This window comes from Balaenoptera ricei, chromosome 18 (genome assembly GCF_028023285.1).
Source record: "Balaenoptera ricei isolate mBalRic1 chromosome 18, mBalRic1.hap2, whole genome shotgun sequence".
Classification (NCBI taxonomy): Eukaryota; Metazoa; Chordata; class Mammalia; order Artiodactyla; family Balaenopteridae; genus Balaenoptera; species Balaenoptera ricei.
Window position 1 is genome coordinate 35,148,682 of NC_082656.1, and position 144,179 is coordinate 35,292,860.

Below are 144,179 nucleotides of genomic sequence, written 5' to 3' on the forward strand. Positions count from 1 at the left end.
AAAATTAGCATAGTAATAACAAAATAAATAATATTTTATTACTATTTTAATATTTATAAATCCAATATACGTTTTTATCATGGACACATTTTCCACTTGGGGAAAGAACTGACAAAATATGGTCATTCAAACTAGGTATTGGCAAATATTTCCCAAAATAAATGTGAATATTTAATTAGACAATAAAAACAATTAGCATAGTATTGGCTCAAAGTTAAAAGAAACAATAGTGATAATATTATGAAAATGTGTAAAATACAGAATTTTGTAAATCTTATATGTGACTATATGACTTGACAGCTCCTCAATACTTGGACTTTCAGATGAGATTTGTTGTTTTAATAGCAAATGTAATTTTTTATATTGTATAATGAAATGTATCAATACTTGAAAGATATTCATTACTAAGTGAGCCAATATAAATTCATTCAAAGTGCAAGATAGACCAATGGATTTTAATGAAACATTACAAAAAACTCATTGATTTGGGTTTAGACTTGTGTTAAAACTATCCTTTAGGAAACTACTGCTTCTCCAGTTGGTGGTGTTTTGTCAGAGACTAATTGCCACAACTACCTTTTAAAGATCCTAATAGCTTTCTTTCCTCCTTTCCAAATGCATATCTGAGTAAGGCCAGAATTTTTAATATACTTAAAACAAAACAACATATCACAACAGATTGACTTTGAAAAATATATGAAAATCCAGAAGATTCTCATTGATTCAGGTGTTAAAATATATGTAAAAATGTAAAGGAGTGCCGTTGTTCTCACTAATTTATTGTTTTACATATATTTATTTTTACATAAGTATGTTACTTGTATTAACATGTAATGGACTTATTATTTCTTTAAATGAATTAATGTTTTACTTTTTTCTTAGTTTTAATTTATTATACCAATTACTACTTATAGGTATAACCCACATAAACAATATCACATTGAGTCTTTAATAATTTCTAAAAGTTTATAGTGGTCATGAGACCAAAGTGATTGATATAAAATAATAATATACATTTAGCTGGATTCCTAGCAGAATGTGCTTAGTACAAAATCTGATACTTAATGATATTTTATACTACTGTATTTTTTTTTTCCTCCATAATCATAATATTCACTATAATTCCTTATCTGAGAATAACTGTTTGAAAATGATATATTTAAGGATTCTTGAGTTGTATCAAAATATATTAAATAAATGTTACGTTAATATCTGTTATAAAAAAAACAAGTATTAAAACAATTCTTTACAGTTTTATTCACAGCCATTATGAATTGTATGCAAGCAATTCCAGCTGCAACATCTATGCCTTTTGGGTATTTAAATTACTAACTTTCTGTTACATAATATCTATTAGTGCTTCCATTGGTCATTATCTTCCCTTGCAGATTCAGTAAGGAAGATATAAGCAACAAGTATTTTGGAAGAAACTTATACCTGCTGTTAGTGGACAGACAACAGTTGGGGGCTGTAAATTCTATTTTCACCATCAAAGGCAAATGAGTGTGACCAGGGCTTGGCATAATTTGCTTTAATATCCTTCCCTATAAAATGGGAATGTTGCTAATGTTTCCTCATGGTGCTCTGAGAATGGAAGGTTGCTAAAACTGTGAACTGTTCAGATTTGAAGTGTCACCCTGGAGCAATGTATTATTAAGAATTTATAGAATTATGAAAGTATAAGTCAGTTTAAAGGAAGACTATCATCACAAATGTGACTCCTCTTATGGAAGGAATTTTAAATATTGAATGTCATTCAGTCTGGAATTAGAAAAGTTTAGTACTTATCATTAGGTTATTGAATATAAATAGTATTCAATAACAGTATATTCAATTGACTCTAAACAATATTCAAACCTAAACAAAAGGATGCTGAATGCATTATTTGCTTATTCTAAGAAAGAGTGAAAGTTGGAGTAACATATTACTTAACATTGATTTTGTGGCACTTTCCTGAGTAAAATGTTCCCCAACACTTTGCACACACTCACACACAGTGGGATGCATTCAGGGACATCCCATCTATGCCAGAACATAGATCTAGTCATAGTACATTTTGAATTTTCTGTCATGTCTTGAGATGTGATTGACTAGGCCTGTGTATTTATGCTAAGTGAATCAGATCGGGAGATGACTTAAATAGAATAAGCCCTGCTTGTTGAGGGAGGAACCTGATGAGAGAAAAGAAAAACAGGTGTTTGTTCTGAGGCGAAGTTTAATATGAGAGATAATGCATGGTATCTAAAGAAAGCACGATAACAGATTTCTAGGCATGACATTAGAATCCAGGGCAACTTGAAAGAGAGGAATCTCAGTAGGCAGGAGTAGGAGTAATGAGTGGGAAATAGTGGGAAGGCTAGAAGACAAGAAGTAGAAGGGGGATTTTTTTTTTTGCAGTGTTTAAATTCTTCAACCTTTGTTGTAATTGTCATAAATAGAGTCAAATCAATAATAATGCTTTCGATTATTTTTATCTTATTGATCCCTTTTAATGTTTTAAACACCATTCTAGGTGTTTTGTAAGCATTCGCTTATTTAAAACTCATAACCACTGATGTGGATAAGAAAACTAAAGCACAAAGTGTTGTTTGCCCACAGTCAGAGAGTAAGTATGAGAATTATTTACTACTATCATCCCAAATTAAATCACTGTGAGTTTGACACCAACAGTCATGCTTTCCCCAATACAATACAGTATTTCCAGAATCATGGGCACCAAATGAAATGCAAAAAATCAGAGATTTTGAAAATTCTGATGTGAAAACACTCCAAACAGGATCTTGGCAAATGGAGTTGTTTCCACTGAAAAGTGCATACTTTCCAGAAAAGCAGCAATGTGTCAAATGACATTCTTTAGGAAGAGACACTACTCATAGATATCTTTTGTACTAGATATGAACCATTGAGGTAGGCAGAATAATGGCCCCCAAAGATGTTCATATTCTAAACCGGAAACCTGTGAATATGTTATCCTACATGACTAAAAGGACTGGACAGATGGGATTATGTTAGGATCTTTATGTATGAAGATTATCCTGAATTATCTGGGTAATCACAAAGATCTTTAAAAGTGAAAGAGGGAAGCAGAAAAGTCAGAGAAGGAGATGTGATATCAGAACAGAGGCTACAGTGTTGGGATTGCTGGCTTTGACGATGGAAGGAGACCATGAACCAGAAATGTGGGCAGTCTCTAGAAGCTAAGGAAAGGTGAGTAAGAGATTCTCCTCTAGAACCTTCAGAAGGGTGCAGCCTTACTAATTTTATGCCCATAAGACCCATTTCAGACCATTGATCTCCAGAAGTGTAAGAAATAAATTTGTATTAAGCTGATAAGTTTGGGATAATTGTTTATAGCAATAAGATGAACCCAGTAAGTATATTCAAATACCCAAATTAATATTTTCCTTGAATACTTTCCCAATTCATTTTCAGTTCACAAGCCTTGGATTTTGGATAGCAGATATTCTGGTCTCCTGGTGAAATTAATACCACTCGGTATCTGTTACGGTCTCTGAAAATACTGACTACTGAATTTTGCAAACATAGTTTAGTCTGAGATAATTATTTTAGGAATTAAGGTTTGAATTGTTTTCAAAATTGCTCAGGCCTTGGGTCACTGCTTTGAAAATATAGTGTGTCCTTTTAAGTAGTGAAGCTACTGAGGAATTTTTAATTAATACACCTCCCAGCACCCCCATAGAACCATACCTATTCAGCAGGAGAGGAAAACCCAGGCTGGGTGCAACTGATATTAGTTCCAGTTCCATTCATGAATCAAGAAACCCCTGGCAGACTCTAGCTACACAAGAAATTGGGTCCTAATGCTTTAGATTTTATTTAATTCAGGGTTTTAGATCTGAAGTTTTTAATACTCAAGGTTTGAAGCAAATGATCTTGGACTTCAATTCCTATGATCATTGAATTTTAATTTTCAAAGTAATGTACTATTTTAATTTATAGTTGTCTTTTGGAAAGTCATAAAAATAAGGGACTTATATTTACATTGGGTTCATCTCTATGTTGTTTGCATGCTATTGTTGGAGTATTGCTATATGTTTTATCTTAATGTGGTATTTTATGTGCAAGACTTTGCTTAAAACTGCAAGAAAACACCTTGAGAGTGTAACCATTGAGTGCGTTATGGGCAATGCCTCTTATCTGCTCTTTGCAGCTGCCTAACTCAGAAAGAGTAGCAACTGCTGTCCCAAATTGTCCACCATAACAGAAGACAAACTATGTTGTACTTGCATGTCTATATTCATGGGCGTCCTCATCCTTCACATGATAATATAATAATCAGTTTTTTGAATTCAGGCATTGTAGACAAATTTGATAATCCATAGACTTATCCATGATGATATACACTCTTGGAACTGCTTTTTGTAGTTCTTTTTTAAATATGTGTAGATTGGCTACACTGTACTATGTAACCTTATATGTTGGGCAATATGGGAAGGAAAATAGAGAGGGAATGCTCCCAGGTTTGAGGACAACTTGGCCTTGACATGGGCTTAATGAAAGTAGAGTTCTGACCCATTGTAGAGTGTGCTGGAAACTAGTGGAGCACCCACTGCAGTCCCCAGGAAGATCTGGCAGGGGCAGTGTTTGGGAAATAGCCTCATGAATGGTAGTAAAAAAAACCATTGACTTACCTGATTGATAGATTGGCAAAAATAACTGAGTATTCTAAGCACAGCTATTTTTCTTCCTTTTGAGAGGAAGTCTGCTCAGTGTTTTCTTCTTGGTCCTTCCACATAATCGTATCTGGGTACCTCTCTACATCAGGAAGATTTAATTCTACAAAGTAGCCTACAGATATAAACAACTTCTTCCAACCTGGTCTCTATTTGTAGTGAAGGTGATGCATCAACCTCCATCTTCACTCTTTGTTTTATTTATCAACTTTTTCAGACATGGACAGGGTGGAAAAGTGCCATTTATGGGATCTACTTCAGAAACTCCACCTTATTTTTATGTTAAAAAATATAGTCTAAAATACAAATAATGTCCAGTATTTTAAACCAGACCATAAAGGGATGGAAAAGTGAGGCTGCCCAGACACTTGCCTGTGTGCATGTGTACACACACATACACACACACACACACACACACCACACTGACTCCTATTCTGGATGTGAATGGGTCTGTGCTGTGCTTTTCATGTAGGTATATTTATCCTTTGAGACACTAAACTCAAAAAATAATATGGTTACCACAGAAAATGCTAAGGATAGAACTTGCACAGGAATATGATGGCAATATCATCAGAAGGAACCTATTAAAAAGGCCAGAAGCAAGACAAAATAAGTGGTAAAGTGCAATAAGAACAAAAACAAAAAAATAAACCAACCCTGTTGGGAAGTCACTGGAAAATGGGCTTACATTTTGAATCAGTGTAATTTCCTGGAAACATCATTCTCCCTTTTAAGTACTGATGCCATAAGGCTCAATGACAAAATCTTTAGCAATACAGCAGGTTTTCTTACATTGGTTTTTTGATCTATGCTGCCATATTTGCACAATATGATACCCTGGTGTTAATGGAGAGTGCAGGGGGCAATAACCGTGTTAAGTGTTTTGCAGAGGGGGAAACGGTCCACCTGTTAATGTAGAAAAGTTTATGAACAAACACCCAAAGCACTTTAGAAGCAGGAACTCACAGAGAAAGTACAGCAAGCAACATGGAGAGTTCATTGTCTGATTTCTGTCTTCTGTGCATCTCTCACTGTTATGAATACAGAGTGTTTCTAAAATGATTCCAACTTGGGGCAAAGTTGCATATGTTCAGGAATAAGTGTGAGATCAGGTCTATGTCACACTCAAGATATAAAGCGGTTACAAAACAGCTAGAAAAATAGATTGGTACAATATACTCTTTGGTAACTCAGGATAAGATTGATTTCGGTACTTCAAAACACAGTACTCTGAAAAATCTCATGGGCCTCTCCTTGGCTTTGTGTTCTCCATGCTTCTCACTTTAACTAAAGCCAATCTTTAATGTATTACTGACCCAATTTAGCACCATACTGATTCTTAAAATTTTAATAACACAAATTTTAAAGCCTTGGAACACGATCACATTCCTTACCTAATGTTAGAACAGCTGAAGGCAGTAACAGCACAGTGTAATGGTAAGAAGAACACACTCTAAAGCTAGACTTGTGGAGATTAAGACCTGCCTTGGCCACATCCGGTCTATGGTGTATCAGGTAAATTTTTGTTCTTTATTTTCCTCAGCCCCAAAATTGAAATAAAAATATTTGTTCTTATCTTATAGAGTGGTCATAAAGATGATGTGGTTTAATATTTAAAACACTTTCACAAGTTAATGATATATGTATGTTAATTTTAAAAGTAATAATCTAGAAAGAGTCCTATGTTACCTTACAAGACTTTTTGTTTTGTTTTGTTTCCAAGTGATCTTTTTTTCTTCAAGTTTTATTGAGGTATAATTGACATAAAGCACTGTGTAAGTTTAAGGTGTACAGCATAATGATTTCACTTACATATATCATGAAATGATTATCACAAGTTTAGCAAACATCCATCATCTCATACAGATACAAAATTAAAGAGATAGAAGAAGAATATTTTTCCTTGTGAGGAGAACTCTTAGTGTTTACTCTCAACAACTTTCATATATAGCATAGAGCAGGGTTAATTATATTTATCATGTTGTGCACCCCTAGCACTTACTTATCTTATAACTGGAAGTTTGTACCTTTTGACTACCTTCATCCAATCCCTCCTCCCCTAACCATCCTTGCCACCTCTGATAATCACAAATCTGATCTTTTCTTATGAGTTTCTTTGTATACGTTTTTGAAGTATAATTGACCTACAACACTATATTAGATCCTTACACAATATAGTGATTCAATATTTCTATGCATTTCAAAATGATCACCATGCTAAGTCTGATATGTGATCATTTTGATATGTCACCATCCAAAGATATCACAGTTATTTACTATATTCCCCACACTATTCATTTCATACCCTTAACTCATTTATTTTGCAACTGGAAGTTTGCACCTCCTAATGTCCCTCACCTATTTCTTTTCTCCCCACAACCCCTTCCCATCTGGAGACCACCTGTTTGTTCTCTGCATCTATAACTCTGTTTCTATTTTGTTATGTTTGTTCATTTGTTTTGTTTTTAAGATTCCACATATAAGTGAAATCATCCAGCATATTTCTATCTCAGTCTGACATATTTCACTTAGCATAATTCCCTCTAGGTATACCTGTGTTGTCACAAATGGCAAGATTTCATTCTTTTTAATGGCTGAGTAATATTCCTTTGTATATATATATACCACCTCTTCTTTATTCATTTGTTGATGGGCACTTAGGTTGCTTCCATATCTTGGGTATTGTAAATAATACTGCAATGAACATAGGGGTGCATATATCTTTTCAAATTAGTGTTTTCATTTTCTTTGGATAGATACCCAGAAGTGGAATTGCTGGTTTGTATGGTGATTCGTTTTTTAACGTTTTGAGGAATCTCCATGGTGTTTTCATAGAGGATGAACCCTCACCAACAGTGCACGAGGGTTCCCTTTTATCCACATCCTCCTCAACACTTATTATTTATCATTTTGATAATGGCCATTCTGAGGTGTGAGGTGATTTGTGGTTTTGATTTGCATTTCCCTGATGATTAGTGGTGTTGAGGATTTTTTCATGCGCCTGTTGGCCATCTGTATGTCTTCTTTGGAAAAATGTCTATTATCTCCACTGAAAATTTTTTAATCAGGTTATTTTTTTTTGATGTTCTATGAATTCTTTATATAATTTGGATATTAGTCCCTTATTGGATATATTTATTGCAAATAAATATCTTCTCCCATTCAGTAGGTGGCCTTGTTTTGTTGTTGATAGTTTCCTATGCTGTGCAAAAGATTTTTAGCTTGATGAATTCACGTTTGTTTAGTTTTGCTTTTGTTTCCCTTGTCTGAGGTGACATATCTGAAAAAATATTACTGAGACTGAAGTCAAAGAGCATACTGCCTATATTTTCCTCTAGAAATTTTATGGTTTCAGGTCTTACATTTAAATTTTAAATCTATTTTGAATTTATTTTTGTAAATGGTGTGAGAGAATAGTCCAATATGACTCACTTACATGTAGTTGTCCAGTTTTTCCAACAGCATTTATTGAGGAGGACGTCTCTTCCCAACTGTATTTTCCTGCCTTCTTTTTCATTGATTAATTGCCCGTAACAGTTTGGGTTTCTTTCTGGCCTCTCTATTCTGTTCCATTTATCTATGTGTTTGTTTTTGTGCCAGTACCACACTGATTTGATGGCTGTAGCTTTGTACTATAGTTTAAAATCAGGGAGTGTGATACCTTCATCTGTGTTCTTCTTCTTCATGATTGTTTTGGCTATTCAGGGTCTTTTGTGTTCCCATACAAGTTTTAGAATGATTTGTTCTAGTTCTGTGAAAAAAGCCATTGGTATTTTGATAGAAATTGCAGTGAATCTGTAGATTGCTTTGGGTAGTATGGTCATTTTAAAAATATTAATTCTTCTAATCCATGAGCATGATATATCTTTTCATGTGTTTGTGTCATCTTCAGTCTCTTTCATCAGTTTCTTACAGTTTTCCACATACAGGTCTTTCACTTTTTTCTTAGTTTTATTCCTAGGAGTTATATTCTTTTTGATGTGCTGGTGGGTAGGGTTGGGTTGTGTGGTGACTGGCTGCAGGGTTCTGTGGGGTCCTGGGACTAATGCTGGCCCACTTGTGGGTGATGTTGGGTTCTGGGGTGGGTGGTTGTGGGGTCCATGGTCCCAGATCCAGTGTCAGCCTCCTGGTGGGCTGGGCTGGTTCCTGACATGATAGGCTGCAATATCCAGGGTGTCCCAAAGGTGGTGTTGGCCCACTGGTGAGTGGGGCTGGTTTCCAAAATGACTGGCTGAGGGATCCAAGGTTTCTCAGATCTAGTGTCAGCTTGCTGGTGGGTGGGGCTGAATCCTGGAACAGCTTGCTGAGGGGCCCAACATGTTTCAGAACTGGTGTTTGCCTGCTAGTGGGTGGAAGTGAGGCCCAGGGCATCCCAGGGTTGGTGCCAGCCTGCTAGTGGGTGGGCTGAGTCATGACAAGGCAGGCTGCAAGGCTACAGGGTTCCTGGGTTTGATGTCTTCCCACTGGGTCCCAGTTCCTGGGACTATTGCTAGACAACTGGTGGGTAGAGCTGGGTTCTGGGGTCTCTGGCTACCAGGGCCTGGGGGTCCTGAAATTGGTGTCAGCACGCTGATGGTTGTGAAGCTTTTGGGGGTCCTGGGGTGAGTGCCACTGCAGTGGTAGCTGGATGGGTATGGGTGTTCAGCCCTCTTATGTGTTGAGCAAGGTCTGGAGACAGCTGTGGGCTCGTCAGGTCTTAAGGCAGCTAGACTGCTTGTGGGTGGGGCTGTGTCCCTACCCAGTTAGTTGTTTGGAATGAAACATCCCAGTACAAATGCTGACCAGCAGGCAGATGGGGTTTGGTCCCTGTGCTAATAAGCTAGAGGTAGGATTCCAAAATAGCACTTGCCAGCACCAGTGTCCTTGTGGTAGAACAAGCTTCCAAAATGGCTGCCTCCAGAGTCTATGTCCCCTGAGTGAGCTTCAGTTGCCTCCCTTTCTGACGGCTTGTCTTTCCAGTGCAGGACCCCTCGGCTGGGGAAATTTTGTGGGGCTCAGACCCCTCAGTCCTTGGAGAGAACCTCTGCCATTGTGATTATCCCCCTTGCCCACCTGGGGGCATAAGTTTTGACTATACTGCATCTCCACTACTTCTACTCATCTAGTTGTGGTTCCTTCTTTATATCTTTAGTTATAGAAGATTTTTTTCTGCTAGTCTTCTGGTCTTTCTGGTCAGTGGTTGGTCTGCAACTTGTTGTAATTTTGGTGTGTCCTTGTGAGGAGGTAAGCTCAGGGTTTTTCTACTCTACCTTCTTGGCCACTCTACACCTACAATACTTTCTGTGATCTGCACAACTATCCACTACCCTTGTTATGTATCATTATAATAGTCTATATTTCTCCTTTCACAGAACTTCTTAAATCTTACAAGTTTTCATTTATTACTTACCCTTCAATAGAGTGTAAACTCCAGGACAGGAGAGACATTATTTAATGACTGCTTAATGGTTAACATAGTGCATGACACACGTCAACTGATAAGTAAATATTTGTTGAATGAATGATTTTAAAAAGATTCATGGTTCAGATTATCTCTGATATATATAACTGACTAGAACAGTACACATTTAGCATTCATTGTTTGTTGAGTTGAATTGAATAATTTCTACTCCAAGCTACTCAGTCAAAAGATCAGAAAGCTGCTAAATACTTTCATATAGATCACATAATATATTAGCTGTAGTCATGAATGTAAAGGAAATAATGCATATGCTACAAAAAATACAGATTGAGAGTGTACATATAGAGGGAGTTCTGGATCATTCCTTTTCCCTTGCTTTGTCACCTCAACACTTAGTTAACTGATTTTCTAATTTAAACACCCACCACTGGAGAAAAATTCTTATTGATTTACAGGGTCACGGCAATCCTGTATTTCTGATAGTTCCCACATATTAGATCAAAATTAAAATTTATTTTTTGTGATTTTGGACAGGATGGGCAAGTAGTCTACATACTTCCATGAATTTTCATGGCAGAAAATACTTCCAAAAACTAGAGTTAATTTTATAAATTCTAGTTATAAATAAGTTTATAAAATAAGTTTATAAAGTTATTTTCTAAGTTAATATACAGTAAACTTGACTATTTTTGCAGTATAGTTCTATGAATTTAATGCACACATGTATATTCATTTAACCACCACCATAATCAGTATAGATAATATTGCATTACTCCAAAATACCCCCTCATGCTGTCCACTTGTGGTCATACATCCTCCCACAACCCCTGACACCACTGATATATTGCTATAGTTTTATCTTTTATATGATTCCATGTAAAAAGAATCATATGTTTCCCTTTGATTCTGGTGTCATTCACTTAACATAATGCCTCTGTTATTCAGATAAGTTGTTGCATGTATTAATAATTCACTTTTTTATTGTTGAGAAGTATTACCTTTAAGAAACTTGACATTGTTCATTTATTCTCCCATTGAAGATAATTTAGGTTGTTTCCATTTTTTGAGTGATTATGAACAAATAATTGTAGGGAGTATACTAGGTACTATACATTCTTCTAGCTGAAGAGATATAGTGACAGCAAGGGCAGAAAAGTTTCAATACTCATTAATCTTAAAGTCTACTGAGAAATTAATTCAAAATTTTTTTTAAAAGTCAAAAGGTCAAATATGTGGCTTACAGTTTTCTCCAGATGCCAAAGGTTTTCTTCCAATATACTAGAATAATGTAAAAATTCAACCAGAGGTTGAATTAATACTATTGAGTCAGTCTTTGTTTCTTATTCTGTATTATCATTATATGCTAACAAAACACAACAGGGCTTGTATTTAGAATCATGTATAAAGATTTTGTTTTGTTCTGTTTTAAGGTTATTGAGTATAATCCATCATAATGGCAGAGGGAGAACTGGGGAACATATGTTTTGTTTAAGCCTTCTTAAGTGATTTTGATGAACACTCTGGATTAGGTTGACTGCTCTAAATTTTTGAAATGAAAACTCAGAGCAACACTTGCTCTGTTGAGATATACACAGCTGTGATTCCATGTGGATCCCATTGTAAAATAGGAGGCGATGCACTGAGAATTTCTATAGGCCCAAAATGGAAAGTGGTAGATCAGTGTCAGCACTGCTCTAACACTTGGTCTCTTACAATGGTCAAGCATATTTTAAATTTCCATTTTTCTATCCTAGAATTCCTTTCATCCCTAATTTCAATCCTGATACCAAATTGACTGAGAAACTAACTTTAGTACATCAGCCCATGTCTTTCAACAGCTTTACCATCAAATGTGTCCTTGCTATGAAAAGTTCCCCTCACTTATTTAAATTAAAATGTACATGCATGTTTCCTATTGCAGTTAAAATTTCCCTGGAAAGATTCACCTGTTTTCTATTTTGCATAGCAATATGAGTTGTGTTATTTAAATTTTGTATGTTTAACAAGAAATAAGATGAGCATATACTTAGATTAACATATCTAATCCATCAAGCAAGAGAGTAGTCAGAAAGGTGACAGAGCTAACCTGAGAGATTAGAATCAATTCAAAAAAGAAATAAGGTAACATGAATGAGTTTTATCATCACTTAATGTGCTGCATCTTCCCTAAATAACAATATTTTTCCTCAAATGGGATTACAGGTAAGTGATAGGTATAAAATTTGTAGTTCTAAAATGGCACTATTTTCATTGAGCAATTTTGGTACAAAAAACTATAGCTTTGACAGAAAACAATAGGGGAAAAACAAAACAAAACACTTGCATGGCTTTAATGTAATAAAACTGCTTCAACTCGCAAACATGCCTACTGACCTGAAATGGTTAATTCAGCAAATGAGAAAAGTGTCTTCTTTTCTTCCTTTGTTTTTAAATGTATGGAGTTATTAAGAATAATATTAATGGCTTTCTCGGATAAATTCCTTTTACAAAATGGCTTAATATCTGCTTTTTTTCATTCACGAGTGTGAGGCTAAGTAGGGATAAAGATAGATATATTATTCATATATTTTTAAAACCTTGAAACTTGAAGTTTAAGAAGAATGAATTCATATGTTCCCTGGCTTATTTATTGAGGTATAATTGACATTTAATATTATATTAGTTTCAGGTGTACAGCATAGTAATTCAATATTTGTATGTACTGCAAAATGATCACTACTATAAGTTTAGTTATCATCTGTCACAATACAAAGTTATAACTTTTTTCTTATGATAAGAACTTTTAAGATTTACTCTCTTAGCAACTTTCAAATATACAGTATTATTGACTATAGTCACCATACTGTGCATTATATCCCCATGCCTTATTTATTTTATAACTAGAAGTTTGTACCTCTTGAGTCCCTTCACCCATTTGCCCATCCCCCAACTACCCTCCTCTCTGGCAACCACCCATCTGTTTTCTGTATCTATGAGTTTACTTATACTTGCTTCTTTGTTTTTTTCAGATTCTATATACAAGTGAAATCACATGGTATTTGCCTTTACTGTCTGACTTCTTTCACTTATCATAATATCCTCAAGGTCCATCCATGGTGTTGCAAATGGCAAGATTTCTTTCTTTTTTTCTGGCTGAGTAGTATTTCATTGTATATATGTATATGTGTGTGTGTGTGTGTGTGTGTATATATATATATATATATATATATATATATATATATATATATATATATATCACATATTCTTTATCCATTTATCCATCAGTGGACAGTTAGATTGTTTCCATATCTTGGGCATTGTAAATAATGCTGTAGTGAACATAAGGATGCATGTATCTTTTTCAATTAGTGTTTTCATTCCCTTTGGACAAATACTCAGACATACAATTCCTGAATCATATGGTAGTTCTATTTTTAATTTTTTGAGGAATCTTCGTAGTGTTTCCTACAGTGACTGCACCAATTTAGAACCCACCAACAGTGCACAAGTATTCCCTTTTCCTCACATCCTCACCAACACTTGTTATTTGTTGTCTTTTAGACAATAGTCAGTTAACAGGTGTGAAGTGCAAGTCATTAGCTTCTTATACAAGCTTTTAATTTGAATTTCTTTTACAAAAGAATTATCTGAGCTCCTGGGAGTTCCTTTTAAAATTTATGTACTCAATTAGTGAAGAAAAGCCTATCATCTTTCTGATTTATAATCCAATGAGGCTTTCTTAATGTTTGCTTTGTTTCCATAAATGTAAAACCAGGTTAAATAATATTTAAAACACATGTATTAACGACATTTACTGTTGCCACTTATATTTAAATAGACAATCATGACATGATTTAATTATTTCTTGTGGACTTTAATGTTTCACAATGCTTGAATGAGTGTCCCATCTCAAGCTTCAAATTTAGTTTAAAATTTTTATGATTCAAATGTAGTTGCATTTAAAAAATCTCAGCCATACAAACATAACCATGAATTCCACTTTTCCATGGGACTTTAACATACTCTTTCAAATATTTTCATTGTAATATGAACAAAAAAGTTTTTAAAAAGAGGTGTGCTCCTAAATAAATTATACAATCCTTTATCAAAGGCTTTTTTTTTTAGCTGCTTCTTTCCTCATAAGTGTCTAGGGGTCAGCTTCAGTGAGGCAGGTGGAACAACTGAGCTTCCCTCTGAGCACTTCAGCAGGATGACAAGGATTGCTTCTCTTTACTATCTCTGGGAGCAAGCTGGATGTCTAATCAAACAACCAAACAAACAAACATGCCTTTGTTAGTTTGGTATTTTCATGATATAAACAAGAAAAAGAATTTGTTCCCTTAGGCATATTTAAAAATATATAACTGCATTTTTTCCTTTTGAAAAAAAATGTTCAAGTAGATGTTATAAAATTTCATAGTAAACATTCATGAGACAGGAGGTTTAAACCTAACATAATAAACCTGAAGTGTGAAAGTAGACCAACACATAGCAAAAAAGTTATTTACCATTTAATCACATTGCACACTTGTGACTTTCGTGTTCTGATAAAGCAAATAACTACCGTTCTAGCTTTTAAGTTTTTGGGTGGTGAGTGGCTACTGAAAATGAAGTGAGGTTATGTTTAGATTGTTTTGGTTGTTTTTAGTACTGAGTGGGTAAAGATTATAATAATTACAATTTGGATTTGTAATTGCAATTTGTAGTTGCATAACTTTAAATTTCAGTGTATTTCTTCCTAAAAACATATTAATATTTCTATGTGTTTACTATCATTATTATCTCATATCCTCTTTACAAAAGAGGAAACCAATCTAAGTGACTTGCCTTGGATTACAGAAGCATTAAGTGGTGGAGTGAGGGCTTAAAATAGTTTTTAGGGCTTTAGAACACATTCCCTTTCAAGACACTACACGTTTTAGCATCCTTTGAAAATTCTTCCATGCATAAACTTATTAGACATATTGAAAAGCCTAATGCAGAGTGAAATGATGGTCTTCTACATCCTGCTACTAGGATTATCTCTTATGATGTTGGTATTATGATTTCTTCTATGTTATGCTTTTGATTATATTTGTAACATATTTTAGAGAAAACTAAGTATTTCAAAGAAGTGATAAAAGATTATAAAAGAGTTCTCATAATTCTTCAAGTCCTATTTTATTTAATATCAAATTACAAGTGTTATTACTCTCACACTCCTGTTAATTAAGCATTGAGTGATTATCATGTAGAAATAGTTGAATTATCTATACTAATTATTTGAAGCAATTTGAAAATTAAATGCTGCACATTCATTACAAGGTATTGATACATCAGGGCACAATGTTTTTAACTGCAAGAGGGAACTTTGAGACCTAACCCAAATCTCTGGAGGATTATCTTATAACTTTGGTCCTACAATATGGTCTCATCATCAGACTTTTCTTTTTAACCCATACCTCAAGTTTTCTGAAAATGATGTTTAGCTCAGCAGAGATACACATTTGGGCATACCACCACCAATAAATTCATAAACTTGAGGGCTTTATGGATATTGATATATCTTTGTTCTGCTATTTTTAATACTCAGGCATCCATTCTTAGAAAAAGAATGTGGCTATCCTGCGAGAGTCCAGGAATATAAAATATTCCAGCTACATAAAATATTCCAGGTAACCACTTGAGCAGGAATATAAAACATTCCAGCTTACTTTAAGAAAAGGAAATTAAAATGTTCCACATACCTCGAATGAATAAGAAATGTTTATTTGTGAAATACTAATGTTCTTAAAATTAAAGGAATCCCTTCCTCTCTCTCATTCCCTTTTATAAAAGAATAACTGGTGTATTCTGAAATAACAAATTTCTTTGAAGTTAATTTCTATGGATTCCAGCCAAATATATTAACACATGTAGAAAATTCAGAATTATAGAAATCTCTCTGAGTATCTCAAATGTATCCTGAGGGAAGGTCTCAAGATAAACCCTTTAAAGCTTCAGAAACTCCCCATTTCTACCCAGAAGCCAAACATCATCTCTTCTGTCAAATATACTACAGACATCCTAAATTCCTTAAGTTTAAAGTAATTCTACAGGTCTAAATATCCCAGTCTTTAAAAGAAACCTTGGGCTTCCCTGGTGGCGCAGTGGTTGAGAATCTGCCTGCTAATGCAGGGGACACGAGTTCGAGCCCTGGTCTGGGAAGATCCCACATGCTGCAGAGCAGCTGGGCCCCTTGAGCCACAATTACTGAGCCTGCGCTTCTGGAGCCTGTGCTCCTCAACAAGAGAGGCCGCGACAGTGAGAGGCCCGCGCACCGCGATGAAGAGTGGCCCCCACTTGCTGCAACTAGAGAAAGCCCTCACACAGAAACGAAGACCCAACACAGCCATAAATAAATAAATAAATTTTAAAAAAGCAGTCACCCATTCACTTTAAAAAAAAAAAAAAAGAAAGAAACCTTACTTCCAAAGACTATTCTCTAAAAGTGATAAGGCAATAAAAAGTAAACCTCGGTAGAATATGATACATCCCAGTACCTCTGAGTGTTCAAGTTCGTAGCTCTTTCTATGTTTAGGAAGGGTCTTGAAGTACATTTTATCTTAGTGTTAATGAAATAGATTCAACGTTATAAATTTGAAACTTTGGAAATTAAGCTTTTCAGGGCATCAGAAAGACCACTGCACCAATAGCTGCTAGAATAAATTCCATTATTGAGAGTGTTTATTAAAGTTCCATAGGGTTTAATACATTCGTCGGAAAAGTTAACGTCTACATTTTGAGAAAATGTCTTTATTTTTACTACTTTCCTCCCCCTATTTTTTATTCATGCCACTAACACCTAAAAATACAATTTATTCCTAGGTATGGGAAAAGGCAAATGTATCCATTTGATCTTCTTTGAATCTGTATTGCTTGTATTTCTATATTTATAAATATACGCATGGGCAAACGCAACTGTTTACCATTATATTCTGCATGTGTTGTGCTTCTTTAAACATACTTAAAATATTCTTCTTATTTTTACAACAAAACCTACATAATTTTCTTAAATTTTGATATATTAATGTTTATAAACAAACTTCTCTGATCCTTTTCACTCACTATTTGTCTTTTTTTTCTATCTTTCCTAAATCCATTTTAAAATCTTTAATCTCTTTTTTTAGTATACAAATCGCAGTTATAGCATTCTTTTTCTACTTACACTGAACGATTCCCTTCTCTGCTTTCAAATAGTTCCTCAAATACTTAACATGAATTCTTTCCACAAATACCACTTCCATTAAAAATAAACATAGCATAAGGAAATATGTCTTGAGTTTTGAGTTTACTACCATGCCCACTGGAAAATCGTAATTCAGGCTTCCCATCAGTAGCTCTGGGGAGCTTCACACAGATGAACCATCTCCAGAGGTTCTGAGTATTCTCATCCTTTCTTCCTTGTATGCCTCGATTTCTCACATGGCTCAGGGCCAAGGTCTTCTGTTTGAAAACAATGTCTCTACAGAGAAATGAACACAGATTATATCATAGGTATCTTTATTAAAATATACAAAAAGAAAGGGGAAAGAAGGATAAAGGAATTGCTACTATGAGTAAAGACAATATTAGCCAGAGGAAAAATAGTCTGATTAACTGAGAAAATAAGTAACAGCAATTATGCGACATCCAGAAATCGGGAAATTGTTGAAAAATACTAGACTAAAATAATAGCTTCAAAACATTTCATTTACCATCTATCATCTTAATTCTTTTCTTCCTAAAATATTTTATTGTTCACTATTTTAGATGATTTTTAGTATGATCATATGGTTAACATCATAATTAAAGTCAATAGACATTAAGATCTGTTTTAAAATAATTATATGCCAGCAAACTTATATGGCATATAGTTATTTGTTAAATATAGGATTCTCACTGGAATCTACTTAAATGTATTTTTTGAAAAGGTGTATGTTCTACTTATGTTCCTTTTAGTTCTTATGACATTTATGAAATCTGTTTTTTAAGTCCAAATAAAACACTTTCAATGGAAAAAAATCTTCATTTTTCTCTCAGTCGCTCTCTGTTTTTTTCTCCCTCTTTGTCTCTCTCTGTTATATACATGCTCTACACACAGAAACACTCATATACACATACACATATCCATATGTATGGATTTGAATAAAATTTGGTTTTAATATTCTTACTTTTGGAAATGTCTGTATTTTTCATACGAGTTTTTTCTTCATCCTGTGAGAAAAGCACTTTTTAGGAGATATCATTGTATATGATTCATATATTGTATATTGAAGTTGATTTTCCCCATTATCTGAATTAGCATATATCAATATAAAGACAGAGGGTGTTTAAAAGGAGACAAATGTAAGCAAAACTGATATTTTAATACTCTCCATAATATATCTAAGTTATCTACACCATCTTTACTAATAGAATATTGTGTTTTGCTTAAGTAAAAAGTTATTTCTTGAATCATTTACTGTATTATATTAAATAAACCATAATAAAAATCTAGTTCATTTACAATATGCTAGATTAAACTTAAATATAGGCTACTATACTTTATTTCTCAGCATAGACCTAAACGGCTGCTTTTTACATTTCTAGTTACTCTTTTCATTATTTGTTAACTTGTGTGATGTTAGGCTTCTAGAATGCTAATAATTTTATTGTCAAAATGAGTGATCCTGACAATTCAAACTTTAAGCTTTCAGTACATTATAGGATGTAAAGAGAATAGAAACAAGTTATTACATTTTGTCTTAAAACATAAATGATTTACACATGTTTGTGATGTGGTAAGTATATGAAAGATGATAAATCATGCTATATAAAAGTATATGCATTGACACTGAAAAATAATTTTTAAATTTTACTTTATTGAACCATTAGGTTTACATTTTTATCTAGTTGCAGATCTTGAGGATCATGAATGGCAAGATAAGGATTTGGCAAAAGTCAAAGTTATGTGCTAATATTCCAAATAATATAAACACCTAAACCTGGCTGGACAATTCAAGGTCTCTCATTACCTAGTGACCTTAGAAATATCTCTCAATAAGGTAGAGGTTAAATTGAACTATGTAAATTTCTTTCTTACTGTACAATTATATGATAGTAACAAATACATCTCTAAAATAGTGGGATATGGTAGTGCTCCAAATTATAATGAGTAGTGTGCTCTATTGCACAGGCTTGAGAAATGGATCTTGGAATGTAGCCAAAATGTCTTCTATATGCTTGATATTTCTTAACACTCAATTTCTTACATTGAAAAACACATGTAAATACCATAATTTATTAATAATGCATCCATCTTTAATATTAATATAAAATAATTTTAAAGGTTAAAAGAACCTAAATTTTTAAATATCACACACCAAACTTGGAGTATAATTTATGATCCAAGAAGATATGCAGGTAATATTCTGTCATTCCAAGCATCACCTGAAATACCATCAGCTGTCAAATTAAATGGTACCAGTCTATTAAGTGATAAGAGTCTAGGAGGTTGGTATCCCTCAGACACCTTTTCTAAGATTTTTTAAAATGCAGTGTCTAGTTGATCATGAACTAACTCTTTTTGTTATTTCTGACATTGCAAGATGTTACTGACCTCTATTGCCAACAACCAGGTGGGCCACTGTTCTATTACATGTTTACCAAAGACAATAGTAAAACAATCATATTTCCGGAAAGTTTAAGAATTTAAAGAGGAGATAGGATCCCTTCTCACACATTATTTAAGAACAATATTAAAGGAGAGCAGAAATACATACTAAATGAATAAAGAACAGTGAAGATAATATATAAGAAAATGGAATATATTATTTCCTATTAATTACATATTTATTCATCTGCAGACTTTCGTGTTAATGAATGTTTACATTTATTTGCAGTAAATAACTTTAGTAGATTGGTGGGTCTAGTGGTAATTATATGTTTGACTTTATTAGATATCATAAAATTGTTTTCCATAATACCATTTTCAATTCACACCTCCCTCCACAACAGTATCAGAGTTAGAAATACATTTACTCTTCATCTGTGCCAGAACTTGATATTGTCAGTTTTATTTTTTAGTGGGTTTTTTGTGCCAATTAACTGGTATATGGTAGTTTTGATTTTCATTTTCCTAAGGATTAGTGATATTGAGTGATCTTGATGCATTTATTTGCTATATGTTCATACACACCTGTTTGGTGAAATATCTGTTCAAAATATCTGTATAATTTTAAATTGTTTATATATATATTCTGGATGATAGAATATCTATTCTTTTATCAGATTTTATATATTTAAGGTATATAACTTTATGTTTTGACATAGGTATACAGTGTGAACTAATCACTGAAATAAAACTAACATCTCTATCACCTCACATAGTTACCATTTTCTTTCTTTTGTGTATGTGTGTATGGTTAAGAATACTTAAGATGTAAGTTTTGGTTTTTTATTGAAGTATACTACATTTATAATATTACATTTGTTTCAAGCATCTAACATAGTGATTTAATATTTTAATAGATAATTCTCCATTTAAAGTTATTATAAAATATTGGTTATATTGCCTCTGTTGTACAATATATACTTGCAGCTTATTTTATATATAGTAGTATGTACCTCTTAATCTACTACCACTATCTTGCCCCTCCTCCTTCCCCCTACATACTGTTAATCACTAATATCTGTGAGTTGTTTTAGTTTTATTATATTAATGCATTTGTTTTATTTTTTAGATTCCACATACAAGTGTCTTTCTCTGTCTGACTTATTCCACTAAGCATAATACTGTCCATCTAAATTGATGCAAACATTCCATTATTTTTTATGGCTGAGTAATATTCCATTGTGTGTATGTGTATATATATATATATATATATATACACCACATGTTCTTTATTTTCTATTGATGGGCACTTAGGTTGCTTCCATATCTTGCCTACTGTAAATAATGCTGCTATGAACATTGGGATGCATGTATCTTTTCAAATTAGTGTTTTCATTTTCTTTGGATATATACTCAAGATTGCTAGGTCATATAATGGTTCCATTTTTAGCTCTTTGAGGAACCTCCATACTATTTCCATAGTGCTTACACAAATTTACACTCCCAACAACAGTGTAGGAAAGTTCCCTTTTCTCCACATCTTCACCAATATTTGTTATTTGTGGTCTTTTTGATGAAAGCCATTCTGACAGGTGTGAGCTGATACCTCATTGTGATTTTGATTTGCACTTCTCTGATGATTAGCAATGTTGAGTATCTGTATGTCTTCTTTGGAGAAATGTCTCTTCAGGTCTTCTGCCCATTTAAAAATTCAGTTGTTTGTTTATTTGTTTGTTTTGATATTGAGATGTATGACCTGTTTGTATACTTTGGATATTAACCCCTTATCAGTCATATCATTTGCAAATATTTTCTCCTGTTCAGTAGGTTGTCTTTTCGTTTTGTTGATGGCTTCCTTTGCTGTGCAAAAAATTTTAAGTTTAATTAGGTCTCAGTTTTTTATTTTTGCTTTTGTTTCCATTGTCTTAGAACACAGGTAAAAAAAAAATTATTCTATAACTCATGTCACAGAGTGTTCTGCCTATGTTTTCTTCTAGGAGTTTTATGGTTTCCAGTCTTACATTTAGGTCTTTAATCAATTTTGAGTTTATATTTGTATATAGTGTGAGAAAATGTTTTAATTTCATTCTTTTTTTATGTAGCTGTCCAGTTTCCTCAGCACCACTTATTAAAGAGACTGTCTTTTCTCCATTGTATATTCATGCCTCCTTTGTCATAGATTAATTGATCATAAGTGTGTGGGATTATTTCTGGATTGTCTATTCTGTTCCATTGATCTATGTGTCTCTTTTTCTGCCAGTAACATACTGTTTTGACTACTGTAGCTTTGTATATCAGGGAGTGTGATACCTCCAGCTTTGTTCTGTATTCTCAAGATTGTTTTGTTTATTTGGGGGTCTCATGTGGTTCCACACATATTTTGTTCTAGTTCTGTGAAAAATGTCATGGGTATTTTGATAGGAATTGCATTAAATCTTTAGATTGCTTTGGGCAGCATGGTCACTTTAATAATATTAATTTTTCAAATCCATGAATACTGGATATCCTTTCATTTCCTTGTATCATCTTCAGTTTCCTTCATCAATGCCTTATAATTTGTAGAGTATAGATCTTTCACCTCCTTGGTTAATCATTTTCCTAGGCATTTTATCATTTTTGATGTGATTTTAAGTGGGATTGTTTTCTTGCTTTCTCTTTCTGATAGTTCATTATTAGGGTATAGAAAAGCAACAGATTTCTGTATATTTATCTTATATCCTGCAACTTTACTGAACTCATTTATTAGTTCTAATAGTTTTTTGGTGGAGACTTTAGGGTTTTTTATATATATCATGTTACCTGCAAATAGTGACAGTTTTACTCCTTCCCTTCCAATTTGGGTGCCTTTTTTTCCTTTTCTTGTCTGATTGTTGTGACTAGGACTTCCAATATTGTGTTAAATAGAAGTGGTGAGAGTGGGCATTCTCATCTTCTTCCTAAATTTAGAGGAAAAATTTTGAGCTTTTCACCATTGAGTATGATGTTAGCAGGGGCTTTGCCATAAATGGCCTTTATTATGTTGAGATATGTTCCCTCTATACCAATTTTGATGACAGTTTTTAACATGAACGGATGTTGAATTTTGTCAAATCTTTTTTTTGCATCTATTGAGATAATCATGTGATTTTTTATCCTTCATTTTTTAAATGTCATGTATCACACTGATTGATTTGTGGATATTGAAACATCCTTAAATCCCTGGGCTATACCACACCACATCATGCTGTATAATCCTTTTACTGTAGTGTTGAATTTAGTTTGTTTGTAATATTTTGTTGAGAATTTTTGCATCTATATGCATCATAGATATTGGCCTGTAATTTTCTTTTTTTGCTGTGTTTTTTTGTCTGGTTCTGACATCACGGTAATTGTGGCCTAATAGAATGAATTCAGGACTATGCACTCCTCTTCAATTTTTTTTTTTTTTTTTTGGAATATTTTGAAAAGAATAGGTATTATTTCTTCTTTATATGTTTGTTAGAATTCCCTCATGAATCCCTCTGGTCCTAGACTTTTGTTTGCTGGGAATTTTTTTATTACAAATTTAATTTCACTACTAGTGATTGGTCTCTTCAGAGTGTCTATTTCTTCCTGATTCAGTCTGGCAAGATTGTATGTTTCTAGATATTTGTTCATTTCTTCTAGGTTGTCCAATCTTTTATTATTTTTTTGCCTCTGTGATACCAGTTGTTATTACTCCTCTTTCATTTCTCATTTTGTTTATTTGGATCCTGTCTTTTTCTTGATGGGCCTGGCTAAAGGCTTATCAATTTTCTTTATCTTTTTAAAAAACCACCTCTTGGTTTCACTGATCTTTTCTATTTTTTATCTCTATTTTATTTATTTCCTCTCTTATCTTTATTATCTTATTATCTTTATTATTTTTTTCCTTCTGCTGACTTTGGGCTTTGTTTGTAATTTTTTTGTAATTTCTTTGGGTGATACATTAGGTTGTTCATTTTTCTCATTTCTTAAGGTAGGCGTGTATCACAATAAACCTCCCTCTTAGAACTGCTTTTGCTGTGTCACATAGATTTTGGAAAGTGTATTTCCATTTTCATTTGTCTTGAGGTATTTTCTGATTTCCAATTTGATTTCTTCATTGACTTATTTTTTTTTAGTAGCATGTTGTTTACTCTCCACATGTTTGTGGTTTTTTTTTTTTTTTCCGTTTTACTTCCTGTAATGGATTTCTAGTTTCATACCATGGTGATTTTAAAAATGCTTAATGTAATTTCTAGTCTCTTAAATTCTTGAGACTTGTTTTGTGGTCTAGCATGTGATCTATCCTGAAGGACATTTCATGTGCATGTGAAAAGAATGTGTATTCGGTACTTTTGAATGGAATGCCCTGTAGATATCCTCAAGTCCAAGTGGTCTAATATGTTATTTAAGGCCTGTGGCTTTTTATTGATTTTCTGCCTGGATTATCTGTCCATTGATGTAACTGGGGTGTTAAAGTCCATTACTATTACTGTATTATTGTCAATTTCTCCCTTTATGTTTGATAATATTTGCTTTATATATTTAGATATTCCTGTATTAGATGTATATATATTAACAAATATTTAATCCTCTTCTTGAATTGATTTCTTTACCATTACATAATGCTTCTCTTGGTTTTTTGTTGCAGATTTTGTTTTTAAGTCTATTTTGTCTTATACAAGTATTGCTATGCTAGGTTGCTTGTGGTTTCCATTTGCATGCAATATCTTTTTCCTTCCCTCACTTTCATTCTGCATATGTCTTTAGTTCTGAAGTGAGTCTCTTGTAAGCAGCATATAGATAGGTCTTGTTTTCTAATCCAATCAGTCACCCTGTGTATTTTGATTGGAGCATTTAGTCCATTGATATTTAAAGTGCTTATTGATAAGTATGTACTTATTGCCATTTTATTACTTGTTTTCTAGTTATTCTTATCTGTTCTTTTCTGTGCTTTTTCTTTTATTCTATTGTGGTTTGATGATTTTCTTTAGTGGCATGCTTGTGTTCCTCTCTCTAGTTTTTGTCTATCTATTGTACTTTTTACTGTATATCTATTGTACTTTTTTTTTTTTTTTTTTTTTTTGCCTTGCCACACGGTTTGTGGTATCTTAGTATTGAACCCAAGCCCCAGTAGTGAAAGCACTGAATCATTACCTCTGGACCTCCAGGGAATTCCCCAGTTGTACGTTTTTGATTTGTGATTGCCATGTGGTTCATGTATGTTGATCTATATCTACTTGTTTTAAACTGGTAGTCATCAAAGTTCAAACACATTCTAGAAGATCTACTTTTCTTACTTCCCTTCCTTACTTTTTGTGTTTTTGACATATTTTAAATCTTCATGTTCATCCCTAAATTGTTTATAGTAGCTATAATTGATTTTACATTTTCTATATTTTCATCTTTGTACTGGCTTATTTAAGAGGTCAATCCACAGTCTTTACCATGTATTTGCCTTTCTTATGGATTCTTACTTCTTGTTGTAGCTTATTATTTTCCACTTAGAGAAGATCCTTTGACATTTCTTTCAGGTCAGTTTAGTATTGATGAATTCTTTTGGTTTTTGCTTGTCTGAGAAGTTCTTTATCTCTTCTATAATTCTGAATGATAATCTTGTTAGGTAGTGTATCCTAGGTTGCAGGGTTTTCCCTATCATGACTTTAAATATATCATGTCACTCCCTTCTGGCCTGCAAAGTTTCTACAGAAAAGATCAGCTGATAACCTTATGGGGACTCTTTGTTTTTCTTTACTGCCTTTAGAATTCTCTCTTTATCTTTAGATTTTGCCATTCTAATTATGATTATATCTTGGTGTTGGCTTTTTAGGGATAATCTTGTTTAGGACTCTCTGTGCTCCCTAAGCCTAGATATGTGTTTCCTTCTTAAGGTTTGGGAAGTTTACAGCCATAGTTTTATTAAATACATTTTCAGCCCCTTTCTCTCTCTTCTCCTTCAAGGATCCCTATAATTTGACTATTGGGACGCTTGATGTTGTCCCAGAGGTTAATTAAACTGTTCTCATTTTTTAGTTTTTTTATTCTTTTTGTTGTTATGATTGGGTAATTTCCATTATTCTATCTTCTAGATCACTTATGTGTTCTATATCACCTTGCATCACCTAATCAGTTAGCATTCTTATTACTAATTCTATGAAATCTTTATCTGGTAAATTATTTTCCTCTGTTTCATTAGTTGTTTTTTCATTTTTTTTCTTCTTCTTTTGTTTAAAACAAATTCCTCTGTCTTCTCATTTTGCTTAGTTTTCTTTGTCTCTATGGAATTAAGAGAAACATTTGCCTATCCTGATCTTGAGGGGTTATCCTTGTTTCGAAGTGTCCTTATGCAGTCTGGGTGTGCTGAATGCCTTAGGTGGAAGAGATGGATCTAAAGTGAGCATGAATCATGTCTTGGTAAGATATAGGATGGCAGATGGAGGGGATAGAGCCAGAGCCAGGTGTAAGCCAGGGCTTCTCCTCTGCTCAAAGGTCAACACCACTCTATTGGGTGCCAAGGTGGGTCCCACGTTTCTGGAGCAAAAGCCTTGAGAGTCAGGTCTTAACTGGTTATGTTCCCTCTAAGTGTGTGCTCTCTCCCCTCCCAGTATTGGAACTATTTTCCCAGAGGGGAGCAGTGCTGGAACATGGCAGTCTGAAATGGGTGCTCTGTGTGGGGCCAGTGTGTCCTGGGGTGGTCCCAGAACCAGTCAGAAACCCAGACTGCTCCCAAACTTCCCCCAACCATGAATGCCAGGAACAGCTGCCTTCACTCCATTCAGATGTCATGCTGGGTCCAATATGGCTCTGTGCACACTCTCCTCAGCCATGACAGCCTTTGCTTAGTGTGGAGCTGCACAGGGGAGCAAGAGGAACTAGAGCAGGTGGTTGGCGTGTGCTAGGGCATGTGCTGCAGCCGTTCTGGCACCATTTAGAGTTTCAGACCACCCTTCCTCTACCATCACCATTCTTTCACCCCTCAAAAACACCAGTAATGGCTGCCCTTGTCCCATTTGGATGCAGTGCCAGGTCCAAGCCAGCTTTGTCTCCCACAACTGTGCACTCTCTTTGGCCATAGCAGCCTTTGTGCACAGGGGAGCAGTGCTACAGCAAGAGGGGTTGGAGCAAGAACTATGTACAGATTAGAGCATGCTCTTTGGTGGTTGTGGGAAACCAACCAGAGTCCTGGGAAGTTTTAATCTTCTTTCTCTGCCTTTTGTGGGGAGTAAGCAAGCATGTGTGCTCTTTTCACTGGTGGAGTCTAGGTTTCTTACAGGCCTTCTGTCAGTCCCATTGGCTTTCAAATCAGCTAAGCTTGTGTAATCCTCCTCTTCTTCTGTGTCCCCTTCTAGAGGCATAGGTCCAGACCTGATCACAATTCTTCCCTTCCTGCCTGACTCCATGTGAATCTTTCTTACAGCGTTGGTTATTTATGAATCTTTCTGCCAATCTCCAGTTTGTTTTCAGTGAGAATTGCTCCAAATGTAGATGTATTTTTCATGTGTTCATGAATGGATGTGAGTTTCATGTCCTTCCACTCCACCATCTTGATTTCCTCCTCAAGACAGTAAGTTTTGAAAAGACAGTTTAGCTACCCTGCCAGCTTCATTTTTTTTAAGTTGTTTTGGCTATTCATGCTTCTTGCTTTTCCTTATAATTTTTTGCAATCAGCTTATTAATATCAATAACACTGCTGGACAATTTTAATAAATTTGGAATTCATTAAATCTATAGTCAGATGGGAAGTAATTGAAATCTTGACAATATTAAGTCTTATAATCCATGAACTAGTCTATCTACCCATTTATTTGACTTATTTTAAGAGTGTTTGTTGTTTTCAAAATTCAGATTCTGCATATATTTTAGAGTTATACTAAGTATTTCCTGTGTTTTGGAGCTATATAAACGGTAGATTTAATTTTTTCTATTTCATTGCAGTTACATAGAAATACAATTTGTATTTTTATATTCATCTTGTATCATGCAAGGTTACTAAACTTTCCTCTGAGTTGTAGAAGGATTTTATGTCTTCTTTTTCCCTTATTACCACAGCAAGGACTTCATGTGTGATGTTCTATAGTACTGTAGTCAAGGGCTTTTTTGCTTTGTTCCTGATCAAAGTGGAAAACATCTTTTTTCACCATTAAGCATAATATTAGCTGTAGCTGTCTTGTGGATACATTTTATAAGGTGGAGCAGGGTCCCTTCTATACCTAGGTTTCTGAGAGTTTTTATCAAGATTAAGTGATAAATTTTACCAAATGCTGAGTTTATCTCTTGCTTTTCAGAGTAAATGTAAAGTCAAGGGGTAACTCTCACTAGTCATGGCTATCTCTGGAAAACTTACTTTGTGAGGAGTAATTTCCCACATCCAAATTAGAAGGTGCATCTCACAATATTTAATTATGTATGCATTGACTGGGGAGGGTGATTCCAAATGAGATAAAAGCCAATACTTAAATATATACATCTTCAGATCAGATGCCTTTCCTGAGTTTGAAAACTATAATTCCAAGAGGCTTATATATTTTTTTTTGATTATTTAAAAGATATATTAAATTTTAAAATTAAATCAATGACTGTATTTATTTTTCCCTTCTACCTATCACCTTCTGTTCTGCACTCAATATCTCAGTCAAGGTCATCCCAGTCAATGCAGCCTTTGGGTTTAGAGACCTTTCCATCAGCTTTATCCCTTCACAGGAACACCACTGCACTAAAGAGAATATTCCCATAAAGCAAATCACACAAACTTTTTTGGCTCCCCAGTGCATATAAAAGTTATGTTTACACTATACTGTAGTTTATTAAGTATGCAATAGAATTATGTCTGAAAAAATGTATATGCCTTAATTGAAAAATTACTTACTGATTAAAAAAAAAAAATGTTAAGCATCATGTGACAATGCAAGGTTGCCAAAAACCTTCAATTTGTAAAAAATACAATGTCTGTGAGGTACAATAAAGTGAAGTGCATTAAAATGAGGTATGCCGATATACAATTTGTAACCAAGTTTTATCGGTCACTTACTTAGGAACCAGAAAAAAATTTAGCAATGAGTTTAATAGATGCTATTTCTAGATCAAGCTCTCTTTCTTTTTCAACCTCATATAATCCTTACTGATGCACCTTCCTCCACCTTTCTTTGCTTCCCAAGCCATCCACCAAATATTTCCCTGTAACAACTCTCTTAAGTTTACTGCAGTATTTAAAATAATTAATACTTTCTCCATGACTAACATATGATATCCAAGATCTTCCCTATTACATGCTACTTTAGTAAAGATATTTCTTCAGCTTTCCGTTTGAACCTCCTCTCATTGTTCATCACTACCCTGGCTACATACCAGTTAAACAAAACCCTTCCTTGTTTTAGAGGTTCCACATGATATCATTATTCAATTCTTTTGAAAAATTCTTTTTCTTTTCCTTTTTTTTTTTTGGCCACGCTGCACAGCATGTGAGATCTTAGTTCCCCAATCAGTGATCAAACTCGTGCCCCCTGCAGTGGGGGCATGAAGCCTTAACCACGGGATCACCAGGGAAGGCCCCTGAAAAATTATTTTCTTATACTTGGAAGGCAGTTTCCTACTTCTCTGACTCCTATTTTCCTAATCAGTTTTCAAGATTTAGCCTAAATGTCCTTGTTTCCTGGACTTTTTTGGGGAAAATTTATTGATCTTCCATTTTGCCAGGAGGAATTTTGTACCCACATTTATTGAAAATTTTCACATGTTGCAACATATATGCTCATCCTTCACCATATTCGGGACTCTTTTGATTTTATTTTTAATGTATTTGTGTTCTCAGCTCCTTGCCACTGCTCCATGTATAGCATTTCATCAGTTACCTAAACCTATTAGTACCGGTATGATAATTCAAAACATTGTTTGATTCCACTATCTTGTACAGGATTTGGACTTCTCAGGGTAAGCCTAGTTATACATGTTACTATTTTCTTCCTCTGATATCATCTGATTCTAACAGCTAATCTAGAGCCATTTTATTTTTCCTTAGAACTCTGAACTATATTTATGCAGCTTAATAAAATGGAATATTATACATTTACTAATGTTCTTATCTAAAAATAATTTTGTCATCTCATAACTTGGATATGTAGTTATATGATTATTTTCTTTTATAACTGTGTTGTGGCATACTTTAAAGATTTGTTTATTATCAGTTATGAATAAATCAGGTATTTTCCATTAATACATAACCTTTCTAACATAGCATATGCAGGTTTATGTAATTTTAAATATTTGGTATTTCAAAAACTAATTTGGAAGAATATTTTACATCAAATAGTAAATCTTTCCAACAAAGCTAAGTTCGATAGCATTCACTTCATTATTTTTAAATGCTTTCTATGTGTCATGAAATGTGATAGACACAAATACTTGCTTTCATAACAAAAGGGAAGATAAACAATAGAGAAGCAATTACAATAAAGATAGATGATGACAACAAACTTGAATAATGTGTATTTTGTTTCGGGTACTACTAACTAATTTAATACAATAACCAGTGAATGACTCGTTTTGAGCTAAAGTAGGAATTCATTGTTAAAGGGGCATATAACATGGTAGAAACAGTATCTTAGTCATCCTTTTATTCCTAGTGCCTAGAAAAATTATTGACTAATATCTAAGCCTCAATAAACAAATATTTTTAAGTTTAATTTTAATTGTAATAAATAAGCAGTTTACTTGAGCTTTTGTGTTGGTAATCAAATGATTTGTTTCCTATTATAAATCAGTATGATTCATGGATAAAATAATAAAAATCAGTATAATGAACTTTTATAACTAATTGCTAATATAAATATTTTATTAAACATAATTTTGAAGTAAAAATACAGACTTGAGAGAAAATTCTATAGCATTTTTATGTATCTAGGAGATATTTGTGGCTCTTAGAATCATTAAAGTTATCTAACTCTAAGCTTAGTTAACATGTAGCTAAATGATAAATGTAAAGATTTTAAGATTAAATATCTGTCTATAAAAGTGCTGTAATTGTGCCTGTATCTGTGGGTGTTCTATAAATATATGTATAAGCATGAAAGTGTTACTTTCTTTGCTTTAAGTTTGAAGACTACTTTCTGGATTCAGTTACGAGTTTGGATAATTGTGTTTAGCTGCTTTAACACCTAATTGATTATGCTACGTTTGTTTGATCATGGTTGAAATGTAATTTTAATGCTTGATTGGTGGTTCCATTTTGGAAGGTATTAAATAGATTTGCTGCTTAGGAATAAATTCCTTTTTCACACAGGTTGTCAGGAATCTTCCAGGCAAGGAAGCACATGTTTTGATTATTATTATTATATTTTTAACCAAGAGGAAAGATAGTACAAACCCAGGGAGTGATTAGAAAGAAGAGTTAAGCTGGATTCAGAAAATGAACGCTTATTTACTATTGTAATTTTTGCAAAGATATTTTAGCTACTGCATCAATAAAATCAATACTCAGATTTCTTTTATAACACGAAGTTTTCCTATTAGCATAGTTTTATCTAAAACTTTAGTTTGCCGAATTGTTTCCAAAGCATGTGTTAAATGTCAATAACAATGTGAAAATGGCCGTGATGGGGGCAGTCTTTGAGAAATTTTGGTTGAACAAAATCAAATAGTATTTTTACTGTTCTTAATGTATTATTAGTCTAACTCCCTCAATGTAAATATTGTCCTCAAAAGGAAATTAAAATATGCAAGACTTCTCACTTTCTTTTTGAGGATTATTTTGAGAACATGTTTTGGAAACACTAGGTTAATTAATTCAATCTAGGACCATATTTGGGGTTAGAAAATCATATTACACATATTTACAGCAGCTTCACTAAGCATGCTTTCAAGGGTGACATTTGAATTTCACGTGAAATAAAATGTTTGTGCTTTAATCAAAATTCTCTGCTTCTTCTCCATTTTTTTTTCTATTTCCTCCAGCCACTGCTCTGACTATAATTAAAAAAACATATATGCTCCTTTTCACTGATACCTAATGTGAGTTTTCTTTCTATAATTTATTTGTGCTTTTTTTTTCTTTTCTTAACTTTATACTGGGAAATTTAATATAAAGGAAAGGGTTTTTGTTTTGGTTCCTATATTTGTTAAGTTGTGAGTGAAGACAATAATAATTAGAATTAAAAACAATGATTTATTTCTCATGCAAAAATATGAGTAAGTGGCAGGGCTGTTTTGATATTAATGGTGTCAGGTAATCCTTCTCATTCCTCTTTCCTTCTCATTCTTTCTCTGTGAATAACCTTGGAATCATGGTCCAGGATGGCTGCTTTACCATCACAACATATTTCAACCACCAGGAAAGAGACAATAGGTATAGAAGGATAAGGATAAGCATTACACAAAATGCTTCCACTTATTTCCAAATTATAAATCTCTTTGGCTACAAGGTCTCATATAGCTGAAAGAGAGGCTTAGAAGTATGTATTCTTGGTGGTCAGGTGCCCAGTTGATATTCAACAGCATAGAAATTCCATAAAAATTTATCATATTCTTGAGGTTTAGTGAGAAAACCATTACTAATTATGTGTTAGACACAAGAGGGAAAATGCAAATAAACCCAAATCTTGAAATTAATTCTGCCTAAAGAGGAATTAGTTCATAAAAATTACTCTACTTGTCAAAGTTATCAATAACAACCTACATTTCAAAGTTAGTGGTCAATTCAGTTTTCATTTATCTTAGCCTCTATCCCAGTTTCTTTTCTTTTCTCTCCCACCCCCAACCTCTTAATTTGGAAATGTTTCAGTGCTTAGTCTTTGGACCTCTTCTACTTACATTCACTTTCTTGGTGATTTCTTCTGGTCTCATGCCAATAAACATCACCAATCTGCAACGACAGTGAAAAACTCTTTCTGATCTCCTGAATCATATGTTCAACTACTCATTCCACATGCATGCCTAAAGCTCTGATACATAGCTCTACCTTAGCATGCCTATAATGGAACTCCTAACATCCTCTGAGAAATTAATTCATCTAATATTTTCCCATGTCAGTTGATGACAACTCCATTCTTCCAGTTGCACAGGACAAAAATATTGGAGTAATCTTCAACTACTCTCTTTATCTCTTGCTCCATATCCGATCTGTCATTAATTACTATGGGGTCTGCCTTAAAATATATACAGACTCTAACCCCTTCTCACCACCTCTACAACTTTCTTTTCAGATTAAGTCATTATCTCTTCTCTGCATTGTAGCAAAGACTTCCTCAATGATCTGCTTTTGCACCTGCCCCATATGTTATGATCAACACAGTAGCCAGGGTGATACTAAAGAAATGTAAGCCAGATCAAGTAATTTCTTTTCTACAAATTCTGCAGTGGCTCCCCATTTCATTCAGAATAAATGTTCAAGTCTTAAAATGCTCTACAAGGTTTTCCCATCTTTGCCATTATTTCCTTCCTGCCATCCTCTCTTTCACTCCCTCCAGCCTAACTGTATTAACCACATCACTCTTTCTTGAATATATAAATGAGCTATGCTCTTGCCACAGGGATTTTGCTCCTCCTATTTCCTCTGCCTAAAATGCTATCCACCCAGATTTCCACATATCTTAAATTTTTACCTCCAACAAATCATATCCTCAATTAGGCTTATTCTCACCAGTCTGTTTAAAATAGCAACAATCACCAAGTACTCCCAATCCTCCTTACTCTATCATTTTTTATTTTCAATTTTATTCCATTTTTATGTTCTAAATGGACTATATAAATTTCCTTTTAGAATTATTGTTTATTATTTTATAATATTTGTCTTCCTCTAGTAGAATACAGGTTTTGTTTGGTACATGCATATTTATTTAATAAAGAAATGACTATGCAAAGAATAAAGTTAAAACAGATTCAGTTGAACTACTCAAAATAGTAATCAGTAAGTAGGTGTTTAAGGTATTTCAGTAAAAGTCAGACTCAAATCTTAGTGATGTGAGGACCAAGTCAAAGATTTGGGCCCATTAAATTATGATAAATTATAAAAATGAATTGAAATGAATTGTGTTTTTTTAATCTAAATTTTAAAGTGTTAACATGAAAGCCAGCATGAAAGTAAGAAATGGTCATGTACCACAATATTCATTGAGGCACTATTTACAGTAGCCAGGACATGGAAGCAACCTAAGTGTCCATTGACAGATGAATGGATAAAAGAGATGTGACACATATATACAATGGAATATTACACAGCCATAAAAAGAAATGAAATTGAGTTATTTGTAGTGAGGTGGATGGACCTAGATTCTGTCATACAGAGTGAAGTAAGCCAGAAAGAGAAAAACAAAAACCGTATGCTAACACATATATATGGAATCTAAAAAAAAAAGAAAAAAAAAATTGTTCTGACGAACTTAGGGGCAGAACAGGAATAAAGATGTAGACATAGAGAATGGACTTGAGGACACAGGGAGGGGGAAGGGTAAGCTGGAATGAAGTGAGAGAGTGGCATGGACTTATATATACTACCAAATGTAAAATAGATAACTAGTGGGAAGCAGCTGCATAGCATAGGGAGATCAGCTCGGTGCTTTGTGACCACCTAGAAGGGTGGGATAGGGAGGGTGGGAAGGAGATGCAAGAGGGAGGGGATAAGGGAATATACGTATACGTATAGCTGATTCACTTTGTTATACAGCAACAACTAACACAACAATGTAAAGCAATTATACTCCAATAAAGATGTTTTTTAAAAAAAGTGAAAATTCTTCAAAGGTGTCTTGCTTTCTACAGGGAATGAGAATGAACCAATCCATTGGCAAGTATATATGTGCTCAACAAGCTAATATATTATACTGAAATTACCCTGGATATCATGCAGCACATTTCTCATTCACTGATTCTATATTTACAAAAGGGTGTTCTCATTACAATTTTGCTTCCTTTACATATTTGACTACTGGTAGAAAATACAGATATTGGCAAAAGTACATTATTTGGCAGGCATGACTATATTTTAAAATTATTAGAAGTTCTTTCTTAAATTTTAGTCTACTTTTTTTGTTGTTGTTTTCAGGTGAATTAGTATCCATCCCTCCTTACCTCTGGGAATGTTAAAAATTTAAGCAACTGGACTTGCAAAGCTGGTATACAGACATAAGGAAAGGACTGAACATGTGCCTGTCTAAATAGGGCCTTATATATTTGGGTACCCCAGGGCTCAGACTTTGGGCTTTTCTTCTCTGTTTATATAGTCTAATCTATGACTTGATATCAGCTATATGCCACGACTCCCAATTTTAAATCCCTAGCTTGGACCTCTCCTGTGAACTCCACACTTATATATTGAAGTGCTCATTTTAAACCTCCACTTGGATGTCTATCAGACATCTCAAATTTAACATGTCTGTTACTGAACTCCTAATTTCCCCACCTTCAGACATATTCTATGCAGCTACTTAATGGAAATTACATTTTTTAAGTCACTGGGCCCAAAACTTCAAAGGCATTATTGACTCCTCTTTTCTCTCATAACTCACATCCAGTACTTTAGGGAATCTTGATGGCTCTAACCTTCAATATAATCTTTATTTAATCAATTATTATCATCTCCACTGTTTCCACTTTGGTTCAAAGCATTATCATCTCTTACATAGATAACTGCACAAATCTCCTAAATGTCTTCCATACTTCCAATGTTGACCTGTATTTTTAAATAATATTCAAAGTCAATGTCCTTACTACAGTTTATAAAGTCCTACACAATCTGACTACGTATTATATCCACTATATTCTCTGGCCTCTCCTACTATTTTCCCCAAACTCTCCTTTCTATAGTCAAACTGCCCTCTTTGCTGTTCCTTGGAGATGCCAGTCATGCTTCCCCATGAAGGGTGAAAAAACTCTTCTGAAGAGCCACATGGCTCACTTTCTCACCTATTTTAAATCTCTGCTCAAATACCATCTTTTCAATAAAGCCAATCATGACAGTTCATTTATTTTGCAACCACTCCTAAGATCACCGTGGAAATACTAAATCCAGCACCCTGCTCTATATTTTTCCCATATAATTTATTGTCTTATAAAATAGAATGAAAGGTACCTATTTTTAAAAAAGACTAAGGATAATATGATAGCATGAGTGACTTTAATGCAGGAGGATAAACATGATTTTTGTTTCTGTTTTGAGAGATATCTATGGTTGCCATGTGGAAAATGGGTATGGGAGCAAGAGCAGGGGAGAGAACCAATTGATAAGACACAATTGATAAGACTGTATTAACTGAATAAAGAAATATATGAATGCGGGCTTGAATTAAGGTTGTGGTAATGGTGATGGAGATAAGTAAATGAAGTAAATAAAAATGTAGGTGGTAGTATTGACACAATATAGGAAGGCTGAATAATTTGATGAAGTCAGATATCCTGCATTTTCTATTTTTTAAAATTCTATCTTCTTGGGCAAATTAATTATTTGAGAAGCTTTAGTGTCTTCATGATAATAATGGTAATTACCTCATAATGTTGAGGTAATTAAATGAGATTGTGAATATAAAGCTATTAACCCCATTCTTGACACACAGAACTCAATAAGTAATTGATATTACTATTTATTAGCAGTATTAATGTTAGATAGTGATTATATATGCAGTGTGAACATCAGGGAGGAAAACAAAAGAAAATATTATGACTTGAGGCAAACTGAATGGGTGGTAAAAACCGAGGAGAAGCAGGTTTAGAAGGATGAGTTGAAATATAAGATATGAAGTTTAAGTTGAAAACTCCACATCTTCCTGAGAATACATTTTCATAGTACATTATACGAAAGTTTTTATTTGACATTTCAGAGATGCTTAACAGAGGCACTCTTCTATTGGTTAGCAGCCATCGCAGTCAGTTCTATCATCCCACACTCTTCTCTTACTTGAGAATATTCCTCACCTTCTGATTCTGAGGCCTGCATGAGCACTGCACCCAGCAGAATTCAGAGAGACATGTTGGAGGTAAAGTTCAGTCCCTTTCAAATCACACCTGCTTGCCCCAACTGATTGCTTTGTTGCTGTGGATTATATATACTGGTGCTTCCAGCTCAAAAAGGACAAAAGAACCTAGTCTTTTTTTGGTTTGTTTTTTTTTTTTTTTTATTGTAAGAAGGAGCAATTTAGAATCATAGTGCAAATTCAAATTATATTTAGCCAAAGCTTACACTTTTTTCCAAAACAACACTTATTTTATGTTTAAAGAAATCTTAAGGTTAATTAAGCAGATAGTATACTAATAATAAAATCCAAGGATAAGGGTGGGAGAAAGATTGTCCAGAAACTCACTGAGAATATAAGAACAAGAATTTCTGATTTTTTCCTCCTCAGACATAATGGTAGTAGCATTTTCTCTCTCATGTTCTTTCCAGCTTGTCAGGGAAAAAATTCTTGGCATTATCCTTGATTCCTTATTTTCTCATTGCATATCTAATCTATCAGCAAATATTGTTGCTATTGCAAGAATATTATTATTTTTATCAAATTCACTGCTACCACCCTGGTGCTTGGCACCTCCATTTCCAGCCTGGATTAGCACAATAGCTTTCTGTCTTGAATCTTTGTTTCTAAATTTGACTCCTAAAAACTATTCTTCACATATTCTTCATATGTCTAAATTATCATTTTAAAATGTAAATCTTATTGTACTACTCATCCACTCAAAAACTTATAATGGCTTCGCTCTTTCAGAACAAAAGCCACAGATCTTACAATGCCTTGTAAATCCTACAGGTTTTACCTTCCCTACCCCATTCTGCTCCTGCCTGCTTACTTTCCTGATTACAACTTCTACTACAACTCATCCTAATCCAGCCACACTGGCCTCCATTTTTCCCTTTTGTACACTCCAGGCAAGCATCCATCTCAGGACCTTCGCAGTCACTATTTCCTCTTTCTGAAACACTTTCCCATCAGATATCTGCTAACTCTCTCACTCCTTCCAGTAGTTGCTGAAGCATCACCTTCTATGTGAGACCTACCCTCCTGATTACTCTAGGTTAAGTGTTAGCTTACAACCTATTCCCCTCACCAGAGGTACTTTCTTATCTATAGAACATAGGCCATCTTAACATGCATATTATGTAATTCGCTTTTAAATTGTATTTTATTATTATTGGTCGGTATCTGTATCCTCTTTTGGATAAGTTGTATGATAGCATTACATTTTATTTGTATTGTTTATTGGTAACTCCAAGTACCTACCAAAGTGTCTAGCACATACTCAATAGCTACTCAAAAATATTACCAAGTGAATGAATGAATGAGGGGCAGCTACATGAAAATCATGCAGACATTCCCATGGCATTAGCTTATAAAGAGGTTATAAACCAATCAAAGCAACTGTTTATTATATTGATCAGAGCACCAATTGGAGCTTCTGAGTATAATGTTATTTAAAATTTGCAGTACAACCTAGGTGATAAGTTGGAGTAATGGGTTTTTACATATTAGGTAAGTCCTACCACACTTTGATTCAGTTAATTATATAAGCTACTTATGTTTTGAACAAGTATGTTTAAAATTATCAAATTATGCATATGTGATAATGCTAACAATATATTCTATGTGTATATTGTCATACATCATGTAATGAACAATGACATCAAGGCTTTTAATGTCATCTCTTATGCAAAGCAAAAATGAAGACTAACCAAATGAGAAGAGCAAAGGCAATTTATTTACAACTTGCTATAGCAAGGGGGTCACTACCTTCACTTGAATTTTGGCAAAAACTCAAAGGCAGTCAAGGGACTGGGAAGACTTTCTAATGATCAAGGGGAAGGCTTCTGGTATGTCCTGACTGGAGGCTGTTGGCATGGGGAAGCTGTAGGCAGGCTGATTAGAAGCAAGGCATATTATATGGTTGGTTAGGGGTGCATATTTGGCTTTCTCTGGTAGGTCCTAAGTTGGAAGAGCGGACAAAAATTAAGAAAGCTATCAGTTACCAATCATCTCTTAGCATTTAGGGCCAGTTGTTACAGAAGTTATTGCTTAGCTTCTTCCATTATTACTAGAGATAGCAATCAGGCTTCCTACAAGTCTGATTTATAGCAAGCTGGCTTCCTAGGCTGGTAATTGTAGATAAGGCAGTTGGTCTCCTGGGCAGGTTGCTGTAGGTTGTGAGTCAGAATTCTATTTTTATATATGTTATGGCCATGAAAGACTGTTTGCATATAGTCTCTCAGCATGCTCATAACATTTATTGATTACTTACTATGAATTAATTATGCTGTCATCACAAAAATCATGTATATTTTATACTTTTCTAATCTCCAAGTTATTGGAGAGATGCTTGAGATTTAGCAGTTCCTAGATTTGCTTTTGGTCACTTAGTTGAGAAGTGGTAATAATCAAACTAAAATCTAGGTACATGTAACTCAGGAGCTTTAAGAATTTTTTAACTCAAAAATCATATAAATATTTCTTACAGAATATGGAATTCAGCATGTATTTTGAAGCTTGATATGAGAAAATCTCACAAATATTAGGTAATACAGAAAAATATTGGGATGCAAGGAAAATAAAGAACAAAGTATCATTAATTAAGAGAAATCTAAAATAAAATTATACTTAGTAAATAGCTTACACATACGTTTACATATAGATCTATAGGTTGATAGATCCATAGATAGATAGACATGTAGCAATGCCATTTTATATATGTATATGTACAAAGCAAGAGATCATAAATAGATTTAAAGAGGTGTGTATTTTTTTGTGTGTGTGTTTTTTTTGGTTTTTTAAATTAATTTTTATTGGAGTAGAGTTGATTTATAATGTTGTGTTACTTTCTGCTGTACAGCAAAATGAATCAGTTATACATATACATATATCCACTCTTTTATAGACTCTTTTCCCATAAAGGTCATTATAGAGTACTGAGTAGAGTTCCCTGTGCTATACAGTAGGTCCTTAATAGTTATCTATTTTATGTATAGTAGTGCATATATGTCAATCCCAATATCCCAATTTATCCTCCCCCCCCCTTCCCCCTTAGTAACCATAAGTTTGTTTTCTACATCTGTGACTCTATTTCTGTTTTGTAAATAAGTTTATTTGTACCTTTTTTTAGATTTCACATATAAGCGATATCATATGATACTTGTTTTTCTCTGTCTGACTTACTTCACTCAGAATGACAAACTCTAGGTCCATCCATGTCACCGAAAATGGCATTATTTCATTCTTTTTTATGGCTGAATAGTGTCCCATTGTATATACGTATCACATCTTCTTTATCCATTCAACCGTCAATGGAGTTTTAGGTTGCTTTCATGTCCTGGCTATTATAAATAGTACTGTAGTAAACATTGGGGTGCATGAATATTTTCACATTACGGTTTTCTCCAGATATATGCCCAAGAGTGGGATTGCTGGATCAAATGGTAGCTCTTTTTTAGTTTTTAAAGGAATCTCCATACTGTTTTCCATAGTGGCTGTACAAATTTATATTCCCACCAACAATGTAGTAGGGTTCCTTTTTCACCACACCCTCTCCAGCATTTGTTGCTTGTAGATTTTTTGATGATGGCCATTCTGACTGGTGTGAGGTGATAACTCATTGTAGTTTTGATTTGCATTTCTCTAATAATTAGTGATGTTGAACATCTTTTCATGTACTTTCTGGCCATCTGTATCTCCTCTTTGGAGAAATGTCTATTTAGATATTCCACCCATTTTTTAATTGGATTGTTTGGTTTTTTGCTATTAAGCTGCATGAGCTGTTTGTATATTTTGGAGATTAATACCTTGTCGGTCACTTCTTTAACAAATATTTTCTCCCATTCTGTAGGTTGTCTCTTCATTATATTTATGGTTTCCTTTGTTGTGCAAAAGCTTTTAAGTTTAACTAGGTCCCATTTGCTTATTTTTCTTTCTATTTTCATTACTCTAAGATGTGGGTCAAAAAAGATCTTACTGTGATTTATGTCAGAGAGTGCTCTGCCTATGTTTTCCTCTAAGAGTTTTATAGTATCCAGCCTTAATGGTCTTTAATCCATTTTGTGCTTATTTTTGTGTATGGTGTTAGGGAGTGTTCTAATTTCATTCTTTTACATGTAGCTGTCCAGTTTTCCCAGAACCACTTATTGAAGAGACTGTCTTTTCTCGATTGTATATTCTTTCCTCCTTTTTCATAGAATAGGTGATCACAGGTGCATGGGTTTATCTCTGAGGTTTCTATCCTGTATCATTGTTCTACATTTCTGTTTTTGTGCCAGTACCATGCTGTTTTGATGACTGTCATTTTGTAGTATAGTTTGAGGTCAGGGAGCCTGATTTCTCCAGTTCCGTTTTTCTTTATCAAAATAGCTTTGGCTATTCTGGGTCTTCTGTGTTTCCATACAGATTGTAAATTTTTTTTCTAGTTATGTGAAAAATGCCATTGGTAATTTTTTTTTTTTTTTAAGATTTATTTTATTTTTTTTTATTGATTGATTGATTGATTGATTACTATGTTGGGTCTTCGTTTCTGTGCTAGGGCTTTCTCCAGTTGCGGCAAGCGGGGGCCACTCTTCATCGCGGTGCACGGGCCTCTCACTATCGTGGCCTCTCTTGCTGTGGAGCACAGGCTCCAGACGCGCAGGCTCAGCAATTGTGGCTCACAGGCCCAGTTGCTCCGCGGCATGTGGGATCCTCCCAGACCAGGGCGCGAACCCGTGTCCCCTGCATTAGCAGGCAGACTCTCAACCACTGCGCCACCAGGGAAGCCCGCCATTGGTAATTTGATAAAGATTGCATTGAATCTGTAGATTGCTTTGGGTAGTATATTCATTTTCACAGTATTGATTCTTCCAATCCAAGAACATGGTATATCTCTCCATCTAAATTTGTGTCATCTTTGATTTCTTTCATCAGTATCTTATAGTTTTCTGCATACAGGTCTTTTGCCTCCTTAGGTAAGTTTATCCCTAGGTATTTTATTCTTTTTGTTGTTATGATAAGTGGAATTGTTTCCTTAATTTCTCTTTTTGATCTTTCATTGTTTAGTGTATAGGAATGAAAGAGATTTCTGTGTATTAATTTTGTATCCCGTGACTTTACTAAGTTCATTAATTAGATCTAGTAGTTTTCTAGTAACATCTTTAGGATTTTCTATGTATAACATCATGTCATCTGCAAACAGTGATGGTTTTACTTCTTCTCTTCCAGTTTGGATTCCTTTTATTTATTTTTCTTCACTGATTGCCATGGCTAGGACTTCCAAAACTATGTTGAATAAAAGTTGAAAGAGTGGACATCCTTGTCTTGTTCCTGATCTTTGAAGAAATGCTTTCAGGTTTTCACCATTGAGAATGATGTTTGCTGTGGTTTGTCATGTACAGCCTTTATTATGTTGAAGTAGGTTTTATCTATGCCCACTTCTTGGAGAGTTTGTTCATAAATGGGTGTTGAATTCTGTCTAAAGCTTTTTCTGCATCTACTGAGATGATCATCTGGATTTTATTCTTCAGTTTGTTAATGTGGTTATCACATTAATTGATTTAGGTATATTGAAGAATCCTTGCATCCCTTGGATAAATCTCACTTGATAATGGTGTATGATCTTTTTAATGGGTTGTTGGATTCTGTTTGTTAGTATTTTGTTGAGGATTTTTTCATCTATGTTCATTAGTGCTATTGGCCTGTATTTTTCTTTTTTGTGTGATATCTTTGTGTGCTTTTGGTATCAGGGTGATGGTGGCCTCATAGGATGAGCTTGGTAGTGTTCCTTCCTCTGCAATGTTTTGGAATATTTTGAGAAGGAATTGTGTTAGCCCTTCTCTAAATGTTTGATAGAATTCACCTGTGAAGCCATCTTGTCCTAGACCTTTGTTTGTTGGAGGATTTTTAATCACAATTTCAGTTTCAGTATTTGTGGTTGGTCTGTTCATATTTTCTATTTCTTCCTGCTTCTGTTTTAGAAGGTTGTACCTTTCTAAGAATTTGTCCATTTCTTCTAGGTTGTCTATTTTATTGGCATATAGTTGCTTGTAGTAGTCTTTTATGTTACTTTGTATTTCTGTGGTGTCAGTTTTTGTAACTTCTCTTTTTTCATTTCTAATTTTATTGATTTGAGTCCTCTCCCTTTTTTTCTTTATTTGTTTGGCTAACAGTTTATCAATTTTGTTTATCTTTTAAAAGAACCAGCTTTTAGTTTCATTGATCTTTTCTATTGTTTTCTTCATCTCTATTTTATATATTTCTGCTCTGTTCTTTATGATTTCTTTACTTCTACTAACTTTAGCTTCTGTTTGTTCTTCTTTCTCTAGTTGCTTTAAGTGTAAGGTTAGGTTGTTTATTTGAGATTTTTCTTGTTCCCTGATGTAAGATTTTATTGCTATAAACTTCCCTCTTAGAACTGATTTTGCTGTATCCCATTGCTTTTGGATCTTTCTGTTTTGTTTTCATTTGTATCTAGGTATTTTTCTGATTTTCTCTTTGATTTCTTCAGTGATCCATTGGTTGTTTAGTAACATATGTTTAGCCTCCATGTGTTTGTATTTTTTACAGTTTTTTTTTTTCCTATAATCGATTTCTAATCTCATAGCTTTGTGGTCAGAAAAGATGCTTGAGATGGTTTTAATATTCTTAAATATGCTGAGGTTTGAATTTTGGCCCGAGATGTGATCTATCCTGGAGAATGTTCCATGTGCACTTGAGGAGAAAATGTATTCTGCTGCTTTCGGATGGAATGTCCTGTAGATATCAATTAAGTCTATCTGGTCTAATGTGTCTTTTAAGGCTTGTGTTTCCTTGTTAATTTTTGGTCTGGAAGATTTGTCCATTTGTGTAAGTGGAGTGTGAAAGTCCTCCAGTTCTGTTTCTGACCTGTGTTTCTGATCTGTGGTGTGCAGTAGGTGGGATTGGAACACTCCCACCTGGAGGGAAGCCACTGAGTATTCCTCCTCTGGAGATGTTCATCTGTGGGATTGCTCTGTTTTGTCACATTTCACCTGTTGTGCAAGCTCTCAGATTACACTGTTGTTGGCACTGCTCTTGGCCCCACCTAAACTGTGGGTATGCCGGCAATTGACCCTGGTGTCTCTCAGACATTATTTTAACCAGGCTACCAGCGTAGATCCACTGAAGTCAGGTCCCAGGATTGCAGTAATCATGGATCTGGACCCACTGTGGGTGTTGTGGGGGCAGCTAATCCTCTGTCCTGTTCCATCCCCTGTGTGTACATGCCCACAAAGTACAGTTGGTAAAGCTAGAACCTTCTTGGCTGCGGGAGCACTTGTTGTCCATTCAGATGTTCTGTAGGTGCTGAGTTTACAAAGCCACTTGTAGGGGTGTCAATTCACAGTTTGTGCAGCTGTGAGGAGAGATTTCAGCTTTTCTTCCTTAGTTGCATGGTCCCTGGGGCTCAGCTATGCTTTCAGCTCCACCTTGACCTGTGGGTCACTCACAGGGTTCTGCTCCCAAGGCGGCCCTGGAGCACAGGTGTCCTCCCTGGTGAGAAGGGGACATGGAGGTGGCAGTGGTCAAGTTTGCAGGAGCACCCACCGTGGCTGGGATGGGGCATGGAGGAGAAGGCAGCAGCCACTGGGGTTATGGAAGCCCTGGTGGGAACGGGTCATACGGGGTGCTGGTGGCCACATGTGCAAGGGAGCTCACCCCAGTGGGAGCCCTTCCTAGTGTCTGGGAGGCAGGGGCCAGCACGTGTGGAGGGAGGCTGCAGTGGCGGTCCTGCCCCTTCTGTGTCACTCAACAATGGTTCTTCATTTCTCTGATGGTCTGTGTTTCCTCCACAAGCATTCCTCATTGCGGATTTCCTCACTCCTGTCCCCTCGGGCTGTGTCATTGCAACCAACAGCAGTCTTTTCCCCAGGTTTGCTCTCCAAACCCCATATTCCAACACCCAGCCCCTGTCTGTACCAGTGGACACACGTCCTCCCATAGCCCCCAAAGCTCCCCTTCTGTCCCAACTGATCTCCCCACTCATTAGGGGGCTTCCCCAGTTGTGGGAACTACTCCTTCAACTCCCCAACCAGGGGTACAGGTCCTGTCTCACTTCCTCTCTTCTTCCTTTTCCCTTCTTCTTTCTTTCATCCTATCTACTTAAGCAGGGTTTTTTTTGGTCTTTTTAGCTGTCTGAGGTCCTCTGCTAGTGTTCAGTTGGTTGTCTGTGAGAATTGTTCCTTTTGTAGATGTATTCTTGATGCGTTTGTGGAGAGAGATGAACTCCACGTCCTCCTCCTCCTCAGCCATCTTGACTTCTCCCAAGAGGTGTGTTTATTGTGCACTTTTAATGAAATTTTGAACAAAATAAATCCTAATTATTACATTCCAAAAGAAAACATAAGATATTTTAGTCATTTGTGCATAATCTCTACTCTCTGCACATATTTTGAAGTAAAATCTTTCTACAAGGACCATCCCAATCAAAATATGATAAATAGTCATAATGACCACATTCCACTAACTGGTTTCATGTAAGAAGATCTTATTCAACTTTTTATCATCTGCTTTCATGCACGAATTATATACCCACAAGATCAAGCATACTAACTAGCTAGGTCAGAAACCAACAAAACTGGGGCATATAATATCATGAAAGTAAAGAGACAATTCAAAGATAAATTTTCCATATTGAGAACTTTAGTGTAAGTTAAATCCCGGATGAACCACTGGGTTCTTTCTAGTTTTGCTACTTTTTTCACAAAATTAACTTTCACAGTTTAAAATGAGGAGGCTTTCAGTAAGTTAATGTACAATTAGTTGAACTAATCAATAATCTATTTGCATACAAAATATAATTTTAAAACCACAAATTGTTTTTAGAACTGTAAAATCTAGTATAACCCTCAGCATTACAAAAGAGGAAACTGAGATCCAATAAAGTAAAGTGGTATATCCCCACAAATACACGACTAGTGAAAAAACAGTTAGGCCACAGATCTCTTAAATTTCAGTTCAGTTATTTTTGCTTTACTATCATACTGTCATTACCCTACCATAAATGCTTTCATCCTTTGTCCAAATCATATTTATAGATTCCAGTATAATTTTAAGGGGTGTTGTCCAGTGGAGCATAGAACATGATTTACTCATGGCCATGACAGGGCAGTTCCTCCATAATCACTTGTATTCAATGGCCCTGGAAATTAATAGAGTTAATATTATTTGTAGAAAATCTAGTATAGAAAATCTTGTGAACTATATTAATGGCTTTATTATGACCATAAAGATCTTTATCTCTCTCAAAAATTAGCATTTGAGAGGACCAAACTCTGCTCAGATCCAGATGGGAAAATCAACATTCATTTAAATATGCTGATTGTACTTGTAAATATTGTTATAAAGGGCAAAGCATCAACAAATCATGATAATTAATGTTTTATTCAAATTATTTTAATATCCAAGTCTAATACTACTAACTCACTTAATATTTTCATATATTTTTGCATCAAGTTGTATTATTTAAAGATAACACTCTGCAATTTAAACAATGGGAAAACTGATGAGTGAAAACCTGACCCAAATGTCTTATTATCTGTTTTCATTTTATCAAATATAGCACAATCTACTCAGGATAATGTGTGAATCAGTTAAATTTATAAGATGAATGTTTCAGTAATATAAATATGATTGTACGAGATAAGTTTATTTGGAAACAATTTATTTATAACTATTTTTGAAGTATTATAAATACATTGATTTTAGAAATATTTTAAAAACATGCTTTAATGAAAAAGTCTATAGTCAAAATATCTCAAACATAAACTATTTCATATGTTTTTATATGAAAAAACTTAATAATCATAACAGTGGGGAAAGCCACTTTAAGATGATTAAAATTTCCTGTATTTTAAATGCAAAAGTATAGTACATTTTATATGTAAGGATATCAATTTAACAATGTAAATCATATGATATGCATTATTTATATGTAATTTTATATTACTTATCATTTATATTATACATACATTCTATGTTATTTATCTTATTTATAAATAAGATATATTTGAGAAATTAGTTAAAAGCATGATAATTTTGACATATTTTCAAATTTGATAATTAGAAATGTTTTAAAATACATGTTTTTATCTTCATGTTCCCATACATAAATTTTTTGCAAAAAGAAAAAATTTTTTTAGAGAAAGCCACCCATGAAGTACACTAAGGCCTTTCAGAAAGCTACCCTTCCAAAATAAAAATAAAAAGTGCTATAGAATAAGCCTGTAAAATTGCATATTCAGAATTCAAACAGACAAATTTCAAAAGCAAATCAATTGACTTGGAATGATACTTATTTAATTTTATAAAAATTGGTCACCAATTGGCAATGCCACAGTCCTATTTGGCCACTTAGTTTAGACACTGTGTATTTTCCCACTCTCTAATTCAAATAAGTCAAACTAAACGTTTAATTTCTGTCATACACATACTTATTTTATATTTGCAATCCTTTTGCCACATTCAAAAATTGTAATTTTCCCAATACATTATTTATCATTTCGTTACTGTTTTCAAGATGTTTGTGTGCTCCACATATTGTTTCATTTAACTTAAATTCTTTCATAAACTCCAGCTTCTACTCCATTAGCGGCCTTCCCAAATTATGTGGATGGTATAATCTCACAGCATGACTTGTCCAATACAGTCCAGTCAAAGCTTTCGTTATGCCATTTTAGGTGTACTTGTTCAATCTACTTACTCTACTTAAAATGTCTTCTAGCTTGCCTTCTTCATCGATGACATGTTTTATAAGTTATTTCTATGGTCTATTCCCAACATCTTCTCCCCACTTTTACCACACTCTGATTACTTCCTTGATTATTATCCTTTTAGAAAAACAGAGCCCACAATATAATTTTTTTTTTTTTTTAGTCTCTAATTATACCCAAACTGAAAATATTATCCCTTTGAAGTGAGGAACTAACTAATTCATTCTCTTCTCTTCTCCTTTCCTCCCCTCCATTTTCTCTCCATTTTTGAAAAAAAAACCTGCACATAATACTTTCTCAGGAACTGAACCAAAGGTATATATGTCTTTGTCAAACATTTAAACCATCTAAACAGCCAATTATCAATTATTGATGGTTTTCTTTTTATTTAATTCTTATAGTTTGTGGTGACCTTATTCTCAGGAATGAAGAAATCTGAAGAGTATGTTTCTGTGTCAATTAATGTGTTTATATATTACTACATACTATGCCATAACCTTAATGAACATCTAAGTCTTGCACAATTGTGATATTTTATTATGATTTTTAAAGGTAAAGTAGAACTTTCTCAATGTGAAAAGTGTTCCTGCAAAGTATTAATTAAAAACTGTAACAAAGGGACTTCCCTGGCAGTCCAGTGGTTAAGACTTCACCTTCCAGTAGAGGGGGTGTGGGTTCGATCCCTGGTCGGGGATCTGGGAGCCCACATACCTCGCAGCCAAAAAACCAAAACAGAAGCAATATTGTAACAACTTCAATAAAGACTTTAAAAATGGTCCACATCAAAAGAAAAAAAAAATCTTAAAAAAAAACAGTAACAAAGAAGTAATTTGAAAAGGAAAAAAAAATTGAACTAGGAAGAAATGAAGCACCATAATCTCCTTGTCATGTCTGACAATAAGTATTGGCTGTGATGGGTGAAAGAGAAGGAGAAAGGGTTGTGAGTATATTTGGGTTCTCCTTCACTTCTAATTCATTAGTTAGAAATCATTAAACCTGATTAATCTGATAAATAAATATATAAATAACATAGATTTCTATTCCCATCCCCCATTATCCCAATTCAAGCAATATATTACCTTAGTATACTTGCTACATTCTAAATGTCTGTATTGTTTTTCTACAAAATATTTTGAGGTTTAACATATATAAGGTTAAATGTGAGACCTAGGATAATATGAAGTGTTATAATAAATTTTAAGTAGTGTAGCACAGAAGAATACTTACAGCAAATCTACTTATTATGCATCCATTTCCAAAAATAGTAATGCAAATGTATTAAGGACAAATATACTTGTAGGTCACTGAACAACTACCCATTTCAAGACACTTAGTATGGCAATATACTTATGTATTTGATGTTTTAAACTTTGCAAAGTTATTACTTTTGTTTTTCTTGACACTTTAAGCTCACTTTCATAAAAGGTACTATTTTCTCTAGGCTTGACTTTGTTTAAGGTTCATTTTACCACTTCACAGACTCTTTAAGGAGATGTTAAATTATTTGAAAAACTCAATTTATAACTTAAAGCTGACCTAATCATGCTTTCAAGACATGCTCATTAGTGAAAACAGCAGCATTTCTAGTTCCTTATCAAACTCATGTGGCTAGGAAAATGAGTCACAGAGAATTGGAAGGACCAAAATGTTTACATAAAACTGATCAATTAATCATTGTATAATGCAAACTTATTGTAACTTAGGAAATTAAGCATTGTAACACCATGATGACTGTAAATGATAGCCTGGGAAAATCTCAGCCATTCATGAGTCTTTTTATCCAGGATCCCATTCCATTTGTATATCACTACATATAAACCAGTATTAAACTAGACAATGTAAGCAGAAAGATAATGTAAAAGAAAACAACTAGGTTTATGTCAGAAGAATAAAATTATCATCCAGGTGTGCTACTTAATCATTTAATTTTGAGCCAGCATTAATTTTTCTAAACTTCAATTTTCTTACTTGTTTAAAATTTGAATGAGAACATCTGTCCTTACTTTACACTAGCATTGTTGAAATTCAACAGAATAATGTAAATGAGTGTTTATAAAACTCCAGTACCAATCCCAATTTTGTCTTTAAATTTTCAAAATTATATAATAGCTTAATATTAATACTTAAGACTATTTTAAATTAAGGAAATATTTAACACTATTAATACTGAAGCCAGTAATAATACTAAGACAATTTTTGCCTCTATACTTTTGCTGCTAATTTGTCCCGCTGCCTGTAGTCTTTATATCTCATTTGTCTGTATTTGCTCACAGTTTATTTCTCTTCAGTTTCTCTTTGCCAATCTTTTGCTAAAGCAGTTCAAGTGGATTTGTTTGCTTGTTAATTAAATTCCATAGTTTTTGCTCATTTCTAACTTTATAAAATAAAACCTTTCCTCCAAGAAAAATTATCTATACTGTATACGTGTCTAGCACTAGTTATTCATATATATTGCTTCTTCCAGACCACTCAGTACACACAAGCACATATTAGAAATTGTGTTTCTTTTACCACTTCAGATGTTAAAACTCCACCCAACCTCCAGAAGCATTACTCAAATCCTACCTCTTCAGTGCAACCTTACCTCAATTAAGATCAGAAATGATCTCTAAGGGCCTTCCCTGGTGGCACAGTGGTTGGGAGTCTGCCTGCCAGTGCAGGGGATGCGGGTTCCGGCCCTGGTCTGGGAGGATCCCACATGCTGCGGAGCGGCTGGGCCCGTGAGCCACGATTGCTGAGCCTGCGCGTCTGGGGCCTGTGCTGCGCAGCGGGAGAGGCCGCGATAGTGAGAGGCCCCCACTTGCCACAACTGGAGAAGACCCTCGCACGGAAACGAAGACCCAACACAGCCAAAATAAATAAATTAGTGAATTAAAAAAAAAAAAAAGAAAGCCATGATATTTGCTCATAAATACAATTAAAAAAAAAAAAGAAATGATCGCTAAGAGTTTTATTTGTTTATTTAATTTTTTTTAAATTGTTGATTTACAATATTATATTAGTTTCAGGCATACAACATAGTGAATCAATGTTTTTATAGATTATATTCCATTTAAAGTTTTTATAAAATGTTATATACCCTAGGTCATATCTTATTTAAATCTACATAGTACTTCTTACATGTACTGTGTATTTTGCATTTATCTTTTATTTACTTATATGTGTTCATTCATGCATTCATTCAATAAAAGTTTTCTGGATACGCATTGGATGCCAGACAATATTCTAGGTGGTGGGGAAAGAACAATAAAATTGACATCAATAACAACAACAACATCAACATCAACCACTTAACCTCAGGAACTTATGTTCCAAAGGGAATAGGGGATGGAAGAGAAAAGATAAATAACGTACATTTATAACATGTCACATATTGATACGTGCTCATGGGAGAACAAAAAAGAAAGCAAGGAAATCTTATAGGGAGGGTGTGCATGTGTGTTGTGGGTAGGGTTTTCTTTACTGCCCATAGAACTGTATGGAAATGAAAATCTGAGAAATAAAAGATGACTTTGATATTCCTGGACATATGTTGAATATCCAGGAATTGGACCAACATGAATAAGTATAATGAGTAATTCCATTGAGCATAACATACTCTACCACAAATTTTGTTCAGTTTAGGCATTGAGACATTAGTTACTTCCACTCTCATATCCCTCATACCTATTGCACGTATGTGTGCGTGCCTACCCAAGAGCACACATGCATCCATTGCTTCCATCCTCCTGCCAGCACTCACCCTGTGTACGTATTTATACATATACATGTATATTATATATATATATATATATATATATATATATATATATATATATATATATATAAAATTCTTTTTCCTTTCATTTATTTTCTCCTACCTTGAGGACTTTTTCTCATTTCCTAGGCAGTTACATTTACTGACCCTTATTTTTCTCCTTGGATTGAATCACTTCAAGAGCTAGGCTTTTGAGACATAAAAACTAATACTGTTCCTTTGGTTTCCTGTTTTCTGCTATGACACGACTTCTGTATCTCAAATATCTATTAGACATTCAAACTCAGGATTCCTTAGCTAGCTATATAAAGTATGTTGTTTAAATAAATGAGGAAAATACCCCAGAAACATCTAAAAAGAGAAAATCAATTTATATTTCAAAGTGCTATGGTTAATTCATGTTGATATAGATTGCAGTGTTGAAAGATCCACACTGGTAACTAAATTTAGAGATAGGTTAGTTCAGTAATCAGTATAATAACCAGTATATTAATCAATAATTATTGATAGTATTAAACATTAAAACCAATTTTGGCTTTTGGTTATTGATGCTATGAAGACAGCATAAATAAGAATGTGACATTAATAGGTAATATAAAAGTATTCCCTTAATTCTGGCTACCTAAAGCTGTCAGATTTACTTTAAAAGTAAGAAAATTAATTTAAAAAATTTTAATATCCTTTTTAATCTTGATTTCCTACCTGAGAGATGATGTGTATGAATTGATTTATTAAGAATCTATCATGAGCTGCTGCCTTGTGATGTTTAACCATGTTACATGTGAAAATATTTTAATTTTAAATCCCCAAATCTGGACAACAGAAAAATCAATTAACAGCTGGGTCTCCATTCAAGAAGTAACTCTCTCTGGCAAAAGAGATGAACTAAAACAACTTTACCACTCTAATAGCAAAAGGCACACCAAGTTCTGAAGAAGGTAGAAATATACTCATGTGAACCTTTGTAAAATGTCTGATAATCCCCTTTATAATAAAAATACATAAAAATTTTTGTCTTTTAATTTCAGGCAGTTGCTTAGAGAATTTCTCATTGTTTGGGGCCCTAACTACTTTACCTCTTGGACTGCCCTTTGTAGTACTCAAGAAATAGCTCCACCCTTGATTGCTGCGGACAGAATAATCAGTGTTTTGTATATTTAATCTTGATGAAATATTAAGATTTGGATATTATATGATACCAGAAAAGCTTTATCAAAAGTCCAGGCTCTTGTTCAACTCATCCAAAAAGAACTTGGGCAAGGAACACAAAGGGAAAAAAAAGAAAACCCAAACACTGAGGCTGAGAAGAAGAGAACAAAGGAGCAGTTTATTGAGGCAAAAGCAAAAGTACACACTGGAAGAAGAGTAACGATGTCCTTGCAAGTGAGGGGTGCCCCACAGGTTATTTGGATCCCCTTTTATCTTATTGTTAGCCTTTTGAATGGGTGAGGTCTTTTGATTAGGGGTGGAATATTCATTGAGGGGAGGGTTGAGGTGTGGCCTGGATTGCACCAGGTTGCATCAGCTCCTGGTCTTGCACATTTATCTCCTGAATCCACTGTACATGCATTCTAAGAGCTGTTTTTCCTTAAATTATCTCTTACTATTTGAGCATCACACATGTAGGGTCATACAGGGTCATCAGGAACCTGTGCATTTTTATTGAGCATGCTCCACAGTTTTCAGGGTCAAAGTTTCTTGCTCAGATGCTACAAAAGTTTCTGTTTTAGATGCTATTCCTCCATGTATCATGGCCTCATTAATTGCAAAATAAGGAGATGGCTTTTCCTTCTGCCTAATGCCTATACATGAGGAGGCTGTCCTTGTGCCTGGCCTGGTCTTTCCTGCTTCATATAGATTATGCAATCAAGATTAACTAATTTTGAAAAATAAAAAGTATACCTATTTTGTATTAGAAAATATTGATTAAGTAGAGAAAGGTACAAACGAGTTTTCTAAGTCAAATATTTCATTTAAATATATGTATAATTCAGAATTTTGTATTTATTTTTTATATCTCAATGCTTTGTTTGTGTTTAATTCTATTGCTGAGAGCATGCAAATATTTGCAGAAAGATATTATCTTTAAATCAATAATTCATTATCATTTAATTCTCAAAGTATACAGTAATCTAGGCTAGAGATAAAGAGCCGCTTATGAGTAACACAGGGGTACAGTTGTTATTTTCCAGAAGATATGAGTGATTATTGGGTTTCTGAGAACCATCTATGATAAATGGAGAAATACTTTCAACAGTGTTTCCTGTAGGCTTTCACAGCTTAAAAAAAAAAAAAAATTGTACACCTAGTTGATCACTGATTATTTGGTTATTGCCTGGAAGTTTTGTGAGTGCTTTCACCATAGGTATTGGCATAATCCAAACAGAAAATAGTGGTGCATATTTCTCCATGCTATTACCATTTAAAAAGAAATACTAAATGCATTATCCACATGACATGTTTTGTTTTTTGTTTTTCAGTTTTGTTCACTGATTTATCATATTCTGAGTACCTCTATTAATGCCTGGAAAATGGTAAATACTCAGTTAGCTGAATTAATGGTCATTGAACTCTGACAATCTAAACAGATAGATTAAAAGGCTGATTCATTAAGTACACTCTTAGTCTACTGATTCATAGAATATATATTTTAGTTACTAGTACCAAAAAAAGGAATTCTTCATTTTTCCTACAGCAAGAAGAAAACAAGTAACAATATAAATTCTTTTTACAACTAATATTTTTGGTTTAAAATATTAATAATTAGTTTTGTGGGATTTTTAGTTTAAAACAAAAAGAATTGTATGATAAAAAATGAGTTTTCTTTTGAATAAAAATTAGTGAGAAATATTAGCAGGAGAATGATAATGATGTGGGCATAAAAGGCATAAAATATCATGTTTTAAGTACAAGTTTTGATGGTCATTACTAAAAGTATTTTCTAGCACAGGAGGAGGAGGTGAACATTTGTTCATTCATTCATTACTTTGTAAACATCTAATAGCAATGGTAAGGAAAGAATTTCATTTATTCTTTTCCTGAAGAGCATCATTACATAAGAATCATGTTTCTTTTAAGACTCCATTTTAAACTTTTAAACTGCAATTTTTATAGCATTAGGGAATCTGTCTAATGTATTCAAAGATGAAAATGTATTTTGGATAGAGGTACACTTGTCTAATTTATATTCTTTTTAAAAAAGTAACCATTGTAAAATATTTATCAGAAAGATAATCTAAGATAATCTAATAAATCTAATTTCTAACGTGAAATCTAAGAATTGATTTTAAATAATTCAAAGAACCTCAATATTTTGATCTGCATGACATCTAGCAATGCATTTTCCTTTTAACTCTAGCCAAACTGAAAAATTAAATACATGTAAAATTACCTTTATCTAGATTTTTCAAAAGAAAATTGAAAATTTTAACAAAAGCATTACATGGGTTTACGTTAACTGTCATCAATGCTAATAAATATTTCTTTCTAAAAGTAAAATCAGAAAATGCAATTGCTAAATAGGAAAAAAATATAAAATTATTTAAGTAGTGATGAATATGAACAACTTTGAGTATATTTCCATCTTTCAGTTTGCCTGTCAATATTGCAGATTTAAATTTACAGGGTAGAAAACAAAATTAGATGAAAATTTGACTTTTTCTCCCTTCACATAGATCTTTATTTTTACATAAGGATTATAAACTAGTGTCCTGAATAGTAAATAATTACTTCACTCAGGTCCCTTCAACCCTGTCCCCCAGCCTCCACCAAAATGCACCCATAATGAGTAAATTCTGTATCTGTCAGGTTTTAATGTATTGAGTTTTATATCTCATCTTACCGTCTCCAATTGATCAGCAAAATAGGAGAAGAATTTTGGCTCTGGCTTGTACTTTTGAACTAGTCTACTTTCTAGATACTAAAGGGAAATCCTACAAACTTTTCTTTCACTTATGACCTATGTTTTTCACAAAATAAATTTAAGATATTTTTAGGAATTACAATGATCAAAGTCTAACAGTGTAAATTAATATGACCCATGTGTAATTTGGTAGACACAAAGAAAAATAATTTTAAATTTCTTGCAAACACAATGAAAGTCTCAAGAACCATAATTAAATCCATAGATTTAAAGAGGAAAATATAAACAAATGATAAAAGACAATGTCTTCTGAACAATGCTTTAAAAAATTAGTTAACTAACTGAAAATGTGAATCATCACCCTACTCCACCCATCCCCAATCAGTAAAGTCTACTGAAAAGTAACAGAGAATACCACAGGTTCAAGTAAGTACCTGCTTAAGAACAAAAGTCAACTCTTGATTATCAAAAATGATGGATTATAAAAATGTGGTTACAGGGCAATGTGCTCACAGTTTGGGAGCAATACATCTTGCCAATTATTGAACCAAACATAAATGAGTTTTGTAATTTAGGGGGAATACCACTGAATATCTAGGTTCTCTAAATGCCACTTCTGTCATCATAATTGTTTTAATACAAGTAGTAAAACCGAATCCCTACTATTAAAATCCGTACTGATTTTGCTCCTGTAAACAACACAATTTTCATTATGAACAAGTTCTTTACAAAGCATTCTGACCCTAAAGGATTCCAACATTCTTTTCTAATCAATTATAAAATATTAAATGCTAAGCATCTAATTCTGTTTAAGAGATTGCTTTCCACTGAATCTCCCCTAAGCAGTTAGAGTGGTTTTGTATTGACCAAGTTAGAGGTTAGGGGTATTTAAAAATATTCTCTTGAAGTCATAGATATTATGATTTGTCTTTGAGTAAGAAAAAAAAATGAAATGACTTTCTGGAAATTAGCCATAAACATTATATCTAATGGGGTTCAACAAATTTGACCTTCAAGTTTTAAGGGTGTAATTAATATAACAATCCATTATGCACAATGATAATTTTATTTTTAAATATTTTATTCAGACATTTTATCATGTTTTAATTTATGTTATCATATTTAATGTTAAAATACCTTCACTATATAAAGACCTACAACTCATAGAAAAAGTAATATGTGTGAATTTCTATGAAAAATAAAATTGCTAATTGGTCTTCTTTGATTTAGATTTATAATTAAAGGCACAGGCTGATTACCTTAATATTTTTTAATGAAAGATGTTTGCTAAGCAATTTAGTAAATTGCTCATTTATTTAGTAAATAAAATATCTAAGTAACTTAAAAATTATTGTTATTAATTAGAAACATCCAATTGCCTGCAATTTTACTATGATTACTAACAATTTATACTGTTCTATGAAAGACATGGCTTTAAAAATCTTTATTATTCATTGTTTATAAATCTTTTTCCTCCATAAAATATTAAAGTATAAACAGTATTTTTCTTTGAAAGTTTCAAAACCATTTCTGATTGGTATTCTTTGCTAAAATTTATCTCATATCAAGTTATATAATTTTCACTTTGTAGTCAGAAACAATTTGTCATAGACTTATCTCTGAGGAATAAATAAAATATTATTTCTTTATCTGTAAAATCATAGAAATAAGACACTAAATGAACACTAAACTATATATTAGTTCTTTTTTCAAAAGCCTTTTTTGTTATTATTCCACATTACACAAATAGTGTCCAAATTTGGAAATCATATCACTCTAACACTCTCATTTTATTTACATGGTAAATCCAAGTATTGCATTCTAAATTGTCCTTCTTTCCTGAATTCCCACTGAAGACAGAGTTCTAGTTTTATCTTTCTCTTCAGTGTCCTGCTTCTTGAAAGAGTAGTGTCCACTGCTGTCTCAATTTTCACTTGAAATTTGCTCCCAAACCCATATTATTCTGGCTTCATATTTTATCACATTGTTGACAATGAAATTCCCAACTGCTAATTAACTTATGAACTCCCAATCATAATTTCCAATGAAGAATTTTAAGACTTAGCTAGAATTTTCTTCCACATTTAACACTGTTCACCATACATCCCTTCAAATTATGCCTGATTTATTTTTATTTCACTGAATGTCATTCATCATAAATACTTTTAAAAAGTGTTGGTACTGAAATTTTTGGACAAGTTAAACATGTAGCTCATTAATAGAATTGTCTTAATAAGATCACCAACCTCCTGGTCTCTAGCACCTTGGAATTTAGCATGAAAAATTAAGCACTTAAAATGAGGTTAGAGTGACCCTTGTGTGGTCAAGACATAACCTAATAAATCTAATTTTAAAATATCTTTTCAGAAATATATGTTGGTACTTAAGTCACATGTTCTTTTATAATAACAATATTAAGTTTATTCTTTTATGAAGAGCTTTAGGAAAAAAATAATTCACTTATTTTTTTTTTAGTTTTGAAAATGTATTCAAAAAATTCACAATAATGGATATAAAAAATAAGGTTGCAGAATTCATTTTAGTGGTATTATTAGTGCTTCCAATAAAACTTTATCTGCAGTTTGCCAAGATATTTAAGGAAGAGTAAACTTGTCAAACATGAATGTGTACTTTTTCCATCACTTAATGTGAACTAATAAATGCATTTAATATCTGTGATTAAAATGTATGAGTTCCCTTATGATTAAATAATTCTTTGTAATAGCTAGGTTCAAATTTTAATTATTTTAACTACTTGCTTAAAACAGTGAGTTTCTATTTTATGCTCTGATTCTACTCCAGATTTCATAGGGGAGGGCAGGAGGAATAAATTCAAGCTGTGAGATGGTCAGAAGGGGCCTTGGCACCATCTAGCGGTTAATTAAATTATGTTCCTTGTTTGTTTTTCTTTCCCAGTTGAGCACTATGCCTCACCATGAAAGCAGAAATTGACACAACATTGTAAATCAACTATACTTCAATTTTTTAAAAAGTGAAAGTTCAAAAAAAAGAAAGCAACAATACATATTTTGAGTTCTTAAATTCCATGGCAACCTTGCAAATATGTAAATAATTTTCAAATTTTCCATTATCATGCAAGCTACTAGTCTTCTATGTAATCAAGTTAATTTTATTCTTGCCTTTATGCATTTACTCAGGTAGTTTCTATCTCTACTCTTTCACTCCTTTATCTCACACATCTGAATCTTATCCACTCATAAAGACCAAGGTAAAAATAACACCTCCTCCATAAAGCCTTTTTGGACTCCTTTTGTCTCAATGCTTCATTTTTTGAAAATAGCTAGAATACCTAAATTCAGTGAGAAAAATACAATTTAGGACCTCACTGTTCCAGTGGCAGTGTGATATTGTCTGTACAACTGAATTAGAATTATTACTTTAAAGAGTTTTATTATGAAAGCTTTAAAATAATTAAAAGTAGGAAATATAATTCTTTGAACCCTTGTGTACCCATTATCCAGGCACACAATTACTAATTCATGACCACTCATTTCATCTATAACCTTACTACTCAAAGTGTGCCCTGGGGACAAGTAACATTGGCATCATCTAGGAGCTTGTTAGACATGTAGAGTCTCAGGTCTCACTGCAGAAATGCTGAATCCGAATTTGCATTTTAAAAAGATTCCCAAATGATTCTTATGTACCTTGAAGTTTGAGAATCATTGGTCTCTAACACAACCTACCTGTGTACCACTATCACTGAATTATTTTGAGCAACTTCCAAACGTACAGTATCCGCTTAAAATATTTCAGTATGCAGCTCACAAAGATTAGAATTCTTTTTTAAAAACATAATCAGAACTCCATTATTATACAAAACTATTATTGATAGTTTTCAGTATTCAGATGCATTTATTTAAGTCACTAATGCTTTCATTTATAGTTCATTTGTTAAAATTAGGATCCAAACATGACCATATATTAGTGAAATATATCTTAAATCTGTAAAGTTGTTTTTAATTATTTTTTAAAATTATTTGTTTAATCAACAGTGATTTTGAGGAGTTTTTCATATTCAGTATCATGCTGATTGCAAGTCTAGGGCAGGAATGTATACAATAAGCTTAAAGAGTCTTTAGAGGTGCAATATAGTTGTAACAAGTCTACGATTCTGTTTTAGTTACATATAGCCACAATAATATGGTGTAACTAATCATTCCAAAACTCATTGGCTTCACACAGCTGGGCTCAACTACATGTCTGTGGTAAGCTATAGGATGGCTAGATGACTTACTGTCTTAATCCGTTTGGGCTGCTGTAACAAAAATGCCATAAACTGTGTGGCTTATAAACAACAGAAATGCATTGCTCACAGTTATGGAGTGTGGGAAGTACAATATCAAGGTACTGGCAGATACAGTGTCTGGTGAAGGCCTACTTGTTTATTCATAGATGAATGGGGAGTGAAGAATAAGGCTTATTTTTTCAGTCAATCACAGTTTTTAGAATATTTTACTGCAAATTAGAAAAAAATAATGCCTAACGCCATGTCATTTTCTTGAGCTAATTTATTTAAGAATTAATTATTATATATTATTCCACCTTGCCAATGTTAATATTATGATTTTTAAAAATTGTGTATGTTATACATAAAATGGTATCATTATTTTATATTCTAGATTTTGAGTAAATTCTTATATAGAGACATTTTTAAGAAACATTTTTTTCCAGGGAAGTTAATTATTATTATTTTTTAATGGCATTACTGGTCATTCTCTTAGTCATTGATCAAAACTCCTATACTAAAGAAAAAATAGCCATATATATATGTTGTTTGGAAAACTTGGGTCATATATACATACATACATCAATGTAAAGAAAAGTGAAAGTTTGATCCTTTTTTTTTTTTTTAACATCTTTATTGAAGTATAATTGCCTTACACTGGTGTATTAGCTTCTGCTTTATAACAAAGTTAAACAGTTATACATATACAATATGTTCCCATATCTCTTCCCTCTTGCATCTACCTCCCTCCCACCCTCCCCATCCCACCCCTCTAGGTGGTCACAAAGCACCGAGCTGATCTCCCTGTGCTATGCGGCTGCTTCCCACTAGCTATCTATTTTACATTTGGTAGTGTATATATGTCCATGACACTCTCTCACCCTGTCACATCTCACCCCACCCCCTCCCCATATCCTCAAGTCCATTCTCTAGTAGGTCTGTGTCTTTATTCCCGTCTTGCCACTAGGTTCTTCATGGCCTTTTTTTTTTTTTTTTTTTTTCCTTAGATTCCGTATATATGTGTTAGCATACTGTATTTGTTTTTCTCTTTCTGACTTACTTCACTCTGTATGACAGACTCTAACTCCATCCACCTCATTACAAATACCTCCATTTCATTTCTTTTTATGGCTGAGTAATAGTCCATTGTATATATGTGCCACATCTTCTTTATCCATTTATCTGTCGATGGACATTTAGGTTGCTTCCATGTCCTGGCTATTGTAAATAGAGCTGCAATGAACATTTTGGTACATGACTCTTTTTGAACTATGGTTTTCTCAGGGTATATGCCCAGTAGTGGGATTGCTGGGTCGTATGGTAGTTCTATTTGTAGTTTTTTAAGGAACCTCCATACTGTTCTCCATAGTGGCTGTATCAATTTACATTCCCACCAACAGTGCAAGAGTGTTCCCTTTCCTCCACACCCTCTCCAGCATTTATTGTTTCTAGATTTTTTGATGATGCCCATTCTGATCGCTGTGAGATGATATCTCATTGTAGTTTTGATTTGCATTTCTCTAATGATTAATGATGTTGAGCATTCTTTCATGTGTCTGTTGGCAATCTGTATATCTTCTTTGGAGAAATGTCTATTTAGGTCTTCTGCCCATTTTTGGATTGGGTTGTTCGTTTTTTTTTGTTATTGAGCTGCATGAGCTGCTTGTAAATCTTGGAGATTAATCCTTTGTCAGTTGCTTCATTTGCAAATATTTTCTCCCATTCTGATGGTTGTCTTTTGGTCTTGTTTATGGTTTCCTTTGCTGTGCAAAAGCTTTTAAGTTTCATTAGGTCCCATTTGTTTATTTGTGTTCTTATTTCCATTTCTCTGGGAGCTGGGTCAAAAAGAATCTTGCTGTGATGTATGTCATAGAGTGTTCTGCCTATGTTTTCCTCTAAGAGTTTGATAGTGTCTGGCCTTACACTTAGGTCTTTAATCCATTTTGAGTTTATTTTTGTGCATGGTGTCAGGGAGTGTTCTAATTTCATACTTTTACATGTAGCTGTCCAATTTTCCCAGCACCACTTATTGAAGAGGCTGTCTTTTCTCCACCGTATATGCTTGCCTCCTTTATCAAAGATAAGGTGACCATATGTGTGTGGGTTTATCTCTGGGCTTTCTATCCTGTTCCATTGATCTATATTTCTGTTTTTGTGCCAGTACCAAACCGTCTTGATTACTGAAGCTTTGTAATATAGTCTGAAGTCAGGGAGCCTGATTTCCCCAGCTCCATTTTTCCTTCTCAAGATTGCTTTGGCTATTCGAGGTCTTTTGTGTTTCCATACAAATTGTGAAATTTTTTGTTCTAGTTCTGTGAAAAATGCCCGTGGTAGTTTGATAGGGATTGCATTGAATCTGTAGATTGCTTTGGGTAGTAGAGTCATTTTCACAATGTTGATTCTTCCAATCCAAGAACATGGTATATCTCTCCATCTATTTGTATCATCTTTAATTTCTTTCATCAGTGTCTTATAATTTTCTGCATACAGGTCTTTTGTCACCTTAGGTAGGTTTATTCCTAGATATTTTATTCTTTTTGTTGCAATGGTAAATGGGAGTGTTTTCTTAATTTCACTTTCAGATTTTTCATCATTAGTGTATAGAAATGCAAGAGATTTCCGTGCATTAATTTTGTATCCTGCTACTTTAGCAAATTCATTGATTAGCTCTAGGAGTTTTCTGGTAGCATCTTTAGGATTCTCTATGTATAGTATCATGTCATCTGCAAACAGTGACAGCATTATTTCTTCTTTTCCGATTTGGATTCCTTTTATTTCTTTGTCTTCTCTGATTGCTGTGGCTAACACTTCCAAAACTATGTTGAATAATAGTGGTGAGAGTGGACAACCTTGTCTTGTTCCTGATCTTAGTGGAAATGGTTTCAGTTTTCCACCATTGAGTTCGATGTTGCCTGTGGGTTTGTCATATATGGCCTTTATTATGATGAGGAAAGTTCCCTCTATGCCTACATTCTGCAGGGTTTTTATCATAAATGGGTGCTGAATTTTGTCGAAAGCTTTCTCTGCATCTATTGAGATGATCATATGGTTTTTCTCCTTCAATTTGTTAATATGGTGTATCACGTTGATTGATTTGCATATATTGAAGAATCCTTGCATTCCTGGGATAAACCCCACTTGATCATGGTGTTTGATCCTTCTAATGTGCTGTTAGATTCTGTTTGCTAGTATTTTGTTGAGGATTTTTGCATCTATGTTCATCAGTGATATTGGCCTGTAGTTTTCTTTCTTTGTGACATCTTTGTCTGGTTTTGGTATCAGGGTGATGGTGGCCTCATAGAATGAGTTTGGGAGTGTTCCTCCCTCTGCAATATTTTGGAAGAGTTTGAGAAGGATAGGTGTTAGCTCTTCTCTAAATGTTGGATAGAATTCACCTGTGAAGCCATCTGGTCCTGGGCTTTTGTTTGTTGGAAGGTTTTTAATCACAGTTTCAATTTCAGTGCTTGTGATTGGTCTGTTCATATTTTCAAGTTCTTCCTGGTTCAGTCTCGGCAGTTTGTGCATTTCTAAGAATTTGTCCATTTATTCTAGGTTGTCCATTTTATTGGCATAGAGTTGCTTGTAGTAATCTCTCGTGATCTTTTGTATTTCTGCTGTGTCAGTGGTTACTTCTCCTCTTTCATTTCTAATTCTATTGATTTGAGTCTTCTTCCTTTTTCTCTTGATGAGTCTGGCTAATGGTTTATCAATTTTGTTTATCTTCTCAAAGAACCAGCTTTTAGTTTCATTGATTTTTGCTATTGTTTCCTTCATTTCTTTTTCATTTATTTCTGACCTGATCTTTATGATTTCTTTCCTTCTGCTAGCTTTGGGGTTTTTTTGTTCTTCTTTCTCTAATTGATTTAGGTGCAAGGTTAGGTTGTTTATTCGAGATGTTTCTTGTTTCTTGAGGTAGGCTTGTATTGCTATAAACTTCCCTCTTAGCACTGCTTTTGCTGCGTCCCATAGGTTTTGGGTCGTCGTATCTCCATTGTCATTTGTTTCTAGGTATTTTTTGATTTCCCCTTTGATTTCTTCAGTGATCACTTCGTTATTAAGTAGTGTATTGTGTAGCCTCCATGTGTTTGTATTTTTTACAGATCTTTTCCTGTAATTGATATCTAGTCTCATAGCGCTGTGGTCAGAAAAGATACTTGATACGATTTCAATTGCTTTGGGTAGTAGAGTCATTTTCACAATGTTGATTCTTCCAATCCAAGAACATGGTATATCTCTCCATCTATTTGTATCATCTTTAATTTCTTCCATCAGTGTCTTATAATTTTCTGCGTACAGGTCTTTTATCTCCTTAGGTAGGATTATTCCTAGATATTTTATTCTTTTTGTTGCAGTGGTGAATGGGAGTGTTTTCTTAATTTCAATTTCAGATTTTTCATCATTAGTGTATAGGAATGCAAGAGATTTCTGTGCATTAATTTTGTATCCTGCTACTTTACCAAATTCATTGATTAGCTCTAGTAGTTTTCTGGTAGCATCTTTAGGATTCTCTATGCATAGTATCATGTCATCTGCAAACAGTGACAGCTTTACATCTTCTTTTCCGATTTGGATTCCTTTTATTTCTTTTTCTTCTCTGATTGCTCTGGCTAAAACTTCCAAAACTATGTTGAATAATAGTGGTGAGAGTGGGCAACCTTGTCTTGTTCTTGATCTTAGTGGATATGGTTTCAGTTTTTCACCATTGAGGACGATGTTGGCTGTGGGTTTTTCATATATGGCCTTTATTATGTTGAGGAAAGCTTCCTTTATTCCTACTTTCTGCAGGGATTTTATCATAAATGGGTGTTGAATTTTGTCAAAAGCTTCCTCTGCATCTATTGAGATGATCATATGGTTTTTCTCCTTCAATTTTTTAATATGGTGTATCCTGTTGACTGATTTGTGTGTATTAAAGAATCCTTGCATTCCTGGAATAAACCCCACTTGATCAAGTGGGGAATAAACCCCACTTGATCAAGTGGGGAATAAACCCCACTTGATCATGGTGTATCATCCTTTTAATGTGCTGTTGAATTCTGTTTGCTAGTATTTTCTTCAGGATTTTTGCATCTATGTTCATCAGTGATATTGGCCTGTAGTTTTCTTTCTTTGTGACATCTTTGTCTGGTTTTGGTATCAGGGTGATGGTGGCCTCGTACAATGAGTTGGGGAATGTTCCTCCCTCTGCAATATTTTGGAAGAGTTTGAGAAGTATAGGTGTTAGCTCTTCTCTAAATGTTTGATAGAATTCACCTGTGAAGCCATCTGCTCCTGGGCTTTTGTTTGTTGGAAGATTTTTAATCACAGTTTCAATTTCAGTGCTTGTGATTGGCCTGTTCATATTTTCTATTTCTTCTTGCTTCAGTCTCAACAGGCTGTCCATTTCCAAGAATTTGTCCATTTCTTCCAGGTTATCCATTTTATTGGCAAAGAATTGCTTGTAGTAATCTCTCATGATTGTTTGTATTTCTGCAGTGTCAGTTGTTACTTCTCGTTTTTCATTTCTAATTCTATTGATTTGAGTCTTCTCCCTTTTTTTCTTGATGAATCTGGCTAATGGTTTATCAATTTTGTTTATCTTCTCAAAAAACCAGCTTTTAGTTTTATTGTTCTTTGCTATCGTTTCCTTCATTTCTTTTTCATTTATTTCTGATCTGATCTTTATGATTTCTTTCCTTCTGCTAACTTTGGGGATTTTTTTGTTCTTCTTTCTCTAATTGCTTTAGGTGCAAGGTTAGGTTGTTTATTTGAGATATTTCCTGTTTCTTACGGTAAGATTGTATTGCTATGAACTTCCCTTGTAGAACTGCTTTTGCAGCATCACATAGGTTTTGGGTTGTCGTGTCTCCATTGTCATTTGTTTCTAGGTATTTTTTGATTTCCCCTTTGATTTCATCAGTAATCACTTCGTTATTAAGTAGTGTATTGTTTAACCTCCATGTGTTTGTATTTTTTACAGATCTTTTCTGTAATTGATATCTAGTCTCATAGTGTTGTGGTTGGAAAAGATACTTGATATGATTTCAATTTTCTTAAATTTACCAAGGCTTGATTTGTGACCCAAGATATGATCTATCCTGGAGAATGTTCCATGAGCACTTGAGAAAAATGTGTATTCTGTTGTTTTTGGGTGGAATGTCCTATAAATATCAATTAAGTCCTTCTTGTTTAATGTATCATTTAAAACTTGTGGTTCCTTATTTATTTTCATTTTGAATGATCTGTCCATTGGTGAAAGTGGGGTGTTAAAGCCCCCTACTATGATTGTGTTACTGTCGATTTCCCCTTTTATGGCTGTTAGTATTTGCTTTATATATTGAGGTGCTCCTATGTTGGGTGCATAAATATTTACAATTGTTATATCTTCTTCTTGGATCGATCCCTTGATCATTATGTAGTGTCCTTTTTTGTCTCTTGTAATAGTTTTTATTTTAAAGTCTATTTTGTCTGATATGAGGATTGCTACTCCAGCTTTCCTTTGATTTCCGTTTGCACGGAATATCTTTTTCCATCCCCTCACTTTCAATCTGTATGTGTCCCTAGGTCTGAAGTAGGTCTATTGTAAACAGCATACATACGGGTCTTGTTTTTGTATGCATTCAGCCAGTCTGTGTGTTTTGGTAGGAGCATTTAATCCATTTACATGTAAGGTAATTATCGATATGTATGTTCCTATTCAATGTCCTGAACTTGGCTCTCCCACCTCAGAGGCACAGCCCAGATGCCTGGCTGGAGCACCAAGAGTCTTTCGTCCACACAGCTCAGAATAAAAGGGTGAAAAAATAGAAAGAAAGAAAGAAAGAGGATAAAATATAATTAAATAAAGATAAAATAAAATAAAGTTGTTAGGAAAAAAAATTTTTTTACGTAAAAAAGAAAAAAAATATGACGGACAGAACCCTTGGACAAATGGTGAAAGCAAAGTTATACAGACAAAATCTCACACAGAAGCATACACATACACACTCGCAAAAAAAGGAAAAGGGGAAAAAATAATATATCTTTCTCCCAAAGTCCACCTCCTTAATTTGGGATGATTTGTTGTCTATTCAGGTATTGCACAGATGCAGGTACATAAAGTTGTTTGTGGAGTTTTACTCCTCTGCTTCTGAGGCTGCTGGGAGAAATTTCCCTTTCTCGTCTTTGTTTGCACAGCTCCCAGGGTTCACTTTGGATTTGGTCCCGCCTCTGCGTGTAGGACACCTGAGTGCATCTGTTCTTTGCTCAGACAGGACGGGTTTAAAGGAGCAGCTGATTCGGGGGCTCCGGCTCACTCAGGCCAGGGAGAGGGAGGTGTACAGATGCGGGGAGAGCCTGCGGCATCAGAGGCCAGTGTGACGTTGCACCAGCCTGATGCGTGCCCTGCGTTCTCCCAGGGAAGTTGTCCCTGGATCACGGGAGCCTGGCAGTAGCGGGCGGCAAAGGCTCCCAGGAGGGTCAGTGTAGATAGTGACCTGTGCTTGCAAACAGGCTTCTTGGTGGTGGCAGCGGCAGCCTTAGCGTCTCATGCTCGTCTCTGGGGTCTGCGCTATAGTGGTGGCTTGCGCCTGTCTCTGGAGCGCCTTTAAGCAGTGCTCTTAATCCCCTGTCCTCGTGCACCAGGAAACAAATAGGGAAGAAAAAGTCTCTTGCTTCTGCGGCAGCTGGAGACTTTTTCCCGGAATCCCTCCCGGCTAGCTGTGGTGCACTAAGCCCTTCAGGCTGTGTTCACGCCGCCAACGCCAGTCCTCTCCCTGTGATGCGACTGAAGCCCGAGCCTCAGCTCCCAGCCCCCGCCTGCCCCAGCGGGTGAGCAGACAAGCCTCTCGGGCTGGTGAGTGCTGCTCGGCACCCATCCTCTGTGCGGGAATCTCTCCGCTTTGCCCTCCACACCCCTGTGGCTGCTCTTTCCTCCGTGACTCCGAAGCTTCCGCCCTCCGCCACCTGCAGTCTCCGCCCATGAAGGGACTTCCTAGTGTGTGGAAACCTTTCCTCCTTCACAGCTCCCTCCCACTGGTGAAGGTCCGGTCCCTATTTTTTGTCTCTGTTTTTTCTTTTTTCTTTTGCCCTACTCAGGTACGTGGGGAGTTTCTTGCCTTTTGGGAGGTCTGAGGTCTTCTACCAGCATTCAGTGGGTGTTCTATAGGAGTAGTTCCACGTGTAGATATATTTCTGATGTATCTGTGGGGAGGATGGTGATCTCTGCGTCTTACTCTTCTGCCATCTTCTCCTCTCTCTCCTCATCTCAGTAATTCTTTTTTTTTTTAATTAATTAATTAATTTATTTATTTATTTGGCTGTGTTGGGTCTTCATTTCTGTGCGAGGGCTTTCTCTAGTTGTGGCAAGTGGGGGCCACTCTTCTTCATGGCAGTGCGCGGGCCTCTCACTGTCGCAACCCCTCTTGCTGCAGAGCACAGGCTCCAGATGCGCAGGCTCAGTAGCTGTGGCTCACGGGTCTAGTTGCTCCAAGGCATGTGGGATCTTCCCAGACCAGGGCCTGAACCTGTGTCCTCTGCATTAGCAGGCAGATTCTCAACCACTGCGCCACCAGGGAAGCCCATGAGTAATTCTTTTTATTTATTTATTTATTTTTTTAAAACATCTTTATTGAAGTATAATTGCCTTACAATGGTGTGTTAGCTTCTGCTTTATAACAAAGTGAATCAGTTATACACATATAATATGTTCCCATATCTCTTCCCTCTTGCATCTCCCTCCCTCCCACCCTCCCCATCCCACCCCTCTAGGTGGTCACAAAGCACCGAGCTGATCGCCCTGTGCTATGTGGCTGCTTCCCACTAGCTATCTATTTTACATTTGGTAGTGTATATATGACCATGACACTCTCTTACCCTGTCACATCTCACCCCACCCCCTCCCCATATCCTCAAGTCCATTCTCTAGTAGGTCTGTGTCTTTATTCCAGTCTTGCCACTAGGTTCTTCATGGCTTTTTTTTTTTTTTCCTTAGATTCCGTATATATGTGTTAGCATACTGTATTTGTTTTTCTCTTTCTGACTTACTTCACTTTGTATGACAGACTCTAACTCCATCCACCTCATTACAAATACCTCCATTTCATTTCTTTTTATGGCTGAGTAATATTCCATTGTATATATGTGCCACATCTTCTTTATCCATTCATCTGTCGATGGACATTTAGGTTGCTTCCATGTCCTGGCTATTGTAAATAGAGCTGCAATGGACATTTTGGTACATGACTCTTTTTAAACTATGGTTTTCTCAGGGTATATGCCCAGTAGTGGGATTGCTGGGTCGTATGGTAGTTCTATTTGTAGATTTTTAAGGAACCTCCATACTGTTCTCCATAGTGGCTGTATCAATTTACATTCCCACCAACAGTGCAAGAGTGTTCCCTTTCCTCCACACCCTCTCCAGCATTTATTGTTTCTAGATTTTTTGATGATGCCCATTCTGATCGCTGTGAGATGATATCTCATTGTAGTTTTGATTTGCATTTCTCTAATGATTAATGATGTTGAGCATTCTTTCATGTGTCTGTTGGCAATCTGTATATCTTCTTTGGAGAAATGTCTATTTAGGTCTTCTGCCCATTTTTGGATTGGGTTGTTCGTTTTTTTGTTATTGAGCTGCATGAGCTGCTTGTAAATCTTGGAGATTAATCCTTTGTCAGTTGCTTCATTTGCAAATATTTTCTCCCATTCTGATGGTTGTCTTTTGGTCTTGTTTATGGTTTCCTTTGCTGTGCAAAAGCTTTTAAGTTTCATTAGGTCCCATTTGTTTATTTGTGTTCTTATTTCCATTTCTCTGGGAGCTGGGTCAAAAAGAATCTTGCTGTGATGTATGTCATAGAGTGTTCTGCCTATGTTTTCCTCTAAGAGTTTGATAGTGTCTGCCCTTACACTTAGGTCTTTAATCCATTTTGAGTTTATTTTTGTGCATGGTGTCAGGGAGTGTTCTAATTTCATACTTTTACATGTAGCTGTCCAATTTTCCCAGCACCACTTATTGAAGAGGCTGTCTTTTCTCCACCGTATATGCTTGCCTCCTTTATCAAAGATAAGGTGACCATATGTGTGTGGGTTTATCTCTGGGCTTTCTATCCTGTTCCATTGATCTATATTTCTGTTTTTGTGCCAGTACCAAACCGTCTTGATTACTGTAGCTTTGTAATATAGTCTGAAGTCAGGGAGCCTGATTCCCCCAGCTCCATTTTTCCTTCTCAAGATTCCTTTGGCTATTCGGGGTCTTTTGTGTTTCCATACAAATTGTGAAATTTTTTGTTCTAGTTCTGTGAAAAATGCCCGTGGTAGTTTGATAGGGATTGCATTGAATCTGTAGATTGCTTTGGGTAGAAGAGTCAGTTTCACAATGTTGATTCTTCCAATCCAAGAACATGGTATATCTCTCCATCTATTTGTATCATCTTTAATTTCTTTCATCAGTGTCTTATAATTTTCTGCATACAGGTCTTTTGTCTCCTTAGGTAGGTTTATTCCTAGATATTTTATTCTTTTTGTTGCAATGGTAAACGGGAGTGTTTTCCTAATTTCACTTTCAGATTTTTCGTCATTAGTGTATAGAAATGCAAGAGATTTTTGTGCATTAATTTTGTATCCTGCTACTTTACCAAATTCATTGATTAGCTCTAGGAGTTTTCTGGTAGCATCTTTAGGATTCTCTATGCATAGTATCATGTCATCTGCAAATAGTGACAGCTTTACTTCTTCTTTTCCGATTTGGATTCCTTTTATTTCCTTTTCTTCTCTGATTGCTGTGGCTAACACTTCCAAAACTATGTTGAATAATAGTGGTGAGAGTGGGCAACCTTGTCTTGTTCCTGATCTTAGTGGAAATGGTTTCAGTTTTCCACCATTGAGTTCGATGTTGGCTGTGGGTTTGTCATATATGTCCTTTATTATGTTGAGGAAAGTTCCCTCTATGCCTACATTCTGCAGGGCTTTTATCGTAAATGGGTGTTGAATTTTGTTGAAAGCTTTCTCTGCATCTATTGAGATGATCATATGGTTTTTCTCCTTCAATTTGTTAATATGGTGTATCACATTGATTGATTTGCGTATATTGAAGAATCCTTGCATTCCTGGGATAAACCCCACTTGATCATGGTGTATGATCCTTTTAATGTGCTGTTGGATTCTGTTTGCTAGTATTTTGTTGAGGATTTTTGCATCTATATTCATCAGTGATATTGGCCTGTAGTTTTCTTTCTTTGTGACATCTTTGTCTGGTTTTGGTATCAGGGTGATGGTGGCCTTGTAGAATGAGTTTGGGAGTGTTCCTCCCTCTGCAATATTTTGGAAGAGTTTGAGAAGGATAGGTGTTAGGTCTTCTCTAAATGTTGGATAGAATTCACCTGTGAAGCCATCTGGTCCTGCGCTTTTGTTTGTTGGAAGGTTTTTAATCACAGTTTCAATTTCAGTGCTTGTGATTGGTCTGTTCATATTTTCTATTTCTTCCTGGTTCAGTCTTCGCAGTTTGTGTATTTCTAAGAATCTGACCATTTCTTCCAGGTTGTCCATTTTATTGGCATAGAGTTGTTTGTAGTAATCTCTCATGATCTTTTGTATTTCTGCAGTGTCAGTGGTTACTTCTCCTTTTTCATTTCTAATTCTATTGATTTGAGTCTTCTCCCTTTTTCTCTTGATGAGTCTGGGTAATGGTTTATCAATTTTGTTTATCTTCTCAAAGAACCAGCTTTTAGTTTCATTGATTTTTGCTATTGTTTCCTTCATTTCTTTTTCATTTATTTCTGACCTGATCTTTATAATTTCTTTCCTTCTGCTGGCTTTGGGGTTTTTTTGTTCTTCTTTCTCTAATTGCTTTAGGTGCAAGGTTAGGTTGTTTATTCGAGGTGTTTCCTGTTTCTTGAGGTAGGCTTGTATTGCTATAAACTTCCCTCTTAGCACTGCTTTTGCTGCGTCCCATAGGTTTTGGGTCGTCGTATCTCCCTTGTCATTTGTTTCTAGGTATTTTTTGATTCCCCCTTTGATTTCTTCAGTAATCACTTCGTTATTAAGTAATGTATTGTGTAGCCTCCATGTGTTTGTATTTTTTACAGATCTTTTTCTGTAATTGATATCTAGTCTCATAGCGTTGTGGTCGGAAAAGATACTTGATACGATTTCAATTTTCTTAAATTTACCAAGGCTTGATTTGTGACCCAAGATATGATCTATCCTGGAGAATGTTCCATAAGCACTTGAGAAAAATGTGTATTCTGTTGTTTTTGGGTGGAATGTCCTATAAATATCAATTAAGTCCATCTTGTTTAATGTATTATGTAAAGCTTGTGTTTCCTTATTTATTTTCATTTTGGATGATCTGTCCATTGGTGAAAGTGGGGTGTTAAAGTCCCCTACTATGATTGTGTTGCTGTCGATTTCCCCTTTTATGGCTGTTAGTATTTGCCTTATGTATTGAGGTGCTCCTATGTTGGGTGCATAAATATTTACAATTGTTATACCTTCCTCTTGGATCGATCCCTTTATCATTATATAGTGTCCTTCTTTGTCTTTTGTAATAGTCTTTATTTTAAAGTCTATTTTGTCTGATATGAGAATTGCTACTCCAGCTTTCTTTTGATTTCCATTTGCATGGAATATCTTTTTCCATCCCCTCACTTTCAGTCTGTATGTGTCTCTAAGTCTGAAGTTGGTCTCTTGTAGACAGCATATATATGGGTCTTGTTTTTGTATCCATTCAGCCAGCCTGTGTCTTTTGGTGGGAGCATTTAATCCATTTACATTCAAGGTAATTATCGATATGTATGTTCCTATTCCCATTTTCTTAAATGTTTTGGGTTTGTTATTGTAGGTGTTTTCCTTCTCTTGTCTTTCTTGCCTAGAGAAGTTCCTTTAGCATTTGTTGTAAAGCTGGCTTGGTGGTGCTGAACTCTCACAGCTTTTGCTTGTCTGTAAAGGTTTTAATTTCTCCATCGAATCTGAATGAGATCCTTGCTGGGTAGAGTAATCTTGGTTGTAGGTTTTTCTCCTTCATCACTTTAAGTATATCCTGCCACTCCCTTCTGGCTTGCAGAGTTTCTGCTGAAAGATCAGATGTTAACCTTATGGGGATTCCTTTGTGTGTTATTTGCTGTTTTTCCCTTGCTGCCTTTAATATGTTTTCCTTATATTTAATTTTTGACAGTTTGATTAATATGTGTCTTGGCGTGTTTCTCCTTGGGTTTATCCTGTATGGGACTCTCTGTGCTTCCAGGACTTGATTAACTATTTCCTTTCCCATATTAGGGAAGTTTTCAACTATAATCTCTTCAAATATTTTCTCAGTCCCTTTCTTTTTCTCTTCTTCTTCTGGGACCCCTATAATTCGAATGTTGGTGCGTTTAATGTTGTCCCAGAGGTCTCTGAGACTGTCCTCAGTTCTTTTCATTCTTTTTTCTTTATTCTGCTCTGCAGTAGTTATTTCCACCATTTTATCTTCCAGGTCACTTATCCTTTCTTCTGCCTCAGTTATTCTGCTATTGATCCCATCTAGAGTATTTTTAATTTCATTTATTGTGTTTTTCATCATTGCTTGGTTCCTCTTTAGTTCTTCTACGTCCTTGTTAAATGTGTCTTGCATTTTGTCTATTCTATTTCCAAGATTTTGGATCATCCTTACTATCATTATTCTGAATTCTTTTTCAGGTAGACTTCCTATTTCCTCTTCATTTGTTAAGTCTGGTGTGTTTTGACCCTGCTTTTTCATCTGCTGTGTATTTTTCTGTCATCTCATTTTGCTTATCTTACTTTGTTTGGGGTCTCCTTTTCACAGGCTGCAAGTTCGTAGTTCCCGTTGTTTTTGGTATCTGTCCCCAGTGGCTAAGGTTGGTTCAGTGGGTTGTGTAGGCTTCCTGGTGGAGGGGACTAGTGCCTATGTTCTGGTGGATGAGGCTGGATCTTGTCTTTCTGGTGGGCACTTCCACGTGTGGTGTTGTGTTTTGGGGTGTCTGTGGCCTTATTATGATTTTAGGCAGCCTCTCTGCTAATGGATGGGGCTGTGTTCCTGTCTTGCTAGTTGTTTGGCATAGGGTGTCCAGCACTGTAGCTTGCTGGTCGTTGAGTAAAGCTGTGTCTTGAAGTTGAGATGGAGATCTCTGAGAGATTTTCGCTGTTTGGTATTACGTGGAGCTTGGAGGTCTCTTGTGGACCAGTGTCCTGAAGTTGGCTCTCCCACCTCAGAGGCACGGCCCTGATGCCTGGCTGGAGCACCAAGAGCCTTTCGTCCACACGGCTCAGAGTAAAAGGGAGAAAAAATAGAAAGAAAGAAAGGAAGAGTCTATAATATAGTCAAGTAAAATAAAGCTATTATAAAGCAGAGCTCTACAGACAAAATCTCACCCAGAAGCATATACATATACACTCACAAAAAAAAAGGAAAAGGGGAAAAATTAATATATCCTGCTCCGAAAGTCCACCTACTGAATTTGGGATGATTCGTTGTCTATTCAGGTATTCAACAGGTGCAGGCACATCAAGTTGTTTGTGGAGTTTTAATCCGCTGCTTCTGAGGCTGCTGGGAGAGATTTCCCCTTCTCTTCTCTGTTCGCACAGCTCCTGGGGATCAGCTTTGGATTTGCACCCACCTCTGTGTGTAGGTCACCTGAGGGCGTCTGTTCCCCATCCAGACAGGACGGGGTTAAAGGAGCAGCTGCTTCGGGGGCTCTGGCTCACCCAGGCCGCGGGGAGGGAGGGGTACAGAGGAGGCGGGGCGAGCCTGCGGCATCAGAGGCCGGCGTGACGTTGCAGCAGCCTGAGGTGCGCCGTGTGTTCTCCCAGGGAACTTGTCCCCGGATCACGGGAGCCTGGCGGCGGCGGGCTGCACAGGCTCCCAGGAGGGGCGGTGTGGAGAGTGACCTGTGCTCACACACAGGCTTTTTGGAGGCGGCAGCAGCAGTCCCAGCGTCTCACGCCCGTCTGTGGGGCCCGCGGTGATCACTGCGGCTCGCGCCCGTCTGTGTAGCTTGTTTAGGCTGTGCTCTGAATCCCCTCTCCCTGCGCGCTGTGAAACAAAGAGGCAAGAAAAAGTCTCTTGCCTCTTAGGCAGCTGCAGACTTTTTCCCGGACTCCCTCCCGGCTAGCTGTGGTGCACTAAGCCCTTCAGGCTGTGTTCACGCCGCCAACGCCAGTCCTCTCCCTGTGATGCGACTGAAGCCCGAGCCTCAGCTCCCAGCCCCGCCCGCCCCGGCGGGGGAGCAGACAAGTCTCTCGGGCTGGTGAGTGCTGCTCGGTGCCGAGCCTCTGTGCAGGAATCTCTCCGCTTTGCCCTCCGCACCCCTGTGGCTGCGCTCTCTTCGGTGGCTCCGAAACTTCCCCCCTCTGCCACCCGCAGTCTCTGCCCGCGAAGGGGCTTCCTAGTGCGTGGAAACCTTTCCACCTTCACAACTCCCTCCCACTGGTGCAGGTGCCGTCCCTATTCTTTTGTCTCTGTTATTTCTTTTTTCTTTTGCCCTACCCAAGTACGGGGGGAGTTTCTTGCCTGTTTAGAGGTCGGACGTTTTCTGTCAGCGCTCAGTGGGTGTTCTGTAGGAGCAGTTCCATGTGTAGATGTATTTCTACTGTATCTGTGGGAAGGAAGGTGATCTCTGCGTCTTACTCTTCTGCCATCTTTTCTCCACTCTCTGAAACATGGCAAGGACAATTGACCTCCCTTTAGTCTTTTAGATTTCACTCTTCTACAGAGATAGAAATTGCCATCAACGTAGGCATCTTCATGTTTCTCTCTTGTTCCCCTTTCCAGCTGCTTCCTTTCCTCAGCATTTTGTCTCCATTATCACAGAATTTCATTTAGCTTTTATTGGATCTCTTCTCTGATGTTTTACATTATCAGAGTTCTTCCACAAGGTTCAGCCATTTGTGCATTTCCTGCACCAAGGAAAGTCAGAGAATCCAGCCAACACCCACAAGGAGAGACAATGGAATTCATTCTGAGAAGACTCAGAGGAAACATTGAGTTATCTCCAAATATCTGAAGGACTATCATGCGGGGAAATCCAGACTTGTTCTTTTGTTCCTTTCAGGAGGTCTGAGGTCTTCTGCCAGCATTCAGTAGGTGTTGTATAAGAGCAGTTCCACATGTATATGTATTTCTGATGTATCTGTGAGGAGGAAGGCAATCTCTGCGTCTTACTCTTCCGCCATCTTGAAGCTCCTCCTCGAGTAATTCTTAACATACTTTTCTGTCTCTATCTGAACAATTCTTTGATAAAGATTACTTATCTGTGTTTGTGCTAAAAAATACTGGGGTTAAGCAAAAATTATTTAGCTCTGTTTTGGGAAACACTTGTTTTTGAAAATAAGACAATGAACCAACTAAAATAACTTACTGATCAAGACTCATAGCTTAATCATCAATACACACATCAGGACAATTTCCTCCCTGTGCCATCAATCCTAAGCTATATGTTATAAACTAATGCCAACTGAACTAGATGCCCATCTTGCAAGACTACCAAAATTGCACAGACCAGACTCTAAAATCCATCTATTTTTGTCTATTCAGGATGCTACAGCAAAATGCCACAGACTGGGGGCGGGGCTGGGGGGCTCTTTATAAACAACAAACATTTCACAGTTCTGGAGGCTGGAAGTCCAGGATCATGGTATTAGCAGATCTGGGGTTTGGTAAGGGTTTCCTGGTTCATAGACAACTGTCCTTTTCCTGTGTTCTCACATGGCAGAAGAGGCAAGGTATCTCTGAAGATGCTTTTATGAGGGAAATAATTCCATTCATGAGGGTTCCATACTCATGTCCTAGTCACCTACCAGTCGTTCCACCTCCAAAAGCCTCAGCTTTGGGGTTAGGATTTCAGCAAATGAATTTTGAGGAACTCAAACGTTCAGATCATAGCAGCACCTGAGACATCCTCCTTCTGAGACACTATTTAGGTTCTTTCAAGGCAGTGTTCCATTTCTTTTCTGTAAGTCTAATACTGTTAGCTTTGCTTGACCAACAATAAGAATGATCAGGTTAGCAATGGGTATACAATAATTTTAAAAGGTCAATATTTTCCATAATGGTTGGTTTTGAAACTTTGATGCTAATTTTCCGTATTTAATCATCACTTGACAAGATAGCATATGTAGAAGAAGATGTATATTTCATATTTAATAAAAGACTCCTAAGATTAATTGGACTAATGCTGGAAACAGGGACTCTGTATTTTCAGTACAGAATGCACTAACATTAGATCTAAATTTCTCTTAATGTTCAAAGTATCTGACACTGCTAGTGCTCAATGCTCCACATTGCCTAGATGACTGTAACACAACGTGTGACTGGGGACCTGGCACTTTTTACCTGTCAAACTTTAATATGATTTTCTTGCCATTCAATTTTTGTCACTGCTTATTTTTACAATGATGTATTATATTTTAGGAAATTAAATAGCTAAAAGAAAACTCTAAAATGCACTTTAAAACTGTGCCATTGGACTTGGGGCAAGATGGTGGAAGAGTAAGACACGGAGATCACCTTCCTTCCCACAGATACATTAGAAATACATCTACACGTGGAACTGCTCCCACAGAACACCCACTGAACACTGCCAGAAGACGTCAGACCTCCCAAAAGGCAAGAAACTCCCCACATACTTGGGTAGGGCAAAAGAAAAAAGAAATGACAGAGACAAAAGAATAGGGATGGGACCTGCACCAGTGGGAGGGAGCTGTGAAGGAAGAAAGGTTTCCACACACTAGGAAACCCCTTTGCAGGCGGAGACTGTGAGTGGCAGAGGGGGGGAGATTCAGAGTCATGGAGGAGAGCGCAGCCACAGGGGTGCAGAGGGCAAAGCAGAGAGATTCACGCACAGAGGATTGGTGCCGAGCAGCACTCACCAGCCCGAGAGGCTTGTCTGCTCACCCGCTGGGGCGGGCGGGGGCTGGGAACTGAGGCTGGGAGCTGAGGCTCGGGCTTCGGTCAGATCACAGGGAGAGGACTGGCGTTGTCGGTGTGAACACAGCCTTAAGGGTTTAGTGCACCACGGCTAGCCAGGAGGGAGTCTGGGAAAAAGTCTCCAGCTGCCGCAGAAGCAAGAGACTTTTTCTTGCTTCTTTGTTTCCTGGTGCGCAAGGAGAGGGGATTCAGAGTGCCGCCTAAAGGAGCACCAGAGATGGGCGCTAGCCGCGGCTATCAGCGCAGACCCCAGAGACGGGCATGAGATGCTAAGGCTGCTGCTGCCGTCACCAGGAATCCTGTGTGCAAGCACAGATCACTATCCACACCGCCCCTCCCGGGAGCCTGTGCAGCCCACCACTGCCAGGCTCCCGTGATCCAGGGACAACTTCCCAGGGAGAACGCAGTGCACGCATCAGGCTGCTGCAATGTCATGCTGGCCTCTGCCGCTGCAGGCTCGCCCCTCATCCGTACCCCTCCCTCCCTGCGGCCTGAGTGAGCCAGAGCCACCGAAGCAGCTGCTCCTTTAACCCCGTCCTGTGTGAGCAAAGAACAGACTCCCTAAGGCGACCTACACACAGAGGTGGGTGCAAATACAATGCTGAACCCCGGGAGCTGTACGAACAAAGAAGAGAAAGGGAAATTTCTCCCAGCAGCCTCAGAAGCAGCGGATTAAAACTCCACAAACAACTTGAGGTACCTGCATCTGCTGAATACCTGAATAGACAACGAATCATCCCAAATTCAGGAGGTGGACTTTGGGAGCAGGATATATTAATTTTTCCCCTTTTCTTTTTTTTTGTGAGTGTATATGTGTATGCTTCTGGGTGACAAGTTGTCTGTATAGCTTTGCTTCCACCATTTGTCCTAGGGCTCGATCCGTCGGTTTTTTTGGTTTTTTTTTTTACTTAAAAAAATTTTTTTCTTAATAAATTTTTTCTCAATAATTTTTTCCTTATTTTTTATTTTAAAAAATTAAATTTTTTTTTCTTAAAATTGTTTTCTTATTTTTTATTTTAAAAAATTAATAATGTTTTTCCTTAATAAATTTTTTTCTTAATAATTTTTTTCTTATTTTTTATTATAAAAAATTAATAAATTTATTTTAAAAAATTAAAAAAATATTTTGTCTTAATATATTTTTTCTTAACAATTTTTTAAATTTTTTTATTATAATAGCTTTATTTTATTTTATTTTATCCCCTTGCTTTCTTTCTTTCTATTTTTTCTCCCTTTTATTCTCAGCCGAGTGGATGAAAGGCTCTTGGTGCTCCAGCCTGGCATCAGGGCTGTGCCTCTGAGGTGGGAGAGCCAACTTCAGGACACTGGTCCACAAGAGACCTCCCAGCTCCACGTAATACCAAATGGCGAAAATCTCTCAGAGATCTCCATCTCAACTTCAAGACACAGCTTTACTCAACGACCAGCAAGCTACAGTGCTGGACACCCTATGCCAAACAACTAGCAAGACAGGATCACAGCCCCATCCATTAGCAGAGAGGCTGCCTAAAATCATAATAAGGCCACAGACACCCCAAAACACACCACCAGAAGTGGACATGCCCACCAGGAAGACAAGATCCAGCCTCATCCACCAGAATACAGGCACTAGTCCCCTCGACCAGGAAGCCTACACAACCCACTGAACCAATCTTAGCCACTGGGGACAGATACCAAAAACAACGGGAACTACGAACCTGCAGCCTGTGAAAAGGAGACCCCCAAACACAGTAAGATAAGCAAAATGCGAAGACAGAAAAACACACAGCAGCTGAAGGAGCAGGGTAAAACACACCAGACCTAACAAATGAAGAGGTAATAGGCAGTCTACCTGAAAAAGGATTCAGAATAAAGATAGTAAGGATGATCCAAAATCTTGGAAATAGAATAGACAAAATGCAAGAAACATTTAACAAGGACGTAGAAGAACTAAAGAGGAACCAAGCAATGATGAAAAACACAATAAATGAAATTAAAAATACTCTAGATGGCATCAATAGCAGAATAACTGAGGCAGAAGAAAGGATAAGTGACCTGGAAGATAAAATGGTGGAAATAACTACTGCAGAGCAGGATAAAGAAAAAAGAATGAAAAGAACTGAGGACAGTCTCAGAGACCTCTGGGACAACATTAAATGCACCAACATTCGAATTATAGGGGTCCCAGAAGAAGAAGAGAAAAAGAAAGGGACTGAGAAAATATTTGAAGAGATTATAGTTGAAAACTTCCCTAATATGGGAAAGGAAATAGTTAATCAAGTCCTGGAAGCACAGAGAGTCCCATACAGGATAAACTCAAGGAGAAACACGCCAAGACACATATTAATCAAACTGTCAAAAATTAAATATAAGGAAAACATATTAAAGGCAGCAAGGGAAAAACAACAAATAACACACAAGGGAATCCCCATAAGGTTAATATCTGATCTTTCAGCAGAAACTCTGCAAGCCAGAAGGGAGTGGCAGGATATACTTAAAGTGATGAAGGAGAAAAACCTACAACCAAGATTATTCTATCCAGCAAGGATCTCATTCAGATTCGATGGAGAAATTAAAACCTTTGCAGACAAGCAAAAGCTGTGACAGTTCAGCACCACCAAGCCAGCTTTACAACAAATGCTAAAGGAACTTCTCTAGGCAAGAAAGACAAGAGAAGGAAAACACCTACAATAACAAACCCAAAACATTTAAGAAAATGGGAATAGGAACATACATATCGATAATTACCTTGAATGTAAATGGATTAAATGCTCCCACCAAAAGACACAGGCTGGCTGAATGGATACAAAAACAAGACCCATATATATGCTGTCTACAAGAGACCCACTTCAGACCTAGAGACACATACAGACTGAAAGTGAGGGGATGGAAAAAGATATTCCATGAAAATGGAAATCAAAAGAAAGCTGGAGTACCAATTCTCATATCAGACAAAATAGACTTTAAAATAAAGACTATTACAAGAGACAAAGAAGGACACTATATAATGATCAAGGGATCGATCCAAGAGGAAGGTATAACAATTGTAAATATTTATGCACCCAACATAGGAGCACCTCAATACATAAGGCAAATACTAACAGCCATAAAAGGGGAAATCGACAGCAACACAATCATAGTAGGGGACTTTAACACCCCACTTTCACCAATGGACAGATCATCCAAAATGAAAATAAATAAGGAAACACAAGCTTTAAATGATACATTAAACAAGTTGGACTTAATTGATATTTATAGGACATTCCACCCAAAAACAACAGAATACACATTTTTCTCAAGTGCTCATGAAACATTCTCCAGGATAGATCATATCTTGGGTCACAAATCAAGCCTTGGTAAATTTAAGAAAATTGAAATCGTATCAAGTATCTTTTCCGACCACAACGCTGAGAATAGATATCAATTACAGGAAAAGATCTGTAAAAAATACAAACACATGGAGGCTACACAATACATTACTTAATAACGAAGTGATTACTGAAGAAATCAAAGGGGAAATCAAAAAATACCTAGAAACAAATGACAAGGGAGATACGACGACCCAAAACCTATGGGACGCAGCAAAAGAAATGCTAAGAGGGAAGTTTATAGCAATACAAGCCTACCTCAAGAAACAGGAAACATCTCGAATAAACAACCTAACCTTGCACCTAAAGCATTTAGAGAAAGAAGAAAAAACAAACCCCAAAGCCAGCAGAAGGACAGATATTATAAAGATCAGGTCAGAAATAAATGAAAAAGAAATGAAGGAAACAATAGCAAAAATCAATGAAACGAAAACCTGTTCTTTGAGAAGATATACAAAATTGATAAACCATTAGCCAGACTCATCAAGAGAAAAAGGGAGAAGACTCAGATCAATAGAATTAGAAATGAAAAAGGAGAAGTAACCACTGACACTGCAGAAATACAAAAGATCATGAGAGATTACTACAAGTAACTCTATGCCAATAAAATCGACAACCTGGAAGAAATGGACAGATTCTTAGAAATGCACAAACTGCCGAGACTGAACCAGGAAGAAATAGAAAATATGAACAGACCAATCACAAGCACTGAAATTGAAACTGTGATTAAAAACCTTCCAACAAACAAAAGCCCAGGACCAGATGGCTTCACAGGTGAATTCTATTAAACATTTAGAGAAGAGCTAACACCTATCCTTCTCAAACTCTTCCAAGATATTGCAGAGGGAGGAACACTCCCCAACTCATTCTACGAGGCCACCATCACCCTGATACCAAAACCAGACAAAGATGTCACAAAGAAAGAAAACTACAGGCCAATATCACTGATGAACATAGATGCAAAAATCCTCAACAAAATACTAGGAAACAGAATCCAACAGCACATTTAAAGGGTCATACACCATGATCAAGTGGGGTTTATCCCAGGAATGCAAGGATTCTTCAATATACGCAAATCAACCAATGTGATACACCATATTAACAAATTGAAGGAGAAAAAACAAATGATCATCTCAATAGATGCAGAGAAAGCTTTTGACAAAATTCAACACCCATTTTGATAAAAGCCCTGCAGAAAATAGGCATAGAGGGAACTTTCCTCAACATAATAAAGGCCATATATGACAAACCCACAGCCAACATTGTCCTCCATGGTGAAAAACTGAAACCATTTCCACTAAGATCAGGAACAAGACAAGGTTGCCCACTCTCACCACTATTATTCAACATAGTTTTGGAAGTTTTAGCCAGAGCAATCAGAGAAGACAAAGAAATAAAAGGAATCCAAATCGGAAAAGAAGAAGTAAAGCTGTCACTATTTGCAGATGACATGATACTATACATAGAGAATCCTAAAGATGCTACCAGAAAACTCCTAGAGCTAATCAATGAATTTGGTAAAGTAGCAGGATACAAAATTAATGCACAGAAATCTCTTGCATTTCTATACACTAATGACGAAAAATCTGAAAGTGAAATTAAGAAAACACTCCCGTTTACCATTGCAACAAAAAGAATAAAATATCTAGGAATAAATCTACCTAAGGTGACAAAAGACCTGTATGCAGAAAACTATAAGACACTGATGAAAGAAATTAAAGATGATACAAATAGATGGAGAGATATACCATATTACTGGATTGGAAGAATCAACATTGTGAAAATTACTCTACTACCCAAAGCAATCTACAGATTCAATGCAATCCCTATCAAACTACCACGGGCATTTTTCACAGAACTAGAACAAAAAATTTCACAATTTGTATGGAAACACAAAAGACCTCGAATAGCCAAAGCAATCTTGAGAAGGAAAAATGGAGCTGGGGGAATCAGGCTCCCTGACTTCAGACTATATTACAAAGCTTCAGTAATCAAGACGGTTTGGTACTGGCACAAAAACAGAAATATAGATCAATGGAACAGGATAGAAAGCCCAGAGATAAACCCACACACATATGGTCACCTTATCTTTGATAAAGGAGGCAAGCATATACGGTGGAGAAAAGACAGCCTCTTCAATAAGTGGTGCTGGGAAAATTGGACAGCTACATGTAAAAGTATGAAATTAGAACACTCCCTGACACCATGCACAAAAATAAACTCAAAATGGATTAAAGACCTAAGTGTAAGGCCAGACACTATCAAACTCTTAGAGGAAAACATAGGCAGAACACTCTATGACATACATCACAGCAAGATTCTTTTTGACCCAGCTCCCAGAGAAATGGAAATAAGAACACAAATAAACAAATGGGACCTAATGAAACTTAAAAGCTTTTGCACAGCAAAGGAAACCATAAACAAGACCAAAAGACAACCATCAGAATGGGAGAAAATATTTGCAAATGAAGCAACTGACAAAGGATTAATCTCCAAGATTTACAAGCAGCTCATGCAGCTCAATAACAAAAAAACGAACAACCCAATCCAAAAATGGGCAGAAGACCTAAATAGACATTTCTCCAAAGAAGATATACAGATGGCCTACAGACACATGAAAGAATGCTCAACATCATTAATCATTAGAGAAATGCAAATCAAAACTACAGTGAGGTATCATCTCACACCAGTCAGAATGGCCATCATCAAAAAATCTAGAAACAATAAATGCTGGAGAGGGTGTGGAGAAAACGGAACACTCTTGCACTGTTGGTGAGAATGTAAATTGATACAGCCACTATGGAGAACAGTATGGAGGTTCCTTAAAAATCTACAAATAGAACTACCATACGACCCAGCAATCCCACTACTGGGCATATACCCTGAGAAAACCATAGGTCAAAAAGAGTCATGTACCAAAATGTTCATTGCAGCTCTATTTACAATAGCCAGGACATGGAAGCAACCTAAATGTCCATCGACAGATGAATGGATAAAGAAGATGTGGCACATATATACAATGGAATATTACTCAGCCATAAAAAGAAATGAAATGGAGGTATTTGTAATGAGGTGGATGGAGTTAGAGTCTGTCATACAGAGTGAAGTAAGTCAGAAAGAGAAAAACAAATACAGTATGCTAACACATATATACGGAATCTAAGGGGAAAAAATAAAAAAAAATAAAAAGGCCATGAAGAACCTAGTGGCAAGACGGGAATAAAGACACAGACCTACTAGAGAATGGACTTGAGGATATGGGGAGGGTGTGGGGTGAGATGTGACAGGGTGAGAGAGTGTCATGGACATATATACACTACCAAATGTAAAATAGATAACTAGTGGGAAGCAGCCGCATAGCACAGGGAGATCAGCTCAGTGCTTTGTGACCACCTAGAGGGGTGGGATGGGGAGGGTGGGAGGGAGGGAGATGCAAGAGGGAAGAGAAATGGGAACATACTGTATATGTATAACTGATTCACTTTGTTATAAAGCAGAAGCTAACACACCATTGTAAGGCAATTACACTTCAATAAAGATGTTTAAAAATATATATATTTTTTCTTAATAAATTTTTTCTCAATAATTTTTTCCTTATTTTTTATTTTAAAAAATTAAATTTTTTTTCTTAAAATTGTTTTCTTATTTTTTATTTTAAAAAATTAATAATATTTTTTCCTTAATAAATTGTTTTCTTAATAATTTTTTTCTTATTTTTTATTATAAAAAATGAATAAATTTATTTTTAAAAATTAAAAAAATATTTTGTCTTAATAAATTTTTTCTTAATAATTTTTTTAAATTTTTTATTATAATAGCTTTATTTTATTTTATTTTATCCCCTTGCTTTCTTTCTTTCTATTTTTTCTCCCTTTTATTCTCAGCCGAGTGGATGAAAGGCTCTTGGTGCTCCAGCCTGGCATCAGGGCTGTGCCTCTGAGGTGGGAGAGCCAACTTCAGGACACTGGTCCACAAGAGACCTCCCAGCTCCACGTAATACCAAATGGCGAAAATCTCTCAGAGATCTCCATCTCAACTTCAAGACACAGCTTTACTCAACGACCAGCAAGCTACAGTGCTGGACACCCTATGCCAAACAACTAGCAAGACAGGATCACAGCCCCATCCATTAGCAGAGAGGCTGCCTAAAATCATAATAAGGCCACAGACACCCCAAAACACACCACCAGAAGTGGACATGCCCACCAGGAAGACAAGATCCAGCCTCATCCACCGGAACACAGGCACTAGTCCCCTCGACCAGGAAGCCTACACAACCCACTGAACCAATCTTAGCCACTGGGGACAGATACCAAAAACAACGGGAACTACGAACTTGCAGCCTGTGAAAAGGAGACCCGAAACACAGTAAGATAAGCAAAATGCGAAGACAGAAAAACACACAGCAGCTGAAGGAGCAGGGTAAAAACACCAGACCTAACAAATGAAGAGGTAATAGGCAGTCTACTTGAAAAAGAATTCAGAAAAATGATAGTAAAGATGATCCAAAATCTTGGAAATAGAATAGATAAAATGCAAGAAACATTTAACAAGGATGTAGAAGAACTAAAGAGGAACCAAGCAATGATGAAAAACACAATAAATGAAATTAAAAATCCTCTAGAAGGGATCAATAGCAGAATAACTGAGGCAGAAGAACGGGTAAGTGACCTGGAAGATAAAATAGTGGAAATAACTACTGCAGACCAGAATAAAGAAAAAAGAATGAAAAGAACTGAGGACAGTCTCAGAGACCTCTGGGACAACATTAAATGCACCAACATTCAAATTATATGGGTCCCAGAAGAAGAAGAGAAAAAGAAAGGAACTGAGAAAATATTTGAAGAGATTATAGTTGAAAACTTCCCTAATATGGGAAATGAAATATTTAATCAAGTCCTGGAAGCACAGAGAGCCCCACACAGGATAAATCCAAGGAGAAACACCCCAAGATATATATTAATCAAACTATCAAAAATTAAATATAAAGAAAACGTATTAAAAGCAGCACAGCAAAAACAGCAAATCACACACAAGGGAATCCCCATAAGGTTAAAAGCTGATCTTTCAGCAGAAAGTCTGCAAGCCAGAAGTGAGTGGCAGGATATACTTAAAGTGATGAAGGAGAAAAACCTATAACCAAGATTACTCTACCCAACAAGGATCTCATTCAGATTTGATGGAGAAATTAAAACCTTTACAGACAAACAAAAGCTGAGAGAGTTCAGCTCCACCAAACCAGCTTTACAACAAATGCTAAAGGAACTTCTCTAGGCAAGAAACACAAGAGAAGGAAAACACCTACAATAACAAACCCAAAACATTTAAGAAAATGGGAATAGGAACATACATATTGATAATTACCTTAAATGTAAATGGATTAAATGCTCCCACCAAAAGACACAGGCTGGCTGAATGGATAAAAAAACAAGACCCGGGGCTTCCCTGGTGGTGCAGTGGTTCAGAATCTGCCTGCCAATGCAGGGGACACATGTTCGAGCCCTGGTCTGGGAAGATCCCACATGCCACGGAGCAACTGGGCCTGTGAGCCACAGATACTGAGCCTGCGTCTCTGGAGCCTGTGCTCTGCAACAAGAGAGCCTGTGACAGTGAGAGGCCTGCGCACCGTGATGAAGAGTGGACCCCGCTTGCCACAACTAGAGAAAGTCCTCGCACAGAAACAAAGACTGAACACAGCTAAAAATAAATAGATAAAAAAATAAATTAAAAAAAAAAAAAAAAACAAGACCCATATATATGCTGTCAACAAGAGACACACTTCAGACCTAGGGACACATACAGACTGAAAGTGAGGGGATGGAAAAAGATATTCCACACAAATGGAAATCAAAAGAAAGCTGGAGTAGCAATTCTCATATCAGACAAAATAGAATTTAAAATAAAGACTATTACAAGAGGCAAAGAAGGACACTACATAATTATCAAGGGATCGATCCAAGAAGAAGGTATAACAATTGTAAATATTTATGCACCCAACATAGGAGCACCTCAATACATAAGGCAAATACTAACAGCCATAAAAGGGGAAATCGACAGTAACACAATCATAGTAGGGGACTTTAACACCCCACTTTCACCAATGGACAGACCATCCAAAATGAAAATAAATAAGGAAACTCAAGCTTTAAATGATACATTAAACAAGTTGGACTTAATTGATATTTATAGGACATTCCACCTAAAACAACAGAATACACATTTTTCTCAAGTGCTCATGGAACATTCTCCAGGATAGATCAAATCTTGGGTCACAAATCAAGCCCTGGTAAATTTAAGAAAATTGAAATCATATCAAGTATCTTTTCTGACCACAACACTATGAGACTAGATATCAATTACAGGAAAAGATCTGTAAAAAATACAACCACATGGAGGCTACACAATACACTACTTAATAACGAAGTGATTACTGAAGAAATCAAAGGAGAAATCAAAAAATACCTAGAAACAAATGACAATGGAGACACGATGACCCAAAACCTATGGGATGCAGCAAAAGCAGTTCTAAGTGGGAAGTTTATAACAATACAAGCCTACATCAAGAAACAGGAAACATCTTAAATAAACAACCTAACCTTGCACCTAAAGCAATTAGAGAAAGAACAAAAAAACCCCAAAGTTAGCAGAAGGAAAGAAATCATACAGATCAGATCAGAAATAAATGAAAAAGAAATGAAGGAGACAATAGCAAAGATCAATAAAACTAAAAGGTGGTTCTTTGAGAAGATAAACAAAATTGATAAACCATTAGCCAGACTCATCAAGAGAAAAAGGGAGAAGACTCAAATCAATAGAATTAGAAATGAAAAAGGAGAAGTAACCACTGACACTGCAGAAATACAAACGATCATGAGAGATTACTACAAGCAACTCTATGCCAATAAAATGGACAACCTGGAAGAAATGGACAGATTCTTAGAAATGCACAACCTGCTGAGACTGAACCAGGATGAAATAGAAAATGGGAACAGACCAATCACAAGCACTGAAATTGAAACTGTGATTTAAAATCTTCCAACAAACAAAAGCCCAGGACCAGATGGCTTCACAGGCGAATTCTATCAAACATTTAGAGAAGCGCTAACACCTATCCTTCTCAAACTCTTCCAAAATATTGCAGAGGGAGGAACACTCCCAAACTCATTCTACAAGGCCACGATCACCCTGATACCAAAACCAGACAAAGATGTCACAAAGAAAGAAAACTACAGGCCAGTATCACTAATGAACATAGATGCAAAAATCCTCAACAAAATACTAGGAAACAGAATCCAACAACACATGAAAAGGATCATACACCATGATCAAGTGGAGTTTATTCCAGGAATGCAAGGATTCTTCAATATACGCAAATCAATCAACGTGATACAGCATATTAAAAAATTGAAGGAGAAAAACCAAATGATCATCTCAACAGATGCAGAGGAAGCTTTCAACAAAATTCAACACCCATTTATGATAAAAGCCCTGCAGAAAGTAGGCATAGAGGGAACTTTCCTCAACATAATAAAGGCCATATATGACAAACCCACAGCCAACATTGTCCTCAATGGTGAAAAACTGAAACCATTTCCACTAAGATCAGGAACAAGACAAGGTTGCCCACTCTCACCACTATTATTCAACATAGTTTTGGAAGTTTTAGCCAGAGCAATCAGAGAAGAAAAAGAAATAAAAGGACTCCAAATCGGAAAAGAAGATGTAAAGCTGTTTGCAGATGACATGATACTATACATAGAGAATCCTAAAGATGCTACCAGAAAATTACTAGAGCTAATCAATGAATTTGGTAAAGTAGCAGGATACAAAATTAATGCACAGAAATCTCTTGCATTTCTATACACTAATGACGAAAAATCTGAAAGTGAAATTAAGAAAACACTCCCGTTTACCATTGCAACAAAAAGAATAAAATATCTAGGAATAAACCTACCTAAGGAGACAAAAGACCTGTATGCAGAAAATTATAAGACACTGATGAAAGAAATTATAGCTGATACAAATAGATGGAGAGATATACCATGTTCTTGGATTGGAAGAATCAACATTGTGAAACTGACTCTTCTACCCAAAGCAATCTACAGAGTCAATGCAATCCCTATCAAACCACCACTGGCATTTTTCATAGAACTAGAACAAAAAATTTTACAATTTGTATGGAAACACAAAAGACCCCGAATAGCCAAAGCAATCTTGAGAACTAAAAATGGAGCTGGGGGAATCAGGCTCCCTGACTTCAGAGTATATTACAAAGCTACAGTAATCAAGACAGTTTGGTACTGACACAAAAACAGAAACATAGATCAATGGAACAGGATAGAAAGCCCAGAGATAAACCCACACACATATGGTCACCTTATCTTTGATAAAGGAGGCAAGCATATACAGTGGAGAAAAGACAGCCTCTTCAATAAGTGGTGCTGGGAAAACTGGACAGGTACATGTAAAAGCATGAAATTAGAGCACTCCCTAACACCATACACAAAAATAAACTCAAAATGGATTAAAGACCGAAGTGTAAGGCCAGACACTATCAAACCCTTAGAGAAAAACATAGGCCGAACACTCCATGATATAAATCACAGCAAGATACTTTTTGACCCAACTCCTAGAGAAATGGAAATAAAAACACAAATAAACAAATGGGACCTAATGAAACTTAAAAGCTTTTGCACAACAAAGGAAACCATAAACAAGACCAAAAGACAACCCTCAGAATGGGAGAAAATATTTGCAAATGAAGCAACAGACAAAGGATTAATCTCCAAGATTTACAAGCAGCTCATGCAGCTCAGTAACAAGAAAACAAACAACCCAATACAAAAATGGGCAGAAGACCTAATCATACATTTCTCCAAAAAAGATATACAGATTGCCAACAGTCACATGAAAGAATGCTCAACATCATTAATCATTAGAGAAATGCCAATCAAAACTACAATGAGCTATCATCTCACACCGATCAGAATGGGCATCATCAAAAAATCTAGAAACAATAAATGCTGGAGAGGGTGTGGAGGAAAGGGAACACTCTTGCACTGTTGGTGGGAATGTAAATTGATACAGCCACTATGGAGAACAGTATGGAGGTTCCTTAAAAAACTACAAATAGAACTACCATACGACCCAGCAATCCCACTACTGGGCATATACCCTGAGAAAACCATAATTCAAAAAGAGTCATGTACCAAAATGTTCATTGCAGCTCTATTTACAATAGCCAGGACATGGAAGCAACCTAAGTGTCCATCATCAGATGAATGGATAAAGAAGATGTGGCACATATATACAATGGAATATTACTCAACCATTAAAAGAAACGAAATGGAGGTATTTGTAGTGAGGTGGATGGAGTTAGAGTCTGTCATACAGAGTGATATAAGTCAGAAAGAGAAAAACAAATACTGTATGCTAACACATATATATGGAATCTAAGGGGAAAAAAAAAAGTCATGAAGAACCTAGTGGCAAGATGGGAATAAAGACACAGACTTACTAGACAATGGACTTGGGGATATGGGGAGGGGGAGGGGTAAGATGTGACAGGGTGAGAGAGTGGCATGGACATATATACACTACCAAATGTAAAATAGATAGCTAGTGGGAAGCAGCCGCATAGCACAGGGAGATCAGCTCGGTGCTTTGTGACCACCTAGAGGGGTGGGATGGGGAGGGTGGGAGGGAGTGAGATGCAAGAGGAAAGAGATACGGGAACATATGTATATGTGTAACTGATTTACTTTGTTATAAAGCAGAAACTAACACACCAGTGTAAAGCAATTATATTCCAATAAAGATGTTAAAAAAGAAACAAAACTGTGCCATTTTTAAAACAAATAAAAATGTGTATAAGTGTGTACAATTTTATTTATAGTAAGTACTTTCTTTATGCCTTGTTTTTATATTATCACTAAACTGAATCATTTTCTTACATCAATTTAAAATTCTATGGCCATTAATATATTATACCACTCAAATAACAAATATTTAAGCTACCAGCTCTCTTTTTATTCTTCAAAATTCTGCCACCAAATCAAATAATATACAACCAGAAGATTATATATTTTATACTATTAAAGTAAGATTGGAGGTTTGGGGAGATAAAACTAAAATAAATTGCAATAGTGAAAAGATCTCTTTAGGGAACAGAATATAGATAACATAAAACAAGAACAATAAGTATAACCAAACAATCTATTCATTAAATTATCTTATTTCTTTATTTCTGAAGTATATCATTTTCAGTGGCTTTTTGATAGAGACTGGGGATTCTGAGATATACTTTTTATTAGATACATTTCAGGTACTTAATTAGTCCTAAAACATCCCAGTACTATTTTAAATATTTGTCTTCAAGTGATCACTCTACAAGAGAAAGTAAAATTTTTACCACTTGGTGGTGCTGGAGTATAATATAAAAATAAATTATTTCTGGAGTACATTTTGAGAGAGCTGGTTATGGTGAGTTATATAAAATTAACGGAAGGACAGCTTCATTCACCTCAGTCATCCCCTATTGTTCATTTCTTGTTTTGACACAAAGAGTGTAAATTAGACAGAATAGTTATTACTGATGGCTTGGGTCCTTGCTAACTGGCAAAGGGAACAGAGACCTTTAACACAAATTTCATGGCATTGGAGACTGATAATTAATGATACTATTATTTTCATTTTTAAATTGTCCATGCTGCAGTATGAAAGACTGCTCCAAATACACACTTTATTTTCATCCTCCCAAAAGGATAATTTTTTGTATAGCCACTCATGTTTTTACTTAGCATGGTGACCACTCGATTATATTATTCTGTTCTTGATGGGAATGCAAGTATTTTAACATGCTATTGGATGTGTTTATACCAAAATGAATAGTAAATACATGTACAAACTTGAGTATTCAATTACAGTCAATATTGGAATATTTTCATATGGAAAGTGATAAGCAAATTACTCAATGCCATTTACTATTTTTATTAGTTATTAGAGCCTTGCCTTCAGAAATATAGTGCTTTATCAAAAGCAGGCTCTCCTAAAGTGGTGATAGTTTTTCATATTTATTTGGCAGTGTTATTTACTTAGCTCAGCTTTGGGTTTCACATTTTTTAAAAATGTATATATTTTACAATTTGTATGAAGTGCTAGCAGTCATATATGCCTTCAACCACATAAACACAAGAGGATAATTATGTCACTGGTATAAATTTATTTGTTTTGTATTATCTACTAACCAGGGGGAAGTCCATGAATTTCTTATGCCCAGAGTTAACCTAGATTATAGTGCTCCACAGGTGGTGTCAAATGGAAGAACTATATGGAAAGCATTTTCAATGACAAAATGAAAGTTTTCAGTTTCAGTTCACTTCAAAGAAAAGAACCCAGCAGACACATATTCTTCATCACATTGGTAGGCAGATACATTATTAACATCTTTGACATACAAGAAAAGGTAGCCTGAAGGCCCCAAATTCTGGTTTTATATAGATAAAAGGATAAGCACTTTACTCTGCTACTGAATGACAACTGTTTTAAATATAAGGCAAAGAGTGAACCCGAAGCTTATTTGTAACTCTACGTGCCCATTCAACCTTAGGGTCATAGATTACTTGACTTGAGTTTCCGATGATCCTTTTGATTATTTCAAATGCAGTTAGTAACGATGAGGGTAGTTAGTGAAAAATAACCCACTACAAAATGCATGCAAAGACTAATATAACAGCCCATAGTTTAAAAATCCACTGACTTGGATGGAATCAACCATTCACTTTCCCTAATATAACACATAATGAAAGTGGGCAGTGTAAGTACATTAGCAAGATCTACTCAGAATGGTTTAAAGAAAATTCTACTTGGCTGCCTGCTGTAAGAATCTGAACTTTTGTCACAATCTGGTTAATATTAAGAAACATTTTTAGCCCTACTGTAGAGTAGTTTTGTTTTCTCAGTTAATAATCTTTTACATTGTTATTCTTTTGTTCTTTGTAGATACAGCAATAATAATTACCTTTATTTGATCAATTACTCTTAGATTTCCTTCACATCACATTTTCTTCTCCCTGTCAATTTTTGGTGGCCTTCCTTCTTCTTCATAATTACTTTAAGCATAATAAACAAATAAAACAAACAAATATAACAAATAAAACATAGAAAATGAAAATTAATATGTTGATACCATGTTAAAATGATAATATTTTGTGTATATTGGATTAAATAAAACACTATCAAAATCATTTTAATATTTCCTTTTGATACTGTAAGTGTCTATTTAAAAGTTTAAAATTACATATTTGGCTCAAAATTTTAGCATGCATTATCATTCTACAGGACAGCATGGGTAAGGAACAAAAATTTTAAAGGTATTTTTCCCCATGACAGAAAAATAGATCCCCACAAATCTTTATCAGTTATTCGAACAAGATGCATTTGTTATTTCAAAATATTCCTTCCATATTTTTTTTAATACATCTTTATTGGAGTACAATTGCTTCACAATACTGTGTTAGTTTCTGTTGTACAACAAAGTGAATCAGCCATATGCATACATATATCCCCATATCCCCTCCTTCTTGAGCCTCCCTCCCACTCTCTCCATCCCACCCCTCTAGGTCTTCGCAAAGCACAGAGCTGATCTCCCTGTGTTATGCCGCTGCTTTCCACTAGCTATCTATTTTACATTTGGAGGTGTATATATGTCGATACTACTCTCTTAACTCACTATTTGAGTGGAATATTGTTTTTAATGAAACGTTTCTTATAATGTTTCAAACTTGTATTGTCATTTCCATACTCTAAGAGTCCAATCACTGGTACTTTCTTAGTAAAACTATTCTTATCTGTGAGATTGATCCTTTTGTGTTAAGGACACAAATATGAGGGAAATAGTGATAAATGTGATAAAGGAAGGGCACCTACTTAGCCTATCAAAGCAGCCAACTCAACCTAATCCCTCAGTCATGCTGCGTCATGATCCTCAGATGTACTCCTCCACTCAGAGTCATGGCTACTAGATTTAGATGCTAATGGTACCACCAAGCAAAAACTTCCAACATTAAAAAAACAGCATATGAAATATTATAACATGATATTTTCTTGATTTGGTTGATGAGTTTCTATTAGGCTTTCATTCAGAATTCATAATATTGAAAGTTAACCCATCTGTCCTTTATCAAGAATACATTTTAAAAATGTGTTGTAGTTTCCCCTGAATTGCTGATTTATGAAAGCACGAGATTACTTTGAAGGGATACCTAACTCCCGCACAAAAAAAATCCTGTTTTTACTATTTTTTTATCTAGAAATGTCTAGCTGTGTTTGTAAAACATGTCTTTTTCTTAAGCTTAAGACGAAAATGAGATTCTTTGACAACTAATTATATATATTCTACAGATAAAAAGCATTTATTCTCAAAGAAACCCTCCCTTTGTTAGTTGTAGCATGTTCAAAAACATTATTTGTTTGAAGCATAGCAAAAAATATTCTCTCTATTATAAAAGTATAGTTTCATTTGTTAATATACACATTCATTCAGAAAATGCTGTTGATTTCCTGCTCTCTGCAAGGCATTGGACTATTTACAGCACCAGAAGGTAAGACTAAACCCATCATACTGGAAACTTTTCTTAATGGTAATTCTTTCAGATGATGAGATTTGGTGTAATAGAACCCAATTAAATTTCTGTTCTTTGTTGAATAAACAAAAACTACTGAAGATGGTTGATAATGAACAAGTCATTAAGACATTCTGTAGTTTTCAAATTGAATTTTTAATATTGAGTCATTCTTGTTTATTTGTATATTTTACAGTAACAATGGAGGATGACAACCAGGATTGATCAAATTGTTTTAATCATGATGCACATTTGAAAATGCCAGAACATTGTAAACAGACTTCTATTATGATTTTCAAAAATATAAGTGAAAATGATAAAGAATAAATATTTCATAAAGCACTTCAAAATCATTTCAGGTAATCTTAATTTTAACAATGATAATTGGAAGTAGTAATTTTTCCTCACTTGGCTTTAAAATACCAATGACAGAGTCCAGGTAGAGTATTTCCTAAATAATATTGAATAATCACTATAAATTTTAGACTCAATCTTTTCCCTGTTTGTTTTATCTTTCAATTCACTATAATTGTTTACAGAGTAAACTGAAATATCTATTTGCACTTAAATACTGCAAATTTAGAGAAAATATACAGTGCACTATAATGTGTTTGCTATGAGATTTCAATGACATCTTAAGCATTATCCCATTAAGACCAATTAATAATTAGTATTATCTAGGTGGTGGTTTTTCATATTTTTTTATTACTGTAAAATTGTGGAGCAGAATATCTAAATCATCTTGCAACATGAATGATGCATTTAATTGGTGGATTCAATTTATGGAAAAGTAATCCATAATTGAACTATTATGTTACAACTTTCCTTCATATGTTTTAGCTTTTTAAATCTCTTGATTAACAGTCTTACTTTTCTTTGTTTCTGAAAAGTATTCTGATAGTGGTGATTTTTATTTTGATATGTGACCGTAAATGAAAAGAGACATTTATGACCATCATTACTTTCACAGACAGAATTTTCTTTTGCTTCTTACTGCAAGTTTTAAGTAATAAAAATATAGTTATGTTAAAAAAAATATGGACAGTTACAGAAAGATAGAGAAGATGAAAAGGCAGAGGGCTATGTACCAGATGAAGGAACAAGAAAAAACCCCAGAAAAACAACTAAATGAAGTGGAGATAGGCAACCTTCCAGAAAAAGAATTCAGAATAATGATAGTGAAGATGATCCAGGACCTTGGAATAAGAATGGAGGCAAAGATTGAGAAGATGCAAGAAATGATTAACAAAGACCTAGAAGAATTAAAGAACAAACAAACAGAGATGACCAATACAATAACTGAAATGAAAACTACACTAGAAGGAATCAATAGCAGAATAACTGAGGCAGAAGAACGGATAAGTGACCTGGAAGACAGAATGATGGAATTCACTGCTGCGGAACAGACTAAAGAAAAAAGAATGAAAAGAAATGAAGACAGCCTAAGAGACCTCTGGGACAACATTAAACGCAACAACATTCGCATTATAGGGGTCCCAGAAGGAGAAGAGAGAGAGAAAGGACCAGAGAAAATATTTGAAGAGATTATAGTCGAAAACTTCCCTAACATGGGAAAGGAAATAGCCACCCAAGTCCAGGAAGCGCAGAGAGTCCCATACAGGATAAACCCAAGGAGAAACACGCCAAGACACATAGTAATCAAAGTGGCAAAAATTAAAGACAAAGAAAAATTATTGAAAAGAGCAAGGGAAAAACAACAAATAACATACAAGGGAACTCCCATAAGGTTAACAGCTGATTTCTCAGCAGAAACTCTGCAAGCCAGAAGGGAGTGGCATGATATACTTAAAGTGATGAAAGGGAAGAACCTACAACCAAGATTACTCTACCCGGCAAGGATCTCATTTAGATTTGATGGAGAAATCAAAAGCTTTACAGACAAGCAAAAGCTAAGAGAATTCAGCACCACCAAACCAGCTCTACAACAAATGCTAAAGGAACTTCTCTAAGTGGGAAACACAAGAGAAGAAAAGGACCTACAAAAACAAACCCAAACCAATTAAGAAAATGGTCATAGGGACATACATATCGATAATTACCTTAAACGTGAATGGATTAAATGCCCCAACCAAAAGACATAGACTGGCTGAATGGATACAAAAACAGGACCCATATATATGCTGTCTACAAGAGACCCACTTTAGACCTAGGGACACATACAGACTGAAAGTGAGGGGATGGAAAAAGATATTCCATGCAAATGGAAATCAAAAGAAAGTTGGAGTAGCTATACTCATATCAGATAAAATAGACTTTAAAATAAAGAATGTTACAAGACACAAGGAAGGACACTACATAATGATCCAGGGATCAATCCAAGAAGAAGATATAACAATTATAAATATATATGCACCCAACATAGGAGCACCTCAATACATAAGGCAACTGCTAACAGCTATAAAAGAGGAAATCGACAGTAACACAATAATAGTGGGGGACTTTAACACCTCACTTACACCAATGGACAGATCATCCAAAATGAAAATAAATAAGGAAACAGAAGCTTTAAATGACACAATAGACCAGATAGATTTAATTGATATATATCGGACATTCCATCCAAAAACAGCAGATTACACGTTCTTCTCAAGTGCGCACGGAACATTCTCCAAGATAGATCACATCTTGGGTCACAAATCAAGCCTCAGTAAATTTAAGAAAATTGAAATCATATCAAGCATCTTTTCTGACCACAACGCTATGAGATTAGAAATGAATTACAGGGAAAAAAACGTAAAAAGGACAAACACATGGAGGCTAAACAATACGTTACTAAATAACCAAGAGATCACTGAAGAAATCAAAGAGGAAATAAAAAAATACCTAGAGACAAATGACAATGAAAACACGACGACCCAAAACCTATGGGATGCAGCAAAAGCAGTTCTAAGAGGGAAGTTTATAGCTATACAAGCCTACCTAAAGAAACAAGAAAAAGCTCAAGTAAACAATCTAACCTTACACTTAAAGAAACTAGAGAAAGAAGAACAAACAAAACCCAAAGTTAGCAGAAGGAAAGAAATCATAAAGATCAGAGCAGAAATAAATGAAATAGAAACAAAGAAAACAATAGCAAAGATCAATAAAACTAAAAGTTGGTTCTTTGAGAAGATAAACAAAATTGATAAGCCATTAGCCAGACTCATCAAGAAAAAGAGGGAGAGGACTCAAATCAATAAAATCAGAAATGAAAAAGGAGAAGTTACAACAGACACCGCAGAAATACAAAGCATCCTAAGAGACTACTACAAGCAACTTTATGCCAATAAAATGGACAACCTGGAAGAAATGGACAAATTCTTAGAAAGGTATAACCTTCCAAGACTGAACCAGGAAGAAATAGAAAATATGAACAGACCAATCACAAGTAATGAAATTGAAACTGTGATTAAAAATCTTCCAACAAACAAAAGTCCAGGACCAGATGGCTTCACAGGTGAATTCTATCAAACATTTAGAGAAGAGCTAACACCCATCCTTCTCAAACTCTTCCAAAAAATTGCAGAGGAAGGAACACTCCCAAACTCATTCTATGAGGCCACCATCACCCTGATACCAAAACCAGACAAAGACACTACAAAAAAAGAAAATTACAGACCAATATCACTGATGAATATAGATGCAAAAATCCTCAACAAAATACTAGCAAACAGGATCCAACAACACATTAAAAGGATCATACACCACGATCAAGTGGGATTTATCCCAGGGATGCAAGGATTCTTCAATATACGCAAATCAATCAATGTGATACACCATATTAACAAATTGAAGAATAAAAACCATATGATCATCTCAATAGATGCAGAAAAAGCTTTTGACAAAATTCAACACCCATTTCTGATAAAAACTCTCCAGAAAGTGGGCATAGAGGGAACCTACCTCAACATAATAAAGGCCATATATGACAAACCCACAGCAAACATCATTCTCAATGGTGAAAAACTGAAAGCATTTCCTCTAAGATCAGGAACGAGACAAGGATGTCCACTCTCACCACTATTATTCAACATAGTTTTGGAAGTCCTAGCCACGGCAATCAGAGAAGAAAAAGAAATAAAAGGAATACAAATTGGAAAAGAAGAAGTAAAACTGTCACTGTTTGCGGATGACATGATACTATACATAGAGAATCCTAAAACTGCCACCAGAAAACTGCTAGAGCTAATTAATGAATATGGTAAAGTTGCAGGATACAAAATTAATGCACAGAAATCTCTTGCATTCCTATACACTAATGATGAAAAATCTGAAAGAGAAATTATGGAAACACTCCCATTTACCATTGCAACAAAAAGAATAAAATACCTAGGAATAAACCTACCTAGGGAGACAAAAGACCTGTATGCAGAAAACTATAAGACACTGATGAAAGAAATTAAAGATGATACCAACAGATGGAGGGATATACCATGTTCTTGGATTGGAAGAATCAACATTGTGAAAATGAGTATACTACCCAAAGCAATCTACAGATTCAATGCAATCCCTATCAAATTACCAATGGCATTTTTTACGGAGCTAGAACAAATCATCTTAAAATTTGTATGGAGACACAAAAGACCCCGAATAGGCAAAGCAGTCTTGAGGCAAAAAAATGGAGCTGGAGGAATCAGACTCCCTGACTTCAGACTATACTACAAAGCTACAGTAATTAAGACAATATGGTACTGGCACAAAAACAGAAACATAGATCAATGGAACAAGATAGAAAGCCCAGACATTAACCCACGCACCTATGGTCAATTAATCTATGACAAAGGAGGCAAAGATATACAATGGAGAAAAGACAGTCTCTTCAATAAGTGGTGCTGGGAAAACTGGACAGCTACATGTAAAAGAATGAAATTAGAATACTCCCTAACACCATACACAAAAATAAACTCAAAATGGATTAAAGACCTAAATATAAGACCGGACACTATAAAACTCTTAGAGGAAAACATAGGAAGAACACTCTTTGACATAAATCACAGCAAGATCTTTTTTGATCCACCTCCTAGAGTAATGGAAATAAAAACAAAAATAAACAAGTGGGACCTAATGAAACTTCAAAGCTTTTGCACAGCAAAGGAAACCATAAACAAGACGAAAAGACAACCCTCAGAATGGGAGAAAATATTTGCAAATGAATCAACGGACAAAGGATTAATCTCCAAAATATATAAACAGCTCATTCAGCTCAATATCAAAGAAACAAACACCCCAATCCAAAAATGGGCAGAAGACCTAAATAGACATTTCTCCAAAGAAGACATACAGATGGCCACGAAGCACATGAAAAGATGCTCAACATCACTAATTATTAGAGAAATGCAAATCAAAACTACAATGAGGTATCACCTCACTCCTGTTAGAATGGGCATCATCAGAAAATCTACAAACAACAAATGCTGGAGAGGGTGTGGTGAAAAGGGAACCCTCTTGCACTGTTGGTGGGAATGTAAATTGATACAGCCACTATGGAGAACAATATGGAGGTTCCTTAAAAAACTAAAAATAGAATTACCATATGACCCAGCAATCCCACTACTGGGCATATACCCAGAGAAAACCGTAATTCAAAAAGACACATGCACCCGATTGTTCATTGCAGCACTATTTACAATAGCCAGGTCATGGAAGCAACCTAAATGCCCATCAACAGACGAATGGATAAAGAAGAAGTGGTATATATATACAATGGAATATTACTCAGCCATAAAAAGGAACGAAATTGAGTCATTTGTTGAGACGTGGATGGATCTAGAGACTGTCATACAGAGTGAAGTAAGTCAGAAAGAGAAAAACAAATATCGTATATTAATGCATGTATGCGGAACCTAGAAAAATGGTACAGATGAGCCAGTTTGCAGGGCAGAAGTTGAGACACAGATGTAGAGAATGGACATATGGACACCAAGGGGTGAAAACTGCGGTGGGGTGGGGATGGTGGTGTGCTGAATTGGGCGATTGGGATTGACATGTATACACTGATGTGTATAAAACTGATGCCTAATAAGAACCTGCAGTATAAAAAAACAAACAAAACAACTAATACTAAACTTTCATTGGGTTATTTGTATGGAAACATGTTAATATAAATGTTTCAGACATTACATGAAATTTCTAAAAAAAAAAAAAAAAAATGACTACTTTTTCTTTTAGTGGCTAAAAGAAAATATAATAAAAATCAGTAGATAATGGTGAATTTAAAATGACCCATTGCAGTATTTTAAAAACATATTTTCTTTCTTCCATACATAAAAATGCTCTTCCTTAGAATTATTGTAAAGCAGTTGAATACTTTGGAGCCAGGAAGAAATTTAATCTGCAACCAGTGTAGTCACTTAAAATATATGTGACCTTGAATAATTTTCTTTATTTTTAGTGATCAATTCTAAAGCAATCAAATAATATAACTCTGAAAAGCAAATTTTTTGCTTATATTTTTGCTTGAAAAGGAAGAATGTAGAGGATTTAGAGTAAAATAAACCTACATGTGTTGGCTACTTAATTGTTGTTGATATTATATTGTATGATAAGAATATCCAAAAAGTAGCTAGTAATTATTGGTCAAAACTACCTAAAAGTATTATGTAATGCAAGTATGAGGGCTTTAGGAATTTGCATACACCAAGATTCTATGGCAGCATTACTGCTATAAAGATGGTCAATATGACCTAAGTGACAAATATCTATACAATATCATAACATTGCAAAGCATTATGAATGAGTTAATGTTAAAGACGTGACTACCAGCAAGTGCTGTGAAGAACAAAGTTCCTGTAGATCAAATATGTACTTTGATTTAGCACTTGTAAAGTATTATTTTTCATTGGACTTCAATTTTGTTGTCCATCATTATGACCTTAATGGAAATATTTTGATGAACTCTTTTCTTAGTTTCAAATCATGTCCTTATTGTGGCTTACAAAGGAGCTGGTCCTTAGCTCTCTCTCTCCAATATTTCCAACTATATTTCCTTTCTCATTCCCTCAAAAAAGCCAATTATGGTTTTGCTTCAGAGTATTTGTAGGTGTTCTGTACCTAGAGAATGTCCATTCCCCAAATATTCACATAGTTTCCTCCCTCACTTTATTCATCTCTCTGTTCAGTCTTCACCAAAACAAAAAGGGCTTTTCTGATTATATTATCTATAACAGCAATTCCTTCCTCTATATATCCCCTTACTGTAATTTATTTTTCACAGTATATACAACTAGCTGTCAATAAGTTACATATTTTCATCCACTTAGCTTCTGTAACAAACAATGAACAAATCATCCCTGTTTAATCTAGTAAAATTTGATTTCTAATTCACATTAGACTTTAGACTCTTGTCAGGAGGTTCTCTTCCAAGCACTGACACTTGAGTCATGTATTATTCCATCATGTGCCTCTGTCATTTTCTAAGGTCCTTGGCATTGTCAGTGAATTAACATAGAGATAGACAGACAATAAAGAACAAAGCAGGATGGCCAGATTTAGGAGTGGCATACATTAATGTTTCCCTTTAGCCAGCACCCAGTCATGTGTGCTCATTTTAACTGAAAGGGAGACTGTAAAAATTTGAGTCTATGTGTGCTGTCTGCTCAGAACAAGGAAACGGTACTGACTATCCCTAAACAAGAGTCTATGACAATATTTACTTTTCCACATGTTATGTTCTGTCCCCTGAACTACATGTTATACCCCTAGAAGGAAACAGGATTATTTGGTTTGTCTCCTGCTCTATCCCCATTGCCTAGAACAGAGCTTTGCATGTGGTAACTGCTCAATAAATATTTTAAGCGAAAGAATAAATGCAGTCTTTTATATACCTTTTGCTCCACATTGGTCTAAAATCTGAAAACATACACTAGAGACAAAAGAATCTGCTAGCATCTAGTATTCTGAACTAACTGGCACAGATCAGAAATGTAGTTATAAGCTGGTAGCTCTGGCTCACCCTCATGATGGTCAGCTCAGGTTTTTATTTGATTCCTTTTCTTCACACATTGGCATCAAGTTATTGTATACATAAAATAGACTAAGTTCCTCTCACCATTAAATAGAATTTGCAAATACATAATTTCACTACAAAAATTATTTTAAAATACAGTTTAAAATTTTGTTAAAAAAATGAAAAAAAATCTTTTTGATGAGAATTTTGATTTGTTTACTTTCTCATTTTTTTAATGAGGAAGTGGACTGAATATGACATTTAAATCAGCAGGGCACTGGTTTCTTTCTATAACATTTGCAGATAATTTAACAAAACACTTTAAAACAGTCTTGTTGACCTCTGCAATGATATAAGGAAGCTGTTGTTTTATTGCTTCTATTTACAGAAAAGGAACATGGGGCTCAGAATCTGTCACTTCCAAAATATCACCAACTCATGAGCAGCTAGGTTGTAACCTGATACCCATTCCACTTCACTAGGAAACACAATCACTTATGAACAGAGCTCTCATAATCTCCAACACAATTTGCTCAACAAAATCATCACAATCATTAATTTTCAAATACACGTTTTGATAGTATTGATCACAGTTTCCTAATTTATTGGCTTAAAAAAAGCATGAATCCAAGCTCACATGGGCCTTTTTGTCAGACCTTCATGGTAAGTTTTGTAACAGAGAATAAGCCAGAAAGGGGAGGGGAGGTGTTATAGTACTCCACAGATGCAGGTCTCGCTCCAAAATGTGATTACAAAAAGTTGAACTAATTTACCTCAAATAGTTAGATGACCACCCACAATATGAGAGTAGTAAGTTCAGAAGGTATCCTCTTCAAAGAGTGGTTTTGCAAAAATGTCCACTCAGGATAAATCAGAGCTCATATTATAGGCAAACATTCAAGTGCAAAGTTTATATTCCATGATGGATGTAGAAATTCACAACTTGAACTGTGACTCAGGGTGGGTTATAGCAACAGTGAGAAATTGAGTTCATATACAAACAAAACGTCCAGTATTAGGGATGGAAACAAACAAAAGAAGAAGAAGAAGAAGAAGAAAGAGTATAAATGGGATACTCCTTACTTCATAACAGGGCATCCATAAGCTTAGTGCTAGCACTTCAGATTACAGGTTTAAGGGCTGCAGAATCTTTTGAGGTCCTACCTATGAGCAAAGAGACAAAGCCAAATGTAAAATGTTTGGTGCTTATTGTCCAGATCCTGGAAAAGACTGAGCCTGTAAACCAATGGTTTTCAGATATTTGTTTTAGAGCAAGCCAGTGCTTAGGTAATCAGAATTGGGTGTGACCATGGGAGTATAACATCCTAGGGGAAGGTGCTTCTGGAAGGCAGGATGACTTTGAAAATTGCATAGTGTCACTTCTTAGAATTTGCATGTGTTGGTGTTTAACTTCTCTCTATATATTTATTTAGAAGAAAGAAAGAGCAGCATGAAGTATAGGAAACCAAATTGTGTAAATCCATGATAATGGTTTTCTTATGGAAGGTATGTATGCATGACAGCTATAAAATACTAACCAATAAGAAACTCTTTTATTAAGAACTTTTTATTTTATAAATTCAGAATTTAATAGTTAAATATTACTTCAAAAAATTCATATATGCCTTTACTTGGTAATAATTAAAAATTATTTTAATACAAAGTACATAAAGATATTTATGACAATAAATGGGCATATTATAATGCTGTGGGAGACAGAACAAAATATAAACTTGATAGGTCTATGCTTGTTTCCTTTTTCTAATGCAAGTATAGCTTTCAGTATTTTTGTTTTGTTTTGTTTTGTTTTGTTTTGTTTTGTTTTGTTTTGTTTTGTTTCAATGTTGTACCAGACAAGTTTAGTCACTATCTTGGCTCTTTATTTGGTAACTACCTGGGTGAATTTTATAAACCTAAAAATTCTCAAGTATAATCTGTCACCTTTTTAATAAAACTAGCCCAGTCTAATTATTTTTTTCTTATATTGAAAATTGAGTGGCTTAAATGAGATTAATTTATTTTTTAAATTGGAGTAAATTTGCTTTACAGTGTTGTGTTAGTTTCTGCTGTACAATGAAGTGAATCAGCTATATGTATACCTATATCCCCTCCCTCTTGGACCTTCCTCCCAGCTCCTTCATCTCACCCATCTAGTTAGTCACAGAGCACCAAGCTGAGTTCCCTGTGTTATACAGCAAGTTCTCACTAGCTATCTATTTCACACATGGTAGTGTATTTATGTCAAACCTAATCTCCCTATTTGTCCCACCCTTCCCTTCCCCCACTGTGTCCACATGTCCTTTCTCTACATCTACATCTCTATTCCTGACCTACAAATAGTTTCAACTGTACCATTTTTCTGGATTCCACATATATGCATTAATGTACAATATTTGTTTTTCTCTTTCTGGCTTACTTCACTGTGTATGGCAGATTCTATGTCCATCCACATCTCTACAAATGACCAAATTTTGTGCCTTTTTATGGCTGAGTAATATTTCATTGTATATATGTACCACATCTTCTTTAACCATTCATCTATTGTTGGACATTTAGGTTGTTTCCATGTCCTGACTATTGTAAATAGTGCTGCATTGAATCCTAGGGTGCATATGTCCTTTTGAATTATGGTTTTCTCATGGTATATGCTCAGTAGTGGGATTGCTGGGTCGTATGGTAGTTCTATTTTTAGTTTTTTAAGGAACCTCCATACTGTTCTCCATAGCAGCTGTATCAATTTACATTCCCCCCAACACTGCAGGAGGGTTCGTTTTCTCCACATCCTCTCCAGCATTTATTGTTCATAGATTTTTTTGATGATGGCCATTCTGACCAGTGTGAGATGATGCTTCATTGTGGTTTTGATTTGCATTTCTCTAATAATTAGTGATGTTGAGCATCTTTTCATGTGCATTTTGGCCATCTGTATGTCTTCTTTGGTGAAATGTCTATTTAGGTCTTCCATCCATTTTTTAATTGGGTTATTTGTTTTGTGTTTTTTTTTTTTTTTTTTGATATTGAGTTCCATGAGTTGTTTGTATATTTTAATCCTTTGTCCATTGCTTCATTTGCAAATATTTTTTCCCATTCTGAAGGTTGTCTTATAGTCTTGTTTATAGTTTCCTTTGCTGTGAAAAAGCTTTTAAGTTTAATGAGGTCCCATTTGTTTATTTTTGTTTTTATTTTCATTACTCTAGGATGTGGGTCAAAATAGATCTTGTTGTGGTTTATGTCAAAGAGTGTTTTTCCTATGTTTTCCCCTAAGAGTTTTATAGTGTCCAGTCTTACATTTAGGTCTTTAATCTGTTTTGAGTTTATTTGTGTGTATGGTGTTAAGTAGTGTTCTAATTTCAGAAATCTCTAGCATTCCTATACACTAATAATAAAAAATCAGAAAGAGAAATTAAGGAAACAATCCCATTTACCATTGCAACAAAAAGGAGAAAATACCTAGGAATAAACCTACGTAAGGAGGCAAAAGACTTGTACTCAGAATACTATAAATCACTGATGAAAGAAATCAAAGATGACATAAACAGATGGAGAAATATACCATGTACTTGGATTGGAAGAATCAATATTGTGAAAATGACTATATTACCCAAAGTAACCTGTAGATTCAATGCAATCCCTATCAAACTACCAATGGCATTCTTCACAGAATTAGAACAAAAAAGTTTACAATTTGTATGGAAACATAAAATACCCCAAATAGCCAAAGCAATCTTGAGAAAGAAAAATGGAGCTGGAGGAATCAGGCTACCTGACTTCAAACTATACTACAAATCTGCAGTAATCAAGACAGTATAGTATTGGCACAGAAACAGAAATATAGATCAATGGTACAGGATAGAAAGTCCATAGATAAGCCCATGCAAATATGGTCACCTAATTTATGATGAAGGAGTCAAGAACACACAATAGAGAAAAGATGGCCCCTTCAATAAGATGTGCTGGGAAAACTGGACAGCTAAACGAGTTTAATTTGATTTGTAGGTATTCTGGATATTAATATTTATTAATTTTATGTGTTTTAGCATTATATTCAAGTGTGTGTTCTTTCTTAATATTTCTTTATGACATTGCTTATTGTGTTAAAAAACATTTTAATGTACTGTAATTGATTACATATCACCTTACTTCAATGATTTATAATACTACTACTGCCTTATATCATTTCTGTATATGATTGGTCTAATTTTAACAATATTTTTCTGTTACATTTATTGGTGTCTCTACTCTCATCAGTACTACACTGTCTTAATTTTTGTAAATTTATAGAATATCTCTGCTAGCATTTATAAAATATCTCTGCTATCTCTGTCCTACTACCTTTGTAGATTAAATTAGGGGAGGATTAAATGTATTACTTCATTGAGTCAGTCCATGAACAATCAGGTTGCCTTTTTGTCTTTCTATTTTTTGTGTACCTATCTCCTAAGACACTTTTTATGTCTTTGGCTAGGTTTATTCCTCACTACATTTTGATTTTTTTGTCAATTATGAATGGGATCTTTGTCTCCAAAGAGTGATAATTATTTTTATGTGATAATTTTTAGTTAACCAACTAGGTTAGTTATCCTATTAATTCAAGTGTTTTGTATAAATGAGTTGCTGGATTTTCTATGTAGTTAACCAAGTCAATTAAAAGCAAAGAAGTTCGTATTTCTTTTAACGATTCTTGTGATTTACATATCGTTTCTGATTTTGTGGCATTTGCCGAGTGCCTCCAATACAGGGTTGAATAGACATGGTGGAAAGGACTATATTCCTCCTTTAATGTCAATATTTCTCAATGCCAAGTTTACTATTTATTTTTAATGTATGTCATTTATTAAGTTAAGAACATTTTATTTCTCTTTCCTATATTCTCTTTAAATAACAAATGAATGTTGACATTTGTTAACTATTTTTAAACATCTGTCTGTGAGAGTCATAATTTATCAATTTCTAAGTAATTTTTCAAAATACTCTATTTAATTGGTTTTCAAAGTTAAATAAGGGTTATAGATCCTTAAATGTTAAAAAAAAAGTCCAACCACTACACAGACTTTAATGATTTTAAGAGAATCAATTTCAATAGTTTCAATGTCAATTGTGTTCTTTCTTAATATAGATGTGTCTGAAAATATGCCCTTTGGCAATTGTCCTTTTGCATGTAACCAAAGAAAATTCTAATTTTAACCCACCCAGAATTTTTCTATATTGAACTCTCACTGATTATAAAGTATGTTGGAATACAAAACTGAAGGAAAATTAAACATATTTGTGTCTGCAAATGTCCTTTAGTCAATGTACCCTGAAGCCAAGAAGGGCATTATGTCATGTTCTGCCTTATGCGTGTTTTACTTAAGCATGCCTCATGTGATGTAAGGTTTGGCTATGTCAACCCATATTGAGATATTCAAGATCCAGATATATTGTAATGAAGTAGGAGAGATGATAGCTTTCATTTAATAACTTCACCTCTTCAACTTCTCTCTTATTGTAAAAGAATGAGTCACTGCTAAGGGAGAATCTTACAAGAGAAAAGAAAAAGAGAACATACTTTTGAGCAATGAATGCTATTTAGGTGATATTTATTTCATGTTAAAAAATCATGACAACACTTTCTACTCTATCTGTCTATTACAGATTAAATTAATGCCCCACACTTTGTATTCCCTCTCTGAAAACCAAACAAACATCCAATGCCTTTGTCATGTGACATTGCTTTGGCTCCCATTAGTCAGGTGAGTATTTATCCCTGATCCCTTCACATGGGGTTTGGCCTTCTTTGACCAATGGAGTTTAAGAGAAAGAAGAGAAATTGGCAATGTTAAGTGTTGAGGCTAATGCCATAAGAAGCATCAAAAAGTTCAACCAACCTTTTTTCATTTTTGCTCTGTACCACAAGAAAAACACAGTGTTGCTTCTTAAGCCTGGATCCTGAGAAGAAATCGGTTGGAGCAGACCCAAATTGCCCCAAAGCCTAGACTACTTTCAAATGAAAATCAAGAAGGCAGACTGAAAGCTCACATTTGCTTTGCTGAAAGTGTGAGGGCAGGGTTAAGCTAAAAAATTATTTTCTCTGCCTCATACAAGAGCAATACCTCAGACAGCAAGAAAAAACCAACAACTAAACTAGTTGCATTCTCATGTATAATTGTGTGATGTTTAGTAATTATTGAGATGTCTCCCATTTAATCATCACGAATAATGAACACTGTTATGGGTAAAATTTATTTTGAACTTGCTATTATCTGTGTTCTGTGAGTCAAATCAAGGCATACAGCTCTAGATTTTCCCATGAACACAGATATGAACACTTGAAAAGAAGACAACAGGGACCCTCAAGGCAGATGCATGTTTTATGCATACGTGTTTTGCATTCCACTCTTCATTTAAAGAATAGACTCATCTTTAGTGTTATTATAAACTGTATCTAAATTTAAAGCACTGCTAAAATATGAAACATAGTGTAGTGTATTTCTAAATGAAGATGATTTATTCATTGACAAAGCAAACTGTCACACTGTGAGGAAGAACAAGACAAAAAAAAAAAAAAGCTTATGTGAAAGCTAATATTTTTCTGCAAAAAGGAAAAAGGGATGTGGCTGAAGTAGGACACTGAGGATTATATTTAGGTACTGGTGTTCTTGAACCAAAAGGATGCACAGAAAGATAAAATAGAAACTATTGGGACTAATGCATGTGTTGTAAATTCTAGTACTGGAATTATAAATATCCAAGGAACAACCTCAATTCATTAGGAAGGCTAAATTTAGGACATTCTAACATTGCTTCAAAGTTCTGATAAAAACAATTTAAAAAAAAACTATAAGTACTAATAAGCACCAACAAAAGAAGTGGAGTCTCATGCCATATGCATAATAAATACATTAGTCAACACATTTTCTTTTGAGAAGTTACAACTCAAGATATATATTTCTGAGGCTTACAGATATCCATTGAACATATTTTATAATCACATAAATCACCATAGAATCAAAATTTTCTACAACAAATGAAAAATAAAACAGAAAATTGAACTTTTTTTTTTAGTTAAAAATATGTATTCAGAATTATACTGGTCATTGCACTGGTAAAACAAAACACTTATTACTTATAATAATTAAATAGCATTATGAGAAAATAATGAAGAATAACAGAATTATAGGCCACAGACCCCAATTCATCAGAGATCTTCCTGGAAAAACAAGAAATAAAAGGAAAAATTACAAGTGAAAACAACGTAACACTTGATAATTTATGCTTATACTTAAATCTCAGTACAGGAAAAGGGGGCAAATCAGATAGAATACTTGGCTTAGGCTCAAGCCTTCCTTAACTTTCTTTTCTCCTAAGTTCTAACTCAAAATAAATAGGAAAAGCATGAGAAGCAGGAGAAAGGGATGTTTGACACTCTCTCCAAAAAGAGCATGAATCCATTCCCCACTTCTGAAGACTGTGTGTGAGAGAGATAAGGTATCTTGGATTAAATTATTTTATAGGTACTCAAATAATGAAAATGACATTATCTTTGATCTGGAATCTGACAAATCAGATTAAACTGCCCATCTTCAGGGTGGGATAGGAAAGAGTAAAGAAAAGAGTGAGTAAACTAAAATGTATATTTGTCAAAATCATGTTTACAAATAACTTTGATAAATACTTACCTTAAAAGAAAAACAAAAGAAGTAGTGTGTTATTTTTCTAGAATGTAGTAGAAATTCAAAGGGAAACAATATTTCTAGGGTTTTCTGAGGAAAAGGAAAAAAAATTTTAAAGGAAAAAAATTAGCTCAGAGTTAATAAGAAACTGCTAAGAAAATGCATAGCGTCATAACCAGAAATGAATCAAATAAGGAACAAAAACAGAAATACGTAATAAAAAAAAAAAAAAAAAAACACGGCTGCAACAAAGACTATTAATCAGATTACAAGGATAGTGAGGGAGAGGAAGATATCTTAGCAAAGAAATGTACATGACTAATGTATATAAAGGTTAAGCCAAATACAACTTGAGTTTTACAAAAGTTTTAAGGGAAATTCAATGATTTTAACTATATAAAAATATCTATTTTGAAGAGAATGATCTATAAATTATAAACCATAAAACATAAATATTTAAAATACATAACAGTCTTGTCAGTGAAGACTTATCCAAATGAAATCAAGTTTCTAATTTCTGACAAATATTATCTAAAGGCAGAATCTAAAAACAACAAAAAACAACAACAAATGGCAAAATAGAACTCTTATTTCAAAGAAGTATCATCACCAAAATTTAGGAACTCAAGAAAAGTTAGAAAAATACAGGTGAGCAAACATCTTTCTGATATAGTGTGAGTTGTTGATATGGAAATTTTGGACCAAGGACATTGCTATAAATAACTAGTAAAACTCTAGAATCATTTAGAAAATATGATTTGGTTGCATTTTTAAAGAAAGATCAACGACTAATACAATTTTACTGAGGAAAATTATGCTAAGCATAATTTTGAGTATGCACCCCTTTTGAGTATGCATAAGATCTTTTCTAGATTATGAAACCATGAAAACACAGATATATATCAATTAAGATTGTAATAAAGCAAAGTCTCTCATAAGACACTCCAGGACAATATCCACTCTAAACGTGGAATGAGAAGTTTTAGTAATCTTCTACAGGTTTGTTCTTGTCCTTCTCCTGTTCACATTGTCAGAAACAATAAATATATAGTAATAAAACTTGAAGCTGAAGTAGAATTCATAAAATCTTCAGATATTGTATTGGGCATGATTAAACAACAATCCAAGTGCTCCAACTGAAAGGAAGGTAGCTTTAAAATGTTAATTAGGAAGTTGCCGGTATTAGAGTTTTACCTCACTGAGGTAAAGAAATTTAAATTTGTAGTACACATCTTATTAAGGAAGTGACTTTAAAAACCTTTAGTATGTATTGATATACCACAGATATTTAGCAAAGTGATATAGAACCTTCAAAAAAGTGAGAATTCAGTATAGTTTTCTAAATGATTATAAGAATCACTGTCATGTATTAAGAAAGAGGCAATGAGAATGGAAAGCAAGGGCAGATGGTTATAAGAGAGATCATGGAGGTGTGACTAACAAAATATGTGCCCTGCCTAAATGTCATAACAAGAAAAACTAAGAACTTAAGGTGATTCTTAAGTTTCAAACCTTGTTAAGTAGAAACAGTATAATATGTACTTGTAATCTAGAATAGAGAACTCCTGAAGGAAGATTATTTTAGTTTATGTTTGTGTGTGTTGATTACCATCTTGTTAAGTGCACTGAATTTGCTAAGCTATGGAGATAAGGAGATACATTCTTCCTTAATTTAAAAAGCCATTTATTTAACTTTCATGGAGAACACAATTTATACAAAGAATCCCTGTATATATCAGAATGGGAAAATAGGAAGCTGTGAGAGTTTAACACTTAACAAGCATCACAAATTAACAAGGGTAAAATTATAACTCCTGCCTGTTTGACTCTAAATCCAATGTTCTCTTTCTCTAACCTAGACCTATTTGTAAAAAGATGAGTTAAATATTAGTTCATTCATTGCTTCATTTCTAAATCCAGGCTTTGGTCCTGGAACTCACAGAGTTAATTCACCTTTTCTCAGCATGGTTGTGTCTTCTGAGCCTTCAAAGCTCAGAGTGGAATTGCTTTCAGACAGATGTGGTTTCAAAACCATACTCCCCATTAAATAGGTTTATGACCTTGAGTGACTACCTTAACCTCCCTGAGGCTGAACAAAGCTGTTAATGAGCTCACAAAAAGGTCACTGAGAGTAGTCCTCACATAGTGCAATTAGGGAAAGGAAGCAGGCCAAATAGTAATTAGAAACAGGAATTGATTCAGATAGGCATCAGGAATACAAACTGCTGGGTTAGATCAATCAGCCAATCAATTAATTTGGGTTAAGAAAGGAGGAAGAATCATGAAAGATCACTTGGATATGTACGTACTAATTCTGACTTCTTTTGTATCTTAACTCTATGTCATCTGTTTTTAAGGAGTGTTCGTCTGCGAAGCAGAGAGCTGTTTGAAAAACTAGAGCACTGAATTAAGAATAAACAATTTAATTTATCTTAAAATTTTATTTGCTCATTGTCAATATTGGGGATTAGATTATAGAAATCGCAATGGATTAGAACTAAGGAGATTTGCTTCCCAGTACTTATCTATTAGGAATATGTTGTTGACCTCTACTGCCTGTTCTTGAATAACTCTGAACCACAATTATCCACTCTGTGGAATGAGGGTTTTGGATAAATAATTTCCAAAGACTCTTTTGAAATAAAATTTCTGATTCTATCTTTGGGTTCTAACGAAATCACAGAGATAGAAAAGGAAGCTTTAAACAACAAAATATATGCAAATATTAAAGATAAGCTGGGATTGAAAAGGAATTGTCCCACATTAAGAAAATGATTTTAAATTAAGGAACCCTTTAATCAGTCATACTACTTTAGATAAAGGGTACTTTTAATTATAATATATAAATAAAAGTATAAAATATGGATGAAAAAAGAAACCAAAAGTGGATAGACATTTGGAAATATTAATTTGACAAGTATAAGAATATTTGTATAAACAATTTGTAAATTTGTAGTAATAGTGGAAGGATAAATGTGGGTAATAAATCCTACCAAATAAAGAAATACAAGAGGGTTGCTGTGTTATAATTTAAATAAAAGTATCTAAATATTATTATATGTAAAATAATGGTACACATGCTTAAGGCTTATCACATTTAACAGAAAAGAGAAAAGCTTCTGATTATTAATAAAAAGAAAAAAGCATATCAGAGATGTAAAAATTTAGATCAGTTTTTAGTGAAATTCTACTGAGACATAAAATGGTATCTAAAATTGTAAGTTTCCTCATTTTTATCACATAATTATAAGAATTAAAAAAAAATCATCAAGTGCACTGCATTTCAATCCATTTTTTCATCATTTCATCAATCGCATAATGCCCAAACATGATAGAGACATATATTCTGAGGTTGTAAGATGTTGACAATGAATTACGTTGCCACCTGATTCCGATTCCATTATTTAATGCTTTTTTATTTGCTATACATGGGATTTTTCTATCATTTTATTTAATTCAACCTGAAAGCGCTGTTAAAAGTGGTGTGCGTGTTGTTCTTGTATGCTACCAGCATGGTTGGCCATAAGGTATGGTTTGAAATTGAATTTCATTAATAGCTCAGCAGCCCACTAGTATCCTCTCTATATGAAGGCATGTCAGATTCATAGAGAACAAGCAGGGACCTGTCTTAGTTTGATCTCACAAGTACCATCCCTTCTAAAATAAGGTAAAATGCTTAATCAAACCAAAGGCCTTGATGCATCCTCGTTTCTGAAGACCGAAACCCCAGGCACATGGGTTTGTCTCATTTTTAGATACACATAATAAGACGGTCATTCTGAAAGTTCGTTCATGTGTGTGTGATACAACTGCTGACACAGTAGGCTTGCATTCTTTTAGAACATGGGGCACAGTGGGAGTTTGCAACAGGCTCTATTTGTTAGTCAGCTCTCACAATGGATCAGAGTCTAAGTCCTTTCACCCCAGGTTTCAAAATAGAAACATGAGCCCTCTGAGAACTCTTTTATGTATTTCTTTTACACTTGACTGCAAAAATAATGAGCAATTAGCTCTTGTGATGAGGCACTGCTGTTTAAATAAACGACTTGTAGATATTTCAAGTAGTCCATTTGAATCCTGGAGAAAAGAAAAGAAGTCTACTTAGAATGAGCCTTCCTATTTAGTCTTCAAAGTCCTAGGTTGCTCACCACCAAGCTGAGCTTCTGAAAAAAATGGTTGCTTTTAGCCTCCATGAAATGCTGGCACCCTGTCAGAATCATGTTTTTCAAGTTTCATTTCCTAGTGCCAAATTTTCATGCTATATAACTCTTTAGGTAGCCTCCAAGAAAAGTTATAGCTTTAATATAGAAAACCATATTCCTTTTTGACAGACTTAGTTCTATTTAACAGATTTGTTTGTAGGTTTTACCAGATGTAGAAATTTCATTTGAAAAAAAAAAAAAAATTGAAATACTCTATTCTTGAGCCCTTTCCTTAAAAGCTAGTCAAGGACATATCTGGAAGCTGATTTTTTTGTTTTGTTTTGTTTTCCTGCCCAATATTTTTTTAAGCTCATAATGGATCTAAATCATATTAGATTTAAACTGATCTGAAACCCTTTAATCCCAATTTATATAGTTTAGTAATCCATGATTAAAGGATCAATTTCACTTTGATTTTTTTTTCCTTTGTAAAATGCGTGAACACTTTTGGAAAGCTCTAAAATTCCAGTATTAGCATTTAACAAGTCTAGGTTTGGAGACTCTTAGAGAGAAAATTTTTTCAGCCTCAAATACTTGTACTGAGAGAAATCAGTTCCTCATGGTGAGTTATGGCATTCCATTTCTAATTTTGTATAAATAGTGTCTTAAAATAGAGTCTTATGACAAAAGAGCAAAAGAGTTAAAAATGCTTTCTCTACTCTGCCATTTCATCATGTTACTTACTTCTTTAGGTTAGTTTTTTTTTTTTTTTAATTTAAAAATAACACATTGAAGCAAACATCAGCACTGTAATTTATTAATACCGGATCAGATTAGTTTATCAGATCCCTAAGAGAAATACAGAAAAAAGATGAGTAACTGGTAGGAAATTTTTAAAGGAAAATATATATATCCACATATGTATAGTTAGAATATGGGACATAAGATCCAATCCTGAAGGTCTACTCTAATAGATTTTTGGTAACTATAAAGAAATGGTTCCCATGAGAGGGTAAACTCCTCTTCATCAGAACCTATATGTTTTGCATCTTTACCTAACACAAGATACATCATTCAATCCCTAGCACCTAGCACTTAAAAAGGATTCAAACTTTGCTGAATTAAGAATGTGTGACATCTGTTGTATGAAGTAGTCTTCCAGTAAAGTGTACTGATTGAAGATAGGGGACAGAAAGTAGAATAGGGTTCTAGTAGAATCATGTGCCATAATCAAAGGATTTTGTTTCATCATATGCTTTCATAGATAAATTCTTGTGTATGACTTCCTTCCTGTGACTATAAGAAAAAGGCCAATCTTTAAAATATCTGTAGAATCTTATTCTGTTTGAATAGAAAAACATTTTCGTTCTTGTTCTCTGCACAATGCTGATGACAGCATAATGTTCAGTACAGGAAGTCCTGTTAGAAGGACTACCCAGGACAGTGGGGAAGGCGTGCTCCCAGAAGCTAATGACTGCAGTGCTATAGAGTAGGAGTCAGAGGGAAGAAGTCCCTTACATAGCATTCTTCATGTTTTCTGTAAATCCATTTTATCCTCTCCAGGGAAAGATTCAATATGAATGACATAATTTGGATTTCTGCAAAGCAAGAGTATCTCTCTAGTGGAGGATTAAGGACTGAGAAAATTAGAAACACTCCAGGAATTGAAGAAGGTAGGAAGTTAATAGATGGCGAGTAATGGAGAGATCAGAACAAAAGGTCTGGGGGGTATTTTGGGTTTAAAGACCACTTCATCGAAAATTTGAAGTGAAGAAAACCTATCAAGTAGGAAAGTAATGGAACCATTTATTCAGCTCACAAAACAGACTTTAGATGATTGGTATAGAGACTTTCTAAGCAAAAAAAATTTGTAGTGTGGGCACAGCAAAAACTGCACACATGAGAATCAAACAGAATAGAAAGTCCATCATTCTTCTGCATGGCAGGGCTTCAATGTCAGAAAATTTCCCGACAAAGAAGATACAAGGCCCACAGCTTCCTTGTTCTGCCCCCAGTAATGATCTCATGCACTGCAGAGCTATAGGCACGTGGAAGCACAAAATGCTTACACCTGGAAAATAAGTTTCTGGCTTCTCTAAGTTTGCAGCAGCATATGTCTGTCTTATTTTTGGTATGTTTATCTGTCTCAAAACAGTCATTTTTAAAGCCAAGTTTCCTGAGCAAAGTTTCAGTATCATTTTTATCCAACTACTTGTAAAATAAACAAATGCTGTTTTGCTTTTGTCTGTAATTTTACACAAGCAGCTGCTTGAAATAGCCATTCTTTGGAATCATTAACTCGGTAGTGATCAGACAGAAGCTGGATGAATGTGGTTTGTGGTTTCCCCGTGTCTGTCATGAGCAGAGAGCTTCTTTGTGTTTTTCTCACTCTTCAATCTTTCTAACAACCCGTGATCCAATCCCTCCCTGCTTCCCAAGTGGAATTCTAATTCAAATGGAAAATTATCATGCTATAGCTACTAGAAGTATTGTGGAACAAAACCAAATGAATAAAGCCTGTCACCTAACTCACAAAATCATCTCCTTTTTTACATTTCCAAGTGATCAGTGAGTAAGAGAAAAGCAAAATTAGAATCATATTTCATCCTATCTTTTCCTGAACCACACACTTGGACAATATTTGGGGTGAATGAAAGTGTGAAACTCATACCATACCCATTAACCTCACTATTGCTGGCTCTGATCCTCTAGCTTTACCTTTTTTGACCACTTATACCAAGACCCTGCATTCATATTGTACCTCACAGGAAAATGTGGATATTTGCAATTACAGATATAAGTAACTTTGCCTGGCATCCAAACCATGACAAGCTCTTTTCTTCATATGTAAAGAAGAGAATAAATAAGAGTGATTTTGATAGAGTGATTTGGGGATTCTGAAGATTCAACTAAATTTAAATATACAAAATTTACTTTTAAAAAGAGTTAAAGCACTACTTTTAAAATAAGTGAGAAAGAAATCCCATTTTTATTTCATTAACATTGTCATGAGTCTTTCTTCATTTAATTAGAATCAATTATAAAATGGAAGTCATTTGATACTTGAAACGACTACCTATAAACAGAAATATTTCTCCAACTACCATGGGAGATAGATTTTACATGCTTAATTATTGGAACTTTAACAGAAAACTTAGAGCCTAAGTCAACCAAGATTATCTAACTGTCTCCTCAAGCATCGAGCCTAAGAGCAACAGATTAAAGACAAAACAGATGAAGTGGCTTGATTAAAAGGGAAATGCAAGTGCCATTGGAGCCCACTAAGGAAAAAGACTGTACAGCAGAGAAAATTTTTCCTGATTTTTCTGCCAGTCTAATATCAGACTAATCTTTTATCTCTCTGATTTTTACCCTTAAACTTTTCTATCTCGTTAGAGAATTTTTTTCTAATTTTAATAATTAAGACTTTTATAACTTAAAAGTGTTTCCAGGAAAGGAATCTTGAATTCTAAATGAGAATATCTCAGGCAACAAGGGCAACGAGGTCGAGCTCTGTAAACAGATCAAGATCATCCTATCTACTGCAGTGTTCCCGTGATCTTTCCATACTGTTGTCTGATCTCTTAGCAGAAGGAGCTCTGCCTATTAAAATTCTTCCAAAGATCATGGTGACAGGAATCTGAGTTAAAAAGACAGGGTGAGATTTCAATTTCTTAAGTGCTACTATTTTCGTAAAATATTTACTGTTACATTTTACGACTTTTAAACTTCTTAAGTTTTTTTTTTTTTTTTTTTTTTTTTTCCTTTTTACAATTGTATTCATGAGACTCTTATTTATTTGCTAAATCGTGTTCTTTTTATTCCGGGGAATTTTAAGATATAAAAGGGAAATTCCCAGCTCATATGTATTCCTCTTTGATTCTTTTCCTTTCCCTTCTCTGACTACAGACAGCTATCCTGTAGGTTCCCTTAAACACCCCCACTCCTTACAGGGGTGTGTGTTGGTTTGAAACTTCAGCAGTACCTGGGATGAAATTCAAAACTGGTCCCTGGAGGGCAAGGGTAATGAAAAAGGACCACACTAGATTGGCATGTGGCAGGTTTAATAAACAAGGGACTTACGTATGAGGCTTGTCTTGGGAGACTAAAAGACAAGTAGATCTCCACAGCCCACACTCCTCTTCCTCTCCATATCTTAAAAATGTATAGATAGGCCTTGAAAAGTGTTCAGTCACATATTCAGTCCAGATGGTCTCAACAATACATTACTCTCAAGACTGCATTCTTGAAATGGCTCCTAGTGTGGGCGGACTGGGCAGAATGCCCATTCCAAAGACAGGGGAGAAAATAAGGAGCCTCTGATTGCCAGGGTCCCTCTCGCAGGTCATGTCCTCTCGATGACCTCCTCCAACAAAGTGGTAAAGAGTAGGATGTTTGGGGCTCAACTTTTAGATAGCCCAGGTGCTGGCTGTCCTGTGTTACACTGACTAAGTGCCTGCTTTTCTTCATTTGTTTTCTTATCCCTATTTTATGGATATTAATAACAACAATAATAAAGCTTACCTCATTGAAATGTTGTGAAAAATGTTCTAAGATATTCCGATTAAAGCAGTTACTTTAATGTATGGCACTTAGGAAGTACTTAATACCAATTTCGTTAGTAAGACTAAAGTGTGAGGAAATGGTGTCGATACAGTGTTGGAGGGGCTAGAATGCAGCGTGGTGCTCTATAAATAGGTAATAAAATGGAGCTAATGCATTACATCTGAACTAGAGCAAGCCTGGAGGATGAAGCACTGGGCAGCCTCATGGTGCCCAAAGCCTCTGTGTAAGAAGTTTGTGTCACATGGGTAAGAGATAATAAATAGTAAAAAAATAAAACACAAAGTTTAAAAACAAAATTTGCTGACTTCTGACTGTTTTGTTATAGTTGTAATTGGTTATAATGTTATGAGATGCAGATAATGAATTAAACATATTATAGAAGTAAATTGTATTTATTGTTCTCTTATTAGGTCACAATTAATATTATAAAAATAAACTATATTTTTATAAAATTATTAAAAGTTATACAAATTATTTCTTTCTGCCTTTAGTAACCTGAGAGGAAGATATTATTCTGATATACAAATAAAGAATCTATAGCACAGAGTGTCTATGGTACTAAGTCCAATATCGGTGGTTGAACTTAAATATGAGTTAAGACAATTGCCTAGTTATGTCTCAGATTCCATTGGTCAGCATTTTAATGCTTCATCTAATCAGTAATATTTCCTAAATGTATACTGATTAATTCATTAAATATTTATTTGATATTTACTATTGGTGTGTGCTCTTTCACAATACATAGACAGGATTATATTCTTAAATAACTTATCATGTCATGAGGAAAACACATGTATTATTATTTTTAATGTAAGTTCTGATACATTAAGATGACAAAAATTGCTATACATGTTAAGAGAGCAAGAACTTAATAAAGACTCAGATTTTGTAGTACATCACTTGGCTTAAATTTCAAGATCTTGTTAACAAGTCACAACAGTTCTGTGGGGTCAATTTTATTATTATTTCCTTTTCTTGATAAGATCACTGAGGGCAAGAATGAGAGTCACAGTAGCTTGGCCAGAGTCACAAAACTGGTATGAGGCAGAGCTGTGTTGAAATTCAGTGGGTCTAAGTCAAAAGCTTGGGTTCTTAAACACTTGTGAAAATACCTTCACATACCTAAGGGGGAAATTAAAGGGTTGATAACATTGGTAGCATTTAAAATGGGCTACAAAAAAATGGATAGATTTTTAATACAACCACATAATTTCACAGACAAAAAGGCTTTTGTGATCCTCTACTTCCACCCCTTTATTTTACTGATGAGGTAGAGAATTGTGACAGGCAGAAGTTTATGGGAGTATGAGACAAAGGTATATTTTATGTTAGTGAAGTGGCATAATATAGATCTATTAGGGAAAGGTAATATTTTAGGTAAAGTTTGGTAGTTTAATTTGGCTGGACTATAGTCTGTATTGTGAACATATATAAATATATATATATATATATATATATATATCACTATATATATCACACTAATTATATATGTAGATTATATATCTGTAGACTATTGTAGCATAGTCTATATATGTAGAATAGGCTACATATAAAATTAGTGGGATATAAGACTGAAAATGCAGGCTGTGGCTAAAAATTTAAGGGTTCAAAATGAACACCTGAGTTTAGAAATGACTCAGTAGGAGATGTGGAACCATTGACTAGTTTAGAACAAAAAATTAGCACTGATAGTGTTAAGTTCAAAAATTTTCACCTGGGTAGCATGCAGGATAGGAAAGGGGTGAGAGATCATGAGTAGTTCAGGAAAAAAAAACAGATGATTGAAATTGATTAATTTGGAAAATGAAAAATGAGCATACATGAACAATTTATTACTAGTACAGAATCAATAGGACTTGTCAAGTACTCGATACCTGTAGCAGGAAAAGAAAAGAGCCCATGAAAAGCTTAAAAAAATCAATGCCTAAAAGAAGGGGGATACCATTAATAGAAATTAGCAAGTCAGCACTTTCAATAATATTACCTGTCATTTATTAAGATCTATTCTTGTATTAGTTTTAAGCTAAGATTTTTACAAACTTGGCTTCATTGAATCTTTAATATAAGACTAATAAATAACTGTATTATGCTCATTTTACAGGAAAGGACTTCAAGGCACATAAAAGGTAGACACTTTTCCTCAAATTGTAGAGCTAATAAAGGGTAGAGTCAGGATTTTATTACAGGATTTCATTACCCGGTTCTTAAGTTTCACTATAACATTTTTTGAGAATATAGTGAATATAAGTGTCAGTATTTTGAGTCTGAGTTACCAGTATAATATTTAGTTTGTAGTCAATGGGAGCTTAGAATTAGGAGAAACATACGGCTTAATAAATTATTTTGTGAGTTGATAAATTTAGATGTTTTAAAGTCTAGGAGCTGATAACAACTGAAAAGAGTGCTGGAAGAGAAGAATGCAAGGAAAGAGATTTATGGGAATACTTTTATCATTATTATTAGAAGAAGAGGAAGCAGGAGTGGAAGGACGCAAAGGGAGAAGAAGAGAAAAAAAAAACTTGTGATACGATGAGAAAGAACAGCATGAGAAAAAGATGGAGAATTATGAAGAATGCAATTTTCTTACAAAGAAAAACGGTGAAAAATACTATCTTAGAAATCTAGATTAATATGATGATCATAGTCTTTGTATTATTATTTAGTTATTATCCTAGCTCATGATATATCTAAATTAAATTTTAATAGTTATGTAGCTTGTATGTTTAACTAAATCAACCATTATAACATCTAACTTACCATGTGCCAGAGTGCGTGGTGGAATCTAGAGATAATAGGATGAATATGGCTCAATTTCAAGCCTCTCATTGTTCACACTACATGATCCACCGAAGAAGACAGAAATATTAACACATAGTTGTTCATTTTACTATGGAAAATGCTATAGCACAGGTCTGTAAATGAATTGTGTGAAAGTAGGGATCACCCATTCAGTCTGTAACACTTGTGTTCTTCATGGAAAGATGGCTTTTTAGATGATTCAAAGGATGATTCAGAAGAGATCATAAGGAAGAGGTGGGTTTTAGAAGGAGAGAAGTTTATGAATGACAGATGTATAAAGGTATGTGATATGTGGCAGGGAATTTTGTGACTCAGGAATAGGAAAAGGGGGAAAAAACTGGAAAGAGAGACCACAGCTAGAACAATGTGAGCATTTTGTATTATGTTCAGAGTTTTTTATATGGAAAAGTGAACCATGGAGGGATTTAAATAGAACTGCAACATAAACAAAAAATTGACATTGTTAGAAGTGCCCTGTTTGCAGGCAGGGTTAACTTCAGATTGAAAATAAATGATCGTAAATGATACCAGAGGCAGAGAGGTGAAGAGGTGGCCGTAGAAGTCACCATGAGAGGGAGGTAGAAATATAGGACCACAGTAATTACAGTGGGAATTTTAGGAAGCTGAAAAGTTAGTGTGGTTAGAAAATAGAGGCTTTTTTTATTTATATAAAAAAATTGACTTCTTTATGGGTTATCCAAATATGATGGTTTATAGTTGTGAGTTAGAATATGTATAAATATGTGCTTACATACTCCGTACATTCATATTGTCAGGGAAATGGTAGACAGCGTGAAGATTAAATCTCAATCTAGGGCATGTATTTAAGATGTTATCATAACATTCTAAATGTAATCTTTACAGAAAATACATCAACTTATCCAGGCAATGATAGAAAATGTCTAATTTATGAATGACCTTGTAACTCACTGAACATGTCCAAGGCATTACTGGGCCTAACTGTTTGATTGTGGGAGGCTGAGCCTCTCTCTCCAGAATTTAAGTGTATCTCTGATAAACCAACTGAAGAGAAGAGTAAGTGGAATTAATAAAACTAACATATTGCACAAAAAACATATATTGGATATAATGCATTTAAAATTTTTTATTGCAATAGTATCAAAGTACTATGAATAATGAATGCATTTTGAATGCAATGATTTTTCACTAAAGTTCACAGCTTCTTGAAAGTCAGTTCTACATTCCAAAGTCAGTGCTTTATATTCAATTTAGTATACACTCATTGATCTCTTTCTATGTGCCAATCAATGCACTAATGCTAGGACTATAAAGGATCATGGAAGGAGATAGACTCATTGAATTATAGCCAGTATGTAAATCAATACATTAAATTAAAACAGATTGAGGAGACATATAGAATACCCCTCTTTACAGTGAAAAAGATGTCGACTATCAACTCTAGAGGTAATCTCATAATCTAATGATTAATTACAAATAATAGTAATATTAATAACACCTCAAAACTTTTATGAGAAAGGGATTCTAATAATAGAAAATATTCACATTTGATTAAAATACAAATATATGTGAATTGTTATGGCAAATAGATATGAACATAATTTGAAATTTAAGCTTGTTTTGGTAAGTAAATTATGAGTAAATGTCACCTTTTAGACATGTTCAGATTCCATCACGTTTTGCTTTTTTTGTTTATAAATCAAAATTAATTCATCCTTGTCAACACTCAAAATGAAGGTAAATGTAATAAATAGGTTTTAGAAGCACAATAATCTAAATAATCCACAGCTTTACTGTGAGTTCTACAGTCTCCATGAGTCCTACTTAGTTTCTTTTTCTTTTTTTCTTTTCTTTTCTGATATATTTTTATTTTTGCTGTCCTTTTCTTTTAAATCAGTCCTCTTGAAGTTATTTCAGTTTTATCCAGGCTCTGTTTTAATTTTTGTCTTGTCCGTTTTTCTCTAGCTTTATTCAGGTATAACTAACATACAATAAACTTTGCTAATTTTTTTAAATAGATCTTTATTGGAGTATAATTGCTTCACAGTACTGTGTTAGTTTCTGTTGTATGCCAAAGTGAATCAGCCATATGCATACATATGTCCCCATATTCCCTCCCTCTTGAGCCTCCCTCACAACCTCCCTATCCCATCCCTATAGGTCATCTCAAAGCACCAATTTGATCTCCCTGTGCTATGCTGCTGCTTTCCACTAGCTAATTATTTTATATTCGGTAGTGTATATATGTTGATGCTACTCTCACTTCATCCCAGCTCCCCCCTCCCACCCTGTGTCCTCCGGTCCATTCTCTATGTCTATATCTTTATTCCTGCCCTGCAACTAGGTTCATCAGTAGCTTACTTTTTTTTTTTTTAGATTTCATATATATGAATTAGCATACAGTATTTGTTTTTCTCTTTCTGACTTACTTCGTTCTGTATGACAGACTCTAGGTCCATCCACCTCACTACAAATAACTCAATTTCATTTCTTTTTATGGCTGAGTAATATTCCATTGTATATATGTACCATATCTTCTTTATCCATTCATCTGTCGATGGACATTTAGGTTGGTTCCATGTCTTGGCTATTGTAAATAGTGCTGCAATGAATATTGTGAGACATGTCTCTTTTTGAATTATGGTTATCTCAGGGTATATGCCCAGTAGTGGGATTGCTGGGTCATATGCTAGTTGTATTTTTAGTTTTTTAAGGAACTTCCATACTGTTTTCCATAATGGTTGTATCAATTTACATTTCCACCAACAGTGCAGGAGAGTTCCCTTTTCACCACACGCTTTCCAGCACTGATTGTTTCTAGATTTTTTGATAATGGCTATTCTGACCATCGTGAGGTGATACCTCATTGTAGTTTTGATTTACATTTCTCTAATAGTGATGTTGAGCCTCTTTTCATGTGCCTCTTGGCCATCTGTATGTTTTCCTTGGTGAAATGTCTATTTAGGTTTTCCATCCATATTTTAATTGGATTGTTTGTTTTTTTGATATTGAGGTAATGGGCTGTTTGTATATTTTGGAGATTAATCTTTTGTCTGTTGTTTCATTTGCAAATATTTTCTCCCATTCTGAGGGTTGTCTTTTGTCTTGTTTATGGTTACCCTTGCTGTGCAAAAGCTTTTTAGTTTAATTAAGTCCCATTTGTTTCGTTTTTGTTTTTATTTCTGTTACTCTAGGAGGTGGGTCAAAAAAGATCTTGCTGTGGATTATGTCAAAGAGTGTTTTTCTATGTTTTCCTCTAAGAGTTTTAGTGTCTGGCCTTACATTTAGGTCTTTAATCTATGTGGAGTTTATTTTCTTGTGTGGTGTTAGGGAGTGTTCTAATTTCATACTTTTACAGGTACCTGTCCAGTTTTCCTAGCACCACTTATTGAAGAAGCTGTCTTTTCTCCATTGTATGTTCTTGCCTCCTTTGTCATAAATTAGGTGACTATATGTGTGTGGGTTTATCTCTGGGCATTCTATCCTGTTCCATTGATCTATATTTCTGTTTTTGTGCCAGTACCATACTGTCTTGATTACTGAAGATTTGTGGTATAGTTTGAAGTCAGGAAGCCTAATTCCTCCAGCTCTGTTTTTCTTTCTCAAGATTGCTTTGACTATTTGGGATCTTTTGTTTTTCCACATGAATTGTAAAATTTTTTGTTCTAATTCCGTGAAGAATGCCATTGGTAGTTTGATAGGGATTGCACTGAATCTGTAGACTGTTTTGGGTAGTATAGTCATTTTCACAAAATTGATTCTTCCAACTCAAGGACATAGTATATTTCTCCATCTGTTTATGTCATCTTTGTTTTATAGTTTTCTGAGTACAAGGCTTTTGCCTCCTAGGCAGGTTTATTCCTAGGTATTTTATTCTTTTTGTTGCAATGGTAAATGAGAGTGTTTCCTTAATTTCTCTTTCTGATTTTTAATTCTTGGTGTATAGGAATGCCAGAGATTTCTGTGCATTAATTTTGTACCCTGCAACCTTACCAAATTCATTGATTACTTCTAGGTAGTTTTCTAGTGACATCTTTAGGATTTTCTATGTATGGTATCATGTCATTTGAAAACAGTGACAGTTTTACTTTTTCTTTTCCAATTTGTATTCCTTTTATATCTTTTTCTTCTCTGCTTACCATGGCTACATCTTCCAAAACTATGCTGAATAAGATCAGTGAGAATGGACATCCTTGCTTGTTCCTGATCTTAGAGGAAATGCTTTCAGTTTTTCACCATTGAGTATTATGTTTGCTGTGAGTTTGTCATATATGGCCTTTAGTAGGTGGAGGTCAGTTCCCTCTATGCCCATTTTCTGGAGAGTTTTTATCATAAACAGGTGTTGAATTTTGTCAAAAGCTTTTTCTGCATCTATTGAGATGAGCATATGGATTTTATTCCTTAATTTGTTAATGTGGTGTATCACATTGATTGATTTGCATATATTGAAGAATCCTTGCATCCCTGTGATAAATCGCACTTGATCATGGTGTATGATCCTTTAATGTATTGATGGATTTTGTTTGCTAGTATTTGTTCAGGATTTTTTCATCTATGTTCATCAGTGATATTGGTCTCTAATTTTCTTTTTTTGTGATATCTTTTTCTGGTTTTGGTGTCAGGGTGATGGTGGCTTCGTAGAATGAATTTGGGAGTGTTTCTCCTTCTGCAATTTTTTGGAAGAATTTGAGAAGAATGGGTGTTAGGCCTTCTCTAAATGTTTGATAGAATTCACCTGTGAAGCCATCTAGTCCTGGTCTATTGTTTGTTGGAAGATTTTTAATTACAGTTTAATTTCATTACTTGTGATAGGTCTGTTTATATTTTCTAATTCTTCCTGCTTCAGTCTTGGAAAATTGTACCTTTCCAAGAATTTGCCCATTTCTTTGTGGTTGTCCATTTTATTGGTATATAATTGCTTGTAGTAGTCTCTTATAATCCTTTGTATTTCTGCAGTGTCAGTTGTGATTTCTCCTTTTTTGTTTCTAATTTTATTGAGTTGTGTCCTCTCCCTTTTTTTTCTGATAGTCTGGCTAAGGGTTTATTAATTTTGATTTTCTTCTCAAAGAACCAGCTTTTAGTTTTATTGATCTCTGCTATTGTTTTCTTCATTTCTTTTTCATTTATTTCTGATCTGATCTTTATGATTTCTTTCCTTCTGCTAAATTTGGGTTTTCCTTGTTCTTCTTTCTCTAGTTGTTTTAAGTGTAGGATTAGATTGTTTATTTGAGATTTTTCTTGTTTCTTGAGGTGAGATTGAATTGCTATAAACTTCCCTCTTAGAACTGCTTTTGCTGCCTCCCATAGGTTTTGGGTCTTCTTGTTTTTGTTGTCATTTGTTTCTTTGTATTTTTTAATTTCTTCTTTGATTTCTTCAGTGATCTCTTGGTTATTTAGTAGTGCATTGTTTAGCTTCCAAGTGTTTGTGTTTTTTACAGTTTTTTTCCCTGTAATTGATTTGCAATCTCAGGGCATTGTGGTCAGTAAAGGTGTTTGATATGATTTCAATTTTCTTAAATTTTCCAAGGCTTGATTTGTGACCCAAGATGTGATCTATCCTGGACAATGTTCTGTGTGCACTTGAGAAGAAGTGTACTCTTCCAGTTTTGGGTAGAATGTTCTATAAATATCAATTAAATCTATCTGGTGCATTGTGTCATTTAAAGCTTGTGTTTCCTTATTTATTTTCTGTTTGGATGATCTGTGCATTGCTGTAAGTGTGGTGTTAAAGTTCCCTACTATTATTGTGTTACTGTCAATTTCTCCTTTCATGGTTGTTAGCATTTGCCTTATGTAGTTAGGTACACCTATGTTGGGTGCATAAACATTTATAATTGTTATATCTTATTCTTGGATTCATCCTTTGATCATTATGTAGTGTCCCTCCTTATATCTTGCAACAGTCTTTATTTTGAAGTCTATCTTATCTGATATGAGTATTGCTATTCCAGCTTTCTTTTGATTTCCATTTGCATGGAATATATTTTTCCATCCCTTTACTTTCAGTCTATATGTGTCCCTAAGAGTGTGTCTCCTGTAGGCAGGATATATATGGGTCTTGTTTTTGTAAACATTCAGCCAGTCTGTGTCTTTTGGTTGGGGCATTTAATCCATTTACATTCAAGGTTATTATTGATATGTTTGTTCCTATTACCATTTTCTTAATTGTTTTGGGTTTGTTTTTGTGGGTCTTTTTATTTTCTTGTGTTTCCTGCCTAGAGAAATTTCTTTAACATTTGTTGTAAAGCTGGTTTAGTGGTGCTGAATTCACTTAGCTTTTGTTTGTGTTTGAGAATCTTTTGATTCCTCCATCAAATCTGAATGAGATCCTTGCTAGGTAGAGTAATCTTGGTTGCAGATTTTTCTCTTTCATCACTTTAATTATATCCTGCCACTCCTTTCTGGCCTGCAGAATTTCTGCTAAAAAATCAGCTGATAACCTTATGGGGATTCCTTTGTATGTCATTTTTGTTTTGCCCTTGCTACTTTTAATACTATTTCTTTGAATTTAATTTTTGTTAGTTTGATTAATATGTGTCTTGGTGTGTTTTTCCTTGGGTTTATACTGTATGGGACTCTCTGTGCATCCTGGACTTGAGTGACTATTTCCTTTCCCATGTTAGGGAAGTTTTTGACTATAATCTCTTCAAATATTTTCTCAGACCCTTTCTCTTTCTCTTCTTCTGGAACCCTTATAATTCGAATGTTGGGGGATTTAGTGTTGTCCCAGAGGTCTCTGAGATTGTCTTCAATTCTTTTCTTTCTTTTTCTTTATTCTGCTCCTCAGCAGTTATTTCCACCATTTTGTCTTCCAGCTCACTTATTCTTTCTTCTGCCTCTGTTATTTTGTATTTATTCCTTCTAGTGTATTTTTCATTTCAGTTATTGTGTTGTTCATCTCTCTTTTGTTGTTCTTTAGTTCTTCTAGATCATTTTAAACATTTCTTGTATTTTTTTAATCCATGCCTCCATTCTATTTCTGAGATTCTGGATCATCTTTACTATCAATACTCTGAAATTCCTATTTCCTCTTCATTTATTTGGTCTTGTAAGTTTTTATCTTGCTCCTTCATTTGTGACATATTTTTTTGCCATATCATTTTTCTTTTTTTTAATGAGTTGGATTGTGTTCCTGTCTTACTCAACATTTGGCCTGAGGCTTCCAACACTGGAGTTTGTAGGCTGTTGGGTAGAGATGGGTCTTGGTGCTGATGAGGACCTCCGTGAGATTTCACTCTGATGAATATTCAGTGGGGTCTGAGGTTCTCTGTTAGTCCAGTGGTTCGGACTTGGAGCTCCCAGCACAGGAGTTTCAACCTGACCTCCAGCTAGTGAACTAAGATCCTGCAAGGCACATGTGGTGGCCAAAAAAACTTTTTAAAGATAGAGAACAATAACAAAGTAAAAAATAAAATTAGACTAAGAAATTAACAGGTATGTTAGAAAGAATATAAAAATAAATATAGATGACTCAACAACTGGAATGTAGAACAGTACCAAAATAGTAAAAAAGAGGAGGAGGGAAAAAGAAGAAAAGAGGGAAAAGGCCTTGGCTGTGCTGGGCAGTGCCTAAGGACAGGCGAGGTTTGGGTGGTGGGTGGGGCTTATGCTTACGACCCACAGGGCTGGAAAAGGCCCTGGAGGCTGTGGGTGGTGGGGCTCTGGCTCAATGGAACAGAAGGGGCCCAGGTGTGCCCCCAACCCCTGGTCTCAGATGTTGGAGGACATCACCTGGGAGCTCAGCAGGTTACCTGTGCCTGAGTGGGTGGGGCAAACACCCTCTCCTCCTCTCCTGCTCCTCCTAGAGAGCCCCTCCTGCCTGCCTCTCCTGATCTCCCCAGCCACAGGGGTGCTGATCCTGTCTGGCCTCCACTTCTCCTCCCCCCTCAGTCCCCCCACATCCTATCGGTTCACTTGGGGGTTCCTCCCATCTCTTTGGGTGTCAGGCTCTCCCACCAGCGGCTGGCAGGTGCCCTAGTTGTTGGGAGACACTAACTCGGTGTCTTCCCACACCACCATCTTTTCTTTTCTTTTCTTTTCTTTTCTTTTCTTTTCTTTTCTTTTCTATCATTTCCTTCCCTTTCTTTCCCTTCCCTTCCCTTTCCTTTCCTTTCCTTTTTTTTTTTTTTTTTTTGTCTAATTTTGAAGGGACTTTTAGAAATTCTCAGAAGTATTATAGGTGAATGGATACAGAATTCATACCTGTGGCACTGTCACCTGTATAGATCAAATGTATTCAGTTAAGCTGCAATTTCTCAATGTTAAGAGGGGAGAAAAAGTATTTATTTTTTATTCCATTCATGGTAGCACAGTACAAAACAAACAAACAAAAACTTCACAAAACTTTCTTAGCCCTTTGCAAACAAAGAGTAAAATTACAGAAATGTGCAGTGGAGCAGCATGACCAAGTCACAGTTCAGTGGCAATTAGTGAGGATGATTGTGCTTGCTCTCTCCAGGAGATATCACTAAACAGACTGGCAAGTACAAGCTTCACCTATTTGTGGCAAAAATATAATTGGGGGTGATGCAACTAACAAGGGAGATGTAAAGCTTCACCCATACTAAAAATATATTTGTCAGTTTTAACTGCATTCTTCCCCTGAGTAAAGAGAAAAAAGAAAAAAAAAAAAAAACTTTGTGTAGCTTAATTTATATGAATGTTTATTTTTTGTAACTGTTAATTAAGGAAGGCCACTTTTATATCCATTTATAGAAGTATCACTGGAAAGGGGAGTCCTTGGTTGTTGTATACTGAGATGGAAGAATTTTCTCTTTTCCAAAGAGAAGTCTTATATACTTTATTAGAGCCTCAGGGCAAGAGTTTGATTGTAAGGTTTCAATATATTATTTATGCATTTATTTCCTTGAATATAAAGGAACATAAATATATTCACTTGGTAGAGCAGAAAGCTTATCTAGTTATTCATCTCAAGTTACCAAACTTTTCTTTTAAACATCTTTATTGGAGTATAATTGCTTTACAGTGTTGTGTTAGTTTCTGCTTTATAACAAAGTGAATCAGCTATACATATACATATATTCCCATATCTCCTCCCTCTTGCGTCTCCCTCCCACCCTCCCTATCCCACCCCTCTAGTTGGTCACAAAGCACTGAGCTGATCTCCATGTGCTATGCGGCTTCTTCCCACTAGCTATCATTGTACATTTTGTCATATATATAAGTCGATGGCACTCTCCCACATTGTCCCAGCTTGCCCTTCCCCTCCGCATGTCCTCAAGTCCATTCTCTACATCTGTTTCTTTATTCCTGGTTTGCCCCTAGGTTCTTCATAATCTACTTTTTTTTTGATTCCATATATATGTGTTAGCATACGGTATTTGTTTTTCTCTTTCTGACTTACTTCACTCTGTATGACAGACCCTAGGTGCATCCAAATCACTAAAAATATCTCAATTTCGTTTCCTTTTATGGCTGAGTAATATTCCATTGTATATATGTGCTACATCTTCTTTATCCATTCATCTGTCAATGGACACTTAGGTTGGTTCCATGTCTTGGCTATTGTAAAGAATGCTGCAATGAACATTGTGGTACATGACTCTTTTTGAATTATGTTTTTCTCAGGGTATATGCCCAGTAGTGGAATTGCTGGGTCATATCGTAGTTCTATTTTTAGTTTTTTAAGGAACCTTCATACTGTTCTCCATAATGGCTGTATCAATTTACATTCCCACCAAAAGTGCAAGAGGGTTCCCTTTCCTCCACACCCTCTCCAGCATTTATTGTTTGTAGATTTTTTGATGATGGCCATTCTGACTGGTGTGAAGTGACACCTCATTGTAGTTTTGATTTACATGTCTCTAATGGTTAGAGATGTTGAGCATTCTTTCATGTGTTTGTTGGCAATCTGTATATTTTCTTTGGAGAAATGTCTATTTAGGTCTTCTGCCCATTTTTGGATTGGGTTGTTTGTTTTTTTAACATTGAGCTGCATGAGCTGCTTGTAAATTTTGGAGATTAATCCTTTGTCAGTTACTTCATTTGCAAATATTTTCTCCCATTCTGAGGGTTGTCTTTTCATCTTGTTTATGGTTTCCTTTGTTGTGCAAAAGCTTTGAAGTTTCATTAGGTCCCATTTGTTTATTTTTGTTTTTATTTCCATTTCCCTAGGAGGTGGGTCAAAAAGGATCTGGCTGTGATTTATGTCATTGAGTGTTCTGCCTATGTTTTCCTCTAAGAGTTTTATTTTGTGTGGCCTTATATTTAGGTTTTTAATCCATTTTGATATTATTATTGTGTATGTGTTAGGGAGTGTTCTAATTTAATTCTTTTACATGTAGCTGTCCAGTTTTCCCAGCACCACTTATTGAAGAGGCTGTCTTTTCTCCATTGTATATTCTTTCCTCCTCTATCAAAAATAAGTTGACCATATGTGTGTGGGTTTATCTCTGGGCTTTCTCTCCTGTTCCATTGATCAATATTTCTGTTTTTATGCCAGTACCATACTGTCTAGATTACTGTAGCTTTGTAGTACAGTCTGAAGACAGGGAACCAGATTCCTCCAGCTCCATTTTTCTTTCACAAGATTGCTTTTGCTGTTTGGGGTCTTTTGTGTTCTTTTTCATTTATTTCTGATCTGATCTTTATGATTTCTTTCCTTCTGCTAATCTGGGGTTTTTTTTTTTTTGGTTCTTTCTCTAATTGCTTTAGGTGTAAGTTTAGGTTGTTTATTTGAGATGTTTCTTGTTTCTTGAGGTAGGATTGTATTGCTTTAAACTTCTCCTCTAAGAATTGCTTTTCCAGCATCCCATAAGTTTTGGGTCATTGTGTTTTCATTGTCATTTGTTTCTAGGTATTTTTTGATTTCCTCTTTGATTTCCTCAGTAATTCCTCCATTATTAGGTAGTGCATTGTTTAGTCCCCATGTGTTTTTATTTTTTACAGATTTTTCCCTATAATTTATATCTAGTCTCATAGCATTGTTGTCCAAAATGATACGTGATAGGATTTTAATTTTCTTAAATTTACCAAGGCTTGATTTGTGACCCAAGATATGATCTATTGTGGAGAATGTTCCATGAGCACTTGAGAAGCATGTGTATTCTGTTTCTTTTGGATGGAATGTCCTCTAAATATCAATTAAGTCCATCTTGTTTAATGTATCATTTAAAGCTTGTGTTTCCTTATTTATTTTCATTTTGGAAGATCTGTCCATTGGTGTAAGTAGGATGTCAATGTCCCCTACTCTTATTTTGTTACTGTCAATTTCCCCTTTTATGGCTGTTTCCATTTGCCTTGTGTACTGAGGTGCTCCTATGTTGGGTGCATAGATATTTACAGTTGTTATATCTTCTTCTGAGATTGATCCCTTGATCATTATGTAGTGTCCTTCTTTATCTCTTGTAATCGTCTTTATTTTAAAGTCTGTTTTGTCTGATATGAGAATTGCTACTCCAGCTTTCTTTTGCTGTTCATTTGCATGGAATATCTTTTTCCATCCCCTCACTTTCAGTCTGTATGTGTCCCTAGGTCTGAAGTGGGTCTCTTGTTGACAGCATATATATGGGTCTTGTTTTTGTATCCATTCAGCCAGTCTGCCTTTTGGTTGGAGCATTTAATCCATTTACTTTTAAGGTAGTTATCAATATGTATGTTCCTATCACCATTTTCTTAATTGTTTTGGGTTTGTTATTGTAGGTCTTTTCCTTCTCTTGTGTTTTCTGCCTAGAGAAGTTCCTTTAGCATTTGTTGTAATGCTGGTTTGGTGGTGATGAATTTTCTTAGCTTTTGCTTGTCTGTGAAGGTTTTCATTTCTCTGTCAAATCTGAATGAGATCCTTGCTGGGTAGAGTAATCTTGGTTGTAGGTTTTTCCCTTTCATCACTTTAAATTTGTCCTGTCACTCCCTTCTGGCTTGCAGAGTTTCTGCTGAAAGATCAACTGTTAAACTTATGGGGATTCCCTTGTATGTTATTTGTTGTTTTTCCTTCCCTGCTTTTAATATTTTTTATTTGTTTTTAATTTTTGATAGTTTTGTTAATATGTGTCTTGGAGTGTTTCTCCTTGTATTTATCCTGTATGTGACTCTCTGTGCTTCCTGGAGTTGATTAACTATTTCCTTTCCCATTTTAGGGAAGTTTTCAACTATAATCTCTTCAAATATTTTCTCAGTCCTTTTCTTTTTCTCTTCTTCTTCTGGGACCCCTATAATTCGAACATTGGTGTGTTTAATGTTTCCCAGAAGTTTCTAAGACTGTCTTCAATTCTTTTCATTCTTCTTTCTTTATTCTGAGCCACAGTTGTTATTTCCACTATTTTATCTTCCAGGTCACTTATCTGTTCTTCTGCCTCAGTTATTCTGCTATTGATTAATTCTAGAGAATTTTTAATTTCATTTATTTTGTTGGTCACCACTGTTTGTTTTTTCTTTAGTTCTTCTAGGTCCTTGCTAAACATATTTTGTATTTTCTGCTTTCTATTTCCAAGATTTTAGATCATCTTTACTGTCATTAGTCTGAATTCTTTTTCAGGTAGACTGCCTATTTCCTCTTCATTTGTTTGGTCTGGTGGTTTTTTACCTTGCTCCTTCATCTTCTGTGGGTTTCTCTGTCTTCCTATTTTGCTTAATTTACTGTGTTTGGGAGTCTCCTTTCCACAGGCTGCAGGTCCATAGTTCCCATTGTTTTTGGTGTCTGCCCCCAGTGGCTAAGTTTGGTTCAGTGGGTTGTGTAGGCTTCCTGGTGGAGGAGAATAGTGCCTGTGTTCAGTTGGATGAGGTTGCATCTTTTCTTTTTGGAGGGCAGGACCACATCTGCTACTGTGTTTTGGGGTGTCTGTGACCTTGTTATGATTTTAGGCAGCCTCTCTTCTAATGGTGGGGTTGTGTTTCTGTGTTGTTAGTTTTTTGGCTTAGGTTGCCCAGCACTGTACCTTGCTGGTTGTTGATTGGAGTTGGGTCTTAACATTGAAATGGAGATTTCTGGGAGAGCTTTTGCCGGTTGATATTACATGGAGCTGGAGGTGTCTTGTGGACCAGTGTCCTGAACTCAGCTTTCCCACCTCAGAGGCACAGGCCTGACACCCAGCTGGAGCACCAAGACCCTGTCAGCCACACAGCTCAGAAAAAAAGGGAGAAAAAAGAAAGAAAGGAAGAATAAAATAAAATAAATTTTTAAAAATAAATAATGAATAAAATTATTAAAAATAAAAAAAGAAAGAAGAGAGCAACCAAACCAAAAAACAAATCCACCTATTATAACCAGCGCTAAAAACTATACAAAAAAAAAAAAAATAATAACAAAAAAGAAAACAACAACAACAACAAAAATAACCAGACAGATAGAACCTAGAACAAATGGTAATCACAAAGCTATACAGAAAAAGTCACACAAAGGAGCATACACATACACACTCGCAAAAAGAGAAAAAGGAAAAATATATAATATCATTGCTCCCAAATTCCACCGCCTCAATTTTGGGTTGATTCGTAGTCTGTTCTGGTATTCCACAGATGCAGGGTACATCAATTTGATTGTGGAGATTTAACCTGCTGCTCCTGAAGCTGCTGGGAGAGATTTCTCTTTCTCTTCTTTGTTCGCACAGCTCTTGGGGTTCAGCTTTGGTTTTGGCCCCACCTCTGTGTGTAGGTCTCATGAGGGTGTCTGTCCCTTGCCCAGCCAGTACGGGGTTAAAGCAGCAGCTGATTAGGGGGCTCTGGCTCACTCAGACCAGGGGAAGAGAGGGGACGGAATGCAGGGCAAGCCTGTGGTGGCAGAGTCCAGCATGACCTTGCAACTGCCTGAGGTGTGCCGTTTGTTCTCCAGGGGAAATTGTTCCTGTATCACCGGACCCTGGCAGAGGTGGGCTGCACAGGCTCCTGGGACGGTAGTTGTGGATAGTGACCTGTGCTTGCACACAGGCTTCTTGGTGGCTGCAGCAGTAGCCTTAGGATTCCCTGCCCATCTCTGGTGTCTGTGCTGATAGCCGTGGCTCATGCCCATCTCTGGAGCTTGTTTAGGCAGTGCTCTGAATCCCCTCTCCTCTTCCACCCCAAAACAATTGTCTCTTGCCTCTTAGACAGGTCCAGACTTTTTCCCAGACTCCCTCCAGGCTAGCTGTGGTGCAGTAGCCCCCTTCAGGCTGTGTTCATGGAGCCAACCCCAGTCCTCTCACTGAGATCTGACCTCAGAAGCCTGAGTCTCAGCTCCCAGCCCCCACCCGTCCCTCCCGGCAGGTGAGCAGACAAGCCTCTTGGGCTGGTGGGTGTTGGTTGTCATCACCCATCCTCTGTGTGGGAATCTGTCCACTTTGCCCTCTGCACCCCTGTTACTGTGCTCTCCTCCATGGCTCTGAAGCTTCCCCCTCCCCCACATGCACCCCCATCTCTGCCAGTGAAGTGGCTTCCTAGTGTGTGGAAACGTTTCCTCCTTCACAGCTCCCTCCCAGTTGTTCAGGTCTCATCCCTATTCTTTTTCTGTTTTCTTTTGCCCTACCCAGGTACGTGGGGAGTTTCTTGCCTTTTGGGCAGTCTGAGGTCTTCTGCCTGTGTTCAGTAGGTGTTCTGTAGGAGTTGTTACACATGTAGATGTGTTTCTGATGTATTTGTGGGGAGGAAGGTGATCTCCACGTCTTACTCCTCCACCATCTTGAAGGTTTCTATCAAACTCTTTAACACATTTGTGACTCAGCTTTATAATAGAGATTACAGATTTTATCTATGAGCTTTTATTCATACTTCTACAAATATTTTAATGTAGATATTGCCATAGGAGAGCATATATTGTATTGATTGCAATATAAATGTCAGAATCAAAGACTATATTTAGGCTTTCAAAAACCACAAGACTAATTGTACCTGATGTACTTAATCTACTTAAAAATTTAGAAGTAGTTCTACTGCTTTTTCTCTTTTTGTATTTCTCAAAAAATTGTGAATTGAGACTTCATTTAGATATATCTAAAGACAACTGAATATCATAAGTTTAAAAATTATTTAATGTCATACTATTTGTCTTTCATTACTCTACATCAGCACCTGTCATATTGTTTAAGACAGGGAGGGCCTCAAAAGATATCTGCTTCTCTAATAAGTGAATTAATAAAGTATATAGTCACATTCATAGAAATTAATCGTCATCATCTCATAATTCTTATATGGGCCAAACAAAAAATGAGTGACAAGGAAAAATTTTTTTTTTGATTATTTGAAAGTCAGTGAGATTTTCTAGAGGAATATATCACCACATCTGTGTGTCACCCATTATTATTTGTATCAGTTCCTCTTTCAATTTGAGGAAACTGGGCTGAAAATTACTAATATTAGGAGTTTTTCTTGTTAAATATAAATCTTGAGCAACTTATCAGGAAATATTTTGTTTCTGTTTGTTTTTATCAAGGTAATTATTTTATACATGATAAACGATTTGACATTTAGTAAAGCCTCTAGTGCATCAATAGCATGATAATATCATTTGTAAGTTTTACATAGAGTATTTTATAGCAAATAAGAGTAACTTTTCATTATTCATAAATTTACCTAAATATCAATTAAATTTTCAAATTTACTTCAGTAAATTAGTATATAGATTTCTCATGTATATGATGACACAAAAGAAATTTAGATAGAAAACAGTGACATTTACATAGGTGTGTTTAATTTAGGTGACTATGATTATATGTATTAGAGAGAGAGGGAGAGAGAGAGAGGAAGATCCAAATAGAGTGCAGAGGAGAGAGATATTTAAATAGGGTGGACAGGTGGACATATAAATTACTGAGTGAGCTTATGCTAGTGAGTAGGCATGAGAAGAAAGACAGAAAATTGCCTTCTATTGGTTAAATTCAACTGCAGCAAGACCTGTAATAGTTTGAGCATCTCACAATGCAGTGCATAATGTAGAGTGTTCACATGTACGATACAGATTTTTCATATCACTTGCTTACTAATTTTACCTCTAATCATTTTAAGAAACTTCAATGCCAGAAGATAAACTAACTGTAGAACCTAATTAATAGGGTTTTTATGGTTGACTTACGTGACTTTTAGAAAGATTTTGCTTATACTAATTCACTTGCCATACTTAATTTCAAGCTTACTTTCCACCTTTACACTTGTATTTATAACTCTAAGCTACCTTCTAAGGCAAGTGCATATTTCTAAATTTAAAAAATCTCTTATTTATTAAAATAGCCAGAATAATATAGTATTATATTCTTTATATCCTTGAAGAAAACATTCTATTGTTATACTGAAATGAAAAAAGAGAGAGCTATTGTAAGTAGTGTCTTGATTACTAATTAATAAATTACCACAGTGGTCCCCAAAATTCTTTTCACCACTCTGACAAACTTGAGAAATATTTCACAGTTCCCATTACACAAGTGATTTTCAAATGGAAATTAAGCACTCTGAAATGAATATTAGAAAAATGAAAGGACAGAGAACTGTAACTAGGGAGAAGACTTCTCAAGTGATTCTTACACATTTTTGGGGAGTTCTCTTAAGAATCATCGCCATGAAGAGATTGGCAGATGTGCTGCATAATTGATTCACATGCACACACACACACATTTAAGAAAGAAGAATGACGGTAAGGAGGAAAGGGGACAAAATACAATGAAAGGCAAAAACACACAAATCAAATATTGAATACTCTATAGTTTTGTCTAGTGGTAACTTATTTGTATCATCTGACTCATCTCTTTCAGATACTTTATAAAATGTCTAAAGTGAAGAAATTTATGATAGATTCTTAATTGGATGCCAGAGGCCCAAGGAAGTAACATTGACTATGTGGCCCTTGTTGCTTTGCACTTTTCCCTAATACTTAAACTACCCAACCACTCACATTCTATTTTAAATATCTTATCATACAATTGCAATAAAATACATGAAATATTTCTTCCTGTTAAGTAAATTATTAACAGCAAAACAAGTCAAAAACTCTCTAGGCTTCAAGGCAGATGATATATCCATGGACACCAAACAATAAGCATAAAATAGAAGACTTTATGCATATGATAATGATGACATTTCATCTTGTCTCTTTAGCATTCAAAATCTTATAAATATTTGATGTCACTTTGGCTTAGGATTTCTTAAGACTGCTGTCTTTTTTATTTACCCACAAAAGAATTTGCCAGAATATTAAAATCAACAATGCCATGGATTTTAAACTAACTACAAGAGATAAAGTCCAAGAAGACCTTAACATTTCTGTCAGCTTGACTAAACCTCAGGCAGGCTTCTTGCTGCTGTTAGGTTCCTGACCTTTTCTCATAGCAGCTCTTACAGATTCCAAATGGCCTAACCACAGAGGTCCCTCCTCTTCCATTTCTTAAACTATTTACTTGAGAAAACTTGTAATTGTAACTTCTTTCTTTGTGCCTTGAAGTGTATGTAAATTCTTTCAAAAAGTTTCTTGCTGGTTTTACAATCCAAGGATGTCTTTTTCAAGGACCCAGGAGCTATCACTTTGAAATGTAAATATCCATCAAGATAGTGTTCCCATGTGCCAGTTTCTCTGGGAGAGTAAGGAGCCAAACTCTTATGACAGCCTTGCTTCAATTAGTAAAACTTCCTCCTGTCATGAGATATCTGGATAAGGTCAATTAGCAAACATAGATAGCCTTACAATTCCCTCCACCCCAGCTCTTAAAAACTCTCCTGCCCTTTTTTTCTGTAGAGTTGAGTTCAAAACACACTCTGGTCTCCCTCTAATTGCAATAACCTTGAATAAATTCTTCCTTACCTGTTTACTTTTTCCAGTGAAATCTTTGCTTTGATAGTTATTATCAAGGTTTATAGAATACTTTGGTATATTAAAAGCCCAAAAGAAATTTAAGTCTTGCTCTGAATTCTAATGAAGAACATAATTTATTTAAAACCCGTCAATGTTACGATTATTCATATATTTCTATATATTTGGTATTAACAAAATTATATTATTGATTTAAAAATAAATCTTCAGTGAATCTTCAAATTTTAAACAATTTCATTGAATACAAGTTTCTGTATAAAAACTGGTAATAGGAGCTGAGATTTAATAAATAATTTGTCATGTAATATAAATTGTGCCTAACTGTTTTCACACGTTTCCAAATGGTATTCTTGTATCTCCCTGTAAAGGAGATACTATTATCATTCCAACAGAAAACTGAGGTTTAGAGTAGTTAAGAAAATTGACAGAAGTCACGCACTTTGTGAATTTTGAGCCTGAACAAACTTGAAGCCTGAAGTTTTCTATGATTTTGTATATTTGTAGGGGTAATTATGGTATTTTACAATCATTTTTGGTTATTTCTATAATGATTACATTGGAACATATTCATCTCAGAAATGCCATCTCATTAACTGTACACATATTTGTTTATTTTAGGAATGATGTTTTCCACGTATATTCATTCTGCAAAGGACACAGACATACTTGGATCATGTTGCATGCCTACAGCTTGAACTAACGTCACTGCTGAGGAGGGGATGCATGTTTATCTCTGTGACAGGGGTAGAATAAGATGAATGGATGGCTGGTGTGCAAGTCTAAGGGACTGGTTAGTGAAAAACAATATACAAGTGTTTCATATTCTAGTAACAGAAATAATTGACAGGGGTATATGGCAAAGAACTGAAATTGAAGTTTCCTCTGAAAAAGTATGATATGCTTAATTTTTATGTTCTTTATCAAGAATTAACATTTCAAATACAGCATTGTTAATTGCGAATAAAACAACTTCACCACAGAGTAATATAAATGACATAGGCTAGCTTCATTAGATTAATAAGCCAATGACTCCAACTTTGATGTCTTTTCTAATTTGCACAATGCACTGTTTCTTTCAAAAGAAGACATCTTTTAATTAGATACAAATGTCATCTATAGGTCATTGACAGCTAAGATGATCACTGATGATTCAGTTTAGTCCAAGGTAACTTAATACTCCCATGGGATTTCCAGAAAAATGTCATCTTTGAATCAAAAAGTTCTTTTCTAGTAAAGGATAATAAAGAAGTAAAATAAATATCCAAATCCTTAACTTTTTCATACAGAGTAATCTAACCCGAGAGACAAATGCAACCTTTCTCAGAAACACATGTGAAGATGTCCTTTCTTCAATTAGTGCAAACTAATTGTTTGAAAGAAAGCATATGATTGAAAAAGAAAGATTTTATTTAAAAATAAAATATTTTTTATTGTCAATATTTAATAAAATGTCATTCTTCTTAAGAAGAAGAAATACAAAATTTACTCAAAAGAAAAATATTTGGACCACTAGTCATGGAAAACAATGCTTTCCATTTTTTATGTTCATCTATAAGCATATTAAAATTGATACTCTGGGAATATTTGCTAAATATATTCTTTTTTAAAGTAATAAAATAATAGTACTTCAATTGAATGATTACAAGTGGTATAAATATTATTGCAAACACATAATAAATTGTTTATTTAAAACAAGTATCATATAAATATTACAATTAGAAATAGAACAAAATTTTTTCATTTTCCCTCCAGTCTTCATGCCAGTTGTCCAAATAGCATAATGCCAAATAATGAATATGATTATTAATATCATAGAATATTTTCACGTCTATAGTTCTTACACAGAATATTATCAAAATGTTTTATATTCTTACTTATGGTGTCTTATCAGATTTGGCATGTAAACTAATCTTTATAAAGTTACTTATTCCACAAATGATATTGCAACAAAACATTTATTTGTAAAGATAAAAACTTTAGATATGAGATTTGGCATAATATTTTGTGTTTGTTGCAAAAGGATAATTTAATTTTTTCTCAGTGTTATAATATCCTAAAAGAACAAAATCTTATGTTATTTGTCGACTTAAAGTTTAAAAATCAGAATAGGGATACAATACATATATGTACATTATGTTAATTTTTAATAAACCTCTTTTATAAAAATATTTTGGAATTATTATTCTGTTTTCTTAGGATATGATTTAACTAAAATTTGTTTTTCTGCTAATCTTTTCATTTAAAAGTCCAGCTTTATTACCTTTCTTCTGTACTTATAATGCATAAACTTGAACAAAATATTCCTATAAGAAAATATTGCTATATGTTAGCTGAGTAGATTCTTCAGGGATTTCTGGATTCCAGCACACATTTCCACGGATTTTTATCAAGCATCTGTCTGTCTATATAGAACAGATGTAGATCATATGCTCTCAAAAATAACTGAAATGTGAGAATAATTTTTAAAAATCACTTTCAAAGAACTTACAATCCAAAGAGGTCACTAGGCATACATATAAGTTATTAAAATATTAGAAGTTTTCTAAAGCACTAGGAATATTGCTAGAATCAAGGAAGATATGATCAAGGAATAAAATGCCATTTGTTTTGGGTCTTTATGAGAGTTTATTACCAGATGTGATAGCATGTGGAGAATAATCTAGGTAAAGAGTTGGACCTTGACTAAAGTCATAAAATGCAAATAAAAAGTGACATTTCTAAGAAATGGCAAGCATTACAGAAATGTATTGGTCTCTAGAATGCATAAATGGGTGTATACAAGAGAAAATGTTTTAAAAATATGTTGGAGATAAATTATTATGCTCTATAAATTCCTATTTATTTATTTATTTATTTATTGGCTGTGTTGGGTCTTCGTTTCTGTGCAAGGGCTTTCTCTAGTTGCGGCAAGTGGGGGCCACTCTTCATCGCAGTGCGCGGGCCTCTCACTGTCGCGGCAAACAGGCTCCAGACGCGCAGGCTCAGTAGTTGTGGCTCACGGGCTTAGTTGCTCCGTGGCATGTGGGATCTTCCCAGACCAGGGCTCGAACCCCTGTCCCCTGAATTAGCAGGTGGATTCTCAACCACTGTGCCACCAGGGAAGCCCGTACAAATTCCACTTTAAATGTTTGGTTTATTTTGGTCAAAGAGTTTTTATTGAACAAAAACCCATTTGGAGAACTTTTGGAGATTAATTTCATAGTTTTGTGAAGGTTAAATTGAAGAAAAGAATCACATGTGGTAATTCTCAATTCTTTGAATCTATGCCCCCCATTTTAATTAATTGTATATACTCATGGCTTCCTTTCTATTATACTGTAATACCAAATTTTTCCGAAATTTAAAATAAATACTATAATAAAAAGAAAAACAAAATAAACGGAAATGAGCAAAATTACATGCATAGAAAAGATTAACTTTTAACTATTTATAGAAACTAATGTTTTGGAATAATGCAAAGATACTCTTAAAACACTATTTCAATTTACATTATTTTAATTTAAGTTTTAATTACAAATATATGTATATCTATACATGTTTGTGTTTTATCTCAGGAGAAATATCTTAGGCAGGATGTTATTTAAACAGGGAGCATGATCAACAAAAGTATTAAATGGTGACTGTTTACATTACAGTCCACAATTTTTAAATTATACATTTTGATTTTATAAAAGAATTAATAATTTCAAAATACTACAGATTAAGTTCCACTTTGAATTTTATACCAAGAATTGTCCAACATAGATTATATCCATTTAATTATTGAGCTCCCAGTATATTACTACATTAACTGTAATTGATAAGAATGTAGAGACAAAAGTACCAGAACTACTGCTTTCTCAGAGATTTCAAACCAGGATGATATATTTTGAATAAGAAAAAAATGATTAATATTATCAAAAAGGAAACATGGAAACATAGGAAATCTATAACAGAATGCTTTAATCTGCAGTAAGGGGCCAAGGAAAACCTCTGTGAGGAAGACATTTTTCAGTTGAAACCTAAAGGAGTTGTTCTCTTGGGAAATATGTAGGAACTTGTACAAAATGGAAATTCTCGAGCCCCACCCCAGACCTACTAAATCAGAGAATCTGGGTAGTGAGATCCAGTAACCTGTATTGCTGTGTTGTAGGAGATTTTAATGTGCAGTAAAGTTTGAGAGTGCCTGATCTGTACTCTTAGAGAAAGAACAGAAATTGAGTAAGCAAGAGGCAGGAGTGGAATGTTCCAGGTGTTACACTTCAGGTACAAAGGCAAAGATGTTCTGCTCAAAGAACTAAAAGAAGGCAAGGGTTTTTTGTTCTTCTTTCTCTAATTGCTTTAGGTGCAAGGTTAGGTTGTTTATTTGAGATGTTTCCTGTTTCTTAAGGTAAGATTGTATTGTTATAAACTGCCCTCTTAGAACTGCTTTTGCTGCATCCCATAGGATTTGGGTCGTCGTGTCTCCATTGTCATTTGTTTCTAGGTATTTTTTGATTTCCCCTTTGATTTCTTCAGTGATCACTTCGTTATTAAGTAGTGTATTGTTTAGCCTCCATGTGTTTGTATTTTTACAGATCTTTTCCTGTAATTGATATCTAGTCTCAAAGCATTGTGGTCGGAAAAGACACTTGATACGATTTCAATGCAGCTCTATTTACAATAGACAGGACATGGAAGCAACCTAAGTGTCCATCATCAGATGAATGGATAAAGAAGATGTGGCACATATATACGATGGAATATTACTCAGCCATAATAAGAAATGAAATTGAGTTATTTGTAGTGAGGTGGATGGAGTTAGAGCCTGTCATACACAGTGAAGTAAGTCAGAAAGAGAAAAATAAATACAGTATGCTAACACATATATATGGAATCTAAGGCGAAAAAAAGATCATGAAGAACCTAGTGGTAAGACGGGAATAAAGACACAGACCTACTGGAGAATGGACTTGAGGGGAGGGGGAAGGGTAAGCTGTGACAAAGTGAGAGAGAGGCATGGACATATATACACTACCAAACGTAAAATAGCTAGCTAGTGGGAAGCAACCACATAACACAAGGAGATCAGCTTGGGGCTTTGTGATCACCTAGAGGGGTGGGATAGGGAGGGTGGGAGCGAGGGAGCTGCAAGAGGGAAGAGATATGGGAACATATGTATATGTATAACTGATTCACTTTGTTATAAAGCAGAAAATAACACACCATTGTAAAGCAATTAAACTCCAATAAAGTTGTTAAAAAAAAAAAAAGACATAATGAGATACCCTTTTTTACCTATTAGAATGTCTAAAACTAAAACAAACAAACAAACAAAAACACTGATTGTCTTATTAGCAAGGATTTGGAGGAATTGTAACTCTCGTACAATGCTGGTTAGAATGTAATA